Source organism: Alligator mississippiensis, chromosome 1 (genome assembly GCF_030867095.1).
Source record: "Alligator mississippiensis isolate rAllMis1 chromosome 1, rAllMis1, whole genome shotgun sequence".
In the NCBI taxonomy this organism is placed as follows: domain Eukaryota; kingdom Metazoa; phylum Chordata; order Crocodylia; family Alligatoridae; genus Alligator; species Alligator mississippiensis.
In genome coordinates, this window is record NC_081824.1 from 231,026,597 (window position 1) to 231,168,790 (window position 142,194).

The 142,194-nt window shown below is 45.7% G+C and overlaps 5 protein-coding genes across 10 annotated transcripts; 1 reads left to right on the plus strand and 4 right to left on the minus strand.

Moving 5' to 3' along the window:
• Positions 1 to 9,537: 9,537 nt before the first annotated feature.
• On the minus strand, positions 9,538 to 24,371 carry POLR3F (RNA polymerase III subunit F). Of its 3 annotated transcripts, none has more exons than XM_019491049.2 (9): positions 24,226 to 24,371; positions 23,528 to 23,645; positions 19,227 to 19,294; positions 18,629 to 18,696; positions 17,631 to 17,743; positions 16,065 to 16,208; positions 14,963 to 15,034; positions 13,519 to 13,710; positions 9,538 to 10,663 (listed from the first exon to the last, which is right to left on the minus strand). In XM_019491049.2, the coding sequence occupies exons 1-9, from the start codon at positions 24,279 to 24,281 to the stop codon at positions 10,586 to 10,588; spliced, it is 909 nt and encodes a 302-aa protein (XP_019346594.1). In that variant the 5' UTR covers positions 24,282 to 24,371; the 3' UTR covers positions 9,538 to 10,585. The 3 variants fall into 3 exon arrangements, with proteins under 3 accessions (XP_019346594.1, XP_006260989.1, XP_019346595.1); XM_006260927.4 differs by having other exon boundaries at positions 14,927 to 15,034; positions 24,226 to 24,370; XM_019491050.2 differs by lacking the exon at positions 14,963 to 15,034.
• A 113-nt stretch (positions 24,372 to 24,484) lies between these two features.
• Positions 24,485 to 68,259, plus strand: DZANK1 (double zinc ribbon and ankyrin repeat domains 1). Of its 4 annotated transcripts, none has more exons than XM_019491048.2 (21): positions 24,485 to 24,521; positions 24,738 to 24,867; positions 25,643 to 25,796; positions 29,012 to 29,129; positions 34,310 to 34,409; positions 35,211 to 35,335; positions 38,140 to 38,222; positions 39,970 to 40,087; positions 47,108 to 47,221; positions 48,483 to 48,575; positions 50,460 to 50,582; positions 51,507 to 51,671; positions 52,364 to 52,592; positions 56,775 to 56,878; positions 59,188 to 59,262; positions 60,194 to 60,290; positions 61,791 to 61,882; positions 63,389 to 63,469; positions 64,750 to 64,877; positions 67,055 to 67,129; positions 67,436 to 68,259. In XM_019491048.2, the coding sequence occupies exons 2-21, from the start codon at positions 24,759 to 24,761 to the stop codon at positions 67,599 to 67,601; spliced, it is 2,349 nt and encodes a 782-aa protein (XP_019346593.1). In that variant the 5' UTR covers positions 24,485 to 24,521; positions 24,738 to 24,758; the 3' UTR covers positions 67,602 to 68,259. The 4 variants fall into 4 exon arrangements, with proteins under 4 accessions (XP_019346593.1, XP_019346592.1, XP_019346590.1 ...); XM_019491047.2 differs by lacking the exon at positions 24,485 to 24,521 and adding an exon at positions 24,534 to 24,638; XM_019491045.2 differs by lacking the exon at positions 24,485 to 24,521 and adding an exon at positions 24,537 to 24,642.
• LOC102573002 (baculoviral IAP repeat-containing protein 5) lies at positions 68,260 to 69,635 on the minus strand. The gene is made up of 4 exons (XM_006260925.4): positions 69,488 to 69,635; positions 69,284 to 69,393; positions 69,005 to 69,122; positions 68,260 to 68,692 (listed from the first exon to the last, which is right to left on the minus strand). Exons 1-4 carry the CDS (start codon positions 69,596 to 69,598, stop codon positions 68,609 to 68,611), a joined length of 423 nt encoding a protein of 140 aa, XP_006260987.1. The 5' UTR covers positions 69,599 to 69,635; the 3' UTR covers positions 68,260 to 68,608.
• A 4,231-nt stretch (positions 69,636 to 73,866) lies between these two features.
• On the minus strand, positions 73,867 to 96,957 carry KAT14 (lysine acetyltransferase 14). Its single transcript, XM_006260923.4, has 10 exons — positions 96,702 to 96,957; positions 94,412 to 94,530; positions 90,994 to 91,115; positions 89,612 to 89,793; positions 88,584 to 89,000; positions 86,972 to 87,534; positions 86,124 to 86,260; positions 85,689 to 85,864; positions 79,342 to 79,532; positions 73,867 to 75,668 (listed from the first exon to the last, which is right to left on the minus strand). The coding sequence occupies exons 1-10, from the start codon at positions 96,955 to 96,957 to the stop codon at positions 75,495 to 75,497; spliced, it is 2,337 nt and encodes a 778-aa protein (XP_006260985.1). The 3' UTR covers positions 73,867 to 75,494.
• A 298-nt stretch (positions 96,958 to 97,255) lies between these two features.
• LOC102572378 (protein PET117 homolog, mitochondrial) lies at positions 97,256 to 108,865 on the minus strand. Its single transcript, XM_006260922.4, has 2 exons — positions 108,667 to 108,865; positions 97,256 to 97,407 (listed from the first exon to the last, which is right to left on the minus strand). Exons 1-2 carry the CDS (start codon positions 108,760 to 108,762, stop codon positions 97,258 to 97,260), a joined length of 246 nt encoding a protein of 81 aa, XP_006260984.1. The 5' UTR covers positions 108,763 to 108,865; the 3' UTR covers positions 97,256 to 97,257.
• Between the last annotated feature and the right edge of the window lie 33,329 nt (positions 108,866 to 142,194).

The window sequence follows — 142,194 nt, forward strand, 5'->3', positions numbered from 1 at the left end:
GAGGCAGAGGCTGCATGGGGGAGAAGATGGGGAGAAGAGGCTACATGGGGGGACATGGCAGGATGCAGAGGCTGGGGGAAGGAGAGGGAGCAGGCAGCAGCTGCAGTTACAGCTGGACCCTGTATAGGGACTGTGGCAGACCAGTAGGGGGCACTCCTGTGCTGAGCCACCCACCTCACTGCGCCCAACCACCTGCCAGGCTCTGAGTGCCTCCCTGCGGGCACCTCACTTTAGCCAACCCCCTGGAGCACACCTGCAAGCCTGGGGTCACTGCTGCCACCACCCAGGGGTCTGGACTGTTTCTGGGCCCTGTGACCCCTGGAGTACACAGGCCTTGTAGTCTTTGAGGATGCCTGACCCACCGCGAGAACTTGGGGTGCTTCCTTTAGCCTGCAGAACAAAAAGTAGCATCCCTTAGTCAGCTGAACCAGAGGCACGCTCCTCTCCCTCTCCCAGCCAGGTCACCGTGCTTTGTACAATGGAGAATTTATTGATTACAGAAAGTAGGCCTGGGAAAGTGTACAGTATAGATTAATATCACAGAATAACCTTAGAGCAAACATTGTGGCTAAGTAGCCTTTGATCATGCATCTGGTTTACTGCAAGCTATATATCTAGATAGGTTTCAAGTAGCTTACTCACAAATATCATCCAGAGGTTGGTTGAGCTTTCCTCTGGAGGCAAGCAGTTCATGGTGTGCCAGTGAGTTTCCAGAGACATCCCCATCTCTCTGCCTAGTCAGCTGTTCACATGTTCCCTAAAATGGCTCTTTTCCTCCTCCTGGGCAGTCTTAGCTTAGTTAGGCCTTTTAACATCACCTTTCCAGTTCCCATCAGGGCAGGGCAGGTGCTGTTTGAGGCCAACCAACTGATTCAAAAAAGCATTGCTGGCACCTGGTAGAAAAAGCCCTGCCCCCATGCCATGAGGCCAGTGCTAACACAATAGAGGGCTTGGTCCAACCCTTCTCACCTGGCCAAGGCCATGTAGGCAGAGCTGGTTGCTTACCAACCGGTTGACAGACAGGTGAGAAGACAATGGCAAGGAAAAACCTAATAGCAGAGTCTGGGAAGAGACTGGGATGGCATTCTGCCACAGGGACTGGAGTCTGAGCCACAGCAGCTGCCTGCCCCCCTTCCCCACCCCCGTACCTCACATGCAGTTCTAAGACAAGGGACCCCCCCCATGTTAAATGGGGGGGAAAATTCACCTTGGAATCAAGTAAATATGGCACTTCCAGTTTGATTGTTTAAGAATTTGTTCCAGAATCTTTCTGCAGGAACAAAGTTAAACTCATTGCGCTATCCCTCACATGCCTTTTTTCCTCTTTCCTTTATAAAAAAACAAGGCTCATCCTGTTTGCCCATCTCTAGGCTAAAGGACTTCCCCTGTCCTCCACATATTCCTCAGGTTAATTGACAATGGTTCAGAAATTACTTTGGCTAGTTCCATAATTACCCTAGCTTGAATTTCATAAAGTCCTTTGCAGTTGAAGGTGCTTAAATTATTCAAATAGACTTTATATTGCCCTTCTCTCTTGTAGTCTGTCTGCCTGCCTCATTGCTCATGGAAAGTATAGCTATTTGGTGACAAATACTTTTTTTGTGAAGACCAAATCAAAACACATTGCCTTCTCACATCTTTTCTGTATCATCTCTCCTCTGCTCTTGATTCATGCGGCCCTACTCCTTCCCTGCTGACTAACAGACCAGTGCTTTCTTTGCCCTCCTCTTGATTTTAATTTTACACCTCATTCCCCCTCCCCTTCCATGAATGAATCCACAAACACTAATGAAGGGAATTTCATTAATGTTTGGGGGTTCTTTAGCAGAATTTACTTTAGCAGCATTTACTAAAATTTCTGATTAGATGAGAGATTAGAACAGGGGCAGGCAAAATACAACCTATGGTCCGAATCTGGCCCACCAAACACTTTCATCTGGCCTGCAGCACCCTGCAATGTATTGAACCCCACCCAGCCCTTCTGCGCACAAGCATAGGAGCGAGGTACCTATGTGTACACACAACCCAAAACATACCCTATTGCACTTCCCTCACACTCTCTGGGCTGAAGGACCCAACCCAGACAGCATGCAGCTTCGGCCCCCGGGGACCTGCTCTGCTTCCCTGGTCTCCTGCTGGCTCCTGGCAGCAGGTAGGGAAGCAGCAGGAGCAGGACTGAAGCTGGGCAGGAGTGCGGAGCGTGGGGGTGGTCGCAGTGCAAAACCTGTGCCCAGGGGGCAGTGGCAGTGTGGAGCTTGGGCGGGCAGCGTGTGGGTGTGATCCCCCTACACATGCGCCCTATGATGCTCAGTGGGCCTGTGCGAAGCAGCAAGTATTCGATTCAGATTCAGCCAATTCGGAGGGACAGTGATTCGATTTGGTGATTTGAGTCACTGTCCTGACTCAATTCGGCTGATTTGGATTCAGAGATTATGGGCCGATTCGGAGATTTGGCCATAGACTATAATGGGGAATCTATGATGTCTGAGGTAAAGTGCAAAGCTACCTGTGGCCCTAGAGTTCTAGAGATAGGATTAGAGATGGCAAGAAGTAGAAGGATAAAATGGATGATTCAGAGAGGTACTGAGAAATGGGCATACAGATGGAGAAGTAGGGGAGTTAGAGATTGGGATGGATGGATGGATGGATGGGAGGTTGTGATACATATACAGAGTTAAGTACTTGCTGTCCTAGAGTGTGGAATCAGTGGATCTTTAATGTCTGAAAACAAGGGTTTTTTTGTTCAACAAGCTTTGAAATGTTGAGAAATGTTCAACAAACTTTGACCACAAACTGCCCTTCCTCAGGTCAGGGTATGTCTGATATGTTAGATAAATGAACCGGGGCCCTTCTATCCTTCTCTTCCCTAATCTCAAGCAGTTAAGAGGGACTCCCTTCCCCTTCTCTCTGTTCCTCTTTGTTTTTTCCCCTCCGATCTCAGTCTACCTCTGAATCAACTCCCTTATCTTCCAAAGAGGAGGTCAGGGCTCTCCACAGGGAGCTGTGGCAGCTGCCCTCCTCATAATCTTCAAACACTTTTGACCATCAAGGAGTAGCTACAGAGTGACGTAGACAGAGGTCCAACCTACTCACACCAGCCACCTGGGGTCTGTGTTCCAGGGTCAACTTGACCCAGGGCTTTGTGACCCTAAAGCAGGGGTGGGCAATTATTTGGCCTGGTGGGCCACTTAGGGAGTTTTGGTGAGCTGTTGCAGGCTGGGTCAGCACCTCCCCTCCACCCACCAACAACAGCTCACCAAAACTCCCTAAGTGGCTCTGCACCAGGGCCCAGTCCAGCACTGTCACTGCCCAGAGATCCTGGGGTCTCCATGGAAACTGGCCCACACAGGCAGGCTGGCGGGGCAGATGGGATGGGGCCATCAGCAGGCTGGGAATAGCTTCTGGGAACAGGATGGGTGGGCAGAGTTGGGGCTAGAATTGCAGGGAGGTGACAGAATTGTGATCCATTCCTGGCATGCCCCTGCCCATGGCACCAGCTGCTCATCATGCTGGGCAGATGGGGGGGGAGGCGAGGAGTAGGCCAGAAGGTGGAGCCGGAGCCCTGCACATTGGGGCAGGAGCTGCCCAGCTGCAGCTTCCTCCCCACCTGGCTGGGTGGGTGGTGCCTGGCCTGCATCCCTAAGGCCACCACAACTTCTGTATGCTACTTGCTTCCTGGAAGGTACAGCAGGTGCAGGAAGAGGAGCAGCCAGTACCGAGTGGCTGCAGCCACACCAAGAGCAGCCCCACCAGGAAGCTGTCCTCACTGGCCAGGGCTGGGATGTCAGCAGGCACAGGCAGGAGTGTGGCGTGGGCTCCCCTGGGTGGGAGCAGGCAAAGCTAGATCCCATGTGGAGCGCTGTGGGGGCAGGCGCAGGCCAGATGCAATCAAATTCGTGGCTGCCTGCCCGCAGACTGGATCCAATCAGTTACCAAGTCGAATCCAGCCCGGGGACTGTATTTTGCCCACCCCTGCCCTAAAGCCAGCTCATACCTGCTTGATGATGTCATCAACTTCCCTTTTTGATTTGAGCCAATAAGAATTGTAGCTTTTCTTCCAGGTCCTAGAAGTGACAGCAAATTTCCAGCATGGCTGGCAGCAGTGACCACCGTAATGCAACACATCTTTTTTCCATGTCAGTCCTGCACTTTCATTAAACAAGAGTTAATATGGCATCAGTGCACTTTGCCCAGATGATTTTCTTGCCGCATTTCCTCTCACCAGATTTCAGTCCAAGATAGGGCAACACAACAGCTGCTTCTTATTGCTTTTCTGTCACCCTTTTGAGATGCATTTTCTCTGCACCCCTTATTTTTGTGTACCTTGTGTCAAACAGGAGTAAAAAGGAAATCTGGGTCAAGTGGACACCGCAGGAGGGCTGACTGGGGGCCTGAGAAGCATCTCATTATTGTAATAGAGCCGGTCAACTTAGACTGAAGTGTAGCTGTAATACAACTTGCAGATTTTTCCAGCACATCAAGGTTATTTTAAACACCATGGACCTGTCAAACTTCTATTCTAAGGCAGCCAGATTCATCAAAGGGGAAGTCTTATCAAACTGGGATATGGCCTTTTCCCCCCTTTTATAGTTCAAGAATCTTTAAGATTTTTTTGTTGCAGGCATTATAATTGTTACAATCATTTACCCTTGCAAATAAAAAAAAGGAAGGTAATAAGACTTTGACATAGCAAGGATGGCTAGAGGACATAACAAGGATGGCTAGTGATCTCCACAGGGCAGGGAGAGCTGTTCCAGCTTTGGCAGCAGTGCCTCCCAGCCATGCAGAGATCAGGATCGGCCTGAATTGCTGCAGGGTGGGGAAAGCTGACCAAATCTCTGCAAAGTAGGAGGCAGATGCCCCCTGAGCCAGGACAGCTTTCCCTGCCCTGCAGCAATTGGGACCAGTCCTGATCTCCTCGCAGCTGGGAGGCAGCTGCCCCCAGAGTTGGTACAGCTCTCCCCACCCCATAGAGATTGGGACTGGGCCCCGTATCCCCTGCCAGCCCAGGACTGGCACTTGGGGGAGCCTGGAGCTCCCCATGGCTGCTACAGGAGGAGCAGAGCAGGGGCAGCCCTGGACTGACCTACTCCTATCAGGAGCAAATTTGATCATAATGGGTGCACATTCAGATGCATACCTGGGCAGTTTAATGTGCCTGAATTTTCTGTGCAGAAAATTAAATTGCATGTATAGATACATCCACACTGGCCATTAAAAAGCCATTCTACTAGCTGCTAGAGGGAAGACAGAGGCAATTTACCTAGATAGACAGTAGATGGCACTCTTTAAGCAGCAAATCAATCTAACAGCTCTTGGAATATGTGTAGTCAAATCTAACTGAAAAATCAGCAGCAGCGTTAAAAACCACAATAGAAAACTGAATGAGTCATAGAGAAAGTAAGCCACTATCAAAGATCCTGGTGTGGCATTACTGATAGAGTTTATAAACTTTGGACTTTTTTGAGCTATTAATGTTAAAGAGCAGCTGCTAGCTATGCACTATCAGGCTACTGAAATTACTCTCCAGGAAGTAAGGCAAATCTTGCATTTAACTTCACCTGTAAAAAGCCAGCCTTCAGGTATGACTGCTGTCTGCTGGATTCGGAGCTATTGTCTGCACTGACCCACCTACCCAATTTCTAATATTTGAACTTGAACCTTCTGATGAGGTTTGCACTGATGAAGGCTTCAGAAATACACTCTGCTCAAACAAGTAGTTCAGTCTTTGAGGACTATGGTACAGAATTGAGGAGTATAGTACCCTCTTGGTCACTTACATGGGTAGCATCAGGATTTCATACTGGACTATAAAAGAGAGACAGCTACTTCTCAATGAGGCACAGCACACAGAAGGAACTGAAAAGACACCAACCTGATATTCCTTATTAGAGTTTACTTTCATTCAAAATGGAGAGGAAATTATATTAACAAGTTTGGGAAGAAATAGTAGACAGATCATTCCTCCTCTTCTAAAATATACTGAAATGAGATTTGCTGCACCGGGGGGGGAGGGGGGGGGAGAAGGGGGGTCTGTTTTACAGACAGGGGGAGCAAAAGTGAAACAGCTGACACCTTTCTAAAATGGATCATAGAGACGTGAGACTAGCAGGGACCTCAAGAGATTATCTAGTCCAACCAGGGAGCCACCCTGCAACCTTGGTGTTACTAGCCCCAAGCTGTACCTGAATTAAATGGCTACTCAATAACCATTGATTCTAGAAGTGTCTGAACCTGTTATTTTTTGGTTTATTTGTACAGGAGTGATACCCAAGGGCTCCCAGGCAAATCAGGGTGAAATTGTGTGAGTAACTGAAAGATGTGGGGCTGTTTCCTAATAGAGGCTGTCCCAAACTGCAGAAAGAAGAAACTGGCTTTCCATTGGCCATACACTGCAAGACTAACATAATACTTCCCTGGACTTGGAGCCATCTGCTTATTTTCAGTGCCATATGATACAGAAACACTATACAGGTTTCCTTCGATTTATGCAGGTTATTTATATGTGAATTCGCTCTTATGCAATGAGTATATTTAGACCCATCATTCATTATATGCAAGGTAAATTCGCTCTTATGCGATCAATATAGACACCCCCCATCCCTCCCCAAGCAGGTAAGTCTCTGGGGGGAGGAGAAAGCGCCATGGCCACACTCACACCAGTCCTGACTGCAGCTGGACTATGCTCCGCCCGTCCCACCGCGCCTGGGCTCCACTTATCTGCACTCACCTCCGCTCCTGGGCTGCGCTGTACCCTGGTGAAGGCAGCTGGTGTCAGCTGCTTCTGAGGCTGCTCCAGCATGGGCTGGGGTGAGTGCTGTGCCACATGCCACCTGGGGCTCCGCTTGTCCGCGTTCACCCCAGCCTGTGTTAGAGTGGCCCTGGGAGTAGCCAACACCAGCTAAATGCACCAGGGCACGGTGCAGCCCAGCGACTACAGGCAGCTGGCATTGGCTGCTCCCGGGGCTGCTGCAGCAGGAGCTGGGGTAAGTGGGGACAGGTAGAGCCCCAGGTGCCTTGGGGCATGGTGCAGCCCAGCAGCTGCAGGCAGCTGGCGCTGGCTGCTCCCTAGGCTGCTGCAGCCAGGGCTGGAGCGAGTGCTACTCTGTTCCCTCTCCTTTGCTCTCCCTCTCCTTGTGCAGCCCCAAGAGTGGTACCCCTCACCCCACCCCTTCCCTAGTCCCAGCCTCACTCCCTCCCTTCCTCCCTCCCCCCACTGCCATGGGAACCTACCCCTATTTGTTACATTGTAAAGTGGGTTTGCTTTATGCAAATTCGGTTTATGCGCCGTTCTCCGGGAACACATGTACAGCATAAATCGAGGGAAACCTGTATAAGTAAAGAGAATACACAGAAATGTCAGTGTGTGGTACAGGCATTTCCCTCAAGTTTAGAAAGAGCGTACAACATAACATGCTCTACCAGTGTGGAAGGCCACCACAGCCCAGGAACCCCTTGTGTTAGGTCCTCTCTAAATGCAGAACAGAGACAGCATTATATTTTAGTGCTAATTATCCTTTCTTGACCTTCTACGGATCCCTGGGGTGGGGATTAGAGCGGTCAACAGTGATAGAAGGGCTAAATAGGCTGGGGAAGAAAAACTTCCTTTCATTTTGTGGTAAACTTCTGCTTGTAAACAGTCTCCCCTTGCCATTATTGGAAGGCCCAACTGGACAAGGCCCTACAAAAGAAATGAAACCATGAAAAAACTGTGCTCCAAGCCAGAGTCTACTCTATATGCTGCTTATCTGGCCCATTCCCACAACAATGAGAACAGCTTGACCACACTTGTTGAACAGTACTTGCCTGGCAGCTCTGCAAGTTTCTGGGGCTCCCCCTGCCTTCCTGCGTTTCATTGCTTTTCTGTTACTTAAGACTAGAACCTTTTGGTGTTTAGGACCATCTGTTTTTCCATGGAGGGAGGTGGCAGATGGGAAGCAGGAAGTGTTCTAGGCATAACCATACTGCACATCAGTGAGTAAGAGAGACAGGAGGCAGAGTGATTCAGAGGAGATGTGGCTGCTGATCGGAGAGGGATTAAGAGCAGAAATCCCGACAGTCCTTCCTATAGCACAAAAGGGCACCAAAGTTAGAGCAGTTGTGGCAGAGGGACCAGCCAGCCTTTCCTCAGGTCATTTCTTTATATTGTTAATTTATTGTTGCAATGATTGTGGTAGGGAAGAAACACTCTTTATCTATAAAACAGACAGCTCATGCAAACTTCCTCTGTAATGGCCTGTTCCAACAGGAAGCTTGGAGCAGCAAAAGGATACTTCCAGCCCAATTCGAGTCCTTGGCCTTTTTTTTACCCCGGACTGCTAACAAGCAAGATCTGGACCCCTGCTAAGTATGTAGATTGCCTCCAAGACCACCTTCCAGATGAGTTTTGGTCACTATTAGTCTAGCTTGATTTGAACTAACCAGAGGGTTAAAACTTCTAGTCTAAACTAGACATGCCACCCTCACTTTTCTAACATGTATACTAAACACTGCAATACTTTTGCAAACAAAGAGATGTCTTTTCCTGAGTAGTTGTTTAATCACCATGGGGCACGAGTGATAACAAGCTCATATACTCAACTAGGGTGATGAAGTAGCACAAAAAATTAGTGTTCATAGCCTTGTGTAAGTTGCACATGATCATCTGAATCTTTGTCAGAAAAATACCTGCAACTCAAGATCTGGCACAGATCTGTTCACAATAAGCTCTGTTCACAATTGTCAGAACCCATTAATTAGATGCCTATAGCCCAGAGGAGAATTGGTATAGCCCAGAGGAGAAGTGACATAGCACAGAGGAAAATTCCATGGGTTCGATACATATGGCATAGTTTTGCTGTCAATCATTCTGGTGGCAGTAACTAGGTCATGGAGGAAAATTCCACTATGCCTGAACCCAGTAACCAAATGCTACAATAGTGGAAAATTACAGTTTAGAAAAAAGTTCCCGCCACTCATATGCAAATTCACATTATTATTGGCCAGTTTTAAATTATTCCTACGTGGCGACCAGCGATTGGCTTGCTAGCCATATAAGAGGTTGAAGCAGTTTCTGCCCAAGTTGGAGAACTCCACATACATCTCGTGGAGAGCTCTGAGCACGCTGTGGAGCCTAGCAAACTCCACGTGTGCCTTAGCGAAGAACTTAGGGGCCTGATCAACCTCTAATCACTCCCCGTCACTGACCTAGACCTAGACGTAACCCGACAACTGCCGGCTCGACACATTTGCAGACCAACCAAACGAACTTTGTAACTTCTGCCCGACCCAAGTTTTGTTTACAACCATAATCGAAGTAAGCTTCTGGCCTGCACTGTACGAGCAGTGTAAGTAAACAATCTTTTTGTTCAATCAAAACGCTTGAGTACCTGATTCCACTCCAAGCGTCACAAGTACCCGCCCGCCGACTAGGGCTCCTAAAGCCCCGAACCCCGCGCTGCGGCTCTCAGCGGCAACAATAATAAGCTAACTAATGTCTATCAGCCAGCATACAGGTCAAGACAATGCAGTCCACAAAAGGAACAGGTGAACACAGGCTATTGATAAATTATATTCTCAACGTAGCATCAGAGAAGAAGGGAAGGAATGCAAAGATAAAGGTTTCACAGGGCTTCCAATCCACAAGAAAGAAAGAGAACAACAGGTTTTGACAATGTATTGATAACAGATTTCTCCCTTAAACCACAAAACAAAGCTAAGAGAACAGATTAATGTACAGCAGAACAGTAGCAAGAGTTTTCACATCATCCATGAAAAATACTGTAGCTAACAGACAGCAGGGATTTCTCTCTTCCAGAGGTACCTTTATTCCTTAAAGTAATGTATTTGAATACTTTGCCCCATACCCCAGTTGCACAATTTAGCCATCAGATGAGATTGAAACAGACTAACATAAAGTTTTTTACGGTTGTTTGCCAAGTGGCACAGAAAGCTAAGCACCAGGTACCCATCAGCAGATTATGGTGCAATAGCAGGAATGGAGAAAACAAGCCCATGTAGAAGAGGTTAGTCAAAGAGAGTTTAATTAACCTCAAGGTGAAAGGAGGATGAGAAGGAATCAGTTAGTGATGCTGGACCACCTGCTTAGAACAGTTGTGGTATTACAATTTCAGCCCCCAGCCAGACTTAGGCTGTCCCTGGAGTAAGGTGCTGCCTTTCAGACTGACTTTCTTCTTCAGTATTACTTGTCTGAAGACAAAATTTAGGACTCATATCCTTTATCAATGTTAAAGCAAATGACTCATTTTCAAGCTTATGGTAGAGTGCTGTACAGAAACCCTCAGGATTTTATAATACTCCAGAACCATTTGTGGCATCTGTCACACAAGTGTTCCTCCATTTTTTGTGCAGCAACAGGTCTAGGTTTCTATCAGTAACTTGATCTTAAGTAATTCATGGCTTTTAGTCCCCGGTCACAGCTGCTAACAAACGAATATGTTGCTTCTTCATGTGTTTAAAAACAAATGAACTTCATATCTTGAAGTCGCTTACAAAAAAAATCATCATCCAGGGTTAAAAAAAAGCAAGTTGGATCACCAACTTAGGCTGCGAAGCGTGGACACAGTTCATAGTTTTTATTCTGCTACTAAAATTCTAGCCATTCTGTCATATAAATACAGTTTGATGGGGAAATTTCACCACCTTCATGGCAATCATCAAAAACCTATGGAAAAACATGAAAACAAAGTTAAGATTCACTACTATTGCGAGCACAAACCAACTGCAAGTAAAAGTCTTCCATGTTCACTCCACAGAGAAGCAGACCAACAATTAGGGGGCACTTTTCCATGTGCTGCAGGGGTGGGCAGTGCTTTAATTAGAGTGGCTCCGAAAGCTGGTCCAATTAAAGTGCTGCCGCACCTTCTGTATCAGTGTCTGCATGCTTAAAAATGAGCTTTAGTTCAAGCACCCTGCCACTATTTTTAAGCATGGGGATGCTGATACATTAAATGGAGGAGTTTGCCGGAGTGCAGCAATTCCCACACTCCAGCGGACTTGATTAACCAAGTCTGCATTGACATGCTGGAATTCCAGCATGTCGGAGCAGCCTCCACACTCATGTATAGGCGCCCAGGAACTGCATCAAACCCCAAAAATGATAAAGATTTCCACTTGTATTACACTGACACTTGGGGTCTTGAATGGGGTCATTTTATGCTAATTGCTACATGCAGAGAAAGCAGTTGACAGCCCCAGTTGAATAGGTTATAATCTAGAGCAGTGATTCTCAACTAGGGTACCAGGACACCTTGGGATGCTGCAAAGTATTTTGAAGGGTGCTGTGAGGTGTGAGGAGATAAACACAGACTTAGGCCCCTCTCTACCTGGCTGCTGCCTCACCCTAACTGCCCAGCTTCTCTGCAAGGAGGTAAATTCTATAATAAGTTAGCTTTTCAAAGGAGGTGTAGCTCAATTCTTAAAAGTTGTGGAAGGGTACCTTGAGGTTGAAGACCAATGATCTAGAGAGGCAAGGCACAGGTGTTCAGGAAGTAAAATAGTTTGCCAAATGACTCAAATGAGAACAGAAAAAAGCCCAGTCTCATGACTCCTAAATCTAGTGCTCTCTCCACTGTAATATACTGCCAAAGAATCAAGAATGTAACAGTGAAACAGATACTCTAGGGGTTTTACGTGCAAAAAAATCTTTCAGGTACTTATGAGCAGCAGTTGTAGAAATTCCACTACATTCACTAGCATGCTGTGCAAGAGCACCAGGGTAAACAGTATAATGAAGAGAGGTTAGAAAGAGGCTAGGTTAAAAATATGTTAATTGTTTCCTATCCATGTTACAAAAGAAAGCGTTTTAGAAATCATTTATAAATTTGTTTTGCTTATTATTCATTTATACATTTCTCAACAGAAGACACCAACAGTAAAGTGATGATGTCACTTTACAGTTCTCAGCCAGTATAACGAAGTTGCAGATTTTTGCTGGTTAATCTGAAAGGAAAACTGCTGCTAAAGGTTGGAGAGTTCTCCTGCCCCTTGCTTAAATTTAGGGCTGGATTTTTGTTTATTTATTTTTTAAATAAAAACTACATTTTGGAGCACACCCAATTTGACATTGTCCTTCTAACATGTAATAAAGGAGAAGAGAGGAAACATGAAGAAAGAAAACTTCATGGCCTAAATGAAAGGATCAATCATATTTACTCCATAACAAAGGCATTTACTTAATTTATTATACAAATTTAACTTAATTCATTATACTATAACTTCTCTCTCTCACTTAAGTGAACATACAGACATACACTTCATTTATAACTCAAGAATGGTTGGTTCTATCTACTCTCAACCTTCCAAAAAATCACTGAATACCACCTGAAGAAAATTATAAGCAGGTTATTTTTCACTTGACCCTTTTTGGGGCTTCCACTGACTGGGATTACTTTGCTTCTCAGATAAACTGGTACCACTCCATTTTGGATGCAGTGAATTCAGATCAATTGTCATTATTACATGGACACTTGCCTTTTTTTTTCCCCACTCCATGTTAAATATTAAATGTTATGCTGTGTTCTTTAAAAATAAAGCACTATTTTTTACCTAAAATATGTTGTACTAAGTTCTTTGAAAATAAACAAACACTGCAATTACAAAAATAATAACCTAGGCAAAGAATGGGTACTTCAGCTAGTTATGTGGCACCAAACTGAGTAGCACCATGACTTTAAGGGACCTAAGGGCAACACTAGCTAGACCATATGAGCCAACAGCACAATCCTGTAGCCAGCAGGGCAAATAATACTCTGGCATGCATCAACTGATGCATCTCAAGCAAAACCAAGGAAGTGATTCCTTCACTTGACTCAGAATTGGTGAGACCGCAGCTGGAGTACCACGTCCAGTTCTGGGTGCCGCACTTCAACAACGACATGGAAAAGCTTGAGAGAGTCCAGAGAAGAGCTACCTGTATGATCGGAGACTTGCACGGCAAGCCATACAAGGAAAGGCTGAGGGAACTGGGACTCTTCAGCCTAAAAAAAGAGAAGGCTGAGAGGGGACTTGGTAGCACCTTACTGCTACACTAGGGGAGTACATCAAGGGTTTGGCAAACAACTGTTCACCAAGACACCCTTGGGGAAAACCAGGAGTAATGGCTGCAAACTCCTGGAAGACCATTTCAGACTCAACATTAGGAAAAACTTCTTTACTGTCAGGGTGTCCAGACTGTGGAATAAGCTCCCTCCAGAGGTGGTGGAATCGCCTACCCTGGAAATCTTCAAGAGGAGACTGGACAGTCACCTTGCTGGGGTCACCTGACCTCAGTTGTCTTTCCTGCCTAGTACAGGACAGCTGTATCCAATAATCTTGCGAGGTCCCTTCCAGCCCCATACAATCGATGAATCTATGTTATATAATTTATTATACTATTATTAATCCTAATTTATTATACTATAACTATTTGAAGTCAATGGGATAGTGCACGTGCAAGCCTAAGAATGTGCCTAACTTTCTACAAGATCTTTATATCTGCAAGCACCTCTTCCCTCCTCACAGTCTCAGCAAGCCACTTACTGGGCAGAGACCACAAGGGGTTCGAACCAGTCCAGTAGGTTGTATGATAGGATTGACAGCTCTGTACAGTTTCATTTGTCCGTCCACACTGCCCACTGTCCCTTCCTTTGCAGCAATGATGGTCATCTCCACCTTTCCATCATAGATGAGTGTGTTTAAAATGGTTTCAATGTCCTCCATTGACAGTTCCACCTAAAAGAAAAACAAACATTGGGAACAAAGGAAGGCAGATGTTACCAAGTCCTAAAGACAAAAAAAAAAAAAGGGGGGGGGTAAATTTTTATTACTGCTGAGTCTTTATAGCGTAGTTTAGGTCCAGATAGGTGCATATAGCTTCCAATGGCTATAGAAAGGATATAATAAAGTTAGAAGTGGACTAAATCTTGCTGTTTTTTCACAGTCCTTAAGATTAAGCTGGCCTATTATGTATATTTCCTAAGTGGCATTCCACTATGCACCTCCACTTTTTGTAATACTTCAAATATCGTGCAATTCCCACTCTACAGGGAACTGACTGTCATTTTCTCACTCTTAAGATAAGCTGCCTGGCAAGCTCCAGGCCACACCTGGAGTACTGTGTCCAGTTCCCCCACCCTCCCCACTTGCAGAAAGGATGTGGACAAATTGGAGCGAGTCCAGCAGAGGGCAATGAAAATGGTTCGTGGGCTGGGGCCCATGACTTCTGGGGAGAGGCTGAGGGAACTGGGCTTATTTAGTCTGCAGAAGAGAAGGTTGGGGGGGGGATTTAATAACAGCCTTTAACTACCTGAAGGGGGGTTCCAAAGAGGATGGAACTATACTGCTCTCAGGGGTGACAGATGACAGAACAAGGAGCAATGGAGATGACAGAACAAGGAGCAATGGTCTCAAGTTGCAGCAAGGGAGGTTTAGGTTGGCTATTAGGAAAAAAAACTGTCTCACTAGGAGGGTGGTGAAGCACTGGAATGGGTTACCTAGATAGGTGGTGGAATCTCCACCTTTTTAGGTTTTTAAGGCCTGACTCGACAACACCCTAGCTAGAATGATCTAGCTGGGGATGGTCCTGCTTTGAACAAGGGGTTGGACTAGATGGCCTCCTGCAGTCTCTTCCAACCCTAATTTTCTATGATTCTAAGCTGACTGCCTCCATACTGCCTAACCCACACTACCTATCTCCCTACCACTGCCTTCCCCATTGCAGTGACGGGGGGGATGAATTTAAGAAGATCCTCCAATAATTAGATACTATACATGGGAAATGACAATACATTTAAATTTTTCTGTGTATAGAAACTAATTATTGGGAGTCATCTTAAATTCAAGGTTGCCTTGGATTTGGGTAAATATGGTATATTAACCCTCAGACCCAGTTCCTCAACTTAATCATCAGCAGTCATTTGGAAAGCAGTAAGTTGAATGCCATGCTGACCTTGCTGATCCCCAACTCACAAATGTATTTCCACACCTCGTGGGATGAAGCAAAAGAACTGTTTCTCTGTATCATAGGGTTCTGTTTGCTTTCTCGAGCTGCTTCTGCCTAGGAAAAGGTGAACAGGAGCAAAACAAGAGAAACAAAAAGAAGAACAGTTACTGCTCTCAGTCATGAGAAAACCTCTACAAAGAGATGGTATAAAGCAGGGGTGGATAAAATGCGGCCTGCGGGCCGGATGTGGCCTGCCAGGCCACTCTATCCAGCCCGCGAGGCCCCTAAAAAATTTAGAAAATTCATATTTATCTGCCCCTGGCTGCCTGTCATGTGGCCCTCAATGGCTTGACAAAACTCAGTAAGTGGCCCTCCACCCAAAATAATTGCCCACCCCTGGTATAAGGTATTTCCCAGACACTGTCTCTGGAAAGAACTGTAGACAGGTATTTTTCTGCAGCAGATAAAAGACTCCACAAATTATGATGCACAAATTACATTAAGTGGCAACTTACAAGTTAAGCACCATATACAATCAGATAAATACATTAATGAGAAAGGGCAAGTACCATTCTGAATCTCATTTACAGAGGTAAAATATCAGCCAGACAGATGTGTACTATACATTTTGATGGGCAAGTGCAATTCATAGATTGTTAGGGGCTGGAAGGGACCTTGTAGATCATCAGGTCCAGTTCCCCTGCACTAGGCAGGAAAAACAACTGGGGTCAAGAAGATGAAGGCTGTTTCCCTTAAGTTGGGACAGGAGGTACTGATTTCCAGGCAGAATTTGCAATAATCAGGGCCAAACACTTCTTCCCTCCCCTGTTCCCCGATCCCCCTATAGAAAAGCTAATTTGTTTCTTCCTATACAATTTGAAAAACACATCTGGAGGAATGAGGCTTTTTTGTAAAAAAGTTAAGAATTATAGGTTTAAAGGAGCACTCCACTGTGTTTACACTATTAATACAAGTAAAAGTCAGCCAAGAATTACAGCCCAGCAACTCTGCAACAAAGTCTACTTTTCTATATTAAGAGTTACATAAAAACCATTCAGCAACAGGTTTTTATATAAAAATAATTACTTGGAAAGACACCAGAAGATGAATGTAGCAATAATAATAAAAAAAACCCTTCTCTCACCTTGGACTGTAAGAATTTAAAACACTGTTGGTTTAGTACTTCCACAAATTCAGACTCAAAGTCTTGGTCGCTGTACCATGCCCCACCAGTCACAGACCGGTCAGGCTGTAGGTTGTATAACATGTACACTTTCTTCTTTGAGGCCTAGTGAAGAATACATGCAATTTTAAATAGCCAAGTTTCTTCCACATAAGAGAAGCATTTAACTAAGGACAGAAGCAATTTGTAGACAGTGGGATTCCATTTGCCCTGAAATGAAGAGATCATACCAATTGCCAGCTGCCTGAGGGGAGAGGCCACTCCAGCAGCCTCCTCAGAGGCATGCGGGAGCAGTCCCAGCAGCCAGCCCAGGCAGGCTCCAAGCCCCACCCCACACTGAACAGCAAATGTCACTTCTGTTTGCTCGCACGCTAACTTATAGCACTTGTAAGTCAAGCACAATAGTTCAAGCACTTCTGTCAGGGGCTTTTTGAACATCTGCACTTAGCCAAAGCTCCAATAATTCCAAAGCAGGGCATTATGCAGCATGTAGCAAAGAAGTAGGCAAGCTTAGGCAAGGGATGGCGATTATGGACTCAGTACTAAATTAAGAAAAGGGTTTTATTACATTGAACTGAGATGCCTACTAAACATGTTTTCAAGGAAAAATTACTGAAAATTCATTAAAATGCAGCAACAAGTGACAAAGACATTTCACATTATGTACTAGACACAACATATACTTCGCCTTTCCCAAGAACTGAAGGACAAATAGGTTGCAAAAGCCACACCATAAATAGTTTGCATATTCTACAGCTGGCATTTATAAACTAGGTTAAATGCTTGATGCTTGTTCAACTCTTTAAAGTTTATGAGTGTAACAAGATGCATTTAAAATCTATCCCTCTTCCAAGCAATTCTTAAACATATATATTTGCTACTTGCTTACATTTGGTTCTGAATACAAATGCTTAGCTACTCATTTCTAACGTTGTGATTCAGAAATCACACACTTCCATTTAAGAAAATGATGCTTAAAAAAAAAGTTGACTGCAAGATGGTCTGGGAAGGATGAAGCAAGGAAGTTGTAGTTTGACCTAAACAACACATAGCAATAACAAGGTAGGATTTTAGTACAATTCCCAGTTTCTCTTCACAAAAGCCATCACGCCTCTACACAAATGTAATATTTTTGCTTGAATTGCAACATATATCCCAGTCCTTCATGGCTTTACAAAGAAGTTAAAATACTGCCTGCAATTTGAAAAGGAGCAAGCTGCTACATAGAGGGCACATTTACATGTGATGCTACATCACAGTAGCAACGTGCTCCCTCATTATAGCACGCTGCTATGGCAACAGCAGCTAGAAATAACCATGGGCGGCCAGCATGGCGCAGTATGGGTTGTTACTGGGTCATATGGCCACATGTAGATGTGCTCAGAGAAATTAAGTGACCCACCCAAGATCACAGATTCAGTAACAAAGCTGAAAGAGAACACACATTTCTTGACTGCTAGTCACCTGCTCTAACGATCACACTGTGCAGCATGTATTTCAAGTAGTTAAGAACTCTGGATTACTCACCGCCACGGACTTAACAGCTTTAATGAGTTTCTTGCTCTCCAAGTTTTTCAGTATCTTGTTGATTTCTGTTAAAGGCAGATTACTTTTGTATCTAATATCCCTGCTCCAAATACCTGTTTAAAATAAAAAAGAAAAAGTTGTTGAATTAAAATGAATATGAACTGAGCATTATAAGCCTCAGTAACCGGTTTTGTTCTTGTATCCAAATCAAGTCTCACAATGTTCCTTCCCAATTCAAAGCTCACATTATATCATTATACCACTAAACATGACATACTGTGTGAGAACACTCATTATTCTACCCTCTGTCTACAGTTGCCATAAAAAGAAATTGTCTACTCTGAGGGCTTTTATGGGCAGATTCAGTTCCGGCATTGGAGCAGGCTAAGATATACAGGAAAGAATAGTGAGAAACTTTCCCTCACTTTTAAAAAAATAAAATAATAATTTAAAAACCACTTCAATAAAAGGCTGTGACCAACTCACCCTTTTTGTTTGCAGGAGAGGCTATATAAAGGGGAGGCATGTGGAAACGTGGGTTTTGAGGTCAGTCTTTGAGGGGCCTTTGGCTCTGGAACTTAATCCCTCATCCCTCAGTTTGACACAGTCCTAGTTTGATGATTCTCGCATACTTCAAGCTGTTTCCCAGGCTTCTTAAGAAGGTTTTGGGTCAGAAAGCCTCACAGGACAGGCCATTACTTTGTGGAGAATACAGATTTTTAGTCCCAGCAGGGGGGAACAAGGGAAGGAGTTGGCTGAAGTCCTATTATAGACACCAATTCTTTAGGTTTGTTTGTTTTGGACAAGCACTTTACACCTTGGTGAGAAACTCTTAAAATAAGCAAAAAAGTTGTAACTGGTAATGTTTTGTTTATATATCACCATACCTTATATTGGGAAACAGCATTACACCTTCACTTCCACTCCCACCTCCAAATACATTTTAAGCAACAGAGCTAGTTCAATATTATATCTAATATTCTTTGTCAGTGAGATACCTTTGTTGCCTGCATCCTCTATAATTTGATAGACCAGCTTCTCTTGGTTGTCAGATCCCTTCATTTTACTGTAAAAGACAGATTACAAGGAAATAAGACTACTGGTTTAATTAACCTAAGAGATGTAAACATAAAAAATCCAATTCAATACACAAAAAGTGGATTTTGTTGGGGCAGGGAGAGCTTGTGGGTAGGAAGGGAGAATTGCTAGGTTTGGAGGTTGTCCCCTAGGAAGCAGATCTAGTCAATTTTATTCCACTTTGCACAGGCAACTTGAGATGTGAGATAACACCATATTTTATGATCAGTGACCCCCACGCAGTACCCCGGTGACTTCAACTGGATTTTACCTGAGTATACAGATCTGCTCATAACATTTTATGGGGGCTATTCACCATGAGTAGCACTATGCCTGGCAATATTTACAGAATAAGGCCCAAAGGAAGCCAGAACTACATGTTGGAACAAATGAGTTAACAGACGTTTTATAATAGCATCATTTCAGGATGGCAATCTTCTCCCCAAGACTGCAGTGAGAGCTGGTGAGGAGCTATAACCAAAGGACTGTTCCATTATAAAAAATAACAAACAAGCTCACCTAGTATTTTGAGAATCTTTGACTCTGTAGAGAAGACCTGCATTGCTCCTGAGAAGGTCCAACTGTCCCTGGAAGACAGACACAAACTATTTAATCCAGTACTTGGCTCTTTGCCAAGAGCAGGAGTTTGACATTTACCTTCTATACTTTATAGCCATGAAATGTCACTTAATTTTATTCGACTAAGATGGCTAAAAAACATAATACATTTTCACCTTCTGGAAATACCATTGCATTTTAAAATCAGTTGGCTCAGCAAGTAACACCGGTCAGTAAAGGTCACAGACACTGCTCCCAGCCTCTTTCTGTAACTGGAAAACATTAACTTTTTGCTCCCTTCCAACACTGCATAAAGGCTGTAAAGTACCAGTGTACACTTCCTGCAGCCTGCAATAACATGCCCATTTATTTAAACAAAAACACTAACAAATTGCCATGTGTACAGGTTAAAAGCAGTGTAACAGCTTGAAGGCTTCCCAATTTCCAAAGGCAGGGTCAGAGCCTTGATCTAATGGCTAAACTAGGTCACAAGAGAATGGCTGGAGGATCATAAACAGCATAATGTTAATAGCTGTCCTCTTCCCCCAGGTCAAGTAGTCAACAATGCTCACATAGGGGTTGTCCCATCCTTAAACACTTAACTGTCTTTATCTTGCCAATTATCAGTCTCTTAGCCTTCCTTTTTACAAAAATATCACCTGGAAAGAAGAGAGTAGTAGATTCTTTCCAGTATCATCAGACATACTCCAGGCTTTTTTAACCCAACTCAGTAAGGTCTCAGACAAGGATGTGGTGCAAAAAACTCTCCATATCAAGGACAAGCATCCCTGCTAATGCTACTAGCTATTTCTCCAGCCTTCGTAACTGTTGCTTATGAGGTGCTACTGTCCTGCCTTTGGGACCTGAAGGTGGCAGCTAGACGCAGGCTAATCAGCTCTGCTCCTTTTTGTCTTAAAGATCACTGAGGATTAGAGGTGAAACGATACATCAGTCCATATTGTATCAGTGTAACTGGCCACAGCACACACATGGCCAGCTTGGAGAGCGGAGTCTGGCTGGCAAGTTTGTTGCAGGGTGAGAAGGGTGTTGATGAGCGGGGGTGAGGGGGTTGCACAGATTGAGGCCCCTGTGATGAGGGAGAGGGTGGGGCAGGCACTGCCCAGCCAGGGTAGAGCGCAGTGTGGGACAGAGCTGTGAGAGGCTCATCCTGGGGCTGCAGGGGACGGATCCCGCCACTGTGCTCATCCCCACGGGAGCGTGTGCCCCCCGGATCTGTGCTCGGGGCAAGGGCTGCTGTGGGTTGGGTGTGGTGCCAGGCTCTTCCCAGTAGAGAGCTTGGGCCAGGGCTGCGTTTGTGTTGAGTGATAGCAGCACCCAGCATGCATTTCTTAAGATGTGGACAAAACAGCTGGCTTCATCCAGCCCTTTCGTAAGCTCAGTCCACTTCCAAATGGGATGTATAGAAAAACATTTAAACCATTTTTACCACAAAGCCTTTGGTAAAAATTGCCAACATCCCCTCATTTGAGTGTACTTGCCCCTGTTGTCACAGAAACTAACGTTTTCAGGACCCTAGGCTCTTCTCCAGAGTACTTCCAAAGACCAGCAGGGACCAAATTGCATTCTTTCATCTTTGGCACACAGGTCTTGTCATTATCACCTTTGTTATCTCAAACGACTACTGCAACAAGCTCTACCTAGGTCTGATCCTGAAGTCCACTGTACCTTTTTTTTTTTTTTTTTTTTTTTAAAGGTAGGACAACCTGATGACAGCATATTACATCAACATGCTGTTATCAGTTGCCTGCCCACCACTATGCAGGTGAAAGCTCAGAAGAGTGCAGGATCACATATCACCCCCCAAAAAAATTCTTGCCTCTCACAATTCCTGGACCACCACAGCTACAACATCACGAATACAGTACTACCATATGTCACAACCCAAAGTTGTGATTTTTTGTTTGTGTGCGCGCTTCGGCACCGCTAAATTATTTCCCGCCAATTTGTCACTTTCTTTGCACGGTAGAGTTCTCTGCTGCAAGAGAGAACTCTGGTGCAACGGGGGATTTCCCGCCAAATTATATCTTCTTTGCAGTGTGCATTTCTTTTGCATCATAGTGATACACGCTGTAAAGAAGTTCCCGCCATTTGTATTAGGATCCGTGCCACATTATTGGCCCATTCCTAATGTAGGCACACGTGGCGGCTAGCGATTGGCTTGCTAGCCGTACAAAAGGCTTGGGTAGTTTCCGCCCAAGCCGGAGGAGGGAGGATGAGAGAGATTCTGTGTGAAGATCTCCAAGCGCTGCGGACCCAACGCGCCTCCCCTAAGCAGGCAATAGAGGCAATGGAACCGAGCCTACGGAGCTTTCGCTTCTCGCCGCTCCCCATCACTGAGCGCAATCCTAGACGTATCCCTTTCCTGTAACTTCGGACCCGCGGAGCATAAGTAACTCCGGGGAAACTTTTCGAACCTAACCAAACCCAATTTTCGAACCCACGGAGTCTTAACAGCTCCAGGAGACCTGGGAACCGAACCGGACCCGCGGAGCCTGAGCAACTCTGTGGGAGCAATCGATTTGTGGTGTTCCTCTAGTGAGGATCCAAGCGGAAGCTGTGCCTGGAAACCTATCCAGCCTACACCAATACCATCTTTGGGTGTAAGTAAACAATCTTTTCGATCAACCATTATGCCTCCATAACTAATTCTAACTCGCGTGCGCTAAACCGCCCTGCGGTTCTCTCCAGCCCCGCGTGCCTGGGCTGCCGGCCACAGCCCGTGTGCAACAAAGACGGGCCCGGCTTGCCCCCGGCTCGCACATGGCGACGGGAATGAGATCGGAATCACCGCCGCACATGGCGAGAAAGGTGGGATCGGGGCGCGGCCCACACACCATACATGTGACCCTTGGAACAAAAAGATGAGTACAGGATACATTCAACAGCGACCTTTTGCTTCTAATATTTAGTGTGGACATCTTTTTCTACATTGAGCCATAAGTCTGGCCACGTTTCTAGCAAAAGGTCTTGTTATTATTATGACAAGATCAAGGCATGGGATTTCACCATCACAAATGCTCTCAGGGAAGCTGCTCTGTTCACTGTGGAGGAATGCAAGGAACCTGGGTCACCACTTCGGCATAATACTGGCTGGTGCTATTTGAGCCTGTGCAGCTATACTTGGTTATGTGGGTGTTACAGAATAACAAATGCAACTAAAATTAAAGCAGATAAAGAGGTCAGAGAGAAGCTCAAAACTAAATAAAAATCAGCCTTCAAATCCTGAATCTGGTAGAATTTGAATGAAATATAGGTCCCACTGAAGCCAGTGGCAAAACTTCCTTTGATGTCAGTGGATCTTGACTTCCACTTAGTCTCCCAAGGGAATAAATGTGCTTAACGACCCTGTCATGACCCAATGATTGTGTGTGCGCTTCGGCACTGCAGAATTATTTCCCGCCGTCGGGAGCTTTCTTTGCACAGTGCAATTCTCAGCTGCAGAGAGAAAACCCCGGTGCAAAGGAGTTCCCGCCACCCGTATGTAAATTTGTGTCCCACTATTGGCTGTTTCTAAATTATTTCCACGTGGCGGCTAGCGATTGGCTTGCTAGCCGTATAAGAGGCTTGAGCAGTTTCCGCCCAAGTCGGAGATCTCCGAGAATCTCAGGAGGATCCTGAGAACCCTGATTCCGAGAATTCCGGGAGAAATCCGAGAGAATTCCGGCAAGGAGTCCACGATTATCTCGTGGATTTCTACGTAAATCTCGGACCGAATGGTGGTTTGATCAGCCATCAAGAGTCTCTCCCCGTCACCGAACAATCCCTGACGTATCCCTACCCTGCATGCTCGTTGAGAGTCACAGCTCGGACTCTCGTATAGGTTCAGAGAGCTCTCATCGTTCGAGTTTTTTTTCTTTTCTTCTATCTACAACTGTAACCAAGCAAGTTTTCCTGCCTGCACTGCGACCATCTACAGTGTAAGTAAAACAATCTTTAATCAACCTCCACGCGTCAGTGCCTAATTCTAGTCCGCCGTGCCGACTTCCCCGGCCTACGTGCCCGGGCTGCTGGCCACAGCCCCTCGGCCCCAACAGACCCAACTGTGTTATCCCTGCACTAAAGAAGAATAGCAGTAAGCTGCTGCTAACACTGAACAAAACACGTTTTCTGCTCTAGCCAGTCCAAAAAAGTGAGCAGGCCAGGCCCAGCCCTAAAGCCACACCTGCTTAGGAAGCAAGGGTGCAGGCAGGGAAGCTGTGAGGGGATGGGCTGGTGCCCCCACCAAGCAGATGCAACCCTACCATGGAGAGCAGCCGGTTGATGGCCACGGCCCGCTGCTGGGCGTCCGTGTGGGGCATCTCGTTCTGGATCACCTGATCCGTGATGCCGTGGGGAAACTGATGGCAGAGCTCGATGATCCTGAGTGGGATGAGGAAGAGGAGTCAGTGTGGGTTAGGGTTACCATACGTTACCACGGACATTTCCTGGACATGTCCTGTTTTTGGGTCCTCCTATCTCTATCTAGGCAGTTTTTTTAAATATCAGCAAGTGTCTGGGATTTTGCTCTCCCCGGCTTGTCCCAGCAGCGGGGAAAGTTGAGTAGAGGCTGGTCACCAGTTCTTTGAGCACGGGCCCCAGCAGCTGCAGGGGTGCAGATGGGGGGGGGGGGGGGGGAGTGTGCCTGCCTGCTTGCTAGCACTGGGGCTGCAGCAGGGCAAGGGAGTTGGGGGCAGCAGGCCTGGGGTGGGAGGGCAGGGAGCTGCAGATCAGGAGTGAGGGGCACAGGAAGGCTGGGGGGGTGGGGCAGGGGGCTGTGGGTTAGAAGTGAGGACCAGGGGCAGGGCACGGACATGTCACTATCGCCCCCTCCATCATATATCCCTCCCCCCACCTACAGGTACCTTCTTTTTTTAAAATGGAAATACGGCCACCCCAGTGCGGGGCTCCCCCATGGCCCCGTACCCGCCCCGCCAGAGACACCGCAGGGCCCGCCCGGCACCTGTTCTCTACGTCCAGCGGGTCCGGGACCTCGGGCTTCACCTTGACCTCGGCCATGGCGCTGGGGGAGGAGAGGGACGCCTCCGCGCTCCCCACGCACAACTCCCCGGCAGCGACACCAGGGCCGTGCGGCGCGCACTGATGACGCTAACCACAAACTCCACCCTCACCGAACGCCACGGGCGCCGGTTGAGAGGGAGCGCGCGGCGGACCAATGAGAGGCTGCTGCCTCGGGGGGGCGGGGCTTGGCGGGGAGCGTCCGTGGTAACGGCGGGGCGACGGGGGGCGACGGAGAGGGTGAAGGCCCGGGGGGTGGCATTTCGCTGCGCTTTTATCTGCCTCGCCCGCCTGCGTGCGGGGGGTGAGGGGGATGCGTATGTGTGTGCAGGGGAGTGTGGAGGTGTGCACATACATGTAGGTGTGTTCATGCACATGCACACAAGGGTGTGCGCACACACGTGCCCCCTCACTCACATGTTCATTTTAAAAGTCATATGCTGTTTTGTTTTTCAGGTGTCCACACAGAGGGAAAAAATGACTGCTGGTTCCGTCCTCGTGCCTCAGATTATACCGCTTCAGCTTCCTCTTGCCCGGAAGGCGAAACATGAAATAGATACAAATACCCTCGTTGAAATTAAGTCAGGTACAAACAGCAGCTTTCAGTCTATAGTGGAAGCTCTTCTCCTCTTCTTCTGCAAATTGATGTCCATGCTTTTTGATACTGCATTTGTATTCACACCTTTTTTCACGGGTACCCATTTTCTTAAGTGACCAGCATAAATTTTATGGGTCTTAATTCTGCAAACACACCTGTGCTTTATACGCGTGGGTAGTCCGACTGTAGTGAACAGCGCTATTCACATAGTGTAAACTGTATGGTAAATCATAGGTGTCTGTATTTGCAGGATCAGGGCCTTTAATTCCACTACTTTTGTCCTCCTTCCATTTGAAGTGATGCTGTGTTTGTTCTGTAATCACAGTGTAGTATGAAAACCTGGGCGTTTGATGATTTTGCAGTATGCTACAATTTTTCAAAACTGGGACTTTCTCGTCAGTTCTTCTCCAAAGGTCATATCTGCCAGTTCTGAAATTCCAGTTTCTATTTTTCAACCATAATCCATGTTCACATTAGAACGTGCAAGACTTAGAACCAGTGTTTGTTTTCATACAAGATCACCTGCTCTACAGTTATCTTCTGAGAAGGGAAATCCCTGTGATGAAATTGTCCAACTATTTTGTTGCTGAATTTTGTGAGGCTTAAAAATTGATATAGTCCAGGCCTTGCAATCACTTGCACACCTGCTTAATTTTGCTTAGATGAGTAATTAAGCATATGCAAGCCTCAGCAGTACTAGACCTTCCTTATTTTTGCAAAGTCCCAATATAGTTTTAATGCATATCTTATTTGTGTCTTGCAGATACCCCTGATGTCACCATATACTACACTTTAGATGGAAGTAAACCAGAGCTCTTTAGAAAATCTGGCTATGGAGAGCATAACACTTTTAAGTATAAGGGACCTATCACCTTGCCTGATGGGAAAATAATGGTCAGAGCTACGGCAGTCACAATGTAAGTAGCAACTGTCTATCTTATATTGTTGTTGTTGTTATTTATACTGCAGCAGTGCCTGAGAATGGCAGTCAGAGATCTTGACTACCCTGTGCCAGATGCTGTACAAATACAGAATGAAAGATACTCCTTGCCTCACAAGGCTTACAATATAAGTACCTTGTATGGATTCCTTTTCATTGATATCAGTTTGCCACCACATTTATTAGTATTTACTAATTACTTGCCATGGGCAGTAGTCATGGATGAGGGCCCAATTTCACTAGGCACTATAGAATCTTGCCATGAAAAGTTTTCATCATAAATACATTTGTATAATAGTTTTTATTTTCTTAATAATTTACTTTTAATGAGCCCACTTCAAAAGATGAGCTAACACATTTTCCCACTAATGCTGTGTGGTAGTTTAATATTCCTTTTCCCATTTTACACATGGCAATCCAGAGACGGGAGCAGTCTTTCCAAGTTTCTGTGAAGTCCGTCTTTCCAGGTTTTTGTGGGTGTGGGCATGTAACAATTGAACCATTTAAAAAAATGTCACTGATTGGGAACTGGTTCACAATTGTCATGAGTCAGAGATGTTGGCATGTACAGTGCCCTAGCCTTCCAGGTAGAAGGATTACCTTTTAGCCATTGAAGAACTGTAGCTCCAACACCAGAGGATGGGAGTGAGCACTCAGCCCAGCCTGCCTCACATTGGGCAAGTAATGGGAGAAGAGTGCTTACACCCATGCTTTGAGGATCCTAAGGGGTGAATGACCTGTGATTGTGGTTCACTTTTTTGCTTTCCCTTTTCTCCTAAACATGAAAGTTCAGTAGCGTGCACTTGACCAAAGTCTGCAGTGTGCTTACCTGCCTTGTTGGGGAGAGGGGGAGTGCTTGGATCCATATTTTTGCGTTCCCGGAGGGGGCATAATGAAGGACCATGGCTGAGTAGGGGATAAGGGCACAGCTGGTTGCTAGAAAAATAGCTTTCATTAAACCAGCAGTGCCCTATAAATGTGGTAAAAAGTGCCAACAAAAAGAAAAAAGAAGGGGCAGTAGAATTCTGGTCCTATACCAGAGCAGAAAGTTACAGCAGAGGGGAGAGGGGATGAGAAGTGATGCAGTGTTGGGTGCTTAGACCATGGAAACCCCCACCAATCTGAATCATGGACAACTTGGACTCCACAAATAACATTGACGCAGTTCACAGTGAACCAGTTCAAAAGAGTACTTGATTTTCCAGGTACTCATCTGAACCATTCCAGGCAGTTTAAAATTGGTTTAACAGACTAGTATGTCTATCAGGTTTAAACAGCATGTAAACTATTCTTAGTGTTATGTCTGTCCAGACCCAAAGCATACTGCTCAAGGCCATCTACTAGATTAGTAATAGATTAAAGGCTAGTTGTTCATAATCCCAGCCCCACAAGCCTCACTAGATCACACTGGGTGCATCTACACATGCAAATGATGCTAGATGGGTTTACTCCACAGTAATTTACTGTGGAGGAAACCCACCCTGGGTAGGCATCTACATCTGCAGGCATTTGGGACCAGATTTGCTCCCAAACAGAGCAGCCCAGAGAAGGATGCTCCCACCCTGGTTTGGCCCCCTGAAGCAGCCAGGGGAAACTTTAGGCTCCCACTGGGTACAAGCCCAGGGGCTGGCAGAGAGCATGGGGCCAGGAGACAGCTGTCTCCTGGTGGGGGATGGGAGACTGCTCCTTGCCCCTGGGAGGTGTCTGCTGCTAGGGTAGGCGCCAGTGGTGAAGCCTGGCTTGGGACTGTGTTCCCCTGCCCCAGCAGCAGAGAGCTCGAAGCCCCGGCTCCACAACTGCGGGCAGGGGGCTTGGAAATTGCTGCAAGGGAGGGGCAGGTCCCAGCCTCCTACCCCAGTCCACCAGTGGGGCAGCTAGCAGTGAACCTCAGCTGAGTGGGGATTTCTCCCTGTTCCACCAGTGGGGCAGCTAGCAGTAAGCCCCAGCTTGGCGGGGATTCCCTACTCAGTCAGGAACTCACTGCTAGCTTCCCCACTGGCAGATGAGGTCAGGAGCCTGGGACAGCTCCCAACCACCCCCGGCTTTGCAAGGAATCCTTGCCCAGCTGGAGGCTCACTGATAGCTGCCCCACCGACGGATTGGGCAGGGGGCTGGGACCTGCCTGTCCTCTGCAGCTCTTTCCAAGCCCCCTGCCCCTAATTGTGAAGCCACAGCCAGGAGCTCCATGCTGCTGGGACAAGGGACCATTGTCGCAGCCCAGGCTCTGCCATTGGAGCCCGCCCTGGCAGCAGGCAACTCCTTGGGGCAGGGAGTTATCCACCCTTCCTCCCACCCCCTCTCCTCCTCCCCGCCAGCTGCCCAACTGACTGGAAGCAAATTTGATCCTGGTCAGCTGTCTACACAGGCAGACACTTATTGCACAATACATTGGTCTACTCCACAGCAAATGCAGGTAGCAAATTAATTACATAGTTACTGCATAGTAAGGCATGTGTAGATGGCTGACTGGGAACAAATTTTCTTCCAGTCAGCCAGGCAGCAGGGGGCGGGAGATTGATCCCTGCCCCTGGGATCTTGCTGCACAGTAAATTGTTCTACTGTGCAATAAAGCATCTTGAGTAGACGCACCCACTGTCTCCTAATATTAAAATTCTAGCGCTTGAATTTTAAGCATTGACCTGGCCGTGGTGCCACTAGTTTCTTGTTCAGCATTTGTGGATGTTGGAGCATACTTGGAAGTTCCACTCCCTGGGTTTCGGGGCTGAGGTATCAGTGACATGTTGGTGTGTTGCAGCAGAGAGTGCTGGCCTAAGCTGCTTTTAGAGCTGCACTATGGACCCCTAATTATAAGTAGTCATACAAAGTAGGAGATAAATACTCCCCTACCATACATCCTTATAAATAATGGGGGGCATGCTGCCTTCTCTCATGCAAATGAATGGCACCCTAGTAATCACTAGTAAGGCATATTGGGAGCAAAGAACAGGTGAAAGAGGATTTTTGTGAAAGAGGAACAGGTATTAAATGTATCCATTTTTTTTCTATCCGTTTTTATTGGTGAATTTTATCATACCTAGAATATCAGTGGTTTGTTTGACTGGGATTATGCTTGTTTGATGAAATAGTAGTCTGCTGTCCAGAAGGAGGAGTTTCAAGACAGGACCTATTTTCAGTGTTGATTTACTTTTTACTGCACATAATTTTGTGGTATACCTTTTTACTGACTTTCAGGGACTGCAGAGAAAGTGCCATTGTAACAAAGATGTTTTTGGTAGAATACAAGCCACCAAACATACTGTTCTCTGATGAAGATAATGATGAGAATTTCCTGAAGGACCTCTCCAAACAGGCAAGTTACAGTAACAGTAAGTCCTTGTTTAGCCATAACAGTATTAACTTTCACAGAGATTAAATCCTGTTAACCACAGAGTATAATTATTTTAATTTACCAGTTTGTCCGTCTTAGTTGCTTTTACACTTTTCTAAAAGTGGCTGTTTTTTCTTTGTTAGAAGAGCCAATTAGAACTATTCTGATCCAAATGGATAAAAGCCTAAGATTTAAAAAATATTAAAACATATGTCTTAACATGTAAATCAATTTTTAATTAAAATATTTTTTCTTTTAAAAATAAAACTACTTAAAAGTATGAGTAATATTTATTAATTCCAGTTTGAAATGCAAAATGTGTAGACAGACTATTTTTCTTTCCTCTATCCAGTACATTGAGAGTAGGTTTTTTGTACCAAATATAAAAAATGAATAATTGTTGGGTTTTGAGCATTTTAATGAGGCCTGCTGCCTCCCAGGGGCCCGTATCTGGGATGTAGCTGAAAGGAACCCTAACCTTATCTGACCCTTCAACCACTACCTCACATTCCTCATCTATGTGGGTACAAACGACATGGTTCAGAGCAATCCCAGCCAGGTCATAAGTGACTACAGGGCTCTGGGGCCAGGCTCAGAGGGTTGGGGGCACAGGTGTTTTTTTCCTCGATCCTTCCTGTTATGGGTTACAGGCGCAGGAAGGAGAGATGTATTGATGAAGTAAAAAGAAGATTGAGGTGTTGGTGCCACTGCGAAGGCTTCAGCTTCTTCAATCAGAGTCCGCACCTCAGAGACAGACCTCCACCTCACCCCAATGGGAAAGAAGCTATTTTCAACTGGATTGGCTGTCCTTCTTGACAGAGCTTTAAACGAATATTGTTGGGGGATGGGCGAACAACCATCGGAGCAAGCCCAGGAAGTGATAAACACATAATCAGCAGGTCAGGAAATACAATCAAACTTATTCTGACCCCAGCCCAAGGACAGGATTCCTGTAAATGCACAAAGAAGCAAGCCTAGGGCTTCTGATGGCAAGCTTAGCTGCCTGTGCATGAATGCCAGGAGCATGGGGAACAAATAGGAGGAACTGACCCTTCTGCTAAGCAATAACAAATATGATTTCATAAGGATAACGGAGACCTGGTGGGACTGCACCTATGACTGGACCACAGGTATAGATAGCTATACCTTGTGTAGGAGGGACCGTGTTGGGTAGAAGGGAGATGACCTGGTAGGGGAGCTGTAGATTCATGGTCATCTTGGGGACAGTGACCACCAATCAATTGAATTCAACATAGGGTGTAGAGCGGGTAAGATAACTAGTAGGGTGGAAGTGCTGTACTTTAGGAAGGCTAACTTCGGTGTGCTCAGGAGTTTAGTCAATGATGCACTGCAGGATAGGAAGTCGTTCCTAAAGGAAGCGATCCTTCGGGCGCAGAGGGAGACGATCCCAGTGCAAGGGAAAGGTGGGGAAATGGGCCAAAAAACTTCCTTGTCTAAACAGAGAAATCCAGGGAAGGCTTAGGGCAAAAAAGGAGGCATATAGGCAGTGGAAGCAGGGGGAAGCTACCAAGGAGGAGTATACCTACCTGGCCCACACTTGCAGGGAGGCAGTTAGAAAGGCCAAAGCAACTATGGAGCTGAGGCTGGCAACACAAATTAAAGACAACAAAAAGTCTTTTTTTAGGTATGTAGGGAGTAAAAGGAAGGTGCAGAGCAGCATAGGACCCCTACTGAACAAGCAGGAGCAATTAGTGACAGACAGAGGGACAAGGCTGAGCTCTTTAATGAGTTTTTTTGCCTCAGTGTTCCTGAACAAGGGTCAAGATAAGTCTCTTTAACGGGTTCTTAGATGGGCTTGAGTGGTCGCCCCTTAAGGACACGATCTTAAAAGCACAACTCTTCAGTCTAGGGAGAACGTCTGTGGGATTCTTCAGCCTGGAGAAGCACAGGCTCAAGGGTGACATGGTGGCAACCTGTAAATAGGATTCATAGGATTCATCAGGATTCATAGAACACCTGTTCACCAGAGCACCCCAGGGGATGGCAACTCCTGCAAGACCATTTTAGGGTGGACATAAGGAAAAACTTCTTTACTGTCCAAGCCCTCAAGGCCTGGAACAGACTCCCACCAGAAGTGATGCAAGCATTTACCCTGGACACTTTCAAGAAACATTTGGACATTTATCTTGCTGGAATTCTTTGACAATAGCTGACTTCCTGCCCCTTGAGCAGGGGGCTGGATCCGATGATCTCACAGGGTCCCTTCCAGCCCTAATGTCTATGAAATCTATTAACTCTATTCCGGTCCATAGGAAAGGTTGTAAAAGGGCTGGGAGACCCCTTGGCTCAATAGGGAACTCATGGACCTCCTGAATCTTAAAAGAGAAGTCTATAAGGGTTGGAAGATGGGAAATACCTTTAAGGAGGACTATGCATCACTGGCTCGCACCTGTAGGGAATGGACCAAAAAAGCCAAGGCTAAAAATGAGCTCAAACTGGCTGTGGGAATAAAGGACAATAAAAAGTCCTCCTTCAGATACATGGGAAGTCGAAAGAGAAATAAGGGCAATATCGGGCCCCTGCTGAACCAAATGGGGTAGTTAACAACTGACACCCAGGAAGAAGCTAATCTCCTTAATGATTACTTTGCGTTGGTTTTTCACCAGCCCAAGGGGATCACCCTGCCTGACAGAACACAGGATTATGAGAGTATGGGTGACTATGCGCCTACATTTGGCGAAGACCTTGTGAGGGAATACCTTGAGAGGCTGGACATCCATAAGCCAGTGGGCCTTGATGAAATGCACCCAAGAGTGCTAAAAGAGTTGGCTGACATCATAGCGTGACCAATGGCGAGTATATTTGAGAACTTATGGTGCTCGGGAGAGGTTCTTGAAGACTGTAGAGGGCCAATATGGTGCCTATCTTCAAGAAAGGAAGGAAAGAAGATCCGGGGAACTACAGGCCAAGCAGTTTGACCTCAATCCCTGGAAAGATCATGGCAAAAATTATTAAAGAATCTATCAACAATAGGCTAACAGAAGGCATCATCCTGAGAGACAACCAACACGGCTTTGTTACAGGTAGGTTGTGCCTGACCAACCTCATCTCCTTCTATGACCAAGTGACACGTCACCTGGACAGGGGAGGAGAGGCTAATGTGATTTACTTGGATTTCAAAAAAGCCTTTAACTTGGTCGCCCATGATGTCCTCATGACGAAACTGGGGAACTGCGACTTCAACAACCTTACAGTCTGATGGCTGGGGAACTGGCTCCATGGTTGGACCTAGAGAGAGACAGTCGATGGAACCAAGTCAACATGGTGCATGGTGACCAATAGCATCCCTCAGGGTTCGGTACTTGGGCCAGTACTCTTTAACATGTTCATTAACAACCTGGACCCATAGGCTCGGCAGTGCTAAACTCACTAGCACTCCGACTGAAAGAGACTTGAGGGTCATGATTGACCACCAGATGAATGTGAGCTACTAATGCGATGCTGCAGCTGGCAAAGCAAATAAAACCCTGGCTTGCATCTACTGATGCACCTCAAGCAAGACCCAAGATCTCATTCTCCTGCTTTATTCGGCCTTGGTGAGGCTGCAGCTGGGGTACTGCATCCAGTTCTGGGCTCCACACTTTAGGAAGGATGTTGAGAAGCTTGAGAGAGTCCAGAGGGGAGCCACATGCATGATCAGGTCAAAAGAGCAGGCCTTATGAGGAGGGTCTGAGAGGCATGGGACTTTTCAACTTGAAAAAGCGTAAGCTCAGGGGGGACTTAGTGGAAGCCTATAAGTTTATCAGGGGTGTGCATCAGGATCTGGGAGAATGTCTGTTCAGGGCACCCCAAGGAAAGACAACGTCCAACAGTCACAAACTGCTGGAAGACCATTTTAGACTGGACATAAGGAAAAACTTCTTTACTGTCCGAGTCTCCAGAGTCTGGAATAGACTTCCCCCAAAAGTGGTGCAAGCACCTACTCTGGACACGTTCAAGAAGCGTTTGGATGATTATCTTGCTGGGGTCATCTGATCTACCAACCAATAAGAATCAGTATTTCTATGAGAAAGTAAATTAAAGGTACAAATGCAAAAGATGATTAAAATAAAGTATTTAAATCAGTTTCCTTGTTAATTTAAATAATGATTCAAACCAGTATTTTAAATTACTTAGATTTAATTTAAACCTGCCTTCACCCCGGGGCAGGGGGTCAGACCTGATGATCTGTTTAGGTCCCTTCCGACCCTAAGCACTATGATACTCTGAACCCATCCTGGTCACGTGTTTATTCAAGAGCTGCTGACTTTATACTGGTCATATATAGTAAATTCTAATATTTGCCATTCTGTCTGTTTACAGGCTATTTTATTTAATTGAAATGTCTGTACAGAGGCTTTGTTTTGCAAATAACACGTTGATGTATCACATGCACGTTTCCTCTGCAGTGGTTCTAATTTAGTTAGAAAAATAAACCTTTAGAAGATGTGAAGTCCATGAAGGGCCAAATCCTCATATTCTTGCTCAGAGCTTGGCTGTATACTGCTGCTCTTTGGAAGACAATGGAGAAGAGCATGCACAGGAAACCTTATTGCACTTTTACACTATCACCATGTTCAGCCGAAGTGGGCAGAAGCAGCTCTCAAAATTCCCCTGGAGCCTGGACAGTGGGGAAAACAACTGTGGCAGACAAAGGATAGGGAATGAGGGGGACCTCCCTCAGCATAGAGGGGAAGGGAGGGGGGATCCTTACCTGCTTTGGGGACTTTTTAAGTCCCAGAAGCTCCAGTAGCACAGTCCAATCCAAAACAGGGGTACAGCCATGCTACTGCACTCGCTTTGGTTCTGCCCCTGGATGGGAGGGTGAAAGGTTTTATAGACATTCATGGCAGAGATAGAAATAAACAGGATAGGGAAGCTGCTGTTTTCACCCTGGTAGGGCCTGAAAAATCAACTGAAGAAATGTGCAGGGCCTGAAAGATGAGGCTGAGAAGGAAGACAAGAAGGACTTGAAAAAGGAAGGGATGGGGGAGTGGGATTATTGTTTTGGAACCTGATTATGGATGGCCTGGAGGGGAATTATGTTGGTGTTGGGGATGATGATAACTAGCAAGAGATGGCTGGACCATGGCCAAGAGTGAGAATTTACTGTTATAAGGAATATGCATGAGAGGTCAGGCAGATATTCACTATATTTACAGGAGCTAGAAGATGGACTGCCTATCACAAAATCAAAAAAGAATGGCCTGAATGTAGAAAGCAGCAAGTCCAGCTGGAATGGTACAGCCCAGGAGTTTCAAGGTATACTATGGCTACATTAAGGTCAGAGCTAACTTTAGCCCCTGTCAAAAAAAGCTGGTAGAAAGATTTTCTTTGGAGGAAATGTAGGTGATCTCACAGACTTCTCACAGGGCTGAGCATTCTCTGAGAGTTCCATATTGAATCTCCCAGCATTTTAAATAGAAAATGAAATTAACTTCCTTGAAGATTACATTGAGATTTATAACATTTCTGTAGGGACTCAGTCTTATACTTCTTGAAGGGCCAAGTTTCTCCTGAGGCCCATTCCTCCTTTCCTTTTGAATCAAAACTTCCATTTCAATTAATGAAATGCTCAGGTGACTTAGAAACATCTCTGCCGTTGACATAGCCTGAGTAAGGAGTGCACTATTAAACCACAGGACATTAATGAAAACTTAATTCAGATGTTATTAATGTTGTAAATAAATAGATTTATTAGTTGAGCATGCTGCAGAGCACAGGATCTTTTTAGTGTTTGCTCACTAAAGTACTTCTGGGAACAAGTTTTAGAGGGAAAGAAAATATTAAATTGAGAAAGATGCAAACAGTACAAAATACAACTTATTCCTTCTCTTCCCCTTTCCTCTGTAAACCCACACATTTTGTGGGGTTAGTAAAATGTGGTTAATTAATTTTCTGGAAAAATGCCCAGCAAATAACTGTTTCCAAAATGTCTAGAATTATCCTCAGACACTGGAACTCAGAGCTCTGAAAACATGCAACTTAGTAGTAGCCAAACAGCATATTTTTCTGAAGTGCATGATAAAAGAGGAATGGGATGAAATCTGGGTGTAATTTTAGATGTGAAGGTAGAGAGAAGAACTGTCCACAAGTCTCCAAAAGGACCCAGATTCTTGAACAGTCGGTTGGAAACAGCAAATTATAGAGAGGAGTCAGTTTCAGCACCACCAACACAGCAGTCTCAGGTAAGTGAAGCAATTATTGGGTGAAACACTATGGGCTGTACTGGGAGTTTACTCTCAGGACAGTATAAGTAGGGTGATCATACGTCCTGGTTTGGCCGGGACAGTCCCAGATGTCATAGGCTGGTCTCGGTTGGTGAAAATTAAAACAAAAGTCCCTGAATTGCAGGGGTGTGGGGTGTAGTCCATCAGGGAGGGTGAGTGGCATGGTGCACCTGGCAGGTGGGCAGGCAGGCAGGTATCATTTCTACATTCCTGTCTGGCACACCATGCTGCTTTGCCTCCACTTCTGCCTGCAGCAACACCACTGACTTGGGGGTGGGAGGCAGGGCAGTGTCCTGGATTTTCCACAGTCCTATAGGGTCACCCTAACTATAAAGGAGGAGCTCCAGAAAGAAACTGGCTCAGTGACAGCTTTCTGGTATAAGAGTGACATTTTTATGGTTTATCTTAAACTACTTTCAAAGCAAAATTACCTAAAACAAGAAGGAACTTTTATTCCTCAGTATGAGTGCATTGTCCTGGTATAATTATATCAATATAATTACACCTGTATAGTCCTGTTTGTAAATTTCCTATGCAGACAAGCCTTCATGAATCATGGTTCTTCCCAGCTCATTTTGCAGCTAATTGGAGGCAGGGAGAATATATTGAGTTGACCCATTTGCCAGAAGCACTGTGGATATCAGCTGGTGGATAGAGTGTGGAGACTGGGGGCCATTTTACTACCTTTCCATCCCAAACACTTTCTTACAGAGAATAATATTAGACATGCAGCCCTTCTTCTCACCCCAGGTCTGGACTAATGATAAGAAAACCCTCCTAGGCTGCATATGGAGTCTTTAGGCCCCTTTAGAGTATATCTACACCATAATGGTATTGTGTACCAACTGGGCCAGTCCCAAGGACCTGCTCTCATTCACTCTCCCATGCATGCTTCAAACACACAAATACAGTGGTGAGGATGTTTTAGGGTGTCCCTCTATAGGCTCTCTTGAGACTGATTTCCACATGTCTGAGAGTGGCTGGTAGGGCCAACTCCAGAGCACATACACCAGCAAATTTCCAGGTTAGCAGCTTGCAGACAAGCATGTCCGGGCAGAATGTGCTCAAGAACATCCTGCTGGCCTCTGTCACTGCAGCATATTAAACATGTGCTTCCTACCTTGCCCAGTCATGAATCAGAAGTGAGCCCTACAAAATGGAGAACACTGGAAACTTTTGTAGACATCCTCCTTCTTTCATCTAATTCACCTCTCTGCCTGTACTATGCTGTACTTGTATAAAGAGGCTAGTAGTTGCAGGCCTGCAATATCATTCTTAGGGTATATCGTAGAGAGCACCTAACTGGGATGTGTTGTCCTGATGCTGCACACACTCCCTCTTGAACCAGAAGTCATGTAACTGGCTTAAATCAGTACTGGGCATGTGCCAATAAGCTCTGTCTCTCAGGCAGTTCCCTAGTGCCATGCTGGGTGGTATAGCCATGCCCTGAGAATGCCATTGTAGAATACAGCCACCATTAAAGACTGGTCAGGCAAAAGAAATTATCAGTGCATGGACTCATTGCTTTGCTTTCCAACACGTTCCTGAAGTGGTAGTTCCTATTATTTGTTACATGCAGATGGAAGTTTCTAACACTTTAGGATTCAATCCTGCTTTCATTGAAGTAAAGAGCAGCACCGTCTTTTACTTTATAGGAAGCAGATCTGGATCCTCTTGTGGGTCAGCAGATGAGATTCTATGGTGTTAGCAGGCAGGCCTGCCCTAAAGCCTCTGCATTCCAGTGACTTTCATCGTGGCAATTGCATCAGCTTTGGATCAGAACGGTAGATGCTCTACCATAACGGGATGCCAAAGACATGCAACTTTTTAACAAGATATTTGCATACATTTACAGTTCAGAAGGAAGAAAACTATAATAATAGTATGGGTTTAACATGCTGCTATCCACAAGAGGGAGGCAGGGGACATCGGAATGAGCACCTGACTTGAAGTTAACTACATCTGAGTGGTAATGTTAGTTCCTCTACCAAGTGTACCTGCGGCACTGTGAAAATCAGAAATCTGAGCAGCTGGAGTGTTCTCGTACAGTACAGGAGGAATCTCTGGGTATCATGAAGCTTTTGTTGACAGCTGTCTGCTACCACCTTCCTGGTCCCGCCAGCAAAGGAGAAAATAGCACGGGTAGCAAGATTGGCTGCAATCACTGGTGGCATAACAGCCAGCAGGAACCATTACAAAGTGAAACAATTAAGAACAGACTTTGGACTGTTCTGAATTGTTCTGGGCTGGTCTCCAGCAGCTCCAGTCATTGTGGAGAGAAATTTACTTTTAGAGCATAGGCAAACGTAACAGTTGAATTTATATGAAATGATAGAGATGTAGCTGTTGTGGTCCTGTCAGTGCTCAAGTGTAGCAAAACCATTGCAGCTTTAACAGTTTATTAACTAAAGTTAAAGTGATATAGTTAAGTTGTATTGCTGCAAGAGCATGCAGATGTAGCAGTTACCTCAGAACTGATGCATGTTCCTAAGCAGCAGCTCTTCTACCCCTGCTAAAGCAGTTAAAAGGTACATTTACCCACAACCTAATCCCCCTCTCCTCCCAGCTGCACCAAACACAGCTCTGAACTCATAACCTTGGGCTCCCCAAGCCACAACACAGGGCTCTGGGCCACACAACCCAGGGGTACACAACTGTTTTACCCAATAGGTAACGTTGGACATCCATGTTGAACTGTTTATAACCAAACTGATATTTTGTATTGCACAGTTCACTGCCCTAAAGAACCACTTTTATTTCAGCTCACTAGTTCTGCAGTGACTAGCAGGAAAAGTTTAACAAGCACCCAGACAATGAGAATCCAGAGGGAAACAGACTTCCTCAAGTAAGGGGTTTCTTTTTTCTACTTATTTTCGGTCAGGCAGTAACAAACAATTGCTTTATCCATTGAAATGATAATACTGTTAAATTAAACAAAATGTGGACATTGATTCACAAAAGGAGATTTTTGTCATGGATTTATTTTTTAAATATTGCTTTATTTTACTGACTTACATGTTTACAGCCTACTATCGAGCAGAAGCAATCTTGTCAACTCCAGTAAAAACTCCTTGTGCCCCCGAAATCAGGAGAAAATTTGTTTGCCAATTAATAATGTGCAGCCCTTGCATGTGGTGAGCCCTTAATCACTGATCAGTATTGCCAACCCCACTGAGCCAAAGATCATGAGATGATGAACTCTTAAAAAATCAAGAGATTGGCATGTAAATTATGACATACTATTTTTTGAAGTGTATGTGTGTGGGGGGGATTTGTGAAGATGGGGGAGGGGTGGTTTGAAGCCCAGGGAGAGGGCAGGATGCAGGGTACTGTGGGTCAGGAATGAGAAGCAACAGCAGGGCTGCGGGGGCTGTGGCTTGGGAGTGAGAAGCAGACACACAGACACAGACAGCACCTAGCTGGTAAGTGAAGGGGAAGGGGTGGGAAGAGAGGGAAGGGGAGAGGGGGCAGATCAAGGCCCCCAGTGAGGGAGGGAGCGGGGCAGGAGCAGGGACTGGGGTGAATGGGGTCCTGGGACTGGGGCGGGTCATCCAGAGGTGCAGGGGAGTGGGGTGCAGCTCTCCTCAGCTGCGTGCACCCCTGGGGGAGGCATGTGCCTCCTGTGGGGCAGAGGTGAGCTGCCTGCTGCTGACTGGGGCTCTGCACCATGCTGCCTTGCTCCAGCAGCTCAACTGTGCAATGTCAGTGTGCTTCCTGCTTGGTGGGCAGCAATGGTGTCGCAAGGCTGAGCTCCAAGGCAGCATGGCACAGAGCCCTAGCCCACAGTGGGCAGCCCACCTCTGTCCCACGGGGAGCACATGCCCCCCATGCCTACCCTGGGGGTGCATGCAGTTGCAGGGAGCCGCCCCCCCACACCTCTGGATGAGCCACCTGCAGAGCACAGAGAGCCCTAGAGCCCCATTCGCCCCTGCCCCTGGGAGCCGCCCTCTGGCTACACAGTATGTCTCCTGTCCACACAGCAGGTGGCAGGCACACCTAGCATTGCACAGCTCCCAGGGCAAGGCAGCAGGGCGCAGAGCCCCAGCCCACAGTGTGAGCAGCCTGCCTCTGCCCCACACACAAATCTGGGGGGCACATGCCCCCCATGCCCTCCTCGGGGGGGTGCACTACAGCAGGGAGCCACCCCCCCCCACAATGCTCTGGATGAGCTGCCCACCGCACAACCTGACCCAGCCCCAGGGACCCATTCACCCCTGCCCCACTCCCCCACTGTGGGGGCCTCAATCTGCCTCCCCCCGCCCCTTCCCTTTCCCCCCAGCCCCTTCCCCTCCACAGACTTACCAGCTGGGTGCTCTTTACATGTGCCAGAAGGAAAATCCTGAGATGTGAGTGTTGTATCCTGAGATTGTGAGTTAGGGTTAATTTGATTTGGAAATCGGGAGTCTCATGACTGTTTTGTGAGAGTTGGCATTACTGCTGATTCATGAGTAAGTCCTCATCCCTGCATGCTAGGGTTACATGATCTAGGCCTTTGACCTCCCTTTTCCAGTGGGTGGTTGGTTTCAGACTGGTCCAGAGTATGCAGCAGCACAAATTGAAAACATGTTAAGCCAGTTTGTTGTTATTTTCAGGTGTGCACATTGCTTAGCTCCTCGGCCATCTGATCCTTTTGCTCACTTTTGTCAAGAATGCGGTTCACCTGTCCCACCTGTGCCAGGGCATCGCCTCCCACCCCCTGAAGGAGCTCAGGTTAGTAAAAACAGTTGTGACCACCAACTCCTTTTTTTTACAGAAACAGCCTTCCTCAGCAAATCATATAGTTGGAGGAGAGGTTTGCTCTTTCTTTCAATTACAAATTCTTACTCTTAGCAATTCTTCAGATTCTTAATTGAACTGTAGGTTGGTTATTAAGAAGAACTTTCTAACTCTAAGGATGCTTAAGTACTGAGACAGATTCCCTAGAGATGTTGTGGAGTCTCCATCACTGAGTTAAGTACATCTGAGACAAGTGTTTGTCTAGGATTGTTCAATCAGGGATGATCCTGCCTTGAGCAGAGTTGGACTTGGATAACCTCAAAGTCCTTTCCAGCCCTATCTGTTTTTTGCTCCCTGCCTTCCCCTAATAAACTACTGGGTGCAGGGATGCCTGGCTTCCCTGACTGTCGAAGGACTTGGGAACCCAATAAAGTGAGATCTCTTCCACCAGTGCCTCAACTAAAAACTGGTGAATTCCAGTCAACAACAATTGGAGAAAGTTAGCAGTGCGCAGGGTGCCTTGAAGTCCACCATCATCAGCATCTATGAAGAGACACTTGGATTCTGTACCAGGAAACATCAAGACTGGTTTGATGAGAAAGACTGGGTTGATCGACCAAGAGTTGATTGACCACAAGTACAAGGCATTTTGTGCTTGGCAGAACAACATCAACTCCAAGCAAAAGAAACTGAATCACCAACAAGCCAAGACAGAGGTCCAAAGGAGGACCCATAATATGAAGAACAGATGGTGGGGAGACAAGGCTAAGGAGATTCAACATTTCTCTGACATCCACGATATGTGAGTTTTTTTCGGTACCACCAGAGCCATCTATGGTCCAAGCACTTAGGGACCAACACCCTTGAGATCTAAGGATAGAGTAGACCTGATAAAGGAAAGGAGGGCTGTCAGTGCCTTTTGGAAGGATCATTTTGAAGACCTTCTCAATCAAACCTCCATCCCACAATACTCAGTCAGAGACTATCTTCAAATCCCTCCAACCCTTGAAGAGGTGAGGCAAGCCATCAAGCAGATGAAGAACAAAAAGGCATCTGGATCTAATGGACTCCCTCCTGAAATGTTTAAGCACAGGGGAGAAGAGCTCACACCACAACTCCATGCCCTCATCTTAAGGTCTTGGAATGATGAGGAAATCCCAGATAACCTCGGGGATGCCATGATTGTGACAATCTTCAAGAAAGGAGACAAGTCCAACCATGGAAATTGCAGAGGGATCACCTTGCTGTCCACTACAGGAAAGATCATTGTGAGAACCCTCCTGAACTGTCTTCTTCCACTTGCTGAAGAGCTCCTCCTGGAATCACGGGTGTAGGGCAGGGATGGGCCAAGTCAGACCCATGGGCTGGATATGGTTGGCAGTGGACTCCATTTCCCAGCTGCTCCTGAGCATGGCTGGGGCTGGTCTCCATGGAGACCACAGTCAGACCTGTGCTGTGAAAGCTCAAGGCTCGGGTTGCCATAGAGACCAGCCCCAGCCACACTGGCAAGGCAGAGCAGGGCAGGGGGCTGCTCCAGAGCAGCTGGGATCTTGTGATGGGGACAGCTTGCTCCAGAGCCAGGGCAGAGCTGCGATCTGTAGCCTGCATGCTCTGGGCAGAGGTGCGCAGGCAGGGGATCGTAACTCTGCCCCTGCTCCTTGTAGCACTGACAGCCTGGTCTGGAGCGGAGGCAGAGCCACAATCCCATGCCTGCATGCCCCTGCCCAGAGCGCGCAGGCTATGGATTGCGGTTCTGCCCTGGCTCCGGAGCAAGCTGCAAGATCCCAGCAGCTCCAGAGCAGCCCCCTGCCCTGCTCTGCCATGCGCCCTGCCAATGCGGCAGGGGCTGGTATCCATGGCAACCCCAGCCTTGAGCTGTCACAGCACAGCTCCGCTGGGGTCTCCATGGAGGCCGGCCCCAGCCATGTGGGCAGGGGCTGCTGGGAAATGGAGTCTGACTGCTGGCTGGATCGGCCATTTTGCACACCCCTGGTCGAGGGCATCGAGAGGTACAACTGACGTGATCTTCACAGCTTGCCAGCTGCAGGAAAAATGCTGGGAACAACATAAACCTCTCTATGTGGCCTTCTTTGATCTCACAAAAGTCTTCAATGTTCTCAGCCAAGAAGTGCTGTAGAGGATCCTTCTGAAGTACGGATGCCCACTGAAATTCATCACCATTTGTTGCCTGCTCCACGACGGTATGTGAACAGTGGTTCTCAGTGGATCTATCACAGATCCCTTTGAGGTAAAGTCAGGAGTTAAGCAGGGCTACATCATTGCTCCAACACTCTTCTTGATATTCCTTATCGCAATGCTACATCTGACCACTAACAAACTTCCAGTTAGAGTGGAGCTAAACTACCTAATGAATGGTAAACTGTTTACTCTCAGCTGACTCCGAGCCAAAACCAGGACTACCACAACCTCAGTCAAACTCCAGTACACTGATGATGCTGTAGTTTGTGCTCACTTGGAAACAGACCTTCAGGTAACTGTCTATGTCTTTACCAAGGCATACAAGAAAATAGGACTGACTCTTAACGTTCAGGAGACTAAGATCCTCCATCAGTAAGCTTTTACTGAGCAGTCCCCAGCTCTGGTAATTCAGATTCACAGTGAAACTCTGGAAACCACTGAGTATTTCCTGTACCTCAGAAGCCATCTCTTGCAGAAGGCTGACATCACCTCAAATATGCAAGTGCAGCCTTCAGATGCCAGAGGAAACAAGCGTTCAAAGATCATGACTTCAGATCTGAAACCAAGCGTATGCTTTATCAAGCAGTTGTGATCCCCACCTTACTGTATGGAGCTGAGACATGGATAATGCACAAGAAACCATCAACGCTGCCTGTGGAAGACCCTTCAAATCCAGTGGGAAGATATATGTACCAACATTAGTGTCCTCTCACAAGCAAACACCACAAGCATCAAGGCAGTGATCATCCAACATCAACTTTGCTGGCCAGCCATATCCGAAGCAAATTTTATTTTCCCAGGTCAGTCAAGGCATATGCTCAAGAGGAGGGCAGAGAAAGTACTTCAAGGATGTCCTCAGGTCCTCAACCTGAAAAATGCAATATCGACATCAACTCATGGGAGACTATCACCCAGGACCTCCACAAATGGAGGAAGTGTTTGCTGCAAGTATCTCAGTACTTTGAAATCTTACAATGGCAACAGGAGATGGAAAAACGGGAGCAGCAAAAATTGCGTAGCGTGGATCAAATCAAGAATCCAGAGTCATCCACCCTGCATGGAAACATGTGCCTAAGTTGCAGCAGATTCTGTTGATCCTAGATCTTGTCATCCATCTTTAGACCCCCAAATAAGACAATCACCGAAGACAATCATTCTTGACTGCAAGGGATTGCCAAAGACACTACTGGGCGCAGGGATGCCTGACTTCCATGGCTGGGCTGTACCTGCTCTAGCAAATAGTCCCAGATTGGGGTGGGGGTATTCTGGTGCCCCCTGCTGCATCTGGTGTACAAGGAGCTTATTACTCAGCTGTTGCTAAAGTGTAGACAGAGCTGGGGCAGGTAAGACCTCTGACCGCTGCCCCCCCACACTCCCCCTCCCTTCAGTCGTCAGCACTCTGCCTAGGGTACTTAAGGAGCTCATTATGCCTCTGACTAGATTCCATGCATACAGCCATAGCAGCTGGATACTGAATGCAGAATGACACAGGATCAAATCTAACCCATCAGTTTTCCTAATGATAGGGAATGAGACAGTGGAACAGGATGAGGAGGAGTGACATCAATAGAGGCATCAAGTCTTCAGCAAGTTCCTGTTGCCTCCAGGGAATTCCTGTCTGGGGACTACCTCATGTAAGGTTGCAAGGGGTTACAGCAGATAGGAGGAGGTAAGGACAAAGGAGCAGCCTCTGTACATGATATACTTCCCTGCTGATTTTATAGGATAAGCCTGGGAGTTAAGGTGACACAAAATACAGCATAATAAAGTTTAGGTCAGATCCCTTCCGTTGCAATGTTGGGAGATTTTTAAGAACAATATAGAAGAAAGTCAATCATCTGGAATAATCAGTGTCACCATTATTCTAATCTAGATAATCACTTTCTAGATAAGCAAACACCATAGTATGAAATGCTGATACTAAAAGCAGCGAGAAATAAAATGTATTGTTCCAAGTAATGTTTTAAAATTACAAAGCAGTGATAAACAAGCAATGCACAGTTGTCTCATGGATAAGCAAAATCCAACTGCAGGTCAATGTTTTTGTTAATATAAAACCTTCCTATTAATTGACTTCCTGGGTAATTGACTCCTATTGAACTTTAAAACAATGTACCTTGCATATATAAACTACACTAAGCTGTTATTACTTAGCCAACTAAAAAAAAAAATCCAGCTTCCCTTAGGTCATTTGTCACTAAGGATTTCCCTTTTTTACAAATACTAGCCTTCTTCCCCAGTTTGCTGAGGAAATAGTGCTGTTTAAAAAAAGTTGCAGGAATAATTTTTATTATGCAAAGGAACACTCATAGTTCTCAATATGATTTTTTGCAATCTTTCTACCTTCAGACAGAGAGCAGATATGGAAAATTTCTGAGAAATTAAAAAAATATTCTTTCAATTAGAGCCACTTAATCATCCTTAACTATAACTGGAGTACAATCTGCTAGCAGTAGCAAGGTTTTGATACCGCTGCAGTATGCAGCTTTATAATACTTACTATGTTTTCAGTGGACACTGTGTATATATTAGTTAATTGCCTACTGTGTCCTCCAGATACCATGTAATATAGTGCATGCATTAATAGCTCTACCAACCACATAATAATGTGTGAATAGCTGATGTAAAAAATAATCACAGTAACACAATGACCCTGAAACTGTTGCACAACTCCCACTGGAATTAATAGGCAGCAGTCCCTTAAGTGGTATGGAAAATCTTGGCCTAAAACTCTATTCCTCTATTTTTTATCTATCAGGTATTATTGCAATGTTTTATCCCATAAAGAACATAGAGTTTCAAACAACATACAATCTAAGGCCCTAATTCTGAAAATGCCCAAGAGTAATTTTGCACATGCAAAACCATTCCAGTGAATTCAAGAAAACTGCTCACGTCATAAAGCTGCTCAGGTGCATGTTTACAGGCTTAGAGCAATAACTGAACAGCACTGTAGTGACATGCTAAATGATGGAGCTAATCTCAAAGCAGTTTGGGTTCAATGCTATATTAAAGTTTACATTAGAACTTGTGGTGATATTCTCATCCTATTGAAATCCATAGGAGTTTTGCCATTGATTTGAATGAGAACAGGATCTGACCCTTGTTGCTTTTCAGTTGAGGTGGTATGCTGAAGAAGGTGCTTCAAGATCAGGGGAAGCATGACAGAAAGTTGGAAAGCAAAAGTGTGAGGAGAACCCACAGGGGTGTTTAGGAAGAGATAAAAGTAGAGATACAGATAGGGGCAGTATTGTTCAGAGCCTCCAATGAAGGTGAAGATGGGAAGTTGCAATTTGATGTCAGTGTGAAGGGAAAGCCAAGGGAGGGAGTGGTGTGGTAGATGTCAAGAAGTGCAATTTTGGTGGTGGCTTCTAGATAGTTTAGAGTATTGTAGGCTTTAAGCTGTTTAATGATAGGATAGTATAGAATAGCTTGTATTTGCGTGAGTGTAGTTTGTTTAGGAGAACAGGCAAGAGAATGTCACAAGGTGTGAACCATTTTTGAAAATTCAAAAAAGATGCATTGAGAAGCTAGAATAAAGACTGCAAGTACAATTAGTACAATTGTTTAAAGTACAGTTAGAGGTTTGGCTATAGACAAGGCTAACTTTAGACAAGCTAAAGCTTACATAGGTAATAAGAATAAGCATATGAATATTCATTGGAGTAGCACCTATTAGGAACCCTTTCTTATATTTTGTTTACCTTATTTAGTAAGCTTTTTGATATTTTAGCCAAGCAATAGAGTATAAAAACCAGGTCCACTTTGGGATTTTTTCTTTTTGGTCTTGAACTACAGATCTTGCTGAATTGCCCGCTTGCAAGTGTACCTGGCTAGTGGCATTTAGCGACTTAGTTTTTAGAATCTTAGGTAAGAAGGCCTTTTCCTTAATGGGCTGGCCCCTGTTAGAAGTTTTTTAAGACTTTAGGACTTTGACATTTTAAGATTAAATTATTTTCAAATATTGATTAGATAGGCCGAAAATGTGCATTTTATACACTTTAATAATTTTTTGGATATGCCTTATCTATACTGTCTAGTCATGTATATCTTTTATTTATTTTGCTATTGAATTTGCTATTAACATTTTCGGTATTCTTATTTTGTGAGTATTTAATTTTGATGAGACTGATTCTTCAAACCTTTCTTGGTTCTCAAAATCCATCTGAAGGTCAACTATAGATTGCAGGGGTTGGAGTGAGAAACCATAAGAACAGAGAACAGAAGGTTACATAAGTGGAGAGTTGACCAGGGCTTGGAGAAGAACAAGTAGTAAAGAGAAGATAGAAGCATTTAGAGACTATTAATTATGTGATATAGCTACAGAATAGTTATAGCCATGATTATTGAGGTAACATTATTATACTTATTCAATTCCATGGAACAATGTAGAATAACATTACCCCAATAATCATGGCTATAGTTATTCTGTAGCTACATCACATAATTCATAAATGGCCATAGCAGAAATGCTTATGGTGCAGTCCTGTCAGATTCCAGCAAATCTGTAAATACTGCTATACCTTGTCACAAGGACATGGAGAAGGAAGGAGGGAAGGATTCCATGGAGCAAAATAAATAATTTTATAGGAATCAAATCTTTTATCTCATTTTCCTAAAAATATTGGGTGAAGCTGCTTTACTTCAGTAGAAGTAGTAGCATCTGACTCATGAATTAAGAATTATATTTTAAATTGCCTGCAAATATTTGTATTAAAAGTCAGATATAGGTTTAGGCTCTGCTTAACAATAATGCTTGAAAGCCTTGTTCATCATCATTTTCATAACAATGCAGTCCTGTCATCTTTCATTCAGATGGGGCCATGTATTGAATGCAGAACGATGGTGCCGATGAACATGCCCTCTTGTATTGTATGTGAGGCCCCAATAGCTCCACAGTTGCAGCCCCAAGCCAGCATCTGCTTAAAGGTAAATATGATTAAATGAAACTAAGAAGTAATTTACCTAGCAGTCTGTATGATTCGTATAGGTGATTTTGTTAAAAATATATTGATCCTTTTTGGGTTTGTATAAATATGTTGCTACTTCTTAAAGGGTTAGTAGGATTTAACACATTTACAAAGTAGTAGCTGTCATTAAAGACAGACCACATTAGCATGGCAGGGCATGTTATATGAGAGCACAAAATGTCAGCATTTTCTGTTCAAATAAGCAATGGGTGCACATTCTTCTGTTCATTATAAAGTAGATTAGTTTGATTTATATAGTCATTTATGCCTTACTTATAAGCACTTAACTCCAGTAAATCTGTCCTCATTATTGTGTTTACCTCATCTGATTGTGAAATATTACATGAGAAGGTACAGGTGGTGCAGTTACTGGATGTGGGATTTGGCTTGACATGTTCAAGGAGGTGTTACTGTAGTGGGGATAGCAGGAGTGATGCACTGTGTGCCAGGGGGTCATGGCTAGGGGACATTTCCAGGAAGGGCATGATACTGAAGGGTTGGTGCTGAAAGGGGAATGGTGGGAGTGAGGACTATCAGGCAGTGAACAAAGGAAGCTCACTACTTGAAAGTAGTTTTCTTCTGGATGTCAAAGGTCATCATTGTCACAGCTACTTTTCCACTCTGAATGGCTTAGGGCAGCCTGAATGTAGATACAAGAACAAACCTAAACCACTTGACGGTGGCTAGTGAGGACACAAGCTATAGTACAGAATTTGTCATGCTTGTGATTCCTAACATAAGAGGAAGCTGAAGGTCCCTAGGTGTAATGAAGGTTGACCAATGAGATCCTTCCAGGCAGCATGCTTCAAAGTTGGAGGCAGTTTTCCTTTGATTTTCCTTGCAAATGCTGTCCTGTTTGTAAGAAATTATGCACAACTAACCAAACTGTCATTACTCATTAGTCTGTAAACAGCTCCAGGGGAGCACTGATACCGGAGCTCCTCCAGCATATGTTCTACCACTTTAACAACACTGCCACCAACTCAAGATCTGCATGATGGCCAGGCAAGATGACTTAAGTGGACCTGACAGTTTAAATGTTACTGGAACATTATGCCACATATTTGAGAGGGTTCTTCCTTTTGCAGGACTTAAGCTGCTTACTTACATATGTCTGCAGGATTGATCCCTTATAGAGTAGATAGCTTGTTTTTAACCTTACTGTGGTTCACAGTTTAAATCTATCCTAGTGAAACGTGTTTTTAATCTGTATTTTAAAGGGCAAGGTAATTTGTCGGGTGTGTGGCACAGGAAATCCTATTCACATTAAGCACTGTGTGACCTGTGAAAGCAAGCTGCCTGACTCACAGATGGTAAGGTTTCCTGCACATAACAACAATGCTTGGCTGTGCTTAGAGTCAAATCCTATCCCTGTCTGGGCTCAGGCACTATTGGGTGAAAGGGTTTACATCCCAAGTAGAATTCTTACTTAGCACCCAACAGCACTTTGTCTGGAATATCAGCTCCCATCTCCAAAAGACACTTGGGAATTCCATTATGTATCTTCTATTTTCTTTCAAAGGAGTTAAGGTTGTAAATGATACTATCCCCGTCTATAACGTGCTTTGAAAATATGCATTTAAAAGTAGTGGTCTCGGTTCAAAGTGTCCTTAATTTTCCAAGGCTTGTTTGCATTCCTTTTTCTTTATAATTGCAGTAGAGTTTAAATCTAAACAGCAGGGAACACCATTCACAACAATTTAGAATTATATGTGCATTAACCTTTTAATTATTTCTGCTATCTCTGCTTTCTGCTCTCCCCATCACCTTACAGCTGCTATGCTTATATTTGGCTGTGACTCTATGCAGAGGTGAGAGAAGCCACAGTGAATGTTCTCCCTAAAATTGCTGTCTTTGTCACTTCATACTTTAGCTGTGTTCATTGGGCTGGTTGGAGTGGTTTTTATTCTCCACACCTTAAGAAAAAAACCTCATACAAGCCCAATAAGTGAGTGTTATTTTTCTTAGGTATTGATAGATAGATACTCAGATGGGAGAAGACAGTATTGATTTGGACATCATTTTCTATTGGTCATAGTGGCAACAATGCTAGATCTTAGTTAAAACTGCCAGGACATTGATTAGACATTTTCTGTACTAACCATTATAGCCTTGCTTCAAAATCAACTGATTTAGAACTATTGACATGCACAGAGTTAAGCAACATGCTTAAATGCTCTGCTGAACGTGGATGGTATTATTCAGCTACTTAAAGTTAAGCATGTGGGTAAGGTTTTTGTTGAATTAAGGGTTCAGACTGTCTGTGATGGCTGAAAGAAAAAGCTGAGAGTTTTGTACGAATACGATGAAGTAGTTTTAAGACATGACCTATTTTAGAACTGTTCTAAACACAAGGCAAATATTCACTTCTCTTTTACCTGGAATTAAAACTCACTATTGCTACAGGCTGCAGACTAAAACAGTGCTGTAGCGCTCAATTTCAAATATTAGAACACTTGGACTTCTTTAGTTATCATCCATAGTGCTGATTTCCAAAGAAATAATAGTAAAACAACACAGGACCCTATGGCAAAAGGAGTTAGAGTATTTTAAGTTGTTGTTATACTGACGATTGTTTATAATAACGTCTGCCAAAGGTTTGACTGAAAAATCTGAATTAATTATTGGAGGGTTAATTGGAGTGCTAACCTGATGACAGTCAGCAGCAGAACATGAAAGATCCAAATAAAATGAAAATATTTGAGCTATCCCACTTTCCTCCCACCAGTTTCCACATTCAAAGAATCACACACACTTTGCAAATAGAGCAGAAAAATAAAGACTGAATTTTGGATCTTAAAAGTGTACATTTGTCATATGTTATAGAGAATGTAATTTTTCATTTAATATTCACCTGGAAATACAGAAACATGATGATAAGTGGTCAGTTAAAATAGGACAAGTATGTAAGGAAATAAATGGTGTATTATTTCAAAGAGGGCAAATAATGGAAAGTTCAAAAACATATAAAATATTTAAATTAAAAACACATTATTGTGAACTGTAAATGAGAAAATTATGGTACACAGATCAAAATAAAACCAGTGATGAGTCACAGCTGAAAAAAGTCCTTTAGGCTGAATATTGCTTCATGCTGTCAAATTGGCTTGCTTTTCTCCTCCTCTTACTTAACATGTGCTTTTCTTTAGCAGCAGGCTGTATGTATTTTGTTCATAATTCTTATTTTGCTTTACTAGCCTGTGTTCAATGGAGATACACCCCCTCCTTTACCCATGCAGTTTGGAAAAACAGTATCCTGCTCAAAGTGTGGTCGTGCTAACCACTGCGATGCTCGTTTCTGTGACTGGTGTGGAGCCAAGGTATGCATTTCCAGGTGTGGACTTTTGTAGAAAACTCTTTTCTCTTTCTGTTTTAATTGGCAATAAGCATGTGTGTTGACAAGTCAGGTTTTACTCATCTATGACCTGCAGCAGTTCCATAGCTCCATTCCCAAGAATATTGTGGGTTAGAACATGTTTTTTTCTGTTATTATTAAACATGTGTGTAAAGAGCCATATTTGTGCAGTGAACAAAGAACACGTAAAGGCACAGGGTGAAATCCTAGTCCCATTGATGTCAATGCCCAAACTCTCACTGACTTCAAGAATAACCATATTTCCTTTGTGGTCTCTGCCCAAAGGAGCTTTTCCCTAGAACAGCCAATGTAAAATTGTCTCCATGTCACCTACTTCTGTATTTCTGAGATAGATTCATTCCCACCAAGGCAGGGAAGCTCAAAACCGTATCATCTTCTGTCATCTGAGGCCCTGTAAAATTAGAAACGCTGCTATAGATATAGACAATCTGTAATCACAGGTCTCTACAATTATACTATGACAAGGGGAGGGGCAGAGTGAAACTGAATATTAATTGGGGTGTTTTGAAGTAGTGATGACAGAGTTTCCCAGAGGAGAACAACCTTTTAAAATTCTATTTTATATGTTAAGATTGGCAGACCTGGAAACTAGCCTACTTACACACTGGTTCCATTTGAAAAGCCTTGCCTCTGTATGCAATAGCAGTGAGAAGGTTGATGGTGATTTTGTTTTGCTTTTGTCAGATAGGGTTCCGAAACTACAACTAAGGTCACCAGTCTAAGTTGTAAGTCCCGTGGTTTTTCGCTTACTCTGAATTCAAGCTGACTGTTTTATCAGTGCTTAATTCTGAGAGTACAGAAGATGAATCTTCCTTGTGATATACAGAATGCTTATCTATAGTGACAGCTGCTTTGCTGTACTCCCCAGCCAGGTCCTCCTCCTTGCTACTTTGCTTGCTTCAAGTGTGGTGCAAACAACCATCCATATGCTCGATTCTGTGGATCTTGTGGTGTTTATATTGAACCCGTATCAAAATCAACCTCTCAGAATGGCATGCTGTTGGGCGCCAGAGACTCCTGCATATTTTCTCAGGTAAGCCAATGTTGCATACTAGGCTCTGATCCCTGTACAGACACTGGGTCATGTCCTCAGCAAGTACAGACTGGTACAAATTCGTATCCTTCACCTGAGACTACCATGATTTCTTTATAGAGTCTATGACAGACATTCTCTCGGCAGAAAAAAGAAGTTAACTTCATTGATAGAACTGTTAGCTGCAGAGAGTTACTCAGCTCTAATTATTACTACTTATAAATTAAATGAGGCCAAGTCCCTTTCTTGTTAAAGTCTGAGCTTTCTAAATACTTTTTTGTGGTTGTGACATCATCACTCATGTATGTGCCTAATTTAAGGGTATTTTTGATAAATAAATATGCCATGTTTAATTTTAAAAGATTTTAGAGAAAGTGATAATACATAGTCAGCCTTTCAATATTTTTATGGTGTCAGAACATAAATTCATTTCTATTAAGAAGTAAGTTGCATGTTTTTTAAGCCTTTGCGATAAATTATATCAGCATTTTTACCAAGCGTTAATCGTAACCAGGAATTATCACAATTCCTTCTGAATACTGTTTGCTTTTTTGATAGCTTTTATTTTCTAGATTTGTTTTTACAGACAATGTTTCTTTACTTCTTGGGTGTTTTTCTTTGTGCAAAGTGATATAACTATGCATTTTTACTGTTATCTGTCTTGTCATCTGGACTTTGGTTTTTCCCTATAGGTTAAAGGGTTACAGACTCAAGCTGCCTGGCAATCTCTGGCTGTTGCATTGCCCAAACCCAAACTAGATTTATCAGAAAGAAAAGACAAAGGAACCCAGACCATTGGCCTGTTTTACCCATCAAGTAAATTCTTGGAAAAGAAGGAACTTGAACTAGTTTCTCAAAAAGAAAAGGAGGAGAAGATGAGTGATCATAAGCCTCTCCTTACAGCCATCAGTCCTGGAAGAGGTTAGAAATAATCTGATTGCACATGGTCCTCACAAAGATCTTCCCTTGGTTCTGAAACAAAACTACAGTGCTTTACCTTATCTTTTCTTAAATTGGTTCCTAGGTGGACTACATATTTCCTAACAGATGGTCTTTTACAAAATTACTCTGGTCTTCCTCTACACTCAGAACTGTAAAGCCAGTGCCTGGTGCTTTGGCTTGAGGAACCAAATCCCAAAACTTTTCCGTTAATAACTAGCAAGAGGAAGGTATCATTCCAGCATAAACTACAGTTTATGGTCCTTGTGGAGTCATACCACTTGTCAGATTTGGTGAGATCATAGCCAAGTTAAGGATTAGACATGGTCATAATTTGGACTGGAGACTGTCAAGGAAAATCCATGTTTCCTCAGAAGGTGGTATTCATTACATAAGCAGTATTATTTCTGTCAGCAGTAAATGCCTTGAGGGGATATTGTGTCACTAGATATATTGTCTTTTGGAAGATATGTAAAAGCTTGTCTACCTGGGGAAATTTACTGGAGTGGCTGTTGTGAAATAAACTAGGGATGTTCTGGAAGAAGAGAAAGCTAGATTGGAAAGGAGCATTCTTATTTCAAAGTAACTGTGTCCAGACATACACACACACACAAATTCAATGCATTGGCTGTCTATAATCATTAACATTTTATAAGATTAGAGATTTTAGCCCCAATGTCCTGGAAACATTCCAATGTAAGCTGAAAACAGAAGTTTTAGGCTGCATCCACACAAGCGTGGATATTTGTTTCCCCGGGGACAAGGAGCAACAGTACACCTTGTGCCACTGCTAGTTGTCCCTGGGGAACTCCCATGCCATGCGCCCTCTGGCACGTGGCAGGTTACCCCAGGTGGGGTAGGGGAGGCTAGAGCCAGCACTTGGCTGGCCCCAACAGCCTTACCTGGGGCCCTGGAGGCTTCCTGGGGCTGTAGCAGCAGTGATCCTGCTGCTCAGAGCCTCCTTGGCACAGGTGCACCATACCTCCTTGGTGCAGGTGCAGACCCAGAGGGGGTGTGCTCGATTGTGTCTGCGGCAGTTGGGTCACAGGCAGCTGGGTGTCCCCAACTGCCCCTCTCTATGTCTCCAGGCCCTCAGGGATACAACCAAGTGTTTGGGTATGAAGTACACTTCCTCAGGCCTTGGAGAAAAAAATCATATACACCTTGAGCTCCCAACTCTACCTTCGTGGTATTAATTACTCTTTCAGCCCTTTTCCCATATTTTGTAAATTTGCAGGTAAGGCAACATTATTACCTGGGAAATAGCTCTTATATTAGATCCATCCCTGTAGTGAAATGCAGTACATGACTTAACATGCCAAGGTGTTTAATCAGAGAAAAAGTTAAGGGACTGGCCCTGAATAGCCCTGAAAAAATATTTAACTCTAAAGACTTTTATATCCTTTCATTGACAGTGCAGTTTTCAACTCTTGAGAGATTGAGCTCTTTTCACCAGGCTAAGCTGGGAAGAAGCTTTGAATTGCCATGAAAACTTGCTAATTTACATATCGTTAGTCAGCAGAGGTGTCTTTGCTGGAGGCTTATTAGTAAAGGACAGAACAGTTCTTTAGATTCTGCTAGGCCCATGGAACTGATTTTCTGCCACAGTTAAAGTCTGGCAACCATCAGAACTCAGGTTTCTGTACTGTCCACACTGTCATGCTGAGCTGCCTACTAGTCCAGAGACTCGTGACCAGAGTGCTAGTATGCAGGCAGCTCTCGGTTACACTAGGCAGGTTGTTCATACTTTCTCTAATTCAAATTCCTATATTTGACTAGTGATATTTTAATTTAAAAAATGTAAACAATTAAAAATAAGTGTGGGGGGGTGGTTGTTGTTGTGTCCGCCCCCCCCGCTCCACCCCCCAATGAACTAGCCAGAAGCACTACATAGGCAGGGGAAAATGTAAAGGACAGTTTGGACAGGAAAATGAAATAGTGGGACTGAGGTGTCAGTTTTTTGGTCAATGGTACATTTTTTTTCTACTATATTTCAGGCTGTTTGAGCAGGAACCAAAGGCATTCAGAAGCAAATATAACAAAAGAGCCTCCCCCTTTCCACTGCATGTACAGTAAATAAGTCATATCTAGGTGTAACCAGCTGCTGACAATATGAACTCAGGTGTTCCCTTCAAGGTTGCCAGAAATCCTTTTAGATACACCTCAAATGGAAGTAAGTAGCTTGGCACCACGTGGACACAAGCATATTTCTGGCATCCTGATTTTATGTCCTGATTTTCATGTAAAAGACAAGCAGTTCAGTTTAGCTTTAGCCTAATCTAATGCAACTACAGCTGACTAACTGGGGGTAACATCTAGAAAATAGCAATTCAGCTGGGCATTTTTATTATGGTAACTTATTCTTTATTTCAGGCTCTAATTTAATTTAGAGCAAAAATATTTTAGGGGCCAGGAGGGATGCTGTGTAGATCACCTCTCCCCTTAGGATATGGGAGGAGTCTTTCTCAACATGCTTCTTCAAGACTGTCAGGAAGAACAAGACCTGTTGTTCTGGTTTGTCGTGGTTTCTTCCTGGCTGATGTTGGACATTTGTTTTTCCTCCGAAGTCTGCTTTGCTTATTTTCCTCCAGGAGAGGAATGGTTAGAGAGCTATTCCTTTTGTTTAGTCTTTGCTTTCACTCTTGTTTATTTAATTAACATTTATAATACAGTCATGTCTGGAGGCCCCTGTTGAGCTGGGTCTTATGTGCTAAATGCTGTACAAGCTAGTAGGAAGCCAGAGCCCACTAATTTTAACCCAAATACATACCATTTTGGTACAATGTAGCCTATCTAAGAATTATCAACAGAATGCAGAGAGTCCACAAAGTCTATTTTCCTTCCTGTACAGTATAATTGTCTTGTACTGTCAAAGCCATATGGCAGGACTTATTTTCTGACTTGGCTTCATGTATGTACTGCGATCCTCTATCAATGCTAAGATTGGCAATGGTAAGGTCAAGGTGACTTCTGTATTTCAATTAAAGGAGGCTTGTTGTCACCTACGTGATTTATTTACAGCAAAAGGATTTGTACTTTCTGTACTTTCCCTAAGTGCTCTCTAAAATAAAGCTGGTCAGATCCTGATACTCAAACACTTTAGCTTCAAAGGAAATCCTTCTTTCCCGTTCTTCATTAAAATTTGAATATAGCATTGAAAATATTGGATTTGAGCTGCAAATCACTTGAAATCCCCCGTAGTCTGAGTTATTAATAATTATTTAGATGGTGGCAGAATCTAAAATATCCTAGACATTGCCTAAACATGGAGTGCCCAGACCCTATCTCAATGTACTGAACAAGGAACAGATGGAAGACTGAGGATATAGGTACAAGATACAAGCAGACCAGTCAGTATGGGGCACACTTAATACCATTTCCAGTGGTATTTTTTTTGATTGCTGTATGCATAAAATGTCTCTGCCTGGCATGAGCTGATTTCTTGTAGCTTCAGTAGTGGGTCTTGAGAAGGATTCTGCAAGATGAGAAGGCAGTTGTCAGTCCTGTTAGCCTCGGAATGCATTTCAAGAGGAGGATTAGATGGAGGAAAAGGCAAGGAGAGCTGAGCTATTGAGCCAGCATTGCTTTGTTAGCATTCCTCCCATTCCCTAAAAACTGTGCATCAGAGTTCATCCTCCACTCCACTGTGCTTCCTGATTTCTCAGGTATGGTCCTCCCTTATAAACAATCTGTCAAATAATGTAGTAGGTAATACAAACTAGAATGGGTTACATTATATGCAATTTTCAGAGTTGGCTTGTGTTTTCAATTTCACTGTGCTCTGCAGAACTAGTCAAGTTTACTGAAAACCAGATCAGTAATTCATGCTAATTAAGTCTTAATGCTAGTTTGTTTAGCTTGTTTCTGGAGTTGATTCCCTGTCTCACAGGCTAGATTGAGTCTATAGTCTAGAGGATCTCAGCTGTTTTGGACTCTCAGAAGAAATTTGACTTATTGCTGCCCTCCATTTCCAAAAGATAGTACATTATTTTACTCTTTTAAAGGGTGAAATTTCTCTCTTCTTCTTCCTTGGTCAGCTGAATCTGCTAACAAAAACCCAATGCTTTGTCCTGGTCAAGATCTGCAATTCTTTAATCACACCAACACAACAGTTATTGGTAAAAATTACAGAATATTTTCTTCTGCATAACTCCCTCCTTGTAGGTTACTGGAGAAAGCAGCTGGATCATATCTGTGCTCACCTTAGAAGCTATGCTCAGAACCACCCAGAGTTCAGGGCTTTGGTTGGGGAACCTCGTATGGGAAAGGTAAGAAATACATTTGTGGCTAGCATTCTACCTGTGAAGTATCCCAGAATGCTTGAAAAGAAAATAAATCCGATAAAAAGCCATTCTTTTGTCCAGAAAATGGCATCTAAGTAACTTGAAAATAAATGTACTCTTATTGCCTTTAGTCACCTATGTGGGTTTTCATTTCTTTTTAATTTTTCCCCCCTGCTTGCTTTCTCTCATTCTCCTTGTTGTTCTCATTTTCTCACTTCTTTCAATCTATTCCATTGTCTGTCTTAGTCATCTACTCAGTTCTTTCTGCTTTCTCCCTGAGTGTAGTTCCTTTATGTCTCTCACATATCCTCTTTATAAACGCATCAAAGCTAAAGGAGATAATAAAAGCCTCAAGGCTGCTGTGGACCAAGAGCAGAGTCATTGTTCAATTTACCATATATCCCAGGGCAGGTGATTTAGAGAGTGAGAGAAAGAATGGAATTACGTGTGCAGTGAGTTAGAACAAGGCTAGTTTGCTAATTTATCATCACAAGTAGGATTTAGTGTATGGTTCAGGGCTGAATTTCACCAGTAGATAGCAGTAGTTCCCTTTGTCTTATGTATTATTTGTACTGAAAACGGTGCTATTTGAAGTACTTGGCTTGTGCTTATTAGAGAGATTGTCTTAATTAATGTCACCAAATAGTATTAAAGCGGTTATTTGTGACTGTATCGTGGCATATTAAGGAGGTGGGGATTTGAGGCTCCTCCCTTGTGTAGTGCTACTGAACACAGTCACTAACGGGGAAAAAACTCACACCAAACAGAAACAAGTGGGGAAAATGGAAGTGCTCCACATATAATCCAATGTGAGAAGGAGAAAGAATCTCATGGGCATTTCCCATATGTCATTTTCTGGAAGCAGGATGCTCCAGCACACCTATGTTGGGACTGATTTTTAGTTCTGCTATAAGGCCCCATTCTGGCAGTGAAAAGGAATCTTAATGTGGATGATATAAATGTGGTATGTACTATGTGGAGATAAGATTCAAGACCACTGGACATTACTATTATTATTTCTTTTTGTTAAAGGGTTCAGAACTGCAGATACCTGAAACATAGAAAATACCTGAGCTGGGGATATTTCTGCAGTTTCTTGGTCTTTGGCATCCTAGTGTAATGAAACTGTTGCTAAGAAAAGGATCAGGGATTATTTAGGGCAGGTGCCAAGTATCTGCTCTTTATTTACACTTCTTACTAATTTTTCATGCATTGTAGAAATATTATGATAAATTGCACACAAGTTCTCAGTCTTCTCCCATGCCACTTGTTTTTGTAGTCTTGTCAACTTTGGCAAGGTGATAAGCTCTTGGCTACTTTATTTGTTTATCGGCCACTTTATTTATCTATTTCTTTAATTCCATTAAAGAAATAGATAAATAAAGGCTCATGGCAGTTTACAGTAAGAGGACAGAATAATTTATAAAATGGGAAAATGAACAGGACAGCAAAACTAAACAGAACGCTTGCCTAATATGTCCCTTTGTATATTTTATTTAATAAATAACTGTGCTTTACCTCCTGAGATTTACATAAGGTAGCTGGCACACAAGAAAGTACCCATGGTTCCTGCCCAAAACTAGCTGCATCTCATAGCTGCAGTTATGCTTGTACAGCAGTCTGTTTGCAACCCAGATTGTCCTGTTACAAGCTGGTGTAACCCAAATAGCAGTTCCCCATTGGTAGTAAGCAATCCTGGACCAGGATGGCACAAGGTACCCCAGAAACCAGGCCCCAAGGATCTGGAGCCTTGTGTCAGCCCCAGAAGCGGGCAGGCCACAGGACAGATTCAGTTAGATGTCCATACTTAGCAGCAGTTTTCCCATGTGGTAAGTCCTGCCTAGCTTGATTATGTTCTATACTCCGTGCACTAAAGTATCTGGGCATAATTGCCTCTGCAGATGCAAAATGTGTGGAGGGGTATGTATGTATAAGTGACACCTTTCTGTGACAGGTGTGAATCTTGTCCATGGTCTGTTAAACACTTTGGAATTAGAGTGTAAGGTGTCATTAATATCAGTTTTAGACAAGTTTGACATTTTCAATCATTCAGGTTTTTCCAGTTATCTCAAAATACCACCTGTTACTAATTCTTACCCTAGCACTCAGGTGAGATGGTAGGTAATATTGGTACTGTACTATAAGTGTGTATTATTCAAGTGTGAACTATTATTATTTCTTCAGTGGTCTAGTTGATAAATGTCAGCTTACCAGCAGGATTACTTAACATTCCTGAACCATTCTTCCTGTACTTTTATTGAAAAGGGATGCTAACTTTTATTTTTTTCCTTTAGATTATTTCTGCTACAGTCCATGAGGATGATTATGAAGTCAGTATCAGATTAAATTATGTTCTCGCCACAAACAAGGTCAGTTTGGGAAAACAGGTACATCCTTAGAGAAGTGGCCCCCTGGAGCCCATAGCCATTGTTTGACAGCTCACTCCCGCAAGAATGCATATTCCAAATTCTATTCTAACCAAGTATTTCTCTTATTGAGAGGGTGTTAATGCATCACTTCAGAAAAAGAAATCTTGACTTTTTCTGCTTAAACTGGTTGAACAGGTATCCTTGTCTGATTAAACCAGACTTCAGGGTCATGTAGCTATCACTTTGCATTTAGTGCAAAGGCATTTATTAAGCTTGCTGTTAGCATCCTACTTTCAACTGACAAAGTTTTAAATAGCCTTAGTACTGCTTTCCTCCTGTTCAAGAGTCTTCCTTTTCTTCCATCTGCAAGTAGTGTTCTTGGGACACAGGTTTTCTAATTCTAAATACAGCTTGGAGACAGCACTTGCCAGAACTTTGGCTAATTGTAAGTTGAAGTGCTGGATTTTCTTCCCTAATGTTAATTTGCTTAACCATGTCCTAAAGAAAAGCTAGAAATGTTATTCACAACCCTTTCAAGGCATTCAGTTAAACTCAGATTCCTATTAGATGATATACTGAGATGCTTACCTTGATGAAAGGTGCTTAAAAATGTATGTGTTTGGATTCTTATTGCTATTACCTCATTTGATAGATAAGCAATAAATTAACGGGATCTCTTAGCTAACATGAATGGTTTTTTCCTTGACTTGAATTGTAATTTCATAATTCTGAGACTGTTAACATTTTTGCAGTAAAACAAATATAGAACAATATGAAGTTCATCCTGCACTGCAGCTAATTTGAGATTGAAGACATTAAACATCTGTATATATTTTCATATGTATAACCTCCTCCCATTTCATGCTATTAAGGATTTTCCACAGTATTACATGATATTCCAATTAAATGTGTGCATTTTATTATTCCCTAGGGTATTCTTACAAGCAAACCAATAAAGTTTGACAATCATTATCTAAGCACTGTGACAGAAGGCAGAGATGGCCTATATGATAGTCAGCCTAGTTTTGGTGAGTGTTCCTGTGTCTTTGCAGTGTCAGAAATATAGCTTTAGCTCTCAGAAGTTTAATGTTGGATGCTAACATTGATAAATTAATCCTTTTTCAGACAGTGTACACCAGGGGTCAGCAACATTTTTGGAGAGTGCCAAAAACACCTGCAACCACAAATTGTAAGATGTTGATGTGATGGGGCAGATAGTGGGGGAGCTGCAAGGGGCCCAATCCTTGTTGTGGCAGCGCATCCCCAGCCCCTTCTCCACCATCCATGCTGAGACACACATGCCAAGCAAAATGCATTTGTGTGCCATGCTCTGGCACCCATGTTGGGGGTTGTCTACCCCTGGTGTACACCACATATGCTGGTACCATTTTTGCCATTTAAAAATTCAGAATAGGAATTATACAATATTTAAGTGGTGTATAGGCTTACACAAGCATTGCTGAGTTCTCACAGACATTGAATTTCATCCACAGAGAAGAGCTGAAAAGTTCAGCAAGCTGCAACTTAAGCTTAGCATGCTGTTTTTATCCAAGTTATATTAATGGCCAGTGACTGTATGGCTCCCACTGGACAGTAATATATCAGAGCCATGTTTGTTATTAATTTTGAGCTGTTGCTTACAGAGTTTAGGTTTTGCTACAGTGGACAAATAAAACAATCTGGTGACCCAGTTTGCAGAGGAACTATATCGGCACTGCTTCTGTTGGCTTCAGTAAGAGGTGTGATTGCCTCTTACTGAATTTTGGTATTTTGCTGGAACTGTCATTACCTACAAGGTCAGCACTAGAATCCATTAATTACTGTGTCCTTATTTTTTTAATGATTGCATAAATGCCTATCAGGGCCTTTTAATATTAGTCCTAATTGTAAACCTGTTGATCTGCAGTTTGGGAATGGCAGGCAATGCATTAAGAGCTAATTGGTTTTCATAGCTATTAAGAGCTATTTAGATTCCCATGTACTTCAGCTGAAATGCACTCCAGTGCAAATGGCCAGCACAAGTTAATCTCTTTCTAAATGCAGCTCAGGTTTATTTGCTGGACTTCTGTACAGTAATGGATTTACCCTGCCCAAGCAATTGCACTGTATGTACCACATTTGCCTCTTGAGTAGAAGCCTGGGTAATTTTTTTTAATTAATAATTTACTAAAAAATGCAGTTTGAAGACAGATGAATCCATTTGCAAGTTTAGCAAATAGTTTTAGCTGGAAACATCTGAAAACAAAATTCTGGAAAAGTCAGAGCATGTTTTTTCATTTAAAAAAAAAGAATGTTTTTGTTTCAGAATTTTGCCTAAGCTTAATTGGGGGTTTGTTTTAAGTTAATAACCCAAAATGAAATAGAAACTTACTTTTTTCTGTTTTCATTTGCCCCCAAGCAAGAACTGCTTCTGATGTATTGCTTTGGCCATCTCATTGAATAATCAGTTGATTGCATACCCTGGTTCTAAGTTCTTGTTGCATTACTAGAATTGATTTGAATTTTAACACCAAATTCTCCCTATTTAGTGAGTGAAGAGGGTCAAATCTCAAGCCCTAAAGGAAAAGTAAAAAGAACAAGGAAGACAAGAACATTTCTAGAAAAAGAAGACAAGCTGCCCGTATGTATTTCCTACAGTCTTATAGTTTGTAAGTGTAGGAAGGAAATTTGAGTTGCAGAAGTGCTAACACTACATCCAAGGGGATACCCAAAGGAAAAACATTTTTTGAAACACTGATTAGGGAAAGAATTCTATGTGGAAAAGAACTAAAAGTGTTCTGAAAAATAAGGACTGCCCTTGCCAAATAAAAATAGTTGGCTGATATACATAGTTTGCAAAAACTGGATTTAATCAAACATCTTCCCACTCTTTGAAAAACCATGTTTTAACTGTGCAGTTTTCATTTCTAATGAGAAAAATTCCCATCTGAACCAAATGCAAGTAGCTCAATGGAAGGATCTAAGCTTTCATAAAAACAGGGGCAGAGATTCGATCACTTGGTTACCTAACAGGAACTTTAATGCTTCAGAGAAGATTGATTATTAAATGGAAACTTTTAAAGGGAAACTAGTGTTGACATATGGTCCTACCATTTATCCAACTGAAGGAGAGAATGGGGGAGAAATTTACCATGTTACTTTGACTTAAGAAATACAGTACACACTGACTCTGTGAATGAAAGGCTTTCTTAAGAGAAAAAAATGATTTTCACTGTAGCAATGTAAGCCCTTCCAATCACTTCCACCCAGAAGATACCTTATTTCAGCAAATCACACTCTATAGCATTTGAAAAGCAACAAAAAAAAGCTTTTCCTTTTTAAAGCATTTCATACAGTCCCAGCTGTTTCACAAACAGCTCTGCTTGTACTACAGTTCAGCCAGAAACGACTTCACCATATGTGAAAATCCTAGGAGGTGCTGTTTGCATAGGCTATTTCAAGTCTTTGGCTCCAGTTAATGTCATAGAGTGGCTCCAAGGTCTAGCAGTCCCCTCTTCCTTCTACTCATAGCCACAGAATAGAGTCCACATACCCAATCAGTACGCCAAGGTCTGAACTTTAGCCTCAGTGAACAATTAAAAAGGACAGTGCATCACAAACTGTATTTTTTTTCACGCACCTTAAAACTGGAGTTGTTTTATTTGTAAAACAACATTTATTACACACACACACACACACACACACACACACACACACACACACACACACCCCCTTCACTGTATGGTGGTAAATATCATGCCTCCTATTTTGTAAAAACAGGATGGTTTAGACTGTAATCCTATACACAATTACACGTTTAACCTGACTACCTTGAGTAGTTATTTATTTAAGTGGAACTGTTTGTGGTAACAAAGTTAAACATGTGCATAAGTGTTTGCAAAAGGGGGACCTTAGCTGTCTGTAGTGCCGTTGTTCACTCACTATTTGCTCAGAACTGGAAACAACTCTATTTAAAGAAAATTGTGTATGGATTGGTGAGATTCAAATGTATAACATTTTCCCCTCAGATCTGTTTACATCATCCTTCAGTTCAAGTTGTCTGCCTGTATCCAAGGGCAGAATCTGGACATGCAATCAGATTCTCACTATGTGAATCATTTTGTTGTTGATTTCTGTATTTCCACAGCCTGAGGCTAGACAGCTACTGAAAGAAGTGGGCCCAAGTGGTGAGGGAAGAATTTCTACGGTAGAACAATTGCTCGATGAAGTAAGTTTAAAATTAGGTCATTTCTATCTCAGAATTTCAGGAGACAGTCCAGCATCTGTTTTTTTCATAAGCATTAAGTCATATTCATAAGTCATATTTATGACTTTTTATAATATTATAACCTCAGAAATTGTTCCTGGGAAGCCAGATCATTGGAATAAAGCACTTAAATGCTCAATTGTAAAGAAAATTTTAAATAAAACCATAAAGGAAATAAATTTACGTTTGGATACATTTCCCAAACTTGATGGTTAAGTGATGCTAAGGAGACTTCCTTGCCTCTAGCAACACTACATCGTAAGAAAAGAATCCAAATCTATTGTGAAGTCTCATCCTGTCATTTAGAACCAGATCTTTTACATCATGGCTGCCTAACTTCTGCGTGGTTGGGAACCGCAGACACCCCCAGTCCCATACTGTAGGGACCACATGCAGCACCACACAACACCCACCTCTTATTGTACATGTCCCCAGTGCATCTTGCTCCCCCAGCCACAGTGTCGTCCCCCCTACCACCATGTGGGTATGAAACCCAGTGCTCCATCCTTCTGTCACTGTACCACACTGGTGCCTTCATACTGCATGGGGGCTCCAGGTGCCCCTGAGCTTCCTGGCCCTGGGCTTCCTCAACCCAAGAGGTCATGCCACTCCACCTGACTCCCAGGAGCAGAGGGAGCTCGGGGGAATCCAGTAGCAGCAGCTGGAGACCAAAGTGGGGTGTGACACCCAGACTGGGAGCCCCAGGGCTTCATGTGGCCCAAAGGCCACCAGTTGAACAATACTGCTTTACATAATATGCAGACAACTGATGCAGTCTTGTGGAATAGAAACACCAACAGTGCATTCCAACTGCATTCTCATACACTGCACAGTATAATGCAAATATGGAGGGGTCTCAGGGGAAAGCTGGGTAGGAAATGATATGGCACTGGCTAAATCTATCAGCACAGCTGTGCCACCTGTCTTGCCTGTGGTAGTAGCCATAGAGCAGCTGCAACATTAATCTTCCCTGCCACCCAAAGGAATTTGACCCTTTTTGCTTCTGCAGCCAGGTATTGTTTGCTTTTACTATTTTTTGTGCTGCAGACAAATATTAGAGGATGACAGGAAACAGACACAAATTCATGAAAGTTCATTTCTCCAGGTTTGTGTGTTTCTCAACATTTTCTAAGCATTAAAATATTTTTCACTGTGATGAATATGTTTGTTATATGAAAACAGGAGGGGATGTTGAAATGGATGATTAATTTAACTGCTAGTCTTCCTTTTCTCTACTTCAGGGAGCTGACCCAAACTGCATAAATAATGAAGACCGACCTGTTTTAACAGTGGCTGTCCTAAATGGGCATGATGAAGTGATCCCAGTTCTTGTGCAGAAAGGTGCAGATATTGACCATCAGTCAGGACCGTAAGTGATCATTCTCTAAACCAGTGGTCTCCAACCTTTTTAAGCACAAGAGTACTTTTGGAATTAAAGTGCAACCCAGGATCTACCTCAAACAACTGGAGCTCAGGCAGCTCATCCAGGGGTGTGGGGGGAGGAGGGCCTCTCAATGCTGCATGCACCCTGGTGGGGGCCTGGGAAAAACATGCCCCACCCCCCAACCCAATCTTTGCGTTGCCACTGGCCGCAGAGGTGACTGCTATGCACACTGGGGCTCTGTGCACTGCTGCAGCTGGCCTGGGAGTGGCACGATGCCACATGCCTACTGCCACTGGGCTGTGCCGTGCCCTGCCCACGCAGCAGTGGGATGCATGAGGCATCGCACCACTCCCAGGGCAACTGTGGCAGGGACCAGAGCCCCAGCATGCAGTGGCAGCTACCTCTACCCTGCACACAGACTGGGGGGGCACATGCCCCCTGGGCCTCCTGCAGGGTGCACACAAAGCGGCAGGAGCCCTCCCGTGTCCCTAAATGAACCACCTGGGCTCCGATTGTCCCATGACCTGGCCCAGCCAGGGCCCCACTCACCACAGCCCCTGCCTCTGCCCCGCTCCCTCCCTCACTGTGGGGGCCTCAATCTGCCCCCCCTTCCCCTCCCCCCCCCCCCGACTAAGGTGGCACCAGTTGCCCATACTATACCTATACATTTTGGTATTTGACCTGGAGTTTTTTATGATAGAAAATCATAGAAAATCAGACCCCTGCCCCCACAGAACACAGGTCCAGACCCCTCATTCCCAAGCCACAGCCCCCAGCCTTGCTGGTACCCTTGACTCTCCACTCACAGCTCCCTTCCTCCCTCTCTCTTGCCCTGCTGGAGAGGACCCCCAGCTGCCAGGGCTATAGAGCCAGGGACCCAGGTTCTGCAGCCCCCTGCCCCCTGCAGCAGCACCTGAGCCCTGGCTGCTGGCTATGGGAGGTAGCAACTGCTGCAGCATAGTGGGGGGGCAGCTCCTTGCTACTGCACATGCTCCCTGGGGGAACCTGTGTGCCCCAGACATGCGCATGGGGCAGGTGCAGGCTGCCTACTGTGGGCTCAGACTCCCTGCCCTGCTGCTGTCCCCTGGGGCCTCCGCAGCCCAGTGGCTGGGACCCGGCACAGCAAGGCAGAGCAGGGCTGGGCAAGGAAGATTCTTGCCACTGCAAGCTCTGCACTGCCCTGGTGACCTGCCCCGCAGCAGCGAGGGGCACAACCACACACCGCTGCCAGCCTGGCAGGGGATGCCTTGCCAGGACAACATGGGGCCTGCATGGCAAGAAGCTTCCTCACTCTGCCCTGCTATGCTGGGTCCTGCCCACTGGGCTGCAGAGCCCAGGGGAGAGCAGCAGGGTGAAGAGCCCAAGCCCTCATCAGGTAGCCCACCCCCACCCCCACCCTGTGCACAGGTTTGTGGGGGCACAGGTCCCCCGGCCTCCTCTCAGGAGTGTATAGTGACAGGGAGCCAGCCCCGACCCCGACAAGCTACTTGCAACTGCCCATTCCCTGCCCAGGGCCCTGTGGCTGCATGTTCCAATCCCAGTCCCTTCCTTCCCCACTACAGGGGCCTCAACCCCTCCTCCCTCCCTCCCTCCCTCCCTCCCTCTGCCAGACCTACCTGCAGGAGCTGCTCTCCAGGTTGCCTGGTGGCCACATACATATACATGCACATGGCACCCCCTGCCTAACCACCCTCCTCCCACTCCCCCCAGCCCCTTGAAGGCTGGAACTCTGCCAGCCTGCAGCAAGCTCACTGCAAAATCCATGTTTCTGTTTAAATGAAACTCCACGTTTTCTTGGGTAAAAGAGGAAATCTTTTTTTTTCTGTGGGAAACAGGAGTCCCAGATCCCTGTTTATTACTTCCAAATGTTTCCCCTCTCTATCCCTGCCTGCTTTCTTTCTTTCTTCTCTCCTGTCACCCTTTTCTCATTTCAATCCTTTTCTCCACCATTAGGAAAAGGTAGCATACAAGTTGTTTTCCTAAGGTGACACTCTGCCCTGCCTTTTGCCTGACTTCAGGCTAACACAACTAGCTACCTTGAACTATAAGTAGGTATAAGATCTCTTCATCCAATCCTTATCTGTCCCTTTGTTTTCCCATAGCAGAATGTGATTGACCACTCACATCAAACCACATGGTAAAATTTGATTCCTCTTGTTCAGGCATAGTAACACTGCTCTTCACGAGGCTGTTTCATTTGGATTAGAAGGAAGGAAATGCATCCAAGTCTTGTTAGGGTAAGTACAGCAGTTTCATAGTTGTTAGAGGCTGGAAGGGACGTTACAGATCTTGGGGAACAGAAAGACTCTAGTCTACGTTCACTACAGAAAACTAATAACTAGTAACACATAAGAGCTTCCTTGTGTTGTGTAGCCTCAATTCAAGTTGATATCACATCACTATCTGTCTTGCATAACAGCCAGCAGAATCAGATGCCTTCACTCTCATTACAGCATCCATAAGCAGCAGAATCTGGCTGTAAGCAACTTCCTTCTGATTACAGTAATTTCAAATAGCTTGAATATGTTGCTTCTTATTTACAGCTGCAATGCAAGCTTTAAGAAGAAAAATACAAAAGGACAATCAGCATATGATCTGGCTGTGAAGACTGGGAATAAAGAAATAATAGCATTGTTTACAAGTAAACTTGATCAGGGACTGTTAAACAAACTCACCAAACCCAAAAATATTACTCTGACTGATGTTTGACTGCAATCACCTTGTTGAAGGTAGAGGTGGAAGTTATTTATGGTCAGAAGAAATTTATGGGACTGCACTGAATTCCCCCAGATTTCAGGCTCTGGATTCTTTTTATTTTTTTTTTTTCTTTAACTGTCATTGAAATCAGTGGCATCTGACTACAATGTCAAAAGCCTCAAATCCTATCTAAAATCCTTAAGCAAGATTCTTTTGTAGTTCAAAAAGAAGTCTAAGAACTTCAGGGTTAGGACTCAAAGGAATACCTGTGCCTTTTCAGCTTTATTCATCAACTCTGTGGAGGTGCCAGTAGGATCTAGGATTGACTGATCAGCCTATTTTATGTTTTAAGTATAATGCATTATGAATCATGTAGACTAGGAGTTCCCAAACTGTGCTACATGTACCATGGGGGAAATGCAGGACATCTCCAGGTGACTATGCAGGAGAAACTGTGTAATGGCAGATTTGATTTTCCTTATAATTGGTTTTGAAGGGTTAAAACATATGCTGATAAGGGTACGCGGGCAGCTGGTAAATCTGGAAGGGGGTGCGCAATAAGAGAAAATTATTTGGGAACCTCTGATGCAGATTGTTGTAAAAGGACAAGCGTTACATTTCATTGTAGGAAGTGGTGTGAGTAGAGTTAAAATAAAATCTTTGTTCAGTGTTTTGTCTTATAGACATTTATTTATAAATGCATCAAAACAAAAAGTGGAACTGTACAGGAGACTTTCAAAAGCCACTGAGAGATTTGGGAGCACTCAGCTAAGAATAACGAGATGGAAGTGAGAAGCCCTTTACAGGGAGGGCAGAGATCTATCCAAGGCTCAGACTTTCCTGCTGGAGCCACTGGAGGGTACGATGGCAACATGAGCTGTTCAGCCACTACAAAGACGTGACCGCCATATTAGGACCACTACCAGCCTCCGTCTCAAGAAATGCAATCACTCCAGCAGTCAAACAAGAACAGATCTACATGCCTGATGCTGCCTGCAAGTAACAATTAGAGAAAACACTCAGGAGGTCAGCTTTGCAATGTAGCGACGCATGTCCTTTGCTGCTTCTTCAACCTCTGTCACCTTCTGAGAGATCTGCTTTTTCTGGAAAGAGAAGAGAAATTCTTCAGCTTAGGGATGGGCACTGTCATACTCAGCTGTCCCAGGACAAACAGGAGAGGGCAAGGGCACAGAAACAGTGACACACTGTCTGGCCCAACCCATGACAGAATGGAGATCAACCAATCCTGGCAGCAGAGAGAGAGGGAAAAGGGGATGAGGAAAGAAAGCTGCACAACAAGGAAGTCATATTGTGGGGCCAGAATATCAACTCGCAGACCTCATGACCAGAGGCTGCATTAACCTCCCTGAACTCAGCATAGGGGTAAGCAGACCCCAGAGCGGAGATGCACGTACAATCATGTTTCTCATCCGTTCCTTGTCCAGCTTCAGGAACTCCTGCAGTGTCAGGTCAGCAACGTCCTTCTGAAGGGAGAGAAAGGCGCAGGCAGGGGAGTGCTTCCGGTGCTCGTCCCTAGGTAAAAGAACCCAGCTGGGATGATGGCTACCTCCCAGAGCACCGCCGTACTCCACAGCCCTCCCGAGCCCGCTCCCTCCCGCGCTCAGTCCCTGCTGCACACATCGCAGTCGTGGCTGCACCCGCCCGCGCGGGGGGGGGGGTGGGGGGGAACTCACGCGGGGTCGTCGTCGGGCTCCCAGCCCTCGAGCTCCTTGAGGCAGAAGAAGCACTGCGCCACGTCCGGGGAGTTGTCGCTCGGGCGGTGCACGAACCCCGCCGCCGCCATCTGCGCCACGGCCAAGGATGGGGGGTCAGCCGGGCCGCCCATCTCATCTCATCTCATCCCACCCTACCCTACCCCGCCGCGCCCCGCGGCTCACCCGGCCGGGAGTGCAGGCGCAGCCCTCTGTGAAGGGCCAGGCGCGGAAGGTGGCGGCGCGCTCCGCGGGAAGGTAAAGGCGCCACTCGGGCGGCAGCGCGGCCTCCGCCATGTTCAAACAGCCGCGGCCACGCGGGGGCTGACGGGAGCGGAGCGGGGCGGGGCCGCGGCTCCCCCCCCCGGGCGGGGCGCAGTGCGCGGGGAGGGGGAGGGGAACGAGGTGGCAGTTAGCGGCCGTTGAATGGGGGGTGGGGCGGTTCTTAACGGGACGGGGCAGGAGCTGTTCCCGCTGGGCTGAGGGAGTCATTTGGTTGCGGGTCCTTCTCGTGTCCGTGTTTAACTCTTCATCCCACAGGGGTGTAAGCAGGCTCTCTGCTCTGCACTGGCTTTGATGCCCCAGGTGTCCGAGCAGCTTGTCTTCTACCAGGCGCTGTCACGCAGCTCCTCATGAAGTTATCTTTGGTTTTGCTTCCATCTTAAATTGAATAATCCAGCCCCAGGCCCCTCGCCTATTAGCAAAGCTTCTGGTTTATTTCTAATTGGAAAAAAATAGGTGTTGTTTCATGTTGGATGAAGCATGGGTGTCTGGTGCCTCGAGTCAGGAGGGGCATGTGCCCCCCCCCCCACACCAGTCAGTGACGGGAGGGGGGCGGTAGCCCGGTGACTGATCTCACTCACCATGAAAGCAGCCACACCACTTCCAGAAGTCCCACAGCCACTTTTGCTGGTGGCCCAGCTCCCCGGCCGGCCGGCACTCACAGGAGGAGCACTGTTGACACATGTTGACACTGGCTAACCAGGGAGCACAGCCTGATGGGGACCCGTGCACCGGCATTCTTACCTGGGAGAAGCACCTCAACTTCTGCACCCCCTGTCCAACATTGTAGATCTGCCTCCGCCTGCCCACATGCTCCCCGTTTTGCGGACACATGCTCGTTGTGTACCATGGTTTTAAACATGAAGGTTGTGTCCGGGTGACCATGGCTGAATGGCATTCAGCGCAGGGGTGGGGTTGATCCCAGGAGATCCCAGGATCAAAAAAACCCACAAGAAAAAAAAGGCAGGGCCATGCACATGGGGACAGCGTGCACTACCCAAAACCCGCGCCTGGCTAGCTGGAGCCATGCTCTGCCTGCCAGCCAGGCTCCGAGCAGGCCTGCAGCTTCCCCAGGACCCCAAGGTAAGGCTGCTGGGGCCAGTGGCCCCTACCCCACCCAAGGTAACCTGCCACATGCCAGAAGGGCATGTGGCACAAGCATTGCCCAGGGACAAGTGGCAGCAGCACAAGGTGGGCCACTGCTTGTCCTCAGGGAAACACGTCCACACTCATGTGGACACAGCTGAAGGCTTTGAGGCCCACAAGCGAAAAAGGCATACCCATTGAACTTCCATATTTATAGTTGCTATTTCTTTGATTGCAGAACTCAGACTTTTTTTCCCCATAAGTTTTCATTTTTTCCCAGAATGCAGCAACCTTCCCCCTCCCCCCCCCCCCGCCCGCCAGGTGAGGCAGAGTTTGGTTTAAAGCTTTGTTTAGAGCTGTTTAATAATAAACACAGGGGACAAATGGATATTTGTTAAACACTCAACAAGTCTTCCCTCATGTGAAGGAATGAAGAGTTTTTAATCCAGGCTTGGGCTTGTCTAGACTAGATAACAAGCTGTTAGGTAACATGCTTTAACTAAGTATGTTATTAAACATCACTCTGTACCTAAGGGAGAGAGAAGAGATGGCTTAGTTTTTAGGAGCTAGCCTGGGTGTCAGACACGCAGGTTAACAATCTTGCACTGGCACTGTGACCTTAGCTGGGTCACTTAATTTCTCTGTCCCAAATTCTCCAACTCTAACAGGGCTAGCAGCATTTCCCTGCCTCATTGATGTGGGGAGGGTGAACAATTCAAAATTGTGAGGTGCTCTGACAGCATCATTGCAGAGGCTGCAGAAAATGTCTCAGACAGACAGGGTTTAACACATAGAAAAACATCTGATGACTACAGTCAATCCTAGGCTCTCTAGGCATTGGGCAACATTTTTTAGAAATAAACCTTTTAAAAGTAAAGCCCTTGACAGCTCCAGCCAGATCCTCTAGTACAGGGTTCTCCAATTTCTGGGCAGCCGGAAGCCTCATGCCACAAGGCCCACAGAGCAGGGGGCCAGCCACACACTACACAAGTGCCCCTTCCCCAGCTCCTCCCCTCCATACAGGCTACCCAGTGCCCTCCCCCCCTGCCCCTACAACTCCCCTGCTGTGTGTGCATCACCCACTTCCCACCCTCCCAGCCCCACCTGCCACCTATCCACCTGCCTACAGTGCTTGCAGGCTTGCTTCCTCAATGACAGCTCAGGCACTCCAGCTTTGCGATGCTAATGGCAGAGTGGGGAGAAGGATGGGGGCAAGATTAGCGAGGAAAATGGAAGTGATCAAAGGTGGGTGATAAATGCAGCTTATCCCCTTGGTCTGCAAACCCCCACCTAGAACCTGCCACCCTGTATGCTTGTGGGGGTGCAAAGAAAATGCATTCATACATATGCATGCAGTAGGCATATCAAAACCTGAATCAGGCAAGCTGTGACTGCTTCCTTTCCCAGTGTTGTTTGACATTAAGACATTCCTCACCAATGTAGGCAATACAACATGTCCTGTGAGTAATCAGATTCCTCTTTCAAGGTAAAGTGGCAAGCATGACGATGACCAAGTTATTTCATGCTCAAAAAATTATAGAACAATATACCTACCATAGCCAGCAGCTCACATGTGTAGCAGATCTAAATGCAAGATAGCCTGAATGCAAAAGGCAGTTTCCCTGCTACATCACATTGACATGAACAGGCAACACCACTCAGAAACGATTCAGGTTTCTTTTTCCCTTTAAGGAGAAAAGTGAATTTCATCATTAGTCTCAGGTAACTTTGCTCAGCTAAACTTGGTTGTGCCAAGGTGCTGGTTTGGCATCCAAAATTGTACAGTCGTTGAACAGCTTGATGGAGTTGTAGGTAATTTGCTTTTGTGGGGTGTTGGATTGTTAAATCAGTGTGGGTGTTGGATTTCTAATCAATGATAAGACTGCTTGGTATTCAGATCTGGGGCAGAGAAAAAAGGAGAGCTGTGGGGGAAGGCAGACTACACGTGCTTTGTTCACACTTTTTACTGGAGAATTCTCCCACAGAAAGCGAGCTGCTCCACTGAAATTTTTGTGTATTTTCATAGCAGCAAGGACAAGACGGCAGTCCTGTTTCCATGGCCATTCAGTTCCGGAAGTTTCTGACCACACTGTCATCAAAGATGATCTTAGCGCTAGTTATGGTAGCACCCCACTTTCATACTAGAACATGGTGGTGCAACAGAATAAACACTACATGGGGTGAGTCCTGGCTAAAATAAGCCATTTGGAAGCCAGACCGTCCTTACATATTCACAACAAATTGTTTCAGAATATAACAATAATAATAATCAGGCATCTAGCTTTAACCCTCTAATCCTGGGAACCACAGGAACAAGATACAGCTCACTAGCTGATTTTCCGGGAACAAATTCAAATAGAAGAGAATGCAACCATCAGTATATAAAGATTTATGCCTCCAATTCACTACCCATGGAGACATCTTTCATACTTGTGTGGCCCAACACCACATCCTCTGGGCACACTGCAGTCTCCAATGTATTCATTCTCCTAGCACCCTTAGGAAGTAGGGAAATGCCACAATTCTCCGTTTACAGATGAGAAACAGATACAGAGAGGCTAATCCCCAGCCCTTTAAAGATGTTTAAGTACGTAGCACTCCTTCCAGGATCTGGGTTTCAATGTCTTGCCCAGGGTCATAAAATGAGAGTCCAGCAGAGCAGGAAAAAGAATCCCAAGTCCCAGTTTAGGAGGCTAACCATCCTGGCTCCCAAACAACAGGGCTGCAATTGTACAGGTATAAGATTAGGGATCTCTTGAAAATTGAACAGGATAACTTTGTCTAGAAAACTGGAAGGACAGTTACCTTCATCAATCACTTAAGACAGTTCTTGCTTTCATTATAACCACCTCTTTCCTGCTTGGGAGAAGTGAGGGAACAGCCAGGACAGGATCCTACATGACCTCTGTAGATGTGTAGCGGGAGGGTTAGGTGTCATCCCCACAGCCCCCCTGCTGCTCTGGAGCAGAGTCCTCTGGAGGGAGTTTGGAGCCTTCTCCTCCAGGCATCAAGCAACGTGGCTTGTGATACACTGCAAGGCTACAGCACGCTACGTATTCCCCTGCATGAGGGGAAACTCTATGATGAGCCAAAGCAGAAAATATTCCCTGTTGGGCACGCTAGCCTTTACTTGACATTAAAGGATGAAGGTACGAGTGAAGGGTGGAAAGTAACTTGACAACATGTACGAGCACAGCTGAATTTGTCCAAGAGGTGGGCTTTAATTTCATTCATAAAGACAGAGGTTTTTTCCTTTCCAAGTACAGCTAACTCGTAACATTTGTAACATCAAAGATTTTCACATACAGTCATCAAATATTTGGAAATGCGCATGAATGCTGGGGCAAAACAATTCTTAGATGGTGCTGAAAGTCATACATTTTTTTCTGGTAACAATTATATTTTTGTTTCAGTGAAGACTTAACACTGGCTACACAAATATACGTTGTGTCCATTGCTTTGTTGCTATCAAAATGTAGACTCCATTAAGGCAACTACTACTATAGTCAGGCACCTGAAATGTACACAGGGTGAGCTTAAATAAAAAAAAAAAAGGCCAAGTGTTTTCTGCAGCTACACAGGCTTGACATTAAGACTGCACAGTAGGTGCAGCTCACATTCAAAATGTAGACTGTTTGTGAGTTTGGCAGGTTGTAGATGTGGCAATCTGTCAAGTGACTGTTCACCTGCAGGGAAAGTCAGGCGAGACAGAGCTGCCAAACTGTGGACAAAAAGGATGAGTCCCCTTTGTGAGGGAAGCTGCTCATCCTTCTTTACACAAACTGTTTCTGCACTTATACCATCACATTTAGAGCCATGGAGTGGGTGCTTCTGAGGAACATTACTGCCTCATCTTTGCCCCTGCTTCTTCAAAGTTAAAAAAGATGAATTATGTAAAGCCAGGATCAGATTTCGCATCTCCCCAGTCTCCTGTACCCAATTTCCTCTCACCACAGAATCTACAGCACAAGGGCCAGGATGCTAGAACTGGCAAGGCTGAGCCCATGATTGGAGGTGTATCTATAGAGCTGATTTATGGCTTCAAGGACTGATGGATGGATTTCAGAACTTCAGAGAGCTAATTTGGCAGCTCTTGTATCCAACCTCACCTAGCTACAAACTTACCTGACATTCTGTTCCTGAACACAGAACAATACGCACCGCAAGGACTTCACATGGGGCACACAATGAGGGGAAACGCCAAAGATAAGGAGTAGGGCAAGACACTTCCACTAACGCTTTTCTGGGGGAGCATATTGACATTACATTCTTTATCATACCTAAGAAATGATTCTCATGTTGCTGTCCTGACCTCATCCTAACTTATGCAGGATCAGCGTCCAGCTACATTGACTGGGGCTGTATTTTCTTTCATGCGTCTATGATATGGTTCCCAAAAACATAAATCACAAAATCCCTGTGGGCAACTGAGTTTAGGTATTTTTCATGTTCCATAAATAACATCTGGGAAACGAAACTGCAACACAATTTGTGTCAAGTCTGGCCCCTCTGATGTCTCCCGGGTTTTGTCAAAGGGACTCTCCAAAATCATGGACAAGAAATTTCCCCTCTAGAATTCTAGCCTTCCACTGGTTTTAACTGTGTCCTGGTTCATATTTCGAGGCCTCTTCCTTGGCACCCCATTCCAGGTCATAAATCATCTCTGGCATATTCAGCACACAATGTATCATTGTTGATGTTAGCAATAAATACATCAGGGCACTTCAGCTCTGCAGAACCGCCAATGGCTTCAGCTGAAAGCCATGGTAACTCTTCGTTCAACGGATCACGTTTTGCATAGAGCTGTACCTAGCCCTGGTGTTTATCATCGTCGCAATCTCAGAAAGAAGGCGTGCTTACACTCCTTACTGTCTAAGGGGTAATATTTGTCATAAAAATCCAAAATGTATTCTTCAGTCTTAAATCCAAATTTTTGGTACAACAGCATAGCTGGGTTGCTTGCAGAGACGTGAAGGGTTACATCTTTGCCCATGCAGGTCTGCCAAAGAAAAAATACATCAAGAGAATGAGAAAGCCTCCAGGGAAAATGAGGAGGTGAAGGCACTTTTAAATTCTGGAATTTAGCTAGCAGAGGAAATGTGAGAAAATAATCAGCCCTGAAAACCGAGAAATTACAACACATAGCAACAGTTGCAAGTAGATATGAGTTTTGCTTGCCATCAAGACCTCTGTGCTTGAGTAACTGGAAGTTTTGGAGGGTGAAAGCAAATCTGCATCATTAATTTGTCAGTTTTTCTCTCTCAATTGCTATGTAATTGTTAATTAAAAAGTAATCTCAGGGTACAGACTAATCTCTCATGCTCAACAGCAGTGGCCTGAAGAAACAAGCCAAGCCAAAGGGCTTGGTTCCACTCCCAAAACCGTACACTTCCTTGTCAGCATATAAACTTGAGCTTGCTACTGTCACATAGGCGACACTGCATTGCCCCAGGTCTGTTATACTGGAATTCCAATACCTCCCACCCTGCCCTCTCCCAGCCCTCAGGGCACCGAGCCCTCCTCCCAAGAAGTTAAATATCTCTGTTCAGATAGTAAATAGAAATTCTATCACTGGCTTGGCAATCTCTTACTCATTAGCAACCTGATCGTTCATAAAAGAGCTCCAATAATAATGCTAATGTAACAGATTTTCAGACCTTTAGGACTCCTTTCACCTGTTGACTGGAAAGCATTTGACAAACATTAAACAGACTAACTACATGGAGTAAGAGTAGGATACAGCCAGTTAAGAATTTTAATGATAGAGTCAGTTGACTTAGGCTTGCAAAAAAGAAAAAAAGACACTTCTCATCTGCAGAGGAAATAATAAGGTCCAACTGCAGGAGTGCCAAAGAGCATTCAAAATGGGCCGTTTCTGGAACAATATAAGGACTCAGAGGTTGTTGCCCACTGGGACAGACACACTAACGCAAGACTCCTGAAAATACATGCACAGTTCACAGTGCATTGCTTGCCCCCAAGGATGGGCATACAGTTGGATCAGAGTCCTTCCCAGAGCTTCATCTCAAAACTATCCAGAATGTACCTCTGGCCAATCAGTGCAAAAGATACGGACTGGAAAAAATCAAACAGAAACTTCATGTGTAGTGACAATCTCTCATAGCCGCTGGAATCTACTGATGATGCACACGATGCGTCACATCAGCCCAAAGTCTGCTTGGCTCTACTTAGCTTGATGGCAGTCCTTTGTTTATAATCTAGTGTAACTGGGAACAAAATTTGCTGAACAGTTTGCTGTGAATCATGTGAAAGGGAGTGGCAGTTTTCAACACTGACCCACTAGTGTGCCTCAGCCCTGCCACAGTTATCAACTCCATCAGCTTTTGTGCCCATCTGAGTCTTGGCCTATCTTCTCTGAGACTTGTCTTTACCAGACTTCTATGCCTTGAATGAACTGACTACCAGGTGAGTCACAGCAGTACATCTGTAGGCTTGTCTACACAACAGTACTCCAGAAAACCAGAAAAGGTCTTGGTGACTCCTTACGCATACACCATAATCCAAAAGGACTGACAGTTGCCTACTACTAAAGCTGCATTAGACCCCCATCTGGACACTTACTCAGGATATTAAAAGGCCCTGACCTACCCAATCTTACTTCATGTTGGAAATGAAGCAAGCTAACTCAAGGCCACTTCAATTCTAGGTTTCTATGTAAAGGTAAGGGTTTAACGCAGGCGTAGGCAATTATTTCGGCTGGAGGGCCGCCTAACGAGTTTTGGTGAGCTGTCTAGGTCCGCAAAGGTAGCCCCGCCTCCTGACAGGCACCCTGGTCACCACCTTGGGACCAGAAATCCTGCTCCATGTCCCTGACTTTTGCCACCAAAAGTCCCTCCCTTGCCCCCAGAAGTACTCCTTTTGGGAAGGGGGTTTGCCATCTTGGAACTGGGAAAAAACAAACAAATTATATACTAAAAATCAAACATCTACAATAACATAATTTTATTTCAAAAAATGTTTGTGTCCTGATCTGTATGCATTTGCATCATGTATCTAAAGGTGACTGCATAAGAGCTCAAAATTAAGCCTAATTCTTGTATATGGGAGGTATGGGTGGGGGGCGGTTTGTGGAGAGGTGTGACGGGGTATAGAGGTTTTGTAGGGAATGTGTTTGTGTGGATGTGTGGGTATGGGGTTTGTGGGGGGCTGTGGGTGAGTGGAGGGGTGGGGATGTGTGTGTGGGGGGTGTGGGTGCATGTGTATGATAGGGTGAGTGCCCCCCTACAAACGCCCCCCACTGCACACCGCAAGCAGCAACAGCAGGCAGAGCCCCCCAGCGGCATGCAGTCCCAGTGAGCCCAAGGACTGCACATGGTTGGGCCGCTGGCTCCACCGCACAAGGCTCACATGCCCAAGCTCCATGCCACCAGGGGGAGCCGTGCGCAATGAAGCCGGCAGTTCAGATCATGGGACTCCGCCCAGGCAACAGGGAGAGGGGAGGAGCCAGCCCAGCTCCATAACGCGGAGCTCCATGCTGTTCCCCAAGACCTGTGCATAGCAGTGAGCAGGGCCGGGCTGCCAGTTCCATCGTGCAGGGCTCCCCTCAGAGGCGTGCGGCTCGGGCGGAGAACCTGGGAGCTGCATGCAAGCCCCACGCGGGCACAGCAGGGTCAGCCTTGGGCTGGACCAGATACAGTGAACTGGTAGGCACCCACCCACAGGCCAGATGAAATCACCTGGTGCACTGGATCTGGCCTGTGGGCTGTACTTTGCCCACCCCAGGTTTAACGCAACTAAAATTACCCATTTCAAAGTCACAACTCCAGTTAATTCAGGGTAGTCTTCCTGAATGTTCCTGTACAGAAGCCCTATAAATGCTAAGAGGGACACTCCCTTTAAATCTGATCCAGGGTGCCAACATTTGTTCTTTATGTCAAACATAGCTGAATCTGAACCAGCAACTTAGGCCCTGAGCAGGTAAATGGGACTTCTCTGGAAAACCCCAGATACCTTGTAAAACCACTTGCAGTCACAGGTTGCAGCTCTCTGAGCCAAGGCACGTCTGGCCTCACCCTGGGAATATTACCCTGGTTCCAATGCAGGGCAGCTCCTTGCCAAGCACGAGCCAATTACTTTCAGGCTTTAACCTTGGGGTTCTCCGTCTCAGGGCAGTTCCATGTGTGACTGGTAGAAATGAAAGACTGTATCCAGATTATGCAATGGTCAGCAACTGGGATAGCTGCTCTGACACCACCCCTAGGTGGAAGGAAGGCATCAGTGGAACCTCCTCCCTGTGTTTGAAACTAAGATTAGCTCAGACAGCACAGACTACAGCATCTCTTCTCTATATGCAATATTTGCAATATTGCTGTTGTATCAGCAACTGGCCACTGATGAGCAAATCAGAATTTAGCCCAAATACATACAAGGTTTAAATCATGCTGCTAATCTGAGCTGTCCTATTCCTATTTGAAAAAGTCCTTTCAGCAATTGCAGTTTCCTATAATGCTTTTTCACTGTATAAATTCCCTTGGGGCTGAGGAGAACAACTCTCCCATGCTACTGAGCAAACAAATGAACAATAGGCAGGAAAAGAGAAAGAGAGACAGAAGGAAAGAAACAGCACTCCTGACCCTGTGCTGTTTGCATTTGTACATAAGGAGGACGACAATGCTGGGCCTATATCAGGGGAATGGGATCTTTTTTACTACCTGAATCAGATGGTAGATCATAAAAGTTGCAATCCCTGCTCTTCTCCACTCAGGGTGAACGAACAAAAAAGAGATGTAAGCCTCGTTGTATTTCACGTCCGGCACCATGAAACCAAAGGCGATGATGACTTTTTTGTAAAGGACGACAACACTGAAATCTGGATACTGCAGGCACTCAGACAAATCAATCCCTACAGGGGGCAAGAAAAGCAGAGCTACAAAGAACTGCAAACCAAAGGGAAAATGTTAATGCCACACAAAACCAAACAGGCAGGGCATCTGGGACTTCCATGGAAACTAACAGCCTTCTCAAAAACATATGCTTTGCAGGAGAACCTGGTTAGATCCCTTTCTTTTGTTTTCATTTTCAAACTGTGCACAGAAAGATGCTATCGACCCAGCATATAATGGCATGAAATGGCACTGTTGCTACTGGCTTTAATGGGACCAAGATTTAGCCCACATGTAGAGGAAAGTCCTCTACAACAATGGTTCTCAACTGGGAGTCCACAGCCCCTGAAGGGCCACAAGTAGGTGTCAGGGGGGCTGCAGGGGCTTTGGATCTGGTGTGATCATGATCTCTGAAGTCAGCTGGGGCATCCCATGCCCAGGCTGAGCCTGCTGCCAATGCTGCCACCAGATTCACGGAAAAATATGCATTTTCTCCTTTAAAGGAAAAAACATGGGAAATTGCGGGTTTCCCCTTGCAGTCTGGCAGCGTTTCACCCTGCAAGGGTATGCTTGGGCTACAGGGAATGGGACGGGGCAGATACAGCAAGGGGCACATGGCAGCCAGGCAGCTATGGAGAGCAGCTCCCACAGCTCCCGGCAGGTAAGGGGGGAAGGGGCACATGCCCCCACTGCCCCTCATTCCTGTGCCCACAGCGGGCATTAGGCTGCACCCTCGCCAGACAGGCCAGAGGGACCCAGCACAGGAGGGCAGAGCAGGGCAGCGAGACTCGTTGCTGCCACCACACGGACCTCGAAAGGCAGCCTGAAGGGAGCAGCAGTGGCTGGGCCATGCCCTCCCCTGCCCTACACCCCCATCACTGCTGTGGGTTGGGAGTTAGGAGCACCAGCAGGGCTGGGGGGTTGTGGGTTGGGAGTGAGGAGCACCAGTGGGGCCAGGGGCATGCGGGGTATGAGTGAGCAGCACCAGGAAGTTAGGAGAGAGGGGGGCCTTGAGTCCAAACAGGCTGAGAACTGCTGCTCTACAGATCTTGCAGGAGTTGGTGCTGAGAAATGTAAATGGATTCACATGCAAAACATGAAGACCAACATTAAATTAAAGCGTCATTCTGCTGTACAAAGTGACACCACTTTCACTGAGGGCTCAATTACCTAGCCATTATGATGATGCAAGCATACACATATGGACGGTTAGCAGGGGCTACCTAACCAGCTGTAATTTCACAGGCTGGCTTGCCTCATGGTACCTACTCCACATGCCCAAAGCCATCCAGCACCTGCCTACATAAGGAGTCAGTGCAGAGTCATCATTAGACAGTCCAAATTCACATCTTCCTTGAAATTAGAGTTGCTTTTCTATGCAGGCATGCCCTAAGATGTGAGACAGTTAAGAATCAGGCCTTAAGCGTTTCCTCAATTGCCGATCATAAATCAACCTAAGAATGGTGACAGTGGATAGATGTGCGAAGCCAAAACAATGAGGAGACAGGATATAGTTTTCAGTGACAAATATTATTCCTGATCAGATTCAAAACACCACACTGCAGTGGGAGCAAACAAAAGGATTAATCAGTCAGTCTCTTTCTTGAGAGAGAGCTGGGTGGAGAGGGATTCAAGAAATAGGGAGATGATGGGTGTTAATTATCTCAAGGCTGCAGTTTACTGTGAAATGACTCAGAGCTTGTCTGTACAGGAACACTGTAGTGCTCTAAACAGACTGGTACAGGTGAAGTGGTATAAATCCCCCAGTGTGCACTTATACTGGTATAAAGGTCATTATCTCAGGGCACAGACACACAATCTTTCACAAGGTAAAGTGGGAGTGGGGCTTTACTGTGTGTCAGCTGCTCTGTGGTAACTGATTGCATGCATGTTCCTGCCCCATGGTAACATGAAGTTCAATCCTTCCATTCCAGCTTAGTCCCCTTTCACTGAGGGCACCCTCCATTCCTCTTACAGAAGCTGGCCTGCTGGGCAGCCAAGAATATGTGAATCTTGGGGCCAGAAAGAGAGCACAGAGAGGGGGCCAAACTCTGTAGCCTTGTAGTTAAAACACTTCCCGAGTTCTAGTCCCTGCTCCATGAACTGTTTATACATTAAAGAGTCCTTGGAGAAGACACCCCTCTCTGCCATGACTGCAAGGTGAATGAAAGTGGCTGCAGCCTTTGTGCTGAAGCCAATAGGCTTTTTATTACATGTGCAAGCACCTCAGAGGTGCTTTAGTTTAAAAGCGCACTGCCGCCATTTTCTGCGTGCTGACACGCATTTCACCACTTATACAACTGCAGTCGTCGCAGCGCCCGGCATGTCAGCTCACATGCAAAGCAGACTCAATTAATCAAGTCTGCTCCAAAGCAGCAAATCTCCGGCGCACTGCAGGACAAAAAAGTATGTGTATAAATGCCCAGTGAGGCTGGTACATGTTCCATGTTCTCAAAGCTAACCTAACAGATTGGGCCCTGTTGCAAATGTAGGAGCTGCTGCCTAGCATCTAGCTCAATGGTTCTCAACCTTCTTAGACTTGTGGCACCCTTTGAAAATGCCAGATCTTAATTTTCACTTATTTTCTGACTACAGAAAATTAATAGGGCAATTCTTCTGTTGCAAAGGATTCAAACAGCCCATGACAGTTCAGCATGTTTTTCACACTCCAGATTCCTATTTGAAATTTCTGGGTTTACCTTGTGAATCACATCTGCACACCTAACAGTGTTAACACTGCGTGGCAACCCATGGCACCCATGAAAGGATCTCAAGGCAGCCCACAGCATCCTGGTTGAGAATCTCTGATTTAGATCCTCTAGGGCCCAGGCAGGCATGAGACTCCTAGTTACTCAGATAGAGGCAGTTCTGCATAGGTGCAGAAGCACCTGGGGAACTTCCAAGCCCAAAAGTGAGTTTAGACAATTCCAGGGTGGGAGATGCTGAGTGGGAGTTTTTGGATTGCCATTTAGGATTTAAGCACCCAAGTCCTTCTTTGTATCTAGCCCCTGAACCAGAGGAACGTGCAACACTTTCAATTCATGCACTATTCTTTATTGGGATAACATCCGCCCACAGGTGCACAAGCCCTTATTCTCAGATGTGCTTGGACTGGTGTAAAGAACCTTCCTATCCATATCATTGCACCTCTGGCCAAAACAGGCCTTTGCAACAAAAACAAGGTAGCCTCAACTACAGAGAAGGGATGCTTGAAGCCCAGACAGGAGGTTGGTGCATGTTGTGGTTTTTTGATGCCTGGTGGATGGAGTCTGTGAAGGGGTGGACCTTCTGTCCCCTTGTGCCATTACATTAGCTGAGGGAAGGTTCTCAGATCCTCATCATGTGTCACCTGATTTATTCAGGACTTGGGGTCACAACAAACACCTTTCTACATCATGGGGGAGGCTGTGGTGAATGTGCTCAGCTTCTGGTATAAATCAGAAAATATTTCATGCTTTCCCAAACACCTTGGGTGCAGAATGACAGGCCAACTTAACTCTTCCTGATTTCGGTATAGTGGACTATGAAGCCCTGATCCTAACTGGTGCTTTTTGGTGCTACTGCAGTGCAAATAATAGCAAGTGACTATCACAAACCAAAGCACGCTGCAAATATTTGCTTTTGAACATAGGCCTGTACTGCCTCTGTATTCTAAAGAAATAGTTTGCAGCATTATAAAGGCTGATCCAAGCAGGAGATCAACATTACCATTATTGTCCAGTACTGCCTGGAACCTCCAGTTGGGATTGGTGCCCCTGCAGGAGCATGCTCATTGTAACAGACAGTCCCTCTATCCAAGAAGCTCAGTGTAGACCAGAGTGCTCAACCTCCAGCTCACGGGCCAGATCTGGCCAGCAGGGCTCTCCATGGCTCCAGAAATTTGGCAGTGCGAGAGCAGTGGTACCAATCCTCTGCTGCCAAATCTCCAGATCCATGAGAAGTGTAACAGGGAACCCCTACCCTGTTATGAGGAGGCTGGCAATAAGTGCAGAATGGAGGGTGGCACAGATAACAAGCTTACTGGAGACACTGGCTCTGGTGTGAAAGAGCCAACCAGGAGAGTGGAAGAGGGACGCTCATATAAACTGCCTCCCTTGTGAGCAGTGGGAGAGGGAAGGGCAGGAGCAGTGTAATGCAGCAGACTGCAAGACAAAATCCTCCAGTGACAGGCAGCAGCAAGAACAAAGCTGGTCTGTGCCTGAGGCAGGCCAGAAACTGAGAAAAGCACTACCAGGGGGCTCTAGCGGTAAAGTGGGGTAATCCACAGCCATGGTTTAGGACTTTTGTGTTTCTCAGAGCCTGTGGGCTGATGTTTGTGTGTGGACCTGGCATGGGAATAGCCTGTGTTGCTCTTTCATTATAGTTTGGCCTGGTGGTTTGTGGATGGGACTAAAGGTGACTAAGGGGAGGTAAGGAGGTCCTAGTTGGCCTGGTGAGAGAGAAAGAAAGGGGCCAGAGGGCTAAAGGTCCCAGAGACAGAGTACGCATGCCAGAAGGCACAAAACAAGAGTAGAACTAGGGACATCTGAGAGAGATTTCCCTTAGCAAGGGATTGCAGATAACCCTTAATGGAGGGAGGAGGAAAAAAAAAGATTATGGTGACATAGCATGCTCCTCCACCACTCAGATGAGGGGTAGTCAAAAGTAAAGTGGCAGAGCCTCGCAGACTGGGGTTTGCCTCAGGGAATAAGTCAAAAGGAAATGCCAGAGAGAAAAAAAAGGATCAGACTATAAGCAGGCAAGAACCTGACACAATCCTAAAACACCATGATGGTGTCTCCTTTAAAAAACTCAAGCTTGAAGAGGAAGGGAAGCCCACTGGGTAGATGGATAGATTTGTTTGTTTTCCCAGGCCAGCAAAAACCCACAGACTCCCCCCACCATGAAAAAACAAAGACGTGGCAGGAGGGTAAAGAGAGTGAGGTTGGACAAAAGACCAGTGGAGAACAAACAGATTCACTCTTGATACTCATGCTGGGACTACAGGCTCTGGGCCCTGAGTACTAGCTCCAGCAACTGATCCCAGCGCACAGGGCTGGGTCGAGGCAGTACCAGGCCTTAATCCCAGCGTGGGGGGCTGGGAGGGGGTGGTACTGAGCCCCTGGGACCCAATCCTTGTGCAAGAGGGTAGGGGTGAGGAACCAGCCCTCAGGACCCAATCTCAGCATGCAGGGGGTGGGAAGGGGAGGTACCTGGGCCCCAGGGCCCAATCCCAGCACAAAGGAAATAGAAGGAAGCAGCATTAGGCCCCCAGAGCCCAATCCCAGCACAGAGCAGGGAGGGGTTAGTGCTGAGCCCCCAGGGTCCGATTCAACACTCAGATGGGCCCCGTGCCACCCATGGGACCAAAAGGTTGAGCACCACTGGTCTAGACAGATGATACAGATAAAATAAATGCTCTGGGCCCTACTTTACGAAAAGAGACCTGAGGCACAGAGAAAGGAAGGACCTTGCCTAAGGTCACACATACAGTCTATGACCAAGCGAGGAACTGTACCCAGATTTCAAATTCCAGCCTTATACATAAAAGCCTTACAGTTACAAGGGCCTACTCTACACTGCCTCTGCTGCTGACACTTTACATCAGTCAGGCCCCTAGAGTAGATGCTGTTCTGCTTGCAGTTTTTCTCCTGGCAGTTCACCAGCTCCCCTCAGTAGAAGCAGTTCTGCTGGCAGAGGCCATCTGCCACCAGAGCTTTGTACAAAGCAAAGGTGTGGCTAGCAGGGCTACACTGGCTACCAGTGTCCTCTTTTTATACCCCTTGACAACACAGGCAAACTTCCTTTTGAAACCAGAAATAAAGCAAGCCGGTGTCTCTCTTCTATTTTATGGTCCTGATTCTGCAAAACACTCAACAAATGCTTAATTTCAGGCATGTGAGTGGCCCTGCTGACATCGATGGGACTACGCACATGCTCAAAAATACAGTGTCTGCTTAAGTGCTGTGTTAGTGGAGGCACAGGGCTAACTGTCTGCCTTGAACAGGTCTCGGAAAAGAAAGGCTAACACTTCTCCAGCAAGGGCCATCTCACTGAGTGCCTATTGGGTAAATCAATGCATCTGTAGAATAACAGAGTCAGGCAAATACTAACTGAAGAAAAAGACCTGGCCCAAGACATTTTTTTTAAAACAACCTCCTCCTTTCCAGAAAACTGAGTATTGTTGGGAATCCTACCAGGCCAGAAGAATTCATGGCACATGGAGTTTATAGTGGGGATGTGGTTAGGGCGAACATAGCAGTAATCAATGGGGGCTTCGGGCTCAGCCTTCCAGTTCGGATCATTCTTATACAGATGGGCCCGGATTTCTGCCAGCAGCTGGAGTTTAGGAGGCTTGGTCTCATAATCACGCCTGCCAGTGGAACAAACACAAACAACAACATTAAAGACAAGTCAGTAACATTATCATCACTGCTGAATGTTTGCTGCCCGCTCTTCTGATGGGGCTCCAATGGCCCCAAGGTATCTTGCCTTCTATTTGTGGGAAAAATTATGACCACCCAGAAAAAAAATCCAAGCTATTTATCAGAAACCAGGTGCCTTTTGCAATTCCAAGCATTTGGGGTCAGTCTGCTACAAAGGAGGTGAAATTCAGCATCTAGCAAACATACCTGATGTAAGGTTTGAGGACACGAGATGTGTAAGGACTGACAATACTGTGGTCTGTCAATAGATCTTCTGAGCCAACCAGTCGGTACAAGAACTTTGTTGTCTGATGCCGATATCCCTTCATAGCAGGCAACACAGTCTTTATAGCAAGAGAAAAGAACAAACACATCATGGAAGCCATGACCAGTCTCTCACATTCAGTAACTTAACGTCTGGAACTGAAAGCAGAGGGAAAAATCTCCTTATAATTAGGGTTTCCCCCTGTATAACAGGAAGGTCTGGCACCTTCAGGTTGGTGGTCTAGCTCTGAGTTCTCTCTAATTTCAGAACCTAAGCCTGTAAGATGCTGAGTGTATCAGTCACCCACTGAGGTCACAACGAATGCCCATTCTCCTGCATGGCAAGAAAACACTGCAGTATACTGACATGGGCACTGATAATAAACTGTTTAGGCCAGTGGTGGGCAAAATGTGGCCCACGGCCCGCCAGGCTATTCTATCCGGCCCACAGGGCCCCTAAAAAATTTAGAAAATTAATATTTATCTGCCCCTGGCCGCCTGTCATGCGGCCCTTGATGGTTTGCCAAAACTCAGTAAGTAGCCCCCCGCCCAAAATAATTGCCTGCCTCTGGTTTAGGCAGTCAGGACATGGTGACAGAACCAGCAGACATCTGTATTTTACTAAGCATTACCCAAGAGTGGGCTTGGGAGGATACTTACATAGGTACAACCCATCTGCAAAATGAAGCTCATTCATGAGAGCCAGCCTCTGGAGCACGATGGCTGCACCTTGTAGCAGAAGCCCCAAAATGGCTGGCATCAAGAGTTATCTAGGGGCTGTCAGCACTCACCTGGTACCTGTCCAGGATTCTGAAGTCCTGGCTAGTAGTTCTGTATGTCGCTTGGCCTGCAGGAGGTCTGGAAACACTTCCTTCTTTAGCTCCATAAATCCCATCAACCAAGAGCAGCGCAGCATTCACAACCTGGTCCAGGTCAAAGAGTGGCAGCCCCCTTTCCCGCTTGGCCTGTCGGACTATCAACTTGCGCCTCAGCCTCCGAGCCTCTGGGGTCATGCTTACAGCATTGGGACAGGCCTCCAGTCTTTTTAGAAGCAGCTTTTCTTCATAGATGCTAACAGATGTGTGCTTTGGTGCTTTGGGCTTACTGTCTTTCTCTAGCTGGGTTTTCCTCTTGTCTCGCCCCCTGCCCTGCAGGGCTGCATTTGAATCTTCAGCATCTTCACTGTCACCTTCCATCCTTTCTGCTTTTTCCTCCTCACTCTCTACCTCCTGCTTGATCTGCTCAGGTGTTTTCACCTTCTTTCTGCTTGTGATCATGGACCCAGGCCCACTGGGTGGGGGCAGGTACTCGATACCTGGGTCTATGACTCCGTCACCTTCCATCTCCTCATCATCTGTATGGAAGACCAAAGCAACTTAGGAGAGACACGCAAATAAACAGCAGCAAGCTGCTATTGCAAGTGATGAAGAAAATAACACAGAATTTACCTGTAAGCTTCTGTCTGTCCTTTATTTTGGGTCTTATCTTTTCCAAATGTGAAGTGATTTTAGGCCAAGCTGGAGACATCTTAAGGGGAGTCCAGTTTTCAGAAGGCACAGAGCACCCATTCTTTAAAAATTAGGCCCTTAAGGGGTCTTGCAGTCTAGTTCCCTAGAATGGGGGTGTCCCAAATCATTAGTCTCTTAAAAATTTACGTTCAATTTTTTGTTTTCTGTTTTAAAAGGGAAACTCTTTAAATTGTGTTTTTACTTAGTCGTTTTCTTGAAAGATCCTAACATGAAAACTAGTGTAATGAAGTGCAAGTGATGGACCAACAGAGATTATGGACCAGATCTCTAGCTGGTATAAACTGGAGAAATTCTATTTAAGTTATTGAGACTATCCTGAGTTACGCTAGCTGAAGAGCCAGATCTGGCCCAACTAGTCTGTAAAACCCTTGCTTGCAATGGGTTGTACTTGACTCCATTAATTCTCCCACTGATTTCAATCAGACTATTCCTGAAGTAAAACTTCCTTCATTTTGAGTAACATGACCATTATCTGACCTAGAATTAGGATCTGTTAACTGAGGATGTTATGCTTATATTCAAAGAAAAGCACAAATCCCTGATCCTATATAAACGTATAAACTCTCTCATTCACTGTTCTTGCCACTGCAGTTAACACTGGGAGTAGAATTTGAAGCAGGAATTCCTGGGGGAAAATTCTTCATAAACACAGAACAGGGAATGACACCTGAATGGGATCATGTGGTTTCTTCCCGCTGTAGCATCTATCATTGTGAATTAGGTTTTCATGTAATTCAGAAAAAGATTTCACTCTTCATCATTGTCCATCTTGCTTTGAAATGAAGCAAACTGCCTGTTCTTTCCTCAATGTGAGTTCTATTGTCAGAAAATTGTACATCACTTCCCATTAACCAAAAAATGTGGTATCTCTTACCATGAAACAAGGCCTGTGGTGGCATGACATCTGGGATGAGATCTGCTTCTGAGAGCAGGCTAGGAGTGGCAGAATGAGAGGCTGGTGTCCCAGGAGCAGAGAAGTCCAGTGAAGGAGATGGAGATGGGCTGGTCAAAGGAGTACGATCTGAGGAGCTCAAGGAGGAAAAGTCAATCACCTCTCCCTTCTCCAGAACCAGGTCAGGACGGCGGCCTCGGCTGGTGAATTTGACAGGGGTGGAGGAAGTGCTTCGGTCCAAGAAACCAGCTGCCTCCTTCTGTGCTCTCCTGATATCCTTGGCTTCCTGCGTGCGAGATCGTTTCTCCTTCAGCTCCATGGCTGACTCCACTGGGTTGCGGCTCACTCGTTTCCGAAGCCCCTCCACTGTAATGATGGGATCCAGAGGTGGTTTTGAAGCTGCCAGAAAACAAAGACGACTTTTATTCCAATAGGCCCAGGGCTGCCAAGGTCTTGTTACTCTTCCTCTGCAGCCATGTGAACTCATTTTGGTAGGAATCTTCAAGAATGGGTTCAAGTCATTGATGAAACTCATTCTTGTGCAAGGCATCCAGCAGAAAATCTAGGTACCACCAAAGCCCTCTCTGCCCAGGAGTAGCTTTCACCAATGTGAATCAAACAACAAAAGAATAGAAAGCCAAGGAGACCACAGACAAAGAAACTGCTAAATTTCATATACAGGAAGACATTCCAAAGGACCAATGCCCTTGGTTCCTTCCAAAGGCAGCATGGGCAAGTATACTACAAAAAGGGTATAAAAGACCATGTGCATCTTTTCACATGGTTATAAACCTGGAGTAACTTATTTGAGGTTGGCTGTTATGGTGTGGGGCTAGGGTAAACGAGAGAAAAAAAAATCAGCCCCTGTAACATTCAATGCACACATACAAGCGTGCATGTGTGCATCCACACATGCACTGATGTGCCCTTTTCATGCCTCACCTCATATCTTCAAATACATCTAACTCTGGCCCAGCCACCCCTCCTCATACCATCATCACAGCAGTTACCTTTGGCTTTCAGTGCTGATGCAGACAGCTTTTCTCCCTCAGGTTTCATTGTTGGAGGCTTATTGTGAACAAGTTTCCACCACCCCGGCTCTCCAAATTCCTGTGCCCCCGAGCGGAAAAACAAGGGGCTTCCCACAGAGAGACAGCCAGCAACAGTGCTCCACCATGTTGAAGTCTTTTTCCTAAGGCAGGAGAAAAGAATGAGTGATAGGCCTCCATTCACCAATAAGGTTTTAGTAGCACTTCCTTCTCCCTCCCCAAAAACAAGCCACAGAAGATGCTCACGTATTCTTTGCATACTCTGATGGAACAGTTCATTTGGCTTCCAGATTTCAGCTTTCAGACATGTACTCTTCTTGATTTCTAACAGGCCATATCAAGAGGGAACCTGGGACACCAGGTCAGCAGACCCAGGCTAGAATTTATGGGTGATTTATTGTTCACCCTGTCAACCAACTCTGCACACAGGACACTGCAGGGCTCCATTTTATTCTCACAATATCAAACATGGTGAGCTTACAAGTAAAGAGATGATTTTCTGAGCTGTTAGTACCATGGTCTTTAAGACATTCATATTAAGAGATTCTACCGTCACAGAACAGTCCATGCCTCTACTGCTGCAGCAAGAGTCAAGAAAGACTCTAGCCTGTTCTCCTGAATCACTAACAAGTCAGCACAACTAAGAAGAGGCTAAACCTAGTTTGTTAGAGTCAATAGACAGGATCCAGACTATAAAAGGGAAAAGAGCTGCTGAATAAGTGGTGTTGTTATATGGTCTCTATTCAGGTAGATCTTAGTTAAACTCTTGAAATTCTTGATTTCAGTGCATTTTAGCAGAGTCTCTTTCACTGTAGGACAAAATCCCTAGGATTAGGCCCTACAGGGACTGAGATGCTGGAGTGATACTGTCCACTAAAATTCACTACCATGAGTCAAGTGCCCAGGCACATCCCGTATTGCACGAGACAGTCAGGCACCTAAGAATGGGATTCACTAAAGCTAAGACATGGAGCAGAAAGACACCTATGCTCCCCAGTCTCCTGAGTGCTGTGAAGGTGGAAAGTAAGACCCCTCTCAAAAGCAGTTAGGAACCTAACTCCAAGAAAAGGAAGAGTCCTACCCTGGCTCAAACTACAAGCTCTCTCATAAAGCCATGCTCACAGATAACCCAAGAAACACAATACCTTATGGCCACCAGCTCAACAATCATGACATACTCAGGAAACCCGTTTTCAAATCCCCACTCTGCCTGTTATGTTATTCAATCCTCAATTGAACCAACAGAGAAATCTCTATATAACCTGGGATTCCTGTTCTCCAGCTGAGTAACACAATTGTCCCCAACTCTGGTCTCCATCCTGAGGTAAACATAATGGCTTTACCTGTTCCCTAGTAAGAAAGTCCAGTGTTTCTCAATGAAAGCACATATATCTTCTTTCCACCTAAAATACCCTTGACGGCCAGTTCCTTCCAGAGACAAGTTGTACATTGCCAGCATGACAACCTGGAATGCAAAAGAAAACAGCGAATTCAAATACTGCTTCTAAAGAGGAACAGTCCCCTTCCCCTCCTAGCTTATTTTACTTAGTTATACAAAGGTTTTAACTGAACCACACCAATCTATGTAGACCTTTGCTGCATTTACTCAATTGCCCATCATACTTCTCCTAAGGATTCCCCCATGCCAAAGGAATCCTGAGCCATCTAGTTATGTGCTTTACAGTCTTCTACACAGTGGGAATGGCAAGAAGGGGCTGTATCTCAACTGAAAACCTGTCTGAACATGTGTGGGGAGGAAGAAATCTGTCCAAAGAAAAGGTAGGCAGCAAGCGTTCCACTTGGCTCATCTGTTACAAATACGCAGACCAGGGTCTTTGTAACGTCTCTTGATAAGAATCCAATAGAAAAGAATGGGCTATAAAATGCATGGATCACTCTGCTCATGAAACGTATTCGCTAAGTACAATCCATTTACAGGGTTTTTTGTTGTAGCTGTGTTGGTCTAAGGACATAGGCAAGCAAGGTTCTTTGGGTAGATGTGATATCTTTTATTACATCAACTGAGTAGAGCCTCCGTTACTTACATTTGCCTTTTTCCCCCCCCTCATTTCCCCCCTCCCTTCCCTTCTCTACCTTTTGTTTTCCTAATTTGCATCTATTTACATTCTCACTGACATCCTGTCACACTTTTAACTTCTTTTATTCCTTGGAGTCTCAGAACAGCAGAGACTCCCTATGCCAGAAGAAGGGTGACTGTGCCCAAAAGCTTGCAAAATCTATTTACAGAACATTCGTATGCACCACAGATGCCACTGGACTTGCTAAAAGCCAAATTAAAATAGTTGCGAAAAGCCAAATTAAAGTAGTTGCGAATATCAGTCTCTCCAAAATGACAAATTGTCAGTTACATTAAGCCCTTCTGGCCTGGAATGTAAACATCAATGCTGAGGCTAGGGCTGGAGCCTGGCACAAGCTGTTCAAATGCTTCAAACACTGTTTTCCAGTGGAATTGATTTTCCACATCCTTTGAGCTCTGAACTCCAATTCTGGGGGAATGGTCTCGTATCAATGCACTAAGGGATGATAGCTTCATGTTGGAATCTGCTTCTCTAGAACAGTGGTGCTCAACCTCCAGTGCACAGGATCATGACATCTGACCCATCAGACTCCCCAAGGGCCTAGAAATTTGGAGAAAGGGAAGCAGATGCAGCACTGCCACTGCCATTGCTTCCCTGCCATCAAATTTCCAGATCTGTGGGAAGCCCCATGAGCTAAATGCCACGGTCCTGGGCACCATACTGCGCCTGCATGCAAGGTCAGGCTGAAGCCAGATCTAGTGTGCAGGGCTGGGCCTGTGCACAGGATTGCTCTGCACAGCTGGATCCACTGCACAGAGCTGCTCCATAGTCAGATATACCACCTGGGACAGGGATGACATGCCAGATTGCACTCATGGACCAACACTGTGCGCCAACTCCACACTGGATTCAGCCCATGGGATCTGGTCCATGGACTAACCCCACGTCACTCATCAGGCTCACAGGGCCAGAAAGTTGAGCACCACTGCTCTAGATGCTTATGCACCAACCCCACCATGCAAGAGTGTCCCACCAATGACAGGAGACTGGTCATAGCTTTAACATCAGTGTTTTTTCAAAGTAGGTGAGAAAAGATGTGTGCAACACATCACTCTCACCCTGAGCCTAGGAATCTATTCCCCCATTCCCTCATCAAGATATATGGCTACTTCCCTAAATTTCACTCCACTTGTGCCTTCAGCTGGTGGAAATCTGGGAAGCTGCATTTTCTTTGCCTTCTCTTCACCTCTCTTTACTGTTGTCTCTGCCTTTGTATCTCTTCCTCTTTGTCAATCTTCTGCGCTAGTGGAGGCTGACAGCAGCTCTCACTGGACCAGACGCTCTAGGGTGGCTAAGCAGACCTCACTATGGGAGGGTGACAAATCTTTGTATTGCTAGGGAATTACCTGGAAGCACCAACCCTGATATAAATTCAGGCTGTTCTTTCTGTGTCCTACCTGCTGCCAATGGCGCCAAAGTATCTGGATGCCCTGGCCATATAGTCTGTCCTGGGTGATGCCAGAAAGCAATGTAGGAACTACAAAAGAAGGTCAGGGAATTCCACAAGCAGGTGGATCTGCCAGCTTTGGTCTACTTAATGCTGCCAGAGCAGCACAGAGCAGCCCTCAAACATCCTGGGGCTAGCCTTTTCAGTATTAGTCCCCACTTTTCTCAGACATGCACCATCTTACAGACCTCTGGCCACATTTGAAACTTTTACAGATGTCCAGTAGTGGACCATCGGCAACTGAAAGCAAAATGGATATTGTTAATAAGCCACGCTATAGAATGCACCACTGCTCTCTTGAGAAGCAAAGACAAGTGCCTCAGTGCCACAGCATAATATATGCTGGTTGAAATCCTGCACATGACAGTGATTATTTTTGATCCAGAGGTAACTGCGCTCAGAAGGTCTGCTTTGTAACACAAGCTCCTAATCACAGCTGCTGAACTGGCTCACTCCTTCCCTTCCCCTCCCCAAATCAGAAGAGCAGAGAAGCACTCCAGCAGTTATGCACACTGGGTATACATCAGCCTGACTCAGTCCTATGAGAACTGAGTAAATAGCCCAAATTTGCTTAAAGCTAAAGGTGAAGAAAACCTTCAGAGCTGTGATTTTCATTAAGATATCAGAGTTCTTTATTTCAAGCACAGCCAGCCTAAAGCTATGAAATCCAAACCTAAACTCTATATCATACAAGGAATCCCTTCTAAGAGGCATCACTATGACTATCAAACTTACTGTTACATAAATCAGAGATTACTTGACTAATGCAAGTATAGAAGTAACTAAAATAGTAAATCCCACAAAGATGACAGCTAAGTGTACTGCTATACCAGAACTTACTACAGCCATGGACAGCCAATAAGCTTTTGCTTCCAGTGAGCTAGCACGCTTTTTGTTCAAACATCACCCTCTTGGTGGCATTTGCTTTGCCCAAAAAGCCAACAGCAAAAATTACATTTTCTTTGCTTTTCCAAACTGGCATGTAGTGGTACTGAGTAGTGAGCAGTTTGGGTCTTGTGACGATCTTTCTGATCTACTCACAAAATATCAAGTCGATAATTAACAATCCTCAGAAAACTCACTTTGGAAGCTCCTGGGTACATTTCTTAGCCTCCTATATCTGACCTCCTAATGTCTAGGACTTGTGTGTACAGTTTAAACAACAAGTTTTGAAGGTCTTATTGTTCTTCTACTACAAAGATGACTTTTACTTACTTGCTGCCATGTCAGTCTCAGTCGTTCAAACTGTTCTTTCCCATCTTCTGAGCAATCAGAGCAAGTAAACCTGAAAAAGTTATCTCCCTTGAGGTAACTGAGTTGTTCTCTCAACTGACCTAAAATGAATAAGGAAAAGACCCATGCCTCAGTTTTTTTTGAGGAAAAGCATTGAAAAGTAGATATAGATTCCCCACAACACCCTACAGGAACACGTTTCTCCTGAGCTGCAGTTCAGCAACCCTGAGTACTCATGAAAAGTTCAGAAACTGTGTGTGATGCTTAAAGTATAGATTCATTGTACAGTTACAGAAACCAGCAGGAACCAATACAGAAATACATGCATTAAAGTAGGGTCTTCTACCTAGCATTCAAATACATTTAAAACATCAAAAACTTTGCTAGACTTAGCTAGACCCTGTTATTTCCTCTGCCTTTTTTTACCCCCTCCCCACAGTTCCCCAGGGTTTTCATAAAGGCGACAGGTAGTCAAAAAGGCAACCCTGTGAAAGATGCCACTATAACCTGGTCTGTGAATATACACGTCTTTCCTCATTTGCCATCTTTCCACTGCTAAGTAACCCTCTAGCTCCTTTCACTGTCCACGCATTCACTGCATGTGAAGCTGTTCTTTCTGCAGTCAGAGACCCACAGAGGTAGACTTACCGTAAGACCTTAAGGTATCTATTTACCCATATTATGGGATTATTCTTTCTTTGGCACTATGACAGGGGAACGCTGCATCCAGCTGGAAATAGAAGATGATACCAGGAAATAGCTGTTCTTGACTAAGATTTATTCTTCTAGATCCTAACTCAGGAAAGCATCTCAGCGCTTAAGACCTTTTGCTGACCTTAAATATGTGTGACTTAACAAAAGGCCTTGATGGAAGAGAGTCAATCCAAAAAATCTTAGCCTTCTAAGGCTAACGAGACTCTCTACTGTGGAAAAGAGGAAATGAGAAGACCTGGGATTGTAAGATTCACTCCCTAGTGAATTATGATTAATTTAATCATAAATATCACTAGCAAATAGGAACAGTAACAGTGTACATCTGGAATTTTTAAAAGTGCTTAACGCAATCATCTAGTTCTCTTTTACTACATTGTTGACCCCACTACAGCAATTCACAATGTATTAGTGAAAGACTAATAATAATGTTAATGAAACATTAGCTCTTGCTAGGCAAAGCTATTTGTCATACTAGCAAAATTGCCAAAAGGAATCCATCTCTGAACATACTTTTATGTGGTGTAAGTCACAGCTAGGATCACTGTCACTGAAAGACATCAGAGAAAAACATTTCTATTTCTGCACACTTGTGTCTGATCACATTCACTCTGTGGCCAGTTTCCCTTGCTGTTTGTATCTTTTATGCAAACAACAAAGATTGAGGGTGGGAAGAATGGAAAACTGGACTGTAAAATAAAAAAAGCAGCAGCAGGACTCAAGAGTCAGAGGGACCACCAAATGCTACTTTTAATTTATTGTTTTTTTACAGACTTAATTTTAAGTTGACTGTGTCCCTTTAGCCATTTGCTACTGAACACCAACAGAGAAATCCTGGCTCCATTAAAAGTTTATGGCAAGACTCCCCTCCACTTCCCTGGGGATGGGATTTCCCTCCAAGGGTTTTGGCAGATTTTTAGCAAGATGGCTAGCCAAAGTAGTTGAAAGGCGCAGACCCAGATTGAAGGGTTTGTTTTCTGCTCCCACAAATGGAGCAGTGCTTAGATTTTGGACAGTAACAGCTATTGTACTAGTACAGGGAGAAACCTAAACTCATTTCTATTATGTTAAACAGAGATACCAGAGAATTAATTTAATCTGGTTAGCCCAAAATGCTTCTAAAGGACTTTATACTCTTCTGTAAATGCAAAACTAAGTGCAGAGTATAAAGGAATATTTCTTATACATACCAGTTGAGAGTTACCCATACCTCTCATACAAACAACAAATCAACCAGGAAAATAAAAATAATAACAACAACAACTCTCTTTTATATAACACTTTTCATCAGTGGGTCTGAAAGTGCTTTATAAAAGGAGATCAGACTCATTATCTGCATTTTACAGAAGAGGAAACTGAGGAATGAAGAGATAAAGTGACTCGCCCAGCATTACTCAACAGGCCAGAGGCAGAGATGCAAAGAGGACCCAGGTCTCTCAAGGTCCAGTCCAGTGCTCTGTCCAAGAAAAGAATATAGAATATTTCACACACACACACCTGCAGAAGCAAACACACAAAAAGAAAGTGATCAAGGAAACAAAGGAAAGGCATTGTTACTTACTTGCTGGTATCCACTTCTGACACTTCTCACAGTAGTAGGACAACTCCTCCATCCAGGATGCATCCCCTTCATCACTGTTCAAAGAGTCCCCGCTTTGATCGTGGGATAAATCCACAGAGGCCTGATCCTCAGACTCAACAATAAGGAGAGTCTCCCCTTCCACCTCACCTTCCTCCAGACCTTCAGAGGTGGATGTCCTTGTGGCTTCATCATCATGACGGCTCATTAGCCCACTCATGTGAACATTACCATCCATCCCTTCTTCACAGGGAGAAAAAGAGGATAGTTTACATTACCAGGTGCCCCCCCTCCCAATGTTTAAAGTATCAGCCACATTGGATAAGCCAGCCAAGTCCCCCGCACACATGAAGATACTGAAGCCAGAAGGACCTTCTGTTTGCATTTACTAATGCCTGTAATTTTCTGTGTGGGATTAAAATTAATCTAGAAGAGATGGACTTTCAGCGACAACCTGCGTATATGGAAACACCAAGGCACAAGCAGGCGCAATCTCTTCCGCGTGTCTTCAGTGAAAACTAATACTCCCGTTCTACATCTAGGATTGCTGGGGTCCTCTGTCCAGAGCCTGCCTGTCTCTTTCTGCTTCCAGATGCTTGGTCAAAATAATCTGATCTTCTAAAAGGCGAATGTTCTCTTGTTTGCGACTTTGCCTCTCGAGGTCTCTGAGTACACCTTCACGCAGTCTCTGAAAACACAAAACATGGCTCATCGCAATGCAGCCTGTGCTATATGTGATTAATCTCCATTTGTACTCCAATCCCTGTTGCAGGATGGATAATCACTTAACAGTTGCAAATCTTTAGTTCTCCCTCAGTGACTTGAGTTGTACCTAAATATAGGATCTGAGAGGTAGATGTTGATAAGCTGCTGGTAAGGGGCCAAAACCACTCTCTGTTGACTTAGCTGTATGGTTTTAATGAGGGGAACCTGGTGAGCAACTATCAACATTGTATATGGATAATTCCTGCAGCAGTGGTTCTCAACCTTTTTTTAAACTCAGGACACCCCTCATTAGATTCAAGGCACTCCTGGGAAAACACTCTTAGTTTTCACTCATCTCTTAACTATGGGAAAAAAAAAAGCAATTTTTTATTGCAAAGAACTCAGACAGACCACAACAGGTCACCATGCTGTTGACACTATAGATCCCTATTTGAAAACTTTGGGTTTATCTTGTGAATCATGTGTAGATGTTTGCATATCTAATAGTGCTGACATAGTGTGACACCCCCATGGCACTCTTAAAATATATTGTGGCACCCTAGTTTAGAATCGCTGTTTTACAGCAGGGGTCAGAAATCTTTGTAAGTTGGGGGCCAGAACAACCCAGCTCCAGTCTGGGGCAGACCAGGTGGTTTTGGCAGAGAATCAGCAAGTGGGGTGAGGTAGGGCGGCAGGCACTGCTGCTGCTTCTCTAGTCCCTAGCCCTGGCTGGGGCACAAGCGCAGCTTCCAGCTGATGGGGAACTGTGCCAGGGCCAGACAGCTGGGAGATGTGTGTACCATCACAGCTCCATCCCCCTCCTTCCACCTCTCCCCAGCTGCAGCACAAGCACAGCTTCCAGTCAGTGGAAACTGAGGTAGGGGAGCTGAGCAGCTGAAAACTGCACAACTCCAGCTCAGCTACACACTGACTGGAAGTGGCACCCATACTGCAGCTACGGGGGGCTGGGAGAAGTGGCCACAAGATGGACACAGCTTCCAGCTGACCAACTGTAATGCACCTCCTGGCTGCCACGGGCCAAGGCAAAACCCACTATTTCTGCAGGCCAGATCCTCTGGCTCTAGCCACTCATTGCCAATCCCTGATCTTTAGCATTACAGGAAGAGCCCTTACTCTATAGAAGATCGTGACTTCTACTCCCTGCCTTTACCAAAATTAAACTCTGTCCCAAATTTCTCTCTTTGTGCTCCTTTGCTTGAGTAGAACTTGGTGGTGACCTGGAAGGATTTTAAGAGGACTTGTGCCATCTTCCACTTCTTTGTGATGTACAAAACACAGACTGAAATGGTTGCTTCCTGCTTGTTTCTTACCCTTAAGACACCTGAATCTAACGTCTCCTCTGATTTTGTTGGTGACCCAGAATGTGCTTATTGTAAGGTCTTGAAAAAATAACACGGGTCATTTCTCTAACAATACTTATTAAAATTAATCAGACATTAACACAGACTACACAGTGGCTGTCTTTGTAAAAATTAAGCAAGATTACTAGTCTTGAAAGAGAAGAGTTTCCTTTGGCTTGGTTACTTTGTGCATTTGACAACACTGTGGTCCTAACCCTATGGCGAAATTTGAGCAGAGTCCCTCACACCCTAGTAGAGCCTCCTACGCAACCTCAGTGGGGATCCACCTTCACAGTTCACTGCACTTTGTGCACAGTTAGTGTCACCGTTTTCGCTACACATGGTCAATCAGGCCTCAACCCAGATGCTGGATCTATAAGGATAGATCTGAAGGCTGAATTGGAGTCTTTGTGAGTGTCTCCTGTTGCTCGTGTGTGTTTGTACCACAATAAGGGAGAGAAAGGCATATTTAAACTAAGAAAATAAAACTACAAAACCATAAAACATGGTGGAGGCATTGAGCAGCAGATGTAATATCTGACACTGACACCAACCCTTTTGTAAATGAACAGATTTCAAGCAAACTTACTACAATATTACAATATTGTATTTGATGAAAGAAACATATAAAACAACAGTAGAAAAGTCAATACTGGCCTCCACATGGATCCTGCTGCATAATAATGGTCATGTTTTGCTCCTACTAAAGTCTTAATCTGAAGAAAGGCTTACACCCCTGCCGAATGTATTAACGCGGCAGTTCTCAATCTCGGTATACTCAAGGCGCCCCTTGGAAAACGCCGGCTCTTAGCTTTCACTCAGCTTGTGAACTATGGAAAAATAAGAATCAATTACTCTGCTGCAAAGAACTCAGACCTCAGCAGGTCAGAATGTTGTTGACACCATGGATTCTTATTTGAAATCTCTGGGTACTGCAGGGAGGTATCCACACACCTAACAGTGCTAATACTGTGCAGCACTCCATGATGCCCTGAAAAGGATTTCACAGCACCCACAGGGTGCCCTGACTGAGAAACACTGTACTAACTTTTATGAATGCTGATGTGCTTGGGATCCAGGTTTTGCCTGATCAGGATCCAAATGCATTCGTATGTACTTAAACTGGTTGGCTGAACACAAGGGAGAAAAAAGCATGACAAATTATTTAACGAAATGACAAAAAATGTTGAACAATTTATTTCAGAAATATTGTCTAATCCCATACAGAGCTAATTAATGCTAAAAATAGGTAAATCACTTATTTGAAATCTAACTATAAAGTCATCAAGTTATCAAAAAATGTATTATTTAATCACTTCTAAAAGAAAGTTTTTATTTTTCATCCAGAATCCACCTAATTATACATTTCACAGGAAAATATTTTTTCCATGAAAATTATCAAGAAAAAAAAATACTTTATGCAAAAAGTACTTTAATTTAAAAGAAATACAAAGGCTAGGAATATTTTATCCACTTTTCTCAAAACCTCTCTGGCAATTAATCTGATGACAAAGGTGCTTTCCCATGAGTTTCAATCAAGTTAATACAAGTTACAACTTACTACTATTTAATGGTAGACCTGGCAAACTAATTACTTTAATAGAATTAGCTAATCAAAATCTAGAAAAGGTATGGAGATTATAGAACAAGTGAACAACTGAGGCTAGAAACATGTTTGCTTCCTGCTTTATCCCACAGAATTCAGATGATTAGAATCTATCAGACTGCAAGTTCATTAATTTCAGAGCTCTGAAAGTATATACCACATTTATTCAAATCAAGTCTTTGCCCCATTCAACATGGGGGAAAAAAAGGCTTATCTAGGATTTGAGTACTTCCTCGGCACAGGTGGCTAGTGCAACACCAGCTCTGGTGGCATAAGCTAGAGGCTAGAGTCGGAGGCAAGTGTAAGACAACCCTCCAATAATTATATATTATACATGGAAAGTTATAACAAATTTATAATTCTCCATGCCCAGATGCTAATTATTTGGGGGGGAGGGGTAAGGGGGCTGTCTTAAATCTGAAGTTGTCTTGCATTTGAGTAAATATGGTAGTTTTTATCATTTGTCACTAAGAGCTACCAAATATCACTAGTTGATTTGGAGTATGTGCATACAGATTTGGGCCTTCTCTTTACACAGGAACTTGCACCATTTTTTTTTAATTCATTCATTTAAATATATACAAACTGAAATTATAACTGGCTTTTACTAACTTAATTTATTAAGGCTAGAAGTTGATTAATGTAAATGGATATAAACCAGACCTCACTAAACACAAGAGCATCCATATTTAGGGTTTGCAGTGGCTAAACTGAATTGATTTAGTTAAATTTGGGCACTGACAACGCACCAGACATCACTCTCAGAGGATCTGGGTTTGAGAGGCTAGTTTTAAATATCCTGCACAGTATGGGAGCTGGGGCAGAAACGGATATATGGCTATGTAAGATTTTGCTCTTCCCCTAACATTAGGACATCTGTTTGAATCTTTGGAGGTTCTATCCATTCCCAATGAGGTCCTGCTCATACCTAAACCATCTCCCAAGCCCTGCCCCCTTCCACCTTGCACTCAGCTCTTTCAGCCTCCTCCCAAGGTTTCTGTCCCCCAGCAGAAGCAAATACGTGGGTGCCATGAAGCCTGAGGCTATCAGACCCTGGATTTGTAAAGAAGAATCTCAGCTCTTCCTTACAGAAAGAAATTTCTGAATAGAGCCTTGAAAATACAAAGGATTATAAACAGATTGTTATGGAAGAAAAAGCCCGTGGGTTATACATCTGCAACAGGAGACAGAAGAACATTCATTCTGCCTCTAGTCTTCAGAACAGCTATCTGCACACTGGTGTGAACAATCTGGATGGGAAATGGTTCTATCTCCAAAAAACCGATGGGGATAAAATACTCTTTCATCAGCCCCTAAAAAAATGCTCATGTTACCCTGGTCACCCAAAGACCTGAAACAGGTCCGCCTAGCTGACCAACAGACTCATCTGACCCCTCCACCTCTGGAGGGTTTTACAGGCTCCATCAAATCTGGCAATACTGCACGTTCTCTGCCAGCTGAATAACTGTTACATTTCTAACGCTGTGGGGTTCTCGCATCCAGAAGTGGTTTTGGATGACCTGCCCCGAGAAACCCAACACCATGCTGGGTATAGAACAGAAATACTGCTCAACTCCACAAGGACCTTCCAAGTTCTGAGAGAGAGGGGAGGGCTGAGATATTCTCAGCCTTTGGTCAACTGGACATGCCTACTACAGCAACTGCAGCAGGGGGTCTGGAAATTTATTGGATTTATTACAGAGGAAACAGTGATGAGGCAGCTGCTTGGAGTCAGGATAAGATCCCTAGCCTTTTCCTAAGCTTAAAAAAAGATATGAGCCAACTCAAAAGCACTAATTGTATGAATGCAACCGGTTAATACTTCCTCTTTTACCAAAGAGAAAATACACACTGGCCGCATCTACATGAGATGCTGACTGTGCAGTAGCATCGCATGACAGAAAGTGTAATGTGATGCTACTGTCTCAGGCTACTGAGCAGTCAGCTTCATGAAAAAGCTTTGTGGCGGTACTACCGCGCAGCAAGTTCACTTACTACAGTCATTTAGTACTTGTCCTTTAGTACTTGTTTATACAAGTACTAAATGACTGCACAGTCAGCGTCTTGCATAGACATAGCCAGTATATACAAGAAAGACCAAAGATACAGTTGCAAAGCTAAACCCTCCAAAGTTAGGTGAAGCCAAACTTACACCTTCATGAAGGTGCTACCTTCATTTGGTTCCATATAGGTCTTATGATTGGGGTCTACCCAACTCAAGGAGGTAGCCAGATTTCATGGGCAGATTGTGGGGCTGGCGGCTATTTTCAAGGGCTTATCATGGCCGCCACCTGCCCTTCCCCCCACCGTGCCTCTGACTGGCAAGGGGTCCTGGTGGCCCTGCCCTGTCACTGATTGGTGGAGGGCTGTCCATCATATGGCCCCACCCCTCACTGCTGATTGTTGGAGAGGGGTGGGGCTGAACAACAGACAGCCCTCTCAGCCAATTAGCAACAAGAGGCAGTGCAGCAGCCATCTTGCTTGCTCACCTTCAGGCCAGCAGCTTCCTTCCACCTTTCCCCCGGGCGGGCTGCGCAGCTGGAATGACTGCTTGCTCCCACCAGGGAGCCAGCATTTTATTTTTTAGTACATCCTCCCCCAAACAGATTTCACAGAGATAGCCCAGTTTCACATTTTTCGCAAAATCCATGCAATCGAGATTTGGGTAGGTCCCTATTTATGATAGACTTTCACTGTAAGATCATGTACTATTTTTTCCACAGGACCCTTCTCTCATTCAGTGCACAGAACTCAAGTTCAGAAGTGTCCACTTTGAGACAACTTGTCTTTATTTTTCAGTCAGCAATACTTAGTACTTTATATGTTCAAAGCACAGCTCCCATTGGTTTTTGTGAAGATCTGAACGTTCAGCACATCTCAATTCAAAGTCCAGGGTAGGAAGCCTCAGAAAATCAGGGAACTCAAGTGTGAAAAGCCTGGTAAATCACTTAGAGCCATACATGCATGGCGGCAGGAGGTGTGATTGTGTGGATCACACAGTAGATTTTATCATGCCTTATTGCCGGTGCAGGAGGAGCCAATCCTGAGCTCCTCCTGCAATGGCAAAAAGCAAGCTCCCTCAGCTTGGAGGCCAGATCAGCTGACAGACCCAGCCACTGGGACAAATCATGCTCCCACAGCTAGGAGCCCCAACTGCTGATCTGGAGTCTCTGTAGCCAGGAGACTGCAGCTGCTGTGATCTTCCAGCCACAGGCATTTATGGGCCCGGTGCAGCTCCCAGACTCTGGGGTAGACATGGCTCCCCCATCCCCTAGGAGCTCCAATCAGCTGATGGTACTCCCAGCCACAGGGGCCCCTGGCCATACATTCAACTAATGCCATGATGGGACGCAACTACAAAGTTATCCAACATATTTTCTGGAATAACTTTGTAGCTTATTCCTCTTTTATCATGCCATTGATTGAATGTGTGGCTAGGTGACCACTGAAGGTGGTTAATCACACCTTAAGTATAACATGTACATGGTGCCTTAGACCTAGAATCACACAGCAACTCCACGCCAGAAGCAGGCACAGATTCTAGTTCTCCAGGACAATATTATACTGCCTTAACCAGTGATTCTAGGTCTCAGGACCCCATCCTTCCTCTTCCTGCAATGCCCTGCCCCATTCACTACAAACTTTCTAGTTTCTACAATAAATGCAGCTAGGGGCCTTACAGACAGCCGCCTCTTTCCCCATGTAACCCTAATTCACCCCACTACCCCAAGGCTTGGATGAGGCAGGATTCTGTGGGGAAAAAAAATACCGTCATCAGTGAATTAAAGACTGCACCAAAATGAATGTGTGCAAGGGGGCTGAACCAAGTTTGTAAAAATAATCCCCTCATGGCATCTCACTGATATCCACAGGACTCATCAGCTGGGTGAGAAGCCATGAGTCTACCATATAACTTTTGCCATGTATGCTAATGGAGTAACTGAGAGTCATCCTCTGAGTGGACTGGCCATTAAATAGGAATGAAGCATAAGCCTTGCCATCAGCTTCATGTTTATTTGCTTAGAGCAAAAGAACGTGGTGCCCCAGGGATTTTAGTTTCCATTTCAAATTCTGAAGGAGAAACATCTCTAAGTGGTCAGAAACACTTAGGCCCTGTCACTCCTCACCTTTTGCCTCTATCATTATTTTAATACCCCCCTCCCACACCACCCAATTTGACTTCTCATTACAGGCCAAGTCTGCCTTCCCTCTAGGTTCTACATTAAAATCCTAGTCCATCTCAATCCCCAGCTACTTCTCCCCGCCCCAAATCCCTGCACCAGTCCTTTTCTTTAAATCTGCTTTTCCGGCCACCCCATCTCCCAACACCAGTTCTTGTGAAAAATCATTCAGGTTTCTCCTTTATGCTGCTTAGCCACAAAGCAAAGGAAGGGCCCAGAGTGCAAGACATTGCCCCAGCTCTCATTTCTGGCACCACCCCAACCCCCAGGAGACAGGAGCAGTGAGCGTTCTGCTTCACCTAAGCATCCCTAAGACAGAGCATGCTCCCTCCAAAAATAATCTTCAAAGGCTTTAGCTGCCTAGCAAGTCTATGCTGTGCATGTGCAAACTCAGATTTTCTTTTATGGTTTTATAATTTAGCCAAAATGGAAGAGGTTTCACAAGAAGAGCAGAAAGGCTTTTTCATGACACAAAAGCCACCCACTGGTCAGCTTCTCAAGCAAATGTAAGATTTTTTTTCACATGGGCAAAGCAAGGCATTTTCTTTGAGCTGAAACTTCCCAAAAATTTAGCCCAAGGCAGAGACTTTAAAATTTATAATTTATGTCTGAACAATTAAGTTAGGCAAATCTGAAAGCAACTGAAAAGAGGTCTGAATAATGAGAAGAGTCTGAAGACCTTACCTAGAGACCTGCCAACCTATAAAAAAAACTGTTTATTTCTGAGCCAAGACATGTTTAGTTGCCCTATACTCAAAGACTTAGCATCATCTCAAATGAAAGTTCATAAATTGTGGGAAACTACCGCTATCTTTACAATAGGGGACTACGAGCAGAACTTTCAAGTTATAATTACAAGACAAAAAGTCTGGCAGTGTCACTGTGTTGCTATACCAGTGATTCTCAAACAGGGTGCCACAGCAATTCTTGGAAAGGTGTCATGAGGTGTGAGGAGATAAGCAGAGAGGCAAAGGCTCCAACAGTCTGACTGGTCACTCACCCCACTCCTCACCACTTCCCCTGCCTGGCCCCTCTGCAAGGGGGTAAGCACTGTAATAAATTAATTTTGGAAATTTTTGGCCAGCATTGAGAGGGTCCAGAGGAGGGCCACTCCTCACATGATCAGGGGGCCGCAGGGCAGGCCCTATGAAGAGAGGCTACGGGACCTGAACCTGTTCAGCCTCCACAAGAGAAGGCTGAGAGGGGATCTGGTGGCCGTCTATAATTACCAGGGGGGACCTGCGGGGAACGGAAGAGTCCCTGTTCCCCCAGGCACTACCAGAAGTAACTAGGAATAATGGCCACAAGTTGATTGAGAGTAGGTCCAGTCTAGACATAAGGAGGCACTACTTCACTGTCATGGTGGCTAGGATCTGGAACCAACTTCCAAGGGAAGTGGTGCTTGCTCATACCCTGGGGGTCTTCAAAAGGAAGCTAGACAATCACCTAGCCGGGGTCATTTGACCCCAGCATTCTTTCCTGCCCATGGAGGTTTCCTCTCCTCAAATAGGCTTGCCCAGGAAGGATGCTCTGGCTAGGGGGACTCCCTTGTGGGGCCAACTTCCTGTCCCCCATCCGCTCATGTCTCCAGGCAGAGGTTCTCTGGGCAGTATCCACTGGCTCTTTGGACTTGTTTGAGGTTAGCAGACACTAACTGATGTGCTCTGCTTAGTATCTCCCCTTGAAGCACCTGTTATTAACCTACAACCCTTGCTTCCATCCCCGTTTTCACTTTAATTGCCCCACGTATTCAGTTGTGTCCCCAGCAGTCTTCCTAATTAAGGGAGGCTTAAAGTTCTCCTGGTGGGTCTGGACCCACTGAGCCACAGCACAAAAAGGCCTGCCCCTCATTCACTCATGTCTCCATACAGTTTCACTGGGCAGTATCCACCGACTCCTTGGTCTCATTTAAGGTCCAGTGGGCACTGTCCAGTGTGCTCTGTTCAGTATCCCCCTCCTTGATGCACTTGTTTTAAACCTTTGACATTCATTACCATCTGTGTCTTCTTCTTTAGTTGTCCCACTAAGTAATCACTTGATATGGATTTAGTGGTCCCCATATTAAGTAGGTCTTTTAGCTTAAAACGGTGGGCATTGGCCCACATTCACAATGCACATAAAATAGGCCTGTCTCAAGCCTTAGCTAATCTAGCCATCTACCTAACTAGGCAGGACGCTTGAGCTGGGGGGACCCCCAGTGACTGCAAGGCTGTCTTCCTGTCCCTCATCCACTTACATCTCCAGGCAGAACTTCACTGGGTGGCAGTCACTGGCTCCTCAGACATATTCAAGGGCCAGGGGGTGTTGGTGGGGTAGAATTTAGATTACAGATTTGTATAAGATGGTTTGGATAGAGATGATCCTGCCTCCGGCTGGGGGTTGGATTAGATGAGGTCCCTTCCAACCCGACAACTCTATGTTCTGGGACTCTCTGCTTGGTGTCTCCTCTTGGAGCATTTGTTATAAACCCTCAGTTCTGCCCCTGTAATTGCTTTAGCTGTCTCAAGAACTCTGTTGGTGCACACTTAATAGCCCCCTCTAAGGATCAAGGGGGCTAACAGTTTTTGTGTGGGCTCATGCCCACATCTCTGTGTGCATCAAACAGGCTTGTCTCACAGGCCCTACCTAAGCTAGCTATCTATCTGACCAAGGCGGCAGCTCTGGCTGGAGGGACCCCAGTGACTCTGGGACTGTCTTCTTGTCCCTCATCCACTCACATCTTCAGGCAGAACTTCACTGGGTAGCATCCACTGACTCCATGGATTCCTAGAGCCAATGGTCGCTGGTCACGAGCATGCTCTGCTTGCTGTGCTCCCTTGAAGTACTTGTGATTAACCTATGACCCCCACTCCTGTACCTGTTTTCTTCTTTAGTTGTCCCCAATAATCATTTGATTTGCACTCAGCAGCCCCTCAGATTAAGGGGAGCTTGTAGCTACACTTGGTGAGCAACAGCCCATGCTCCCAATGCACATCAAATAGACTTTGTCAACTTCCTCCTAGGCCTTGCTAAGTTCTGACCAGGAGGACCCCCAAGGACAGAGTTTCACTGAGCACTGTCCATTTGCTCCTTGGACTAGTTTGAGGGCCAGTGGAAACTGTCTGGTGTGCTCTGCTCAGTGTCCCCCCTCAGCACCCTTGTTATAAACCTCCGACCTTCACTTCCGTCCCTATTTTATCATTTGTCCCAAGGAATCAGTGACATGCCTACTGTGGCCCCCTCACCAAGAGGGGCTTATATTTTGAAGTTGTGAGCCTATGCCTATGATTCCCCAAAGGCCCAACCAGGAAGGAGGCTCTGACCAGGATGACCCCAGGGGACTGTGGGGCCATTTTCCTGTCCCTGGTCCACTTATGTCTCCAGGCAGAGTTTCACTGGGCAGTGTCCACCGGCTCCTTGGACTCATCTAAGGGCCAGTGGGCACTGTCTGGCATGCTCTGCTTGGTGCCCCTCCTTGGCACGCTTGTTTTGAACCTCTAACTTTCCCTTCCATTCCTGCTTTGTTTTTTACTTGTCCCATAAATTCACCTGCCAACAAACAGCCCCCTTGCCTAACAGGGGAAGGGGATACCTGCTGATCCGTGGGCATAAGGCCCGTGTTCCTGATACATGTCAAATAGGCCAAGCAGAGCTTCACTGAGTGGCATGCACTAGCTCCTCAGACTCCTCCAAGGGCCCAGGGGCACGGGCTGGCATGCTCTGCTCAGTGCCACACCTGCCACACGTTTGAGACACTTGCCCCTGCTTTCACACACGCTGCCCCACAAAATCACTGATTAATAACTTGCCCCGAGCCCCTCCTGCAGGCGCATGGAGAGCTGGCAGCTTCCAAGCGGGCTGAGACCCTGGGAAGCAAGAGACACCCGCCTGCACCGCTCAGGGCAGGTGGCAGAGGGGAACCCTTGCCCCACATGCGCTTCACGGGAGCAGAGTTAAGGGGATGCAGCAGGGAGGGGCAGAGCGAGGCGATCCAGGGGGCGGGGCCGTGCCAGGGGGCGGGGCTCTGGGCGGTGAGCGAGCAACCGTCAATTGCGGGTGGGCGGGGCCCGGCCTCTCCCTCCCTTCCCCCCCGGGCCGCGGCGCATGACACCGACCTCGCGGTCGCGTTGCTGCTGCAGGTGCACGGCGACCACCGTCCCGACCGAGAGCAGCAGCGTGACACCCAGCACCGCCTTGGAGCCCGCCGACATGCCCGCCCCGCCCCCACGCACGCGTGCGGCGGTGCGGAGGACGAGCACTAGCGGCGCTGCGCAGGGGCCCGGCAACGCACGCGCCCGCCTGCCGCGGGGGGAGGAGTTGTTGTGCGAGCCGCCGCCAGGCCCGAGCAGTGGAGCGCCGAGCGCATCGATGGCGCCTCGCCGCCTGCCAGCCCGCACGAGCCGAGCGCCGCGCCGGGGATTGGAGTGCGGCGGCGGGGGCCTGGCGCGCGGGGGATGCTGGGAGGCAGGTGTGCTTCCCGCCTGGCCTTGGCATGGTCTCGCACTGCGTTGCCACGTGGCCCACGTTTGTGTTTGCACAATCATTTCTGCCTTTGGGCAATGTGCAGTCCATCATAGTAAAAGTGTGCAGAATGTACCTTTTTTTGAGGCAGCAAAATCTAGGTCACTCTCACAGAGTCTTAACTGACTTCTGGGTTTGGCTTTTTTTAATTTTTTGTATCCCAGGTCAAATTAGCCAAATCAGTTCTGAAGCCTCTCGATTGGGCAAAACTCAGTCATTCAAACACCATACATGGTATTATGACCTGCAACTCTCCTCCATCCCAGGCTTTTCAGCTGGGGACTTCAGATACCTCCAAATCCATTGGCAGACATCCTATGTGCAGGCCCAACCCTGGGGGCTTGGGATTCAGATGCCCCCAAGTCTCACTTGCCCTCAATGGCCACAGGAGCAAGCTAGGGAGGTGTCTCCCATTTCCATAAAGTAGGCATATGGCCAAGAACTTTCCACTGGGAGTCTGTATCCAGGGATCGAATTACAGGAGAGTTCAAGGGAGCTCACCCCCCTCATAAGATTTGAAAATCATAACCCTGGGGGGGCAGGTCTCCAGTTTTATTAGAGCATTGTGATGGGCAGCCCAGGTTTTTTTGAAGACCCCCCCCCCAAGAATCAAAGTCTAATTCAAACCATGTCTGTACCCGACTCATAAGGTGTCCTGTCCACACAACACTGTTTCAAATCCATCACAGTCAGGGCGACAGACCAGATTTAATTTTGTTAGAAAATGTTAAGAGTCATGAGACAAAAATGGCAAAGCTATAAGGGAAATACAGAGTGCCCGAGCGAGGGACTGAAAATACAGTGTTAGCCAACTATGCCCAGGGGTGGGGAGTAGGAGAAGGGGAGGAAGGAGGTTGCGATGCTGAGAGAGAAAGTAGATGGATGCACACAAACCCATGCAATAGTCTGCAGTGGTAGAGGGGGTAGGTTGAAGGAGTTACTCAGTCCTATCATGGGGGTCCTTGACAGGTGGAGTGGTCCGTGGTTGGAGAGTAGCTCTCAGAGTCCATCAGGTGCAGAGGGGGCTTCAGGAGGTCCCTTCTGGGTCTGGTCTGGTGGCTGTCGGTCTGAGAAGCAACTTTTGGATTTGCTGTCAGCACTTTCTTATGACAGCTTGCCTCAAAATGAAGAATTCCACTTTGATGACCCAGTTCTCACCCACACATGCTGCCTTACAGTGAGCAATATGAAGTAAATAAGAAAGACTTATTTGCATGCTTATTTTAAACTTTTTTCAGTGTGCAATAGTTTTACAGTAAATACAATAATTTTGAGCCTCCAATACAATAATTTCATATTTAAGACCTGGCAATGCTGGTCTTATAAGTGTAATAGTCATAGAGAAGCAGGGCTGGAAGGGACCACAGCAGGTCATCTAGTCCAGTGGTTCTCAACCTTTTGTGTAGCAGGACCAAGATCAATGGCCAGTCCTGCCCCAGTGCCCCTCACTCCAGACCTGCTGGCCCCCACCTCCAGGCCTCCAGTGTATGGGGCAGTGGCGGGAAGAAGGGCAGGGAGGGCATGGGGGGCCCCAAGCAGCCCCTTGTAAGCTGGAAGCCTGCAAGGGAAAAGCCACAGGTTCCCACATTTTTCTCCTTTAAAAGAGAATGCATTTTTAAAGTTTGTTCGTGACCCTGTCATATATTCTTGCAACCCACTTTTGGGTCGTGACCCACAGGTTGAGAAATGCTGAAATCCAACCCCCTGCCTGAGGCAGGACCATCCCTGTCCAAACCATCCCATACAAATCCATAAATCTAAACTACTTCATAAAACTACTATCAACCTTGATGCAACACAAACCTAACACCCTAACCTGCCACAGGTAAAGCAGGGGAACCACGGCAGCCAATGTCCTGCTTCTATGAAAAGTTAGTGTACACTGAAGAGGTCCCAGAGAGAGGGCCACAAGAAGCAGTGACAAAAGCTGATAGCCTCCTAGCCCTCATAGCCTGGGAAATAGGTGACAGGCAAAGACTTGTGTGGGTGATACTTTTTATTGCAGGGGTGTCAAACATGTGGCTATGGGCCCAATTTGGCCCGCAGGTCCCTGTCATGCATCCTGCTCACCCCTCCCTGGTGCGGCTCCTGGGTCTGAGTTGACATGCTGGAGCAGGTGCCATAGGTGATGTGCATCCAGGGGCAGGCACTGAGTGTAGCGTAGATTCCAGAGCAAGTGCCGCATACACTGGATCCAGCATGTGCCGGCGGGGGGGGGACCCACAGATTCATAGATGCTAGTGTCAGAAGGGACCTCAACAGATCATTGAGTCCGACCCCCTGCCCTGGGCAGGAAAGAGTGCTGGAGTCAGATGACCCCAGCCAGATGCCTATCCAGCCTTCTCTTGAAGACATGAGCCAAATCTAGCCAGTAAGCTGGCCCTGCACCACTCATCTAGCCCAAAAGGTAGGATGAGTTTGACACTCCTGTTTTACTGGATCAGCCACATGCAGATGGTCTAATGAAAGCTATCACCCACCAAAATCCTTGCTTCACATAACAAGAACTGTTTGTGCTGCTATTGGTATACAAGGATACACTGAGAAAGACGAAACACACAAGCTGTGTTTCCAGATTCAACTCTGCTAACTACCCTTTTTAATATTCCCTTTACTCTCTGTGCTTTTTGCTGCCTTGTCCTTCCTGTCTTCTCCCTTGCTATGCTCCTGGTCTGTTCCCTTTCCTCAGTTGACCTTATCTTTGAATGACACAGCATTCCTCTTCCAGTCCTTTCTCTTTTGGCCTTGTCTTTTAGACCCCTCTGCACTGGTGACACTTGCAATGATGTAACTACACCAGTTCAAATCAATTCTATATAGGTTATATGGTGCAAACTTTATAATGGGATGATGTTCAAGGCCCATTTTTACCAATTCTCCATTATGACTTTGCAGTCTTGTGATTACAGCATTTCGACATCACCCATGCAAATTACCCCAGGGAAGACAGTTAACTCCAACTTTGTTCCTGTGTGCTTTGCTCCCTCATGTTCTGGTATATCCATTAGCTTTTCTTTTTCAAATTGACTTCATTTTTTAACCATACCTGCATGAAATAAACAGAATGAATGTGCATGTTTGGAGTATGATTCATGGATCTTGGTTCTTCTCCTACTGGCACTGATCCTATACCAGTGAAACTCCACTGTTTTTAATAGGCTTATTGCTAAATTCAGAGCACTGTGAGTGAGAGAAAAATTGGGGTTATTTGATGACTGAAGTAACAGCTGAGGGCAGCCAGTGAGATTAAAGCTCTGAGGTGCTACATGCTAGATATAAACAAAAAGAGACACCTTACAGTATTCATAGGGGAAATAGGGAGAAGACGTGAAGAATCTCTCCAAGGATAGCATTAGAGCCAAGCCTAGTACCTCCAGCCGGGTGCCGGTTTGGACCATATGGCTCATTATTTTTTAACTGTGTTTTGCAACCCACCTCCACACCTACCTCCCTCCCCGTCATTTCCTTCTAGTGATGCCATATATCTAAGTTCTTCAGGGCAGAGAGCTGTGCTTTATGTCTGTAAAGGTCTGCACATCTATGGAGACTGCCCCTCTGGAGGGGGCACCACAGATTCCATTTGTCAGCTGTTCAGACTCTGATAGCTTCCCACCACTTTGGCAAACCCATATCGGCCTGCGTGTCTCCGTGGTGGTGTTATAAGAATGCACTACTCTGTATAAGGATGCATCATATCTGTAGTAAAACTATGGACTGTAAGGAAAGCAGTGCCACTTATGACTATCAAGCAACAAATTTCCTGCCTCTTCAGGGTGCTGACTTCTGCATTGTAAGGGCCCTTTGGCTAGTGGCATCCTAGGCATGAAGGGATCTGGTAGCCAGGGAATCTGCTATGTAAAGGAGATAGAAAGAGAAGATATAGGACTGCTCTGGATAGATGGGAGGAGGAAAGGCCAGAAAGAAGATCTGACTGTGAAGCAAGGAGTGAAGAAGATGGAAATTGTTGCCCTGGGAGAAGGTGACTTGACCTAATAGAGCAGGGTGGAGGGAAGAAATAAGATGAGGGCCAAAGGATATAACTGGGGAATGAAAGGCAAAGGCCAGAGCTAAGACAGAGACTTGTGGAAACCACAGCATGGAAAGAAATAACAATGGAACAAAGAAGGAAAATTGAAGAGGATACTTCAGGATTATCTACATAAGAAACTGGTTTTGGAAAATATTTTTCTTGTGCAATTCCTAAAGTAAAACTATTCTGATAGAATGTGTCAGTGTTGCTTTGTCTGTGCTAGTGTAAGCCTCTTGTCATTCAAGCCTTCAGTGCTGTGCTTTTTTAAACAGACCTTATGTTTTGGGCAGGCATCCCGAGGTGCAATGTTCTGCTATGAGACACTAGACATTCTGGGATTTCTTTTGTGGCGTGCTGTGAGACACCTGTTAGAAACTACTGGGATTACGGGTTTTGGGGTCAAGTTGGTACACTCCCATGATTTCTCTCTTGCCATCCCCCAAATTCTTCTGGCTTTTGTGAAACAGCAAGTATTTTCAAACTGCCGTAAGGCAGCAAGAAAGGAACACAGCTGGGCGTGTGTGTGGCAATCCTGACAGGCATTCATACAAACAGGCTGATGCACATGTGTTGGCAGGATGGATTTGGATGACTTGGGAAATAGCTATGGCAATCCAGGCTGAGAAGGAGTAGAAAGAGGTGCAGGAGTGAAAAGGAACCGCCAACTTATGTAGGTGGCTGCCAGAAGACTGTATTGCCTTGCAACATGCATGCCAAAATGCAGCACCATCTTTGCCTTAAGTTCTCTTTCCTAACACCCTCAGATCAGTACAAAGCAAACTACAAAATAAGTAGCCTTTGTAGTAACTGTTCTGAACTCAAGGGATAAAAGAATGGTGCCTTATCCTCTCTATGCATTTTTAAATGACTCTACAGCCTTGGTTTGGGCAAGCTACCTCATAACATGTGTTGCCTAGTGTAACAGGTAAATGTTTCGGAGCCGAGCCAAACTGTGACCTGCCCACCTGTTTCTAAGGCAACCACCCGCCTTCTCGCCTGCCATGCCTTGATGTTAATTAATTAGTCGATGTTAATTAGCGGGAGGCTGCCATTCTACTGCCCCGTCGCCAGGGGGCGCTATCTGCGGCTCCTTTTCCTCCCCTACACCGCAGTCCACGCCTTGCCAATGTAATCACCATTGTCTTCCCACTATGTGGCCCCTTACCATTCTCCCTGGGCCTTCTTTCCTTTGCTGCCCCCCTACTGGGGCTCTCTGGTGCCCAATTTGGGCCTCCCTACAATGCAGCCCCCTACCAGGGGCTCTCAGTGCCCAAACTTGGGCTTCGAATACTGCCCCCCTATCTGGGGCTTGCCGGGCCCCACTTGGGCTTCGCAATCATGCGACCCCCCCTCTCTAGGGCTCGCCGTGCCCCACTTGGGCTTTCCCGTAGTGCTGCCTCCTTTCTGGGGCTTTCTGTGCCCAACTTGGGCCTCCCTACAATGCGCTCCCCCTCTCTGGGGGTTGGGGTCTATACACCCAGTATGCTACGCCCACCTGGGCGCCGGGGTCCTCCCACTCCGCTGTGGGTTCCCCCTGAGGCCTCCTCCAACCCCTTATAGCCTCACCCAAACCACCGGTCTTATAACATCAACAAAACACAAACTCCAGCCCCTTGGCTACAACTTAAAATATAAGCTGTCTGGCTATAACAACATTGCTCCAGCATCTTGGAGCTGCTGCTCGCAGTACCTCCAGTCAGGCTTCTCCTTGCTCCCAGAGCTCCTGCCTCTCTGGTTGCTGGCAGGGAACTGACTCTGGTCTCAGCTCCTTGGGCTTTATAAGGGCCAGGCCCTGCCCCCTCCTGGTCAGCTGACCTTCCCTGGTTGCCCCGGCAACCCCCAGCTGCGCTCCTTAGTCACTGCTAGGACTCCTTCCCTAGCAGTTTTCCCCTCTTCAGGCACAGAGCCCCTGAGTGCTCTGTGACACCTGGGTACGCCCGGGGGTGTGCCCTGTCCTCTGATGACAGTGGTGGTGGTCAGGCAGGGTGCTGAGGAGTGGGTCAGCTACTAGAGCGGCTTCCTCCCCACTCTACAGGGCTAGGCCAAAACCAAATACTTAACTATGTTCAATTTATTACAAGAATAAATACAGATGCTTAATATAAAACAGAATATTTACAAGGCTTAACATATAATTTTATATATAATATTCCACAATTCACATATAATACCAAATATGAACCAAATCACTTACAACCTATACAACATAATTAACACATAGGGATATTAACCTATATAACCCAAGTAATTTAACCATAATATTTCTTTAAACCTTCACAAATAACAATACCAATAAACACATTGAGACAATAAAACACATAAACCATATAAACCCCCTTAAAGATTACCCCTAGCTATATAGCCCTTAATACGACAACCTCAAAATAGGGAGTGCACTCAGCACCTCCCCGAGGGGTTTCCCTGAAGCCCCTCCCCTTTAGGGCCCTGGAATGTGGAGGCGGCAGACCCTCCTCACCCATGTCAGCCTCCCCCTGCAGGGCCCACTTCTCCAGTAACTCACGTTTCCTCTCTGGAGAAGTCAAGGCTCGTCCCCTGGTGGCCGATCCCGCAAGAGCCTCTCCCCAGCAGTGCCTTCAGCTCTCCTTGATGGCCCGGCACCCCGCACTGGGCACCCAGGGCTCTCTGTCTCTCTTGGGAGCCAGGCCCTTGCTGGCTCTGACTCCCCAGTCTCATATTGCGGGTTCTCCCCTTTCCCGGGCCCTGCTCTGGGCACTGGGGCTCTTTTAGTTAAAAGTGGAGCCACACTGTGGGGCTCTGGTCACTTGGCCTTGGGCTGGGGCTAACGTGAGCAGCCGCGAGCTGCTTTCAAGGCGGTTCTCTGTGTTCCGACCTGCGCATCAGGCGAGGCCCAAGCAGCTGCAAGCTGCTCCCAGGGCTCCAGCTCTCCGTGTGCCAATCTGCACACCAACTGCCCAGCCATTTCCTGGGTTTGCAGGCTCACGCCGCCTCGAGCGGCTCCTAGAGCCTGATCCCTGTGCACCAATTTGCTCACCACTGAAGCTCAAGCAGGGTCCTGAGGATGGCCGTCTCTTTATACTCTTCAGGGACTCCCTCCCCTCCCCCCGAAGTTCGCCGCACCTGGTTGGTGCAGTTCCAATTCAGGTCCAGCTGCTCCTTGCCCCCTCCCTTTGGAAAAAGGTAGAGTATTACTTCCCTTGTGCTGCCTCTGGATTGGTGGGTGGACTCCACCAATCAAACAGCAGACCCTCAATCCTGGGACTCAACCCAAGCTCTGAAAAGGTAAGCCTGCTACACGTGCATAGGTGGCTAAAAGCTCGGGAATCCATCAAACTCTGTACCAAAATGTTTTTCTGGTTGCTTTCTTTTTCTCTTTCTGTATTTGCCATTGTTATAAAGGTACCTTATGAAGGTCAAGCAGTGTGTTTAGTTTTAAATCATCTGGAGTGCTGCCTTTTGACAAGGGGCCACACCGTTGACCAGAAAACAGAGAGCTGGATTAAGCAACATGGGAAGGAAGTTGGGAAGGCAGGCAGTGCCTATGGCTAATGGTTGTGGGATTTTAGATGTCAGAAAGAAATACGGTTCAGAGCTTGAATTCTCCAGCACGGGTGCCATCCTGAGTATGCTGGGTGAGTAAAAGAGATGCACCTCACTCCCATCTGCCCAACATGGTGGTAGCCCTAAGGTTATACAAAACAAAGTTGTGTACTGTAAGGAGTCCCATCCCTGCCCCCGTTGGGTTTGTTTTGGATGCACTGCCTCTTCTGTCTCTGCTATGGAGTGTGCCTTGGGGTTTGGTATATTGAAAATATCTATCCAAGATAAGCTCCTCCAGTTTAGGGTCCTGGTTGGGATCTGTGGTTTCTTGGGTGCCCGTGGTGCTGTCCAGAAGATGCTGGGTTTCATGGCAACAGGGCAATAATCTAGTCTGTCTTCTTTAGGAGGCACAGTCACTGAATTACTGGCTTGATCCTGGAGCTGACCCTAAGTTGAGATACTCCAAATCATATTTAACATCCCCCCTCCGCAAGTTTGGGGCTGTTCAGGTCTGGGCAATAGCTCGTGCCATCTCTTCTCAGTGCCCCACTTCTCCTCGGGGAAGCCCCGTTCTGCAGGGGAGACCAGGCTCAGCCACTCTCCTTTTCCTCCCAGTAACTCTGGGTGGGACAAGCTTTGCTATCTCCAGTGGTCTCTGTCTCCATGACTGCTGACTGCCCTCCCCATCCCTCCTGGGCCTCTCTCTGTCACAAAATGTGAGAATAAATCACTCCAGGGCTGCAAGGGGATTGGGTGGGAATATTTCCACTCAGGATGAAACACCTCAGGATTAATGTCCCCTGTTGGAAACACCTCAGGCTGTGGAGAGAGGCCATACCTGCAAGATGTCTCCTCAGGAGTCAGTGACCCGGTACTGGTGTACCCTCCACCCTGCCTTGAAAGTTGGAGGCAAATCTTGACCCTGCTCCCCCACTGAGTTTTGTCAGATTTAGAGCCCTAAGGGGAGCCCAGAGGTGTAACAGAAGTCAGATACCTAGGGGCAGCAGGACACATGAGGGCAGTAATGTACCTAGGGCAAGGACAATCAGGGCAACTCCCAGGCCCTGATTGTCCTCATCCTAGATACATTACTGGGGGAGCTGCTGGGAGAGGAGGTGGCCTAGTCTCTTGGCTATTGCCTGACCCCAAGGGAGCTCCAAGAGGAGTAGGCGGGGACATCAGATGCCAGAAAAACTCTCAAATGAACTGCTCCAGAAACTACGGAGAAATGGGCCCTGGAGAAGTTCATTAAAGATGCCATGGGAACAGGACAGGACCTATGATGTCACAGCCTCATTCCCCCCAACAATCTCACTGTTGCCACAACAACGAGGAAGATGAGCAGAACTGGAGGGAGAAAGGTCAGCACAGGAGGGTGGGTACCTCTGGGGATCAGCTCTAGGACTGCAGGAGCGTTTGGAGATGGAATAGGATCAAGTGTCAATAGGGGATGGGCTCCCATTGCATGTGGGAAAGATTAAGGGGTCTGATGATGAGTGCCTATCACCAAAGAGGTGTTTAGGAGGGGGTAGGCTGCTTCTTTCCCCCTGGACCACCCACCAAGTAACAAGGGTGTTTGAAAACTGATCCACATTAAGTCTCCTGCAGACCATGGAGACGCTCCCCCTGACCCCATGGAGTTCGGTCAGGTTCCTCCATCTCTACAACCTTAGCATCAGGGACTGTATTGGAGGAGTTGCCTGACAGAGCTGGGACAGGCTACCAGGTAATCCATGTCCAAATTGGATTGTTCCCCTGAACCCTTCCAAGGCGGAGCTGTGCCCATAATCCCTGACAAATAGCCTCTCCTTACAACATTATGCTCTGGAAACACACAATAAGGAACAGATTATAATGAGCCCACGCTAATACAAACACTATCTGCCTGAAAAGCAAGACTCCTTAAAAGGACACCATCAATTTAAGTCCCTTCTGTCTGAAGTTGTTGCCCCACTGCTTCATAATCCAGGATAACTCCGGAAAGAAGAGGGAGAAAACAGTCATGATCTCTGCAGCACAGGTTTTGTTTTCACTCTATGGATCCAACAGCACCAGGTATATCATTTAATTTTGTTCTTTTCCCTGTTTATGTGAGTCTTTATGTATCAACAGTAAGCAGAAAATATATATACCAGTATATATTAAAAAAACCCAGCCAAGTGGAATTGTAAAACAGCTGAGTTGTCAGGGAGTACCCAGGCAGGTAAAGCCACCAAAGCACAACTTTGTACCTTTTCATGACTCACTAGGTTGCCAGGCTCCCTCCCTTTAAAAACAGTACCGATTACCTCAGATTGTAGAGAATTACCACACAAATTGGATTAGATTGAACTGTCCCCCTTACAAGACTAGAAACATTGATTCATTAGGGTAGAAAAGCTCCATTTGCCACTTAAAATCACCCATACAGTAGGCTGAATTTCATTATTACATTTCAGTAAGGGACAAAAAGATCTGTATGGTTTGGCCAGTGAATCTAATGCTGCTTGTCTTTATGACACAACATATTCCAAAAGTCTTGGCCTGATTATAACTGTTTGCACTCACAATAGCAGAAAAAATGCTGAAAAGAAGGAAAAAAGAGACTTTCTTGGAATTCGGAGCAAATCTTGCTTTCTTGAGACACTCAGCTCTATGTTGATATTTGAAACCTTTTGTGCACCAAAAATTCAGATTGCATAGGACAAACACCTGAAGAATGCTGCTATTCTATGGTTTGCTTATCCTCATTGTTTAATGTGTGATCCTAGACCTAAGGCACTCCAGACAATTTAAACTGTGCTCTGAACACAGTTACCTATTCCCTCATGAACTTTTTCAAGGTACCTATCCCTAGAGTAGCTGAATGACTGACAAATGTAAATTAATGTCACAACAGCCATGGCAGGATGGGGTGGTAACATCCACATTTTACAGCTAGAGAACAAGTATCCACTTCTGAAAAAAACTGGCTTAATTGACTTAGCCAGCATCACACAGGACAGAGGTCGGGATAGCATCCATTCCCCAAGGAAACAATCAGCTGCCTGAAGCAGGAGACCCTCCTTCTATTCTTGCAGTCCCCTGCCTCATTCACCTTCCACCCTCTACACCAAATGGGCTAGAGGTCATACCTCCTTCACTACACAGCTGTAATGCATCCTCAAGGCAGGTCTATCTTGCACACAGAAAAAAAAGCAAAAGTCTGGTGGGAAAAATAGGAATTAATCCAGCATTTAGAAACTGGATCATAATGCATAAGCCCGAAGAGAACATATTAAAGGTACAGGCAATTTGATACTGTAGTCTTAATAATGTTGTCTTTTTTAGATTTTTGATGTAATTTCCTCATTTTTTTCAAAAGGAAACTAAAAATAAGAAATTCCTTCCTGTGCTGTCACTTTGACTCTTTCATGTAGTTCATCAGCAGGGCTAGCACCATTTGAGTTATCAGAGTACCTGATAGCAGTACTAGGCTGTTAGCCTGCATGTGAACCAGTATTAGAGGGACTGGACTACATTGCTAGTGAGTTTCACACAGATTTGTTACAGCAGAGGAATGCAGGTCCCACTTCAGACTTTGGAGGGGAGTAAGCTATAATGGTCACAGACCCTTTTGCCTGTTCGCTCCAAGCCCAGCTGTTCCACCCTATCCCGTTGAACCCATCTTTGTTCCATTCCAATCTCTTCCCCATTTTGGCTCCTGGTTCCAGGCTCCTAGCCCAGCATTAATTCCCCACTCTGGACTCCCAGCCTCAGTCTCTACCCCCGCATCCTGAGCTCCAATTGACTTTCCCTGTCATTCCAGATACCCCCCAACATCCCCTAAAGCTCTTTATCCTCTGTCCCCTTACCCAGACAGTCCCAGTTCCTAGCCTCTCCTTCAGTCCGTTTCTCTGGTCCCATCCCCCACAAGGCATTCAGATCACTCCCCATGCATGTTTCTTTGTCCCACTGACTTCCAGTCTCCATCTCCTTCCTTGTCTTCTTGTCCAATTTCTGTGTCTATCCCAAGCCCCTAAGCCTCTTGTTCCAATAAGTGCCAGTTTCCCTCTCCACCTCTTTATCTGAGCTGAATCTCCCTTCCCCCATAGCTCCTAATCAATTCCATTTCCTTCTCCGGTTCCAGCTGGTCTCAGTCTTTGCTGAGCATGTACCATATGTAGTGTTTCCAAAGGCTGGAAAAATGTAGGAAAGATTTTCACAAGGGGAGCATCTCTGACACAAAGCGGGGACCCCTTCTGCCAACATTCAAATCCTTGCTTGCATATGGTTTGGGCACTATACCTTCTGACAGAGAAAGTCACCAGATTTTAATACTAGCAAAACAAGTAGTCTCATTCTTGGAGGCTAGGCTCCATTTTCAGTTATACTGTCTATTGAACAAATGGGGAAATGCCTTACATGTATGTGTGTTTGTGTACAAAATTTGCTTGGCTGATAACAGGAATAATAACACTTATGTTCACATTGGTGTGTTTATTAGTTTTTAGTCATATGGGTAGTCATCTGTCTGATATAATTCCTAGAACCTGGGAGAGAGACAGTGCTAAATATCTGATGTTAATGGGTGCATCTACATGTCACCCTGCGGAGACATAGCAACATGCTATGTTGCCGTACAGCATATTATGGCGATGTAGCCATCATGCGGGTCTGCACATGATCACCAGCCACATCACCATAGTGGCGCACTCGCCCAATATAGCACACCGTTACGTTGATGTAGCAGTGAAATCTACCCATACACCATGGGCGCAGCACAGTAGCCACCTATACTGTGCTGTGGCAACATTGCCATACAGCAACGTGTAGACACACCCAATCAGTATAAGGTCTGTTGGCATCTGTGGGGCTATACACCCCACTCAGTTTATACCAGCTGAGGGTGTGGCCCCAATATTCAAGACCATGATGAGTCATACAAAGGGCCAAAAGCCAAGAGAACATGATATCGTGACAAGTCAGCAGACAGAAATGAATGAGCAAATGAACTTTCAGGGTATTTCAGAACCCGTGTTGGTCTGATTGGTCAAGTCTTGTCTGAGATGTGTTGTGGGATCTAATGTGTGCAGTAAGACTACATGTCTGAGTACCAAAATGAAAGTTGCTTACTGCATAACACAGGACTTTAATGGGTCTCTGCTATAACAGATTTCCTAAGAATTAGACGTGGAGGAAAGGATGAGTTTGTAGGCAGGGCACTAGATTGTGACCCTAGAGAACTCTGCCAGATTCTCAGCCTCTATGTGTGACCTTAGGGAAATTGCTAAGGGTATGCCTGTGCTGCAGTGTGTATCCACAGCCTAGCACTGGTGCACCCACACTGCAGAACCACAAACCTGGACATGCTAGTACTGGTGGGACAGTTTAGGTGTTTTGGCAATGACACTGTTGGAGGACATAGTCTGGGATTCTTGGTGCCTCTCAAGAATGGAGCTGCTTTAGGAACTGACTCTTTCATATATTGATAGATTGTAAGGCTGGAAGAGACCTCGGAAGATCATCGGGTCCAGCCCCCTACAACAAGGAGGAAAGATAAGCGGGGTCAGGTGACCCCAGCAAGGTGACTGTCTAGTCTCCCCTTGAAGATTTCCAGGGTAGGTGATTGCACCACCTCTGGAGGGAACTTATCCCACAGTCTGGGCACCTTGACTGTGAAAAGGTTTTTCCTAATGTTGAGCCTGAATTGATCTTCCAGGAGTTTGTGGCCATTACTCCTGGTTTTCCCCTTGGGTGCCCTGGTGACCAGTTGCCCACCAAGCCCTTGATCTACTCTCCTAGTGTAGCGGTAAGCTGCTACCAGGTCCCTTCTCAGCCTTCTTTTCCTCAGGCTGAAGAGTCCCAGATCCTTCAGCCTTTCCTTGTATGGCTTGCTTTTTAAGACTCTGATCTTACGGGTGGCTCTTCTTTGGACTGTCTCAAGCTTGTCCACGACTTTGTTAAAGTGTGGTGCCCAGAACTGGATGCAGTACTCCAGCTACAGTCTCACCAGTGCTGAGTAGAGCCAAAGAATCATCTCCTTGGCTTTGCTGGAGATGCATTGATTGATGCATGCCAGAGTATTATTTGCCCTACTGGCTACAGCATCGCACTGCCACCACATATGCATACTGTGGTTTATTATTACCTCCAGGTCCCTTTCATATGTGGTGCTAGTCAGTTTGGTGCCACCAATCCTGTAGATGTATTGGGGGTTGCTTGTCCCGAGGTGGAGCACTTTACATTTCCTGATGTTGAACATAATCAGGTTCCGATCTGCCCAACTTGCTAGCCTGTCTAGGTCTGCCTGTATCTGCAGCCTATCTTCAAGTGTGACCACGCTTCCCCCGTAACTTGGTATCATCTGCAAACTTGGCCAGTGAGCTCTTCACCCCCACATCCAAATTGTTAATAAAGATGTTGAAAAGTACTGGACTGAGCACCAACCCCTGCAGGACACCGCTGCCCACTTCTCACCAAGATGACACAGATCTCTTCATTCACTATGACTCTCTGGGTTGTATCTTGCAGCCAGTTTCTCACCCACCTGACTGTCTTGAAGTTAAGCCCACAATCCTCCATTTTTTTCACAAGGACATCATGTGATCCTAGACCAAAGTTCTTTTGAAAGTCAAGGTACACAATGCCAACCTGCTCTCTCATGTCCAGGTGGCAAGTTACCTGGTCATAGAAGGAGATGAGGTTGGTAAGGCAAGACCTGCCCACAATGAAGCCATGCTGGCTGTCATTCAGAATCTTACCTTCTGCCAGCTTATCACAGATAGACTCCTTGATGAACTTTCCTAGGACTTTCCCTAGGATGGAAGTTAGGTTGATTGGCCTATAGTTACCTGGGTCCTTCTTGTGGATGGGCACAACATTGGCCCTCTTCCAGTCCTTAGGGACTTCTCTAGAGCACCACGAGTTGTGGAAGAGTTTTGCCAGGGGCTCCACAATGACTTTGGCCAGCTCCCTCAGCACTCTCAGATGAAGATCATCCTGTCCTGCTGACTTGTATATGTCTAATTTTTTTAATTGCTCATATACTAATTCTACGGCAATAGTAGAAAGGCGATTATTCCTACTGTGCTCATCCTCCACTCTACCAGGTGTGGTTTTCCCCTTGGTTCAGTCAAAGACTGAGGCGAAGTGGTCATTCAGGAGTTCAGCTTTCTCCTGGGTGCCAGTTACCAGCTCTCCTGAGTTGACCAATGGCCCCACACTCCTATTTGTTTACCTCCTGTTCCCTACATACCTAAAGAAGGACTTCTTGTTGTCCTTGCTTCCCATTGCTAATTTAAGTTTGGTTGCCACTTTAGCCTGTTTTATCTGTTCCCTGCAAATGCAGGCCATTGTGGAATAGTCCTCCTTGGGGCCCACCCCAAGCTGCCATTGTTTATAAACCTCTTTCTTCTTTCATAAGAGGACCGTAATTTCCCTGTTTAGCCAAGAGGACTTCCCAGCCCTTCTGTTACCTTTTCTCTGCATAGAAATGGACTTCCTTTGTGCTTCAACATTCATGATGTATTGTGGGAGAACCCTGTCCTTTCCAGAGGTCTATGCCTCTAGCTTCCTATTCTCTGGGCCTTACTTCTCCATTGGTAACTTGGGGATAACAGCACTGCCCTGCCTGACAGGAGTGTATGAGGATCAATACACAACTATTTATGAGATATTTATATACTATGGTGATAAGAGCCAACCGCAGGTCTTGTTTCCCCACTGCAAAGAGACCCAATGGGAATAGTTTTCAGTGTGGAGTCCCAGACCAATGAGCCCCAGAACCATGTGAGCTCCTGAATGAATAATAATGAGTTCCCAACTGTATTTGCTTGTTTGATCACTCAACCTTTGGGTTTTATATAGTTTATGTATGTCCTGCCCATGTGTGAACCACACAGATCTTGGGGGGGGGGGGGGGAGTGAGTGAATATGTATAAATATATATGATATAATACAGTTAGTGATTTACTATCATATATTAGTTTGACTCAGTCTTTCAGCTTTACACGCATGTGTGTTTGTGTATATAAGTGTATATATTTACTGAAGAGGTGAGTCAGTTAGAGAAAACATTAAAAACCAAGGTCCTATCTGCTCTATTATGTGGCTATTAAACATCCCATAGCACTTTCTGTACGAGTAGAAATTTGCCCTAGAATCCTTAGTCAAAATTTGCCCTCCTCAGACTATTGTGAAGTATGCTATTTACTGGCTAGATGTCTATCTCCATTCCACACTTAGTTGCATCTCATTGGCTTGTACAGTACTTTGAAAGGCATGACATAATAATGATGATGATGATAGTAAAGACTGTATAGATGATGATAAAGCTACCTTCCATCATCATGGATCTTGGAGAGAACACACTTTCCTCAGTATTTTAGAAGTGCTTATCTGTGCTGCCTTCTAAAGGCCTAAAAAATACTAGAGCCTAGTATATTTTCATTGTACACAGTGCTGGTTTGATACCCATTATAAGATTCCAATACACTATACACACCTGGTGTTACAAATCTATTTTTATAGCCCAGATTTTCTTCAGTTCCTGTCATAACTGAACTTAATTGTCAGTCATTTCTTGTCTTTTCAGATGGGCATTCTCATCAAATGAAAGAAAAAATTATCCACAGTGAAGGGTTCTTCCTGCTTGTTATAACCACTCTTTCTAACATTCTAGCATATGGCATAGCATAACAGTGGAAAAAGGCAAATATAGTGCCCATCTTTAAGAAAGGGAAGAAGGAGGATCCAGGGAACTACAGACCAGTCAGCTTCACCTCAGTCCCCAGAGAAATGGAGCAGGTCGTCAAGGAATCCATTTCTAAGCACTTGGAGGAGAAGGTGAGTGGAAGCAGTCAGCATGGATTCACCAAGGGCAAGTCACGCCTGACCAACCTAATTGCCTTCTGTGATGAGATGACTGGCTCTGTTGATGCAGGAAAAGTAGTGGATGTGATATACCTTGACTTTAGCAAGGCTTTTGATATGATCTCCCACAGAAGTCTTGCAAACAAGCTAAGGAAGTTATTGGTTGGATGAATGAACTGTAAGGTGGATAGAAAGTTGGCTGGATCATCAGGCTCTAGTCAACTTGGTACGGCTATTTATATGATGATGGTGATTGCTGCTATTGTGGTTATTTACAAACAGAATTACAGATTCTGAAATTTATATTTTTTCTCACCATAATATTTATTGTACTTGGGGGTTTTTTCTAGAAGAGTCTATCCATAATTGTAGAATATATTTTGGCAGCAGAGAAACCATAGTAGTCAAATCTGACAGGCTGAGAGAAGAGGAACCTTTTTATTCAGACTTTCACGGTAGTTGCTGTTTTTGCTAGCACATTCTTAACTCAAACAACTGAGAAACACATAAGAAAAGGGCTATCTATGTTAAAGATTCAGTACATCAACCCTTCAATTAGGAACTGAGAAAGCTTAGCACGTTACATCTCTGAGGCTTGTTTCAGCCAAAATGTATCCAGAATAACTAAAGGCATTGATTTAAAGTAGCTTAGTCAAATTGGATTAGCTTCCTCTACGGACAAACTAAAGTAGCCATAATTTACTTATGTTCAATTCATCCCTTAATTCTGATTTAGTGTCACCACTTTCATTTTGAATGAGAGCATCCACACAGTAGTTTAATGCAGTCTAACTAGTTCACTTTAGTCCATTCATAGCATCTGACAAAGTAGGCTTCTGCCTATGAAAGCTTACACATTTCTGAACAAGTTAGTCTCTAAGGTCCCTGGCAGACATTACACTTAAGACACAATCAATCTGTTTATCGTGTCTTAAATAGTAACCCAGCCATACACTGGGGGAATTAATGTTAACCCAAAAAGGGTAAGCAGCCACAAAAATATTACATAAAAATGGGTAATATTTTTGTGTCTGGTTTCCATCATGCCTTAAATCAAATGTGTGTCAGGATTAGGATTTCATCTGAGTCTCCATTCAGCACTGGTGCAATCTCTGCTGGTTAACAATAGCTGATTATCAGTCAGATTAGGGGACTGCATCTGGGATGGTTTATGCCCTGGTGTGATCCTGATCCAGCTGATGATCAGCAGATTATCAGCCAGTGCTGGGGATCATGCTGGGACCAGTCTGAGTCCCAGTGTGGTCCTGATCCAGCTGACAAACAATGGATTATTGGCTGGCTTCCAAGACCACACCAAGGCTAGTTTGAGTCCCAGTGCAGTGCCAGAGCCCTCTGAGAATCAGGCACCAGGCTTTTAACTTGCTGGTGAAAGGGAAGCCTGGGATCATGATCCCAGGCTACCCCCGTATTACTAAATAGGTTGTGATTGTGATCTGATCCCAAAAAATCACACATCCTGCCATGCACATGTAGCATAATTGTTGGGAGAGAGGGTCAGTTCCCAACACACCTTTAAATGAACATCTGTTAGCACCCTAAGGTGCCACTTTGCCCTGCCTTCTATTCTATTTTAAAAGGGAAGATTCAAAAAACATTTCCAATATTTCTAAAATTAAAAAAAGCAAGAAAGGTAAACTTCTTTTTTTCTGAGAAAAGCTTTAAAACTTCTCTTGTTCTAGGGAAGGAAAAATAGCTCAATAAACCAGCTTGTAAAACAGTCCCTTTTCATGTAAATTTGCCCTTGCACTTCCTGATTAAGGTGAGAAGCAGGAAACCGGTACTTTCTGGAAAGTCAGAAAGTAACTCTTCCTAGTTAGTTTTATAATCATGAGGCTTACATGCAGCTGAACAAGACTCTCAGTTTGGTGGCGGAGCACCAAACAAAACCAAACCTGACTTACATAAATATAACCCAACACATTTCTGAAGCTTCTGCCAATCTAAAGAACTATAGAAGATTGTAGCTCAGGTTGGGGCCAAAGTTTGAGTCTGATAGCATGGGGAAGTTGTAGAAACAGAAAGCTTTGTAATCATATTGGCATTCATTTCTTGTAACCTTTCCCATAGATCGAAAGAGAAAGGCAGATACTGCGACTGCCATGCTGGGAATATGCGGCAGTTAATACATTTTAAGGTGTGTTTTATCTGCAAATATCATAAAACACAACGGTGATCAAGGCCTGTGGGCCAAAATGATAGTGGTATAATCCATAAATTGCTGGCAGCAGTTGACATAATAAAGGCAATTCTAGCCAGAGCTGCTTGGTCCCCAGGTTTCAAGATGCGCTGTCTGGGCAGGGGTGAAACATAAACTCTCTCACTGTCTATCCCACCACCAAGTCAAACACAGAGAGGCACAGCAAGAGGAGACACTAGTGCTGTTAGTTAGGAGCTAATGTTAGGGTGGTTGTGGTCACAGTGTCACCCTTCTGGGCAGTAGCTACGGTGGGTGCAATACAAGCTATACTGAAAAGATACAGCAAGGAAGTATACTCCTTTCAGTGCAACTAGAGTCTTTTGGCCTGGCTCTCTGCTGCACAGACAAATATGCCACCAGGTGTACCTCCAACCAGTAAGCCACAACTTGATACCCACAATCTCAACCTATGGATCAATGAGCTCAGGCTCTGAGCTACAAGCTGGTAAGCAGCATGTAGCATAGACACCCCACCATGGTTCCAAGATAGTGCTTCTTCCCTATCCAGCACAGCCCTATAGTGAGGAATTTCATAGTTTCATAGTTGGTAGGGACAGAAGGGACCTGAGCAGATCATCAAGTCCACCCCCCTGCCATGGGCAGGAAAGAATGCTGGGGTCAAACGACCCCAGCAAGGTGTCTATCTAGCCTCCTTTTGAAGATCCCCAGGGTAGGAGCGAGCACCACTGCCCTTGAAAGTTGGTCCCAGATCCTAGCCGCCCTGACTGTGAAGTAGCGCCTCCTGATGTCTAGCCTGAACCTACTCTCAGTCAACTTATGGCCGTTATTCCTTGTTACTCCCGGTAGTGCTTGGGGAAACAGGGATTCTCCCATTGCCTGCTAGCCCCCTTGGCTAGTTTGTAGATGGCTACCAGATCCCCCCTCAGCCTTCTCTTGTGGAGGATGAACAGGTTCAGGTCCTGTAGCCTCCACTCATAGGGCCTGCCCTGCTGCCCCCTGACCATGTGAGTGGCTGTCCTCTGGACCCTCTTGATGCTGGCCGCATCCCTCCTGAAGTGCGGCACCCAGAACTGGACACAGTACTCCAACTGCAGCCTGACCAGTGTCGCATAGAGGGGGATGATCACCTCCTTGGACCTGCTCGTGATGCATCTGTGGATGCATGACAAGGTGTGGTTAGCCTTCCTGACCGCATCCTCACATTGGTGGCCCATGTTCATCTTGGAATCAATAATGACTCCAAGATCCTTTTCTGCCTCTGTGCTGATGAGAAGGGAGTTCCCCAGCCTATAGGTGTGCTGCTGGTTTTTCCTCCCCACGTGCAGTACCTTGCATTTGTCAGTATTGAAACCCATCCTGTTCTCATCCACCCACCCCTGTAACCTGTCCAGATCTAGTTGCAGCCTGTCCCTCTCCTCCAGTGTGCCCACTTCTCCCCACATCTTAGTGTCAGCCGCGAATTTGAACAAGGTGCTTTTCACCCCCTCGTCCAAGTCTCTGATGAAGATGTTGAACAGTGCAGGCCCAAGGACCGAGCCCTGGGGGACCCCACTGCCCAGGTCCCTCCAGGTTGAAAAAGACCCGTCCACCATCACTCTCTGGGTGCGGCCCTCCAACCAATTTGCAACCCGTCTGACTGTGTAGGCATCAACACCACAGTTGCCTAATTTTTTAATGAGAATGGGGTGAAAGAGAGTGTCGAAGGCCTTCCTAAAGTCCAGAAAGACTATGTGCACCGCAACACCTGCATCCAAGGATTTTGTGACCTGGTCATAGAAGGCCACCAGGTTGAATTTATATTCAGCCATGCCCATTTTCCTTCTAGACCATTCGGGAAACTTGTGCTTGGCAAGAAATGCAGTTCTGGGGACTGTGGATTTAAGTACTAAGCATGCCAGATGTAGAGACAGGGTGGGGATATGTAAAGTTTTTGGTGGGTACAGTCAGTTCGAAACAGATACAGAGGTCTGGCAACAACCTTAGGTTCTGAGTAATCACTGAACACCACAGAAGGAAATTCGATGAACAATGGGAGGAGCTTCAGTGGAAAAGAGACATGGGCCAACAAGCCAAAATATTTTGAGGCAGCTTGATAAATTTGGAGCACATTTCCCAAGGGTAAGTAATATTATTATTATTATTATTATTATTATTAATAATAATAATTCAAACAGAGCATATCTCACTGAGGACAGGCAACATGGGAGTTGGGCCCTGATCCTAGCTCTGACACTGATCCGCTGTGGACTTTGGATACGTCACTTTACCTCTTTGTGTTACTGCTAGTTCCACTTCCATCCTTTGTCATCAAGATGTAAAGGTGTTTGCTATGGGGAATACTTCATACACTCTCTAGCACAGGGGTTCCCAACCTTTTTGGAGGGGGTGGGGGTCCTCCACGTACCTGTGCCACGCTTGGCAGTAAGCCCAGAAGTACCGCACATGGAAGCACCAGTGGCAAACCTGGAAGTGTTCTTCTTGGACACTTCGCGACCCTCCTGAGAACCCCCCACAACCCTGATTTGGGTCGCGACCCTAGGTTGGGAACCGCTGCTCTAGCACTATGAGGCCCAAATCTAAGTGAGAGTCTAAAGCACTACTAAGTTGTTGTTGATATTGTATAAGTGAGATCCAGACTTAAAAGTGACTTTAGCAGCCCTCCATAGAGCAAAGATTGCAGGATATTATATTAAAAATACATTAGCTCACATAAATTATATGCTTGCTTGCTGTACCCATTTTAAATAATATAGATTCAGCCCACCGGTGCAGAGAGAACCCCACACTCCGTGTGTTTCCCCCACACACTTCTTTGTTATACTTTTCTCAGGCTAGGAAGGCACATACTTGTTAAAATGGTGTTGGGTGATGGTATCAGAATCCAGGTGAAAACTGATCCCTTTGCTCATGCTGGTAAACAGCTAACTCCAACCTCTCCTGATGATATAATTCAGTATGGATAATCTAGCTCACAGATAAGATCCTAATTTAAAACTAGGACTGTTTCCTTTGGATCCCTCATCCAATGTACATCCCTTCTGAGCTGCGGCTGGTCTGAGTCAGCCTGTTCACACAAGACTCACACAAATTCCAGATACTCTAGCCTTACATGGATTGATGGCTATGGAAATTAAGGCCCAAATTCCTGTCTCCTTCCAAAGAGAAGTAGCAGGAAACGGAGCAGTTAAAACTACCTTCTCTAGGAATGATTGGTGTATTGTATTGTGCTGCTGCTCAAAGACTCCAACTAGGGTTGGTTAGGAGATTTATGCATTATACAAGACAGTGGTGCAAACACGGGAAGCCAGACAGATCCTTTTTTTTCTTTTTTTAGGCAAAAGTGTGTGTGTGTGTGTGTGTGTGTGTGTGTGTGTGTGTGTGTGTGTGTATATACAGTCCCTCCATGCTTCTACAAACCTGCCTTGTGACTGCTATAGTTCACTTTACAGTCCAAAACACACCTTTGCAGTTACACCATCCGTTTTCCCCAATGACTGTACATCCTTAGCTGGTTTACATCAGCTTTGCTCCATTCATTGGCTGTCATGGAGCAGTGCCTATTTATGGATGCAGACAGATGTGACATCTTTCACCTGATCTGGCCACAGAAAGCAGTTTATAGCTGTGACCAAACACAAGTGCACAGCTGCAGAAAGCTTAAAAAATGGCCATTCAGCTGAAAATTTGACCCCACATTGCATGAGGCATCAGATTCAGATGTTTAAAAATGTAGTGTCTTAAGTAACTTGTGTCTGTGGAGCTCCCAGCCTGTTGTGGTTTTCAGAATGGGAGGAGGGAAAGAGAGCAGAGGGAGTTCAGTCTAGGGCAGGGGTTGGCAACCCCCGGCACGTGTGCCGAGCATGGCTCACGAGGCCATTTTCCTTGGCAGGCATTGGGGCCAGGGAGGCAGCGGCTGTTTGCAGCCTCCTGGCTGCAGCCAGCCCCAGCTCCGGGGAGCTGTTGCCGGCCGGGAGCCCTGGCTGCTCCCAGCAGGCAGCTGGGACACTGCAAGCCCTGCTGGGAGCAGCCTAGGCTCTGTGGCTATCAGCAGCTACCCAGAGCCAGGGCTAGCTGCAGTCCGGAGCTGCTGCCTCCCCGGCCCCAACAGGCGCAGTACCGGCACCTCCTGCTTTTCTGGAGCCGGGGGCCAGGAGACAGCTGGGGCTGGGGCCGCGGCCGGGGCCGGGGCGGCAGCAGCTGTTTGTAGCCTCCCTGCAGCCGGCCCCGGCTCTGGGTAGCTGCAGATAGCCACGGAGCCCGGGCTGCTCCCATGGAAGCCCTGTTGCAAGCAGCCCAGGCTCCATGGCTATTCTCAGCTACCCAGAACCTGGGCCAGCTGCAAACATCTACTGCCTCTCTGCCCCAGCCCCAGCCTCGGGCTGCCCACGCTGCTCCCGTTCGCACAAGGGAAGTGTGGCCGGGCAGTGGGGAGCTTGCAGCAGGCAGCTTTGTGCGTGCCCTGCTGTGCCGGGTTCCAACACTGCTTTGCAGAAGTGGTGTGGGCAGCACAGCGGGAAGCATTGCCGGTTGGTGCTGCCTCCCCCTAGTCCAAGGCTGGGGCTGGGAGGCAGCTGGGGCCGGGGGAGGAGAGGTAGCAGATGTTTGCAGCTGGCCCAGGTTCTGGGTAGTTGCTGACAGCCACAGAGCCCGGGCTGGGGGGCAGGAGCTTTGGGTGGGGGGCAAGGGGTGGCAGAGCTGGGGGGTAAAGGCTTTGGGTGAGAGGCAAGGGTCATGAGCAGGGCTGGGGGGTAGGGGCTTTGGGTGGGGGGCACAAGGCAGCAGGGTTGGGGGGAGTTTTGGGTGGGGGGTAAGGGGCACAAGCAAGGCATCCTGCCACGTATCCCCTACCCTCATTTTGTTTTTCTGGCATGCCAGCACTCCAGCACCTTCCAAAGTAAGCATTGTAGGGTTTTTTGGCATTCTGGCCAAAAAACGTTGCTTACCCCTGCTATAGGGAGTTTTCAGCCCGCAGAGGGTGTGTATTAGGGTGGGTGTGTTGGAGCCATGGGGGGGGGTGCAATTCACCCACCCTTCATCAGCACCAGCTGGGCAGCCCCAAAAACTGTTCTGAGTTACAGTTGGTGAGCTGCACCTCTGCACCCATACCATCTGCAGATCTGGACCCACCCATGTTTGCACTGTGTGATCATTTGCACCTCTACAACTATGTGTAAAATACTCATTTGGGCTAGCAGCCTTTTACATCTGCTTGACCTTCCTTTTACACACAAGCCAGTGACTGAGGAAGGCAGAAGAGAACCAGATCTGCAGGAAGTTTAACAAATGAAAGCATTCTCCTTTACATGTTTCCAATAAAGGGAGCACCCACTGCCTGCCTTGCATTCCTTTAATCATTTGCATATCAGACTGATAAGCAGGTTCTTACAGACCAGTGAGCATGACTGACCAAACCAAAGCATGGAGAGTGTCTTCCCAGTGTTCTGGGATCCCCGTTTTCCACCAGCATATGTGCAGCTCTTTCTAGGAGACTAATAGTTTCATTTAGGCCTGGTCAGAGCAGGGCCTTGTATGTGCTATAGGCCAGGTTCTGTTCTACCAGCTAGGAGAGGGTGGGGGTAAGAAGACATAGGTGCCCAAGTATGATTTTATTCCACTATGTTGGAGTCAGTTAATACAAAACAGTTAATACAAAAGATGGGTGGGGCTCCTTGCTGACTCAGTCTCAAGTGTCAGATGACTGGTGTGTTACATTTGTAGATGCATTAATGGATTTTCAGGGGCTTGACAGGGTGGAATAGAATTGCATGTAGGTGTCTAAGTCCACTTAGATACCCAGCAGGTGGAATAGAATCTGTCCCTAAGAATAGTTAGCTTGCTAGGAATACTAATACACTGCTCTGCATAGACCTCCTCAGTGTGAATGCAGCTTTCCAGGTAAAGCTGTGCTTTGCATCAGTACGACAAAACCATCCCCCTTTAGTGAAACAAGGCTCTGTCTGCACTACAGAGCTGCTGATGTAGGGGAGGCCTCCTGGAAGGTCTCCTGGCATAGGTACAGCTTGGCTGGCAGAAGATTGTGTGCTGTCAGTCATGCTAGCTCCCCTAAACAGTGTCTACACTGGGGGTTCCTCAGCCATACATCAGCCTGTGTAGTTTTCATACCCAGTAACTAGTGTAGAACTGCTGGCAGAACATTAAAATACATGCTAGTGTCAAACTATATCAATGTAAGGACCATTCTGCCAGTACCACTCCTACCAGTACTGTCTGTCCTCAGTCAGTGATCCCACCTCTTCACCTCCCAAACACTATGGAAAAAAAAAGTGTAGACAGATGCATGTCCCATCTATACAACCCTACCACTGCTACTCTTAGTACCAACTGGGGAGCTGGACCAACAGTTGCAACAACAGGAAACTACAAGAAAGCAACAGTAAGTCTAGTGCAGAAAATACCCCTGAACCTCACAGTATAAACAATATCAGCAGGAAATAGCCAGCAGGCCCCAAGCACGTACTACAAAACTGAACACAGCCTGGCTGACTGTTGCTTATAAAGTATATTGTTATGTTTACCTAAGACAAAGAGATGCAATCAATACAGAGGATTGTATTACAATGGGTTGTTTGACATGAGCAAGGGGGCTCAGCACTATGTAATAGATGTAATTTGTGCTTCTGCTTACAAGGGTTTTCTACAATGCAAGGGTTTAGCTTAGAGGGGATGTTAATTCACATTGTTTGCAAGGGAAGCTGAGAATGCAGCTGTCCTAACATACAGCCTGCAGCCATCCTACTACAGAGCACTTTACAGTTTCCTAGGGAGGTATGAACAGCACATAATAAAAACTTTAAAAAAATATTTTAATTCATTTCAGGAACATGAGCCAGATGGACCATGGATCTTATCCAGTCTGGCAAGTCTCATCTGTCCTCCCTCTCCCAGCAGCTCATACCAGCTGCTTCAGAGGAAGATGCAAGAAATGCAAGAGGAAGGTGGCTGTGCCATAGTATGCCCCCAGGGCAGAGTTTCTTCCTAGACCCCAATGGTTTGGAAGCTGAGATTTGCCCTGGAGCAAATGAGCTTATATTCCTTCCACAACACTGAGTTTTTAAAACTCCTTCTTGCAAGGACTCTGACTGTCCTCATGACCTGTATAAGTGCTTGATATTCTTTGGGAACCTCCCAGGCTCTTCGCCTCAATGAGAGCTTGTGGCAGTTAGTTCCACGGGCTGATAGAGCACTGTAAGAAAAAAAATTCTTCATTTCATCTGGTTTAACTGTGCTGAGAGAAAGATAACCATATTAGCCTGAAATCAGGCAGAAAGCAAAGTCAATTTTCACCTTATACATTAACTAAATTTGAGATGCATAAGCCTTCATGAACAACACCTTAATTCATCAGATGCTAAATGTACTGCCTTTTAGCCACACTGAGTGTCCTACTGGAACACACAACAATGGGACATTTAAACATCAGCAACATAGCAGAGTTAAACATACATGTCTCTGTAACAGGATGGAGTCCTTAGGGTCACCATGATCTCCCCTAACACCCCCTTACCATACCAAGTTAGCCTAAAAGCACCCTCAATTCTTGCCCACCACGTCTTTGATGTTAAATGTATAATAGGGAGGCTGCCTTTCCGTCCTCTTGGACAGTTTTCCTGCTATACACGGGCCCTGTTCTGTAATGGGTGTTTCGGTGCACCCCAGCCTTAAGGGCTATGCGTGGCTCCAACCATCCCTTTACTACACCCCAAGCCTTGCTGATGGAACTGACGTTCTTCGGTCTCGCACTGCCCCCTCTCTGGGGCTTCTCGCTGCCCCCTCTCTGGGGCTGCGGTCTCCACGCTGCCACGGGTACCCTACGAGGCCTCCTCCATCCCCTAATAGCCTCACCCAAGCCACCGGTAAAACCGCAAACAAAACACAAGCCCCTGGGTTATAACATAAATCCTCGCCACCCAACTATAACCTTATTCCAGCCACACCAGGGGTGCTCCATCCTTCCCCAATCTCAGGCTACACCTGCAGTCAGGCCTCTCCCCCTTGGCTTGCTCTGGGATAACTCCTTCCCCCTCAGCTGCTGGCAGGGAACTGTTCCTGCTAGCCTCAGGCCTGGAATTTATGACAGCCAGGCCCCGCCCCTTCCAGTCAGCTGACCAGGTGCCCATGTGGGTCACAAGCTCCCTCTGGTTGCCTTAGCAACCTGCATCTGGGTAGCTATCTCCACTCTATGAGTAGCAGGCACCTTAGTGCCCTGCTAGTCTCCATGAAGACTAAAGCTAGTCAGGGCACTGGGATGAAGCAAAACAGACATCCAGCCAAGCAACCCCCCATGCTTGTCCTTTCAAAGAGCAGTCAATGTCCCCCCATGCTTGTCCTTTCAAAGAGCAGTCAAGCTGTTTCTTGACAGCTTTGTGTGCATCATTTGTCAAATGAGAGGGCTGCTAGGATAAACCACACTGGCAAGGGGAAAGTGGGTAGATCCTATTGCCTCAGGTTCATTGAGGAATACAATTCCTCCAGTAGCCTCTTTGACTGTGGAGCTCATAAAGAAAGATCCTCAGCAACTGCTTTCTGGAGCCCCAGAAAGTTTTCCTGTGTTATGCCAAGAGGAGCTGGGAGAAAACAGGCCAGGATGGGCACCTTCTCCAAACGACACCCTAGCACTCAGTAAGTAGAAACTTAAGGGCCATTAGGATGCTAAACTGCCATGGATTCATGCAAACAGCAACACAATCCTTCAACTAACTAAGAAAAGAAATTCAGTAACATCTTCCTAATAGCCTGGGGAGGTGAACTGAGGAAGAATAATGTGCAGTTGTAATTTGTACTGGAATACACAATAATTCATCAGGAGGAGAAAGCTACCCAAATGTGATGATGTATATCGTGGCAAACTTGCCTAGCACCCATTCAACAGGAGCAATTTGCACAGTTTGACAAGCCGGATTGCAATTGAAAGCTTTGATATAGCATTTAGAACAAAACTGACACAAATAGCATATGAACAGGTGCAGCCTGATTTATCTCCTTCCCGTCTGGCTATTTTATTTGCTTGACATTACGTGGCTTACGTGAAAATATAGCAAAAAATAAATAAATAAATAAATAAATAAAAATCACAATTTAAAAAAAAAAGGAAGGCAGGAACAAATTTAGACAGAAATTCTACTTTAAAAAACGGAATGCATTGAAGCTGGGCTTTCCAGAGGGGCCTAAATGCAGGGGCATGTGTAGATGAAATGGGGGTGGGTTTTTAAAAGCACCGCTTCAATTTAGGGTGAAGTAAACTCCCGTGTTGTGTACGCCCATGTCTTACCTGCCTCTCCGGCAGTGGGGAGGGAAGGGCGAGCTGCTGGTGGGCAGAATGGTCCTTGGGCTGTGGGGGGAGGGGCTGGTGGTTCCCTCCGTGGCAACGGCAGGTCCCCCATCCTGCCGAGGCGGCACCCACCAGCAGACACCCTGCTTGGATGGTCCCGGGGGGCACCACAACCGTGGAGGGAAGGACCGGGTCCCCACACAGCTCCCCTGGGACCATCCAAGTTTGGTGCCTGCAGGTGGGTGCCGCCTGCGGGGGAGAAAAAAAAAAATATCAGGCTCACCACTTTTTTTTTTTTCTTCCTTCAGTGGAACCTGCCTTCCCAGGCTGCTTCCAGGCTGCCTGCATGGGCTGCCTGCACAGTCCTTGAACTACACGGAGCCTGGTGCTTTGCTCCACAGCTGTAGGGCAGCAAACTAAAAGTCCTCGGAGGTGTTTTACTTTGCTGTGCCCCAAAGTTATTTAAGGTGCATAACGCTGCCGAATGTGCTACAGTGGCTGGAATGAATGCGCAATACACTGCCGACGCATGCAAACACCAACACAGCAGTTAACTCGTTTTAAAGTGTTGTGTATGCATGCCCCTCGTTTTGTCTACACACACCCCAGAATGCAAAACACAACAGCCTTGTCTACATCAAGAGAGTCTGTAGTGGTCACTCGTCTCTTTGCTAAACTTACACAAAGAGCTGCAGCTAAGCCTTATTTTTCAGCTTGCTGTTGTGAAGGGAGTAATGTTTGTTAGGACACAACTCCCCATATCAGGTTGTCCCTCAGTTCTTTATTTTCCTGGGGCAAATTTGTCCCCACAAAGAAAACAACGTCCATAACAAAGCAGGCAATTAAGCAAACAACCATACAATCAACAAAAAAGTTAACTCACAGCTATGGTCCTTCCTGGGACCTGAAGAAAGGACATGGTGCCTTAGCTCAGGCTATCTCCTCAGCACTGTCCTCCTCCCTCTCTCCCCCAACTCTGTTCTCTGAGAGCTTTTAACTTCTTCTAGGCCAGGCACTCATTGCTGCCAGCTGCACCCTCCTCCCAAGAGTAGAGTCCAGGACATATTCTTCCTTTTCTTCAATTCCTACCCACTTTGGCAGAAGTCTGCATTATCATGTGCTGTATCAAAATCAAAAGGTTGTAGAGACAGATAACATCTTGTCAACTGGGGGTTGGCTTCCCACTTGGCATTAAGCCATGTTAAAGGGGCATGGTCAGTGACCAAATGGAACCATGGCCCTAGGAGGTAGTAGCGGAGGGCTCAACCACCCACTTAATTACTAAGCACTCCTTTTCTATGATAGCATACTTTGGCTCCAGAGGATGGAGTTTCTTACAGAGATACAGAATGGGATGTTCTCCATTCTCAAGCTCTTGGGAGAGAGCCTCTCCCAGGCTTCGCTTAGAGGCATTTCCTGTAATATAAATTCTTTTGTCAAATCTGGGCTACTCGGGACTGGCACACTGCATAGCAGCCATTTTTCTGCTCTAAATGCTTTCTCACGTTTGGGTGACCCCTGAATCCTCTGTGGTACTCCCTTCCTCAGCAGATTACTCAGTGGAACTGTGATGGCTGCAAATCATAGGATGAAACACTGGTAGTAGCTGGCCAAGCCCATAAATGACTTCACTTGTTTTTTAGTTGTTGGCACCATGCTTTCACCAAGGCCTTTACCTTGTCTGTTAGGGGCCTGAATTTCCTATTGCCTACTACAGTGGTTTGAACACTGTTCATCAGGCACAGGAGAAAAGAGTGTAAAAGTTCTCTGGGGTAGAAATGCTCTGAGCCTAATCTGCATATAAAGTGAGTGAACTGTTCCAAACAGGAGATTTTACCACACCTTCAATTCTCTTATGAAATATGAACTTTCATTTCTACCCAGGAGATCTTTTACAATCTTTTCTCCTATTCCTGATGCAGGGTGTTTGTGCCCAAAAGCTTGCAATTAAAGAATTTTTTTGCAAAAATCTAGTTGGTCTAATAAAAAATATCACTGCTACCATTTGTCCTGATTGCTATAGGTAAATTTGAACTGGTAGCTTAGAACAGAAAAAAACTCTCAAGCCTGTTAACAGTGCTCTGAGCAAGCCACAGGAGTCTACTGAGCATCCAGTGCTTTGTACAGGCAGCTTATTAATGATGGTACAGCATCAGCAGGATAAGTCATGAGACTTGAGGAGGTCAGTTGGCTTCAGGAGGTCTGAATCAATTCAACTTTCCAAGTTCTCCTGAAACAACACATGTACAAAACTAAAGACACTGTGAAGTTAGCCACATCATTAGACTCTTACGGTCTTGTCTGTGAGGAGTTTAATATCTGTGGGGTTTATTGGGCATGTACATTGAGCAGGGCTTTGTTAGTTTGGGATGTGGGAGTATAGCAGGGGGCTATACCATGGCAGTGGTTATGTCTTGATGAGGACAGGCCTGAGCATATCCTGTCTGCCTGCACCTGCAGATACTCCAAACCAAAAGGTCACTGACAGACTACTCCAAGTTGGTGCCCAGCCTTGGGCAGGGGTAGGCAGGGTGCAGGAAGGGTGAGTTTGAGCCTGTGTTTGCTGTGATCTGCCTCTATTATATTGTAGGCAAGGCCACAGAGGATTTGGTGGTGAAGGGAATGCTTCTTGCATTGGGCACAAATAGACTGTATATGGGAAACCAACAGTAAGGTATAATTGTTTTTGGCAACTTGTGTTCTCATCAGAATCATAGGGAGGAAAGGAGGAAGAGAAAAGGATCCAATATCTTAACCATATAGAAGGAAACAAGATATACAAGACTGTTTAAAGAAAAAAAAAATCACACCAAGCATGGTGCAGGTATGGAGAATACCAGGTTAAAAGATATATCACCAAAACCTGAATGACCCCAAAGCACCTTACACTTAATCTATACACATCTAGCAAGACAAGCGGATAACTGGCTTGAACCCGGGTGCCATATCCACATGGCTGGCATAAAGGTTTTTGCCATCCTGGCAGCCTCTGCCACAGCCCCTAGCAGATTTTTGTCACCAGACTGCTGGTGGGCTGTAGGCCCACTTAAAGTGTTACTTTTGCCATCCCTTACAGTTTACTGCTCTGGGTGGCCCTTGTGATGCCTGTATGGTTATGCTGGCCCTGTGTATCCAGCCTGCAGAACCACTGGATCCAGCCCATGTGACGGGGCTTCAGCTACAGGCACTCTCTCTACCCCACCAAAGACAAGTGGTAGTGGTGGCCAGGTCCTATCTCCTGCCTGCCTGCCTGCCTGCCTGCCTGCCTGTCTTCAGCCTGGAGAGGGTTATTCTGTCTGCATCTGGAAAAGGTTGCCTACCCCTGACTTAAGCAGCCATTTGGGGATTTGTAGAAGAATCTTTTTAACATGGTCCAGATACACCCATGAGTTCTGGTGGGCTCCTCTGTCTTTGCTTACTCTCAGTTGTCTCAGTTACCCCATGGGCCCTTGGGTATGGATTAATTCTTTAGAAAAGAGCACAGCTAATTGGTAACTCCCAAGAGCCTCTTACTTGGGGTGTCAAAGTGAAAAACCATTTGCCTTGAATGCAACAGTATTTTTTCACAGGATGAACAACTTGGTCTTTTCTGAAAGGCTGTGAGAAACCACAATCCTTAGCGATGTTGACATTTCAGTGGAATATTAGCTCATGTTGATATCTGAGTTAGCACCTTATGCGACTGAAGGGCAATAAATACCTTTCAGATTACTTATTTCAGGCTCTCTACAGACTCAGGCAGAGATCATGATTCAGGGTCATGATTGACCACAAGATGAACGTGAGCCATCAATGTGATGATGCAGCTAGTAAAGCAAGCAAAATGCTGGCTTGCATCCATAGATGCTTCTCAAGCAAATCCCAGAATGTCATTCTCCTGTTGTACTCAGCCTTGGTGAGGCCGCAGCTGGAGTACTGCATCCAGTTTTGGGCTCCACAATTCAAAAAGGACGTGGAGAAGCTTTGTGAGTCCAGAGGAGAGCCACGCGCATAGTCAGAGGTCAGGAAAACAGACCTTATGATGAGAGGCTGAGAGCCAGGGGACTCTTCAGCCTGGAAAATTGCAGGCTCAGGGGTGATCTGATGGCCACATATAAGTTTATCAGGGGTGCTCACCAGGATCTGGGGGAACGTCTGTTCACCAGAGCATCTGAAGGGATGACAAGGTCGAATAGTCACAAACTCCTCCAGGACCATTTAGGCTGGACATAAGGAAGAACTTCTTTACTGTCCGAGCCCCCCAAGTCTGGAACAGACTGCCGCCGGAGGTGGTTCAAGCACCTACTTTGAATGCCTTCAAGAGAAATTTGGATGTTTTTCTTGCTGGGATCCTATGACCCCAGCTGACTTCCTGTCCCTGGGGCAGGGGGCTGGACTCAAAGATCTTCCAAGGTCCCTTCCAGCCCAAATGTCTATGAAATCACTGCTATTTCTTCTTCATGTTTTAAAGGTTTCTTTCTCATATATGAGGTATGCTTTTTAAAAATTAAGGCATAGTAACCTCACACCACATGTTTGCATAACTCTTTCTAATTCAAAGTCAGGCAATAACCTAAAGGAAAAATCTCTGTGATCCAGTGTCGATTTTCTGAGCCAACCAGTCTATGTTCATGGACTAACTCACTTTGTTCAAAAAAGTCAATAGAACTAGACGAGCTCAAGAACCAACAACTGACAGAATGAGTTTGAAAAGCCAGAAAATAACCAGTCTGTGGGGGTGTCTACACATGCAAATACTGCTAGATGGGTTTACTCAGCAGTAATTTCCTGAGGAGTAAACCTGCAGGGCAGGTGTCTGGGCAGGTGTCTATACATGTAGCAATTTGGGAGCAGATTTGCTTCTCCTGGCACTAGCCTGCTCCTGCCCCCTCCAGCCCTGCACTGGTCCCCTGCAGCAGCCAATGGGAGTTGGAGGCTCCAGCAACAGCTGTCTGTGACCAGGAGCCATCTTTAAAAGCCAGCACCAGGTGCTCCCTGGCCACCTGCCTTTCTAGCCCAGAGCAGGCTGCAGCGTGCTGGCACAGTGCTCTGTGGCTCTGTTGCCAGAGCCTGTGCCCACTGTGCGATGGCTGTCCCACCCCCTGGCAGGGCTGGACACAGGCATGGGTGAACTGGCCAGCCACCCAGAGCCTGGACAGAAAGGGAGCCCAAAAATGGTAATGTTAAAATTATTATTATTATCTCTGGTGAAGGGGGACCCAATACTAAAAGTTCACCTGGGGCCGCCAAGAGTCTAGGTACAGTGCTGCTTCCAGGCTCTGGGAGCAACAACC

What these genes read in the sequence shown, in the direction of transcription:
- POLR3F (XM_006260927.4), bottom strand. Translation starts at nt 24,281, where the DNA reads ATGGCCGAGGTCAAGGTGAAGCCCGAGGTCCCGGACCCGCTGGACGTA. An exon ending in GTGAGTTGGGGATCAGCAAG is followed by an intron (nt 13,711 to 14,926) that starts GTCAGCATGGCA and finishes TTTTTCTTTTAG; the next exon opens with GTGGAACTGTCAATGGAGGA. An exon ending in CCCCTTGTGGTCTCTGCCCA is followed by an intron (nt 10,664 to 13,518) that starts GTAAGTGGCTTG and finishes GTTTTTCCATAG; the next exon opens with GTTTTTGATGATTGCCATGA.
- DZANK1 (XM_019491044.2), top strand. Translation starts at nt 24,657, where the DNA reads ATGCACACAAGGGTGTGCGCACACACGTGCCCCCTCACTCACATGTTC. An exon ending in GTGACTGGTGTGGAGCCAAG is followed by an intron (nt 50,583 to 51,506) that starts GTATGCATTTCC and finishes TGTACTCCCCAG; the next exon opens with CCAGGTCCTCCTCCTTGCTA. An exon ending in ATTGACCATCAGTCAGGACC is followed by an intron (nt 64,878 to 67,054) that starts GTAAGTGATCAT and finishes CCTCTTGTTCAG; the next exon opens with GCATAGTAACACTGCTCTTC.
- LOC102573002 (XM_006260925.4), bottom strand. Translation starts at nt 69,598, where the DNA reads ATGGCGGAGGCCGCGCTGCCGCCCGAGTGGCGCCTTTACCTTCCCGCG. An exon ending in GCGCCTGCACTCCCGGCCGG is followed by an intron (nt 69,394 to 69,487) that starts GTGAGCCGCGGG and finishes GCCGTGGCGCAG; the next exon opens with ATGGCGGCGGCGGGGTTCGT. An exon ending in GAGCCCGACGACGACCCCGC is followed by an intron (nt 69,123 to 69,283) that starts GTGAGTTCCCCC and finishes TCTTTTACCTAG; the next exon opens with GGACGAGCACCGGAAGCACT.
- KAT14 (XM_006260923.4), bottom strand. Translation starts at nt 96,957, where the DNA reads ATGGATGGTAATGTTCACATGAGTGGGCTAATGAGCCGTCATGATGAT. An exon ending in TGAGACTGACATGGCAGCAA is followed by an intron (nt 91,116 to 94,411) that starts GTAAGTAAAAGT and finishes TTTGCATTCCAG; the next exon opens with GTTGTCATGCTGGCAATGTA. An exon ending in ATCAGCACTGAAAGCCAAAG is followed by an intron (nt 89,001 to 89,611) that starts GTAACTGCTGTG and finishes GTTTTCTGGCAG; the next exon opens with CTTCAAAACCACCTCTGGAT.
- LOC102572378 (XM_006260922.4), bottom strand. Translation starts at nt 108,762, where the DNA reads ATGTCGGCGGGCTCCAAGGCGGTGCTGGGTGTCACGCTGCTGCTCTCG. An exon ending in AGCAGCAACGCGACCGCGAG is followed by an intron (nt 97,408 to 108,666) that starts GTCGGTGTCATG and finishes TTGTGTTTTCAG; the next exon opens with AGACTGCGTGAAGGTGTACT.